This window comes from Phyllobates terribilis, unplaced genomic scaffold (assembly GCF_046119375.1).
Source record: "Phyllobates terribilis strain yellow unplaced genomic scaffold, ASM4611937v1 Scaffold_7__3_contigs__length_470593459, whole genome shotgun sequence".
Taxonomy (NCBI): Eukaryota; Metazoa; Chordata; class Amphibia; order Anura; family Dendrobatidae; genus Phyllobates; species Phyllobates terribilis.
The window spans coordinates 5797008-5941186 of NW_027362767.1; positions in this window are offsets into that span (position 1 = coordinate 5797008).

The following is a 144179-nucleotide window of genomic DNA, read 5'->3' on the forward strand; positions in this document are numbered from 1 at the left end:
CGTCCGCTCTGCCAGGGCGGGAAATCTTCTCAGATGGCGGGAACCGTTTCCCAATGGCGGGAAACTCTGTGGATGGTGGGAAAAGACTGCAGATGGCGGGCAAACGGCGGGAAGCGATCCGAGATGGCGTCCGATGGCGGGGACCCTCCGGAATTGGCGGGAGACTTCTTTTTACGGTAAATATGAACTTTTCTTCAGGCACGCAGTACCCGGTGGTTGCGGGCACGTTATCCTGCCGACTACGCCAAACTTGACGCACCCCCTGGGCCATGTGCAAGGGATACCCGGAGCCGGATCTGGATAGGGGTAGTAGTCCTTGTGGCGGTGACCCGGTCCGTGCCCAGGGTGTCAAACTAAGTGGCAGTCTATGGCAGTAGATGTTAACTTGATTGTCGACTACGCCACCCGTTGAGTGCGGCTTTGACGCCGCCGCTGCAGAGCAGTCCGCTGAGGCCGGTGGTATATGTGCAGCAGTGATGGTATAACCCCCAACGGGAGGGGTATGGCCTCAGGGCAGCAGGTGTGGATGATGGGGGTTGTGATGATGCAGAAAGAAGACTCAGAGTCAGGAGATGCAGTTCAGGGTTTTTACTTACTGGTGTTCTTTTGGTCACTCTGGCCTTGAGTGACCACCCGAGCCGTGCTGCGTCCACCAGGTCCTGGACTCGGCTAACCCCCAGGCGATTCCGGAGCGTGGTCCTGAGCTCCCTTCTGACTCTCTCTCTCTCTCTGGCCGTTCCCACCAGGGATCCACCTGTGTCCGGCTCCCTCGGGTCTCTTGTTGGTTGAACCTTCCCTGGCTTCCCTGACCCTATGCTCGGTGTGCCATTCTGGTGGATTTGGTGAGGGTCGTGGCAGATCCTGCCCACGACCTCCGGTTCCTGGCTAAGGTTTGTTTTGGCCTCTGCCAGCTTGGGATCTGGTACCCTTGTCCGCCAACCCTTCACCCTTTTGTCTTTATTCTGGGGTCTTGGGGTTCCCTTCTTGTCTTTCTCTCTGGGTCCTTCTTTTCTCCTCTCTCCCTCTGCAGGCTTGGCTCTGGAGCTGGGCCCAGCCGGAGCCACAGCTCCCTGTCAGCCCTCCTGGCTGAGCTCCTCTGCTCTGCTCCTCAGGCTAAAAAGACCCTGTCCTAAGATGGTGCCCACCATATATACTCCCTCTATGTGTGAGCCCAGGTGACTAGCACCCAATGAGCTCCTAGCTTTACCCAGACTACTCCCCCTATCTGCCCCTACACTACTGGGATGTTCCACCCCCCCTCCCACTCCAGCCAGGGACAGACGCTGTCGTACCTGCACATATACTGGTGGGAGTACCGTAGTTCTGTCCCCCGGAAATGGGATGTATGTAGTGCATGCAGCCTACTGAGCTCAGTTCCACACTCCATCATTACCCGGGAGTGGAATACCACACCTCTGGCTTGAGGTGTAATACCCCTGTAGCAGCCGAATCCTCAGGGTGCTACACATACTTTCTCAATATTAATGTCTATGGATGTAGATGAGGACAGAGAAGCCCCCGGAGGTGGATGTGGGGGGCACATACTTTTCTCCATATTAATGTCTATGGATGTAGATGGAGGACAGAGAAGCCCCTGGAGGTGGATGTGGGGGGCACATACTTTCTCAATATTAATGTCTATGGATGTAGATGAGGACAGAGAAGCCCCCGGAGGTGGATGTGGGGGGCACATACTTTTCTCCATATTAATGTCTATGGATGTAGATGAGGACAGAGAAGCCCCTGGAGGTGGATGTAGGGGGCACATACTTTCTCCATATTAATGTCTATGGATGTAGATGGGGACAGAGAAGCCCCCGGAGGTGGATGTGGGGGGCACATACTTTTCTCCATATTAATGTCTATGTATGTAGATGTGGACAGAGAAGCCCCCGGAGGTGGATGTGGGGGGCACATACTTTCTCCATATTAATGTCTATGGATGTAGATGAGGACAGAGAAGCCCCTGGAGGTGGATGTGGGGGGCACATACTTTTCTCCATATTAATGTCTATGGATGTAGATGAGGACAGAGAAGCCCCCGGAGGTGGATGTGGGGGGCACATACTTTTCTCCATATTAATGTCTATGGATGTAGATGGAGGACAAAGAAGCCCCTGGAGGTGGATGTGGGGGGCACATACTTTCTCAATATTAATGTCTATGGATGTAGATGAGGACAGAGAAGCCCCCGGAGGTGGATGTGGGGGGCACATACTTTTCTCCATATTAATGTCTATGGATGTAGATGAGGACAGAGAAGCCCCTGGAGGTGGATGTAGGGGGCACATACTTTCTCCATATTAATGTCTATGGATGTAGATGAGGACAGAGAAGCCCCCGGAGGTGGATGTGGGGGGCACATACTTTTCTCCATATTAATGTCTATGGATGTAGATGTGGACAGAGAAGCCCCCGGAGGTGGATGTGGGGGGCACATACTTTCTCCATATTAATGTCTATGGATGTAGATGAGGACAGAGAAGCCCCTGGAGGTGGATGTGGGGGGCACATACTTTTCTCCATATTAATGTCTATGGATGTAGATGAGGACAGAGAAGCCCCCGGAGGTGGATGTGGGGGGCACATACTTTTCTCCATATTAATGTCTATGGATGTAGATGAGGACAGAGCAGCCCCCGGAGGTGGATGTGGGGGGCACATACTTTTCTCCATATTAATGTCTATGGATGTAGATGAGGACAGAGAAGCCCCCGGAGGTGGATGTGGGGGCACATACTCATCTCCATATTAATGTCTATGGATGTAGATGAGGACAGAGAAGCCCCTGGAGGTGGATGTGGGGGGCACATACTTTCTCCATATTAATGTCTATGGATGTAGATGAGGACAGAGAAGCCCCTGGAGGTGGATGTGGGGGGCACATACTTCTCTCCATATTAATTTCTATGGATGTAGATGAGGACAGAGAAGCCCCCGGAGGTGGATGTGGGGGGCACATACTTTTCTCCATATTAATGTCTATGGATGTAGATGAGGACAGAGAAGCTCCCGGAGGTGGATGTGGGGGCACATAATTTTCTCCATATTAATGTCTATGGATGTAGATGAGGACACAGGAGCCCCCGGAGGTGGATGTGGGGGGCACATACTTTTCTCCATATTAATGTCTATGGATGTAGATGAGGACAGAGAAGCCCCTGGAGGTGGATGTGGGGGGCACATACTTCTCTCCATATTAATTTCTATGGATGTAGATGAGGACAGAGAAGCCCCTGGAGGTGGATGTGGGGGGCACATACTTTCTCCATATTAATGTCTATGGATGTAGATGAGGGCAGAGAAGCCCCCGGAGGTGGATGTGGGGGCACATACTTTTCTCCATATTAATGTCTATGGATGTAGATGAGGACAGAGAAGCCCCTGGAGATGGTTGTGGGGGGCACATACTTTTCTCCATATTAATGTCTATGGATGTAGTTGAGGACAGAGAAGCCCCTGGAGGTGGATGTAGGGGGCACATACTTTTCTCCATATTAATGTCTATGGATGTAGATGAGGACAGAGAAGCCCCTGGAGATGGATGTGGGGGGCACATACTTTTCTCCATATTAATGTCTATGGATGTAGATGAGGACAGATAAGCCCCTGGAGGTGGATGTGGGGGGCACATACTTTCCTCCATTTTAATGTCTATGGATGTAGATGAGGACAGAGAAGCCCCCGGAGGTGGATGTGGGGGGCACATACTTTCTCTATATTAATGTCTATGGATGTAGATGAGGATAGAGAAGCCCCTGGAGGTGGATGTGAGGGGCACATACTTTCCTCCATATTAATGTCTATGGATGTAGATGAGGACAGAGAAGCCCCCGGAGGTGGATGTGGGGGGCACATACTTTCTCCATATTAATGTCTATGGATGTAGATGAGGACAGAGAAGGCCCCGGAGGTGGATGTGGGGGGCACATACTTTCTCCATATTAATGTCTATGGATGTAGATGAGGACAGAGAAGGCCCCGGAGGTGGATGTGGGGGGCACATACTTTCTCCATATTAATGTCTATGGATGTAGATGAGGACAGAGAAGCCCCCGGAGGTGGATGTGGGGGGCACATACTTTCTCCATATTAATGTCTATGGATGTAGATGAGGACAGAGAAGGCCCCGGAGGTGGATGTGGGGGGCACATACTTTCTCCATATTAATGTCTATGGATGTAGATGAGGACAGAGAAGCCCCCGGAGGTGGATGTGGGGGGCACATACTTTCTCCATATTAATGTCTATGGATGTAGATGAGGACAGAGAAGGCCCCGGAGGTGGATGTGGGGGGCACATACTTTCTCCATATTAATGTCTATGGATGTAGATGAGGACAGAGAAGGCCCCGGAGGTGGATGTGGGGGGCACATACTTTCTCCATATTAATGTCTATGGATGTAGATGAGGACAGAGAAGCCCCTGGAGATGGATGTGGGGGGCACATACTTTTCTCCATATTAATGTCTATGGATGTAGATGAGGACAGAGAAGCTCCCGGAGGTGGATGTGGGGGCACATAATTTTCTCCATATTAATGTCTATGGATGTAGATGAGGACACAGGAGCCCCCGGAGGTGGATGTGGGGGGCACATACTTTTCTCCATATTAATGTCTATGGATGTAGATGAGGACAGAGAAGCCCCTGGAGGTGGATGTGGGGGGCACATACTTCTCTCCATATTAATTTCTATGGATGTAGATGAGGACAGAGAAGCCCCTGGAGGTGGATGTGGGGGGCACATACTTTCTCCATATTAATGTCTATGGATGTAGATGAGGGCAGAGAAGCCCCCGGAGGTGGATGTGGGGGCACATACTTTTCTCCATATTAATGTCTATGGATGTAGATGAGGACAGAGAAGCCCCTGGAGATGGTTGTGGGGGGCACATACTTTTCTCCATATTAATGTCTATGGATGTAGTTGAGGACAGAGAAGCCCCTGGAGGTGGATGTAGGGGGCACATACTTTTCTCCATATTAATGTCTATGGATGTAGATGAGGACAGAGAAGCCCCTGGAGATGGATGTGGGGGGCACATACTTTTCTCCATATTAATGTCTATGGATGTAGATGAGGACAGATAAGCCCCTGGAGGTGGATGTGGGGGGCACATACTTTCCTCCATTTTAATGTCTATGGATGTAGATGAGGACAGAGAAGCCCCCGGAGGTGGATGTGGGGGGCACATACTTTCTCTATATTAATGTCTATGGATGTAGATGAGGATAGAGAAGCCCCTGGAGGTGGATGTGAGGGGCACATACTTTCCTCCATATTAATGTCTATGGATGTAGATGAGGACAGAGAAGCCCCCGGAGGTGGATGTGGGGGGCACATACTTTCTCCATATTAATGTCTATGGATGTAGATGAGGACAGAGAAGGCCCCGGAGGTGGATGTGGGGGGCACATACTTTCTCCATATTAATGTCTATGGATGTAGATGAGGACAGAGAAGGCCCCGGAGGTGGATGTGGGGGGCACATACTTTCTCCATATTAATGTCTATGGATGTAGATGAGGACAGAGAAGCCCCCGGAGGTGGATGTGGGGGGCACATACTTTCTCCATATTAATGTCTATGGATGTAGATGAGGACAGAGAAGGCCCCGGAGGTGGATGTGGGGGGCACATACTTTCTCCATATTAATGTCTATGGATGTAGATGAGGACAGAGAAGCCCCCGGAGGTGGATGTGGGGGGCACATACTTTCTCCATATTAATGTCTATGGATGTAGATGAGGACAGAGAAGGCCCCGGAGGTGGATGTGGGGGGCACATACTTTCTCCATATTAATGTCTATGGATGTAGATGAGGACAGAGAAGCCCCTGGAGATGGATGTGGGGGGCACATACTTTTCTCCATATTAATATCTATGGATGTAGATGAGGACAAAGAAGCCCCCGGAGATGGATGTGGGGGGCACATTCTTTTCTCCCTATTAATGTGTATGGATGTAGATGAGGACAAAGAAGCCCCCGGAGGTGGATATGGGGGGCACATACTTTTCTCCATATTAATGTCTATGGATGTAGATGAGGACAGAGAAGCCCTCGGAGGTGGATGTGGGGGGCACATACTTTTCTCCATATTAATGCCTATGGATGTAGATGAGGACAGAGAAGCCCCCCGAGGTGGATGTGGGGGGCACATACTTTTCTCCATATTAATGTCTATGGATGTAGATGAGGACAGAGAAGCCCCCCGAGGTGGATGTGGGGGGCACATACTTTTCTCCATATTAATGTCTATGGATGTAGATGAGGACAGAGAAGCCCCCGGAGGTGGATATGGGGGGCACATACTTTTCTCCATATTAATGTCTATGGATGTAGAGGAGGACAGAGAAGCTCCTGGAGGTGGAGGTGGGGGGCACATACTTTTCTCCACATTAATGTCTATGGATGTAGATGAGGTCAGAGAAGCCCCTGGAGGTGCATGTGGGGGTCACATACTTTCTCCATATTAATGTCTATGGATGTAGATGAGGACAGAGAAGCCCCCGGAGGTGGATGTGGGGGGCACATACTTTCTCCATATTAATGTCTATGGATGTAGATGAGGACAGAGAAGCCCCCGGAGGTGGATGTGGGGGGCACATACTTTCTCTATAATAATGTCTATGGATGTAGATGAGGACAGAGAAGCCCCCGGAGGTGGATGTGGGGGGCACATACTTTTCTCCATATTAATGTCTATGGATGTAGATGAGGACAGAGAAGCCCCCGGAGGTGGATGTGGGGGGCACATACTTTCTCCATATTAATATCTATGGATGTAGATGAGGACAGAGAAGCCCCTGGAGGTGGATGTGGGGGGCACATACTTTCTCCATATTAATGTCTATGGATGTAGATGAGGACAGAGAAGCCCCTGGAGGTGGATGTGGGGGGCACATACTTTTCTCCATATTAATGTCTATGGATGTAGATGAGGACAGAGAAGCCCCTGGAGGTGGATGTGGGGGGCACATACTTTTCTCCATATTAATGTCTATGGATGTAGATGAGGACAGAGAAGCCCCCGGAGGTGGATGTGGGGGCACATACTTTCTCCATATTAATGTCTATGGATGTAGATGAGGACAGAGAAGTCCCTGGAGGCGGATATGGGGGGCACATACTTTCTCCATATTAATGTCTATGGATGTAGATGACACAGAAGCCCCCGGAGGTGGATGTGGGGGGCACATACTTTCTCTATAGTAATGTCTATGGATGTAGATGACAGAGAAGCCCCCGGAGGTGGATGTGGGGGGCTCATACTTTTCCCCATATTAATGTCTATGGATGTAGATGAGGACAGAGAAGCTCCCGGAGGTGGATGTGGGGGGCACATACTTTCTCCATATTAATGTCTATGGATGTAGATGAGGACAGAGAAGCTCCCGGAGGTGGATGTGGGGGGCACATACTTTCTCCATATTAATGTCTATGGATGTAGATGAGGACAGAGAAGCCTCTGGAGTCGGATGTGGGGGGCACATACTTTCTCTATAATATTGTCTATGGATGTAGATGACAGAGAAGCCCCGGAGGTGGATGTGGGGGGCACATACTTTTCCCCATATTAATGTCTATGGATGTAAATGACAGAGAAGCCCCGGAGGTGGATGTGGGGGGCACATACTTTCTCCATATTAATGTCTATGGATGTAGATGAGGACAGAGAAGCTCCCGGAGGTGGATGTGGGGGCACATACTTTCTCCATATTAATGTCTATGGATGTAGATGAGGACAGAGAAGCCCCTGGAGGCGGATGTGGGGGGCACATACTTTCTCTATAATAATGTCTATGGAAGTAGATGACAGAGAAGCCCCCGGAAGTGGATGTGGGGGGCTCATACTTTTCCCCATATTAATGTCTATGGATGTAGATGAGGACAGAGAAGCTCCCGGAGATGGATGTGGGGGGCACATACTTTCTCCATAATAATGTCTATGGATGTAGATGAGGACAGAGAAGCCCCCGGAGGTGGATGTGGGGGGCACATACTTTCTCCATAATAATGTCTATGGATGTAGATGAGGACAGAGAAGCCCCTGGAGGTGGATGTGGGGGGCACATACTTTCCTCCATATTAATGTCTATGGATATAGATGAGGACAGAGAAGTCCCCGGAGGTGGATGTGGGGGGCACATACTTTTCTCCACATTAATGTCTATGGATGTAGATGAGGACAGAGAAGCCCCCGGAGGTGGATGTGGGGGGCACATACTTTTCTCCACATTAATGTCTATGGATGTAGATGAGGACAGAGAAGCCCCCGGAGGTGGATGTGGGGGCACATACTTTCTCCATATTAATGTCTATGGATGTAGATGAGGCCTAACAAGCCCCTAGAGGTGGATGTGGGGGGCACATACTTTCTCCATATTAATGTCTATGGATGTAGATGAGGACAGAGAAGCCCCTGGAGGTGGATTGTGGGGGGCACATACTTTCTCCATATTAATGTCTATCGATGTAGATGAGGACAGAGAAGCCCCTGGAGGTGGATGTGGGGGGCACATACTTTTCTCCATATTAATGTCTTTGGATGTAGATGAGGACAGAGAAGCCCCCGGAGGTGGATGTGGGGGGCACATACTTTTCTCCATATTAATGTCTTTGGATGTAGATGAGGACAGAGAAGCCCCCAGAGGTGGATGTGGGGGGCACATACTTTTCTCCATATTAATGTCTATGGATGTAGAGGAGGACAGAGAAGCCCCTGGAGGTGGATGTGGGGGGCACATACTTTTCTCCATATTAATGTCTATGGATGTAGATGAGGACAAAGAAGCCCCTGGAGGTGGTTGTGGGGGGCACATACTTTTCTACATATTAATGTCTATGGATGTAGATGAGGACAGAGAAGCCCCCGGAGGTGGATGTGGGGGGCACATACTTTTCTCCATATTAATGTCTATGGATGTAGATGAGGACAAAGAAGCCCCTGGAGGTGGATGTGGGGGGCACATACTTTTCTCCATATTAATGTCTATGGATGTAGATGAGGACAGTGAAGCCCCCGGAGGTGGATGTGGGGGGCACATACTTTTCTCCATATTAATGTCTATGGATTTAGATGAGGACAGTGAAGCCCCCGGAGGTGGATGTGGGGGGCACATACTTTTCTCCATATTAATGTCTATGATTGTAGATGAGGACAAAGAAGCCCCTGGAGGTGGATGTGGGGGGCACATACTTTTCTCCATATTAATGTCTATGGATGTAGATGAGGACAGAGAAGCCCCTGGAGATGGATGTGGGGGGCACATACTTTTCTCCATATTAATGTCTATGGATGTAGATGAGGACAGAGAAGCCCCTGGAGGTGGATGTGGGGGGCACATACTTTCTCCATATTAATGTCTATCGATGTAGATGAGGACAGAGAAGCCCCTGGAGATGGATGTGGGGGGCACATACTTTTCTCTATATTAATGTCTATGGATGTATATGAGGACAGAGAAGCCCCTGGAGGTGGATGTGGGGGGCACATACTTTTCTCCATATTAATGTCTATGGATGTAGATGAGGACAGAGAAGCCCCTGGAGGTGAATGTGGGGGGCACATACTTCTCTCTATATTAATGTCTATGGATGTAGATGAGGACAGAGAAGCCCCTGGAGGTGAATGTGAGGGGCACATACTTTTCTCTATATTAATGTCTATGGATGTAGATGAGGACAGAGAAGCCCCCGGAGGTGGATGTGGGGGGCACATACTTTTCTCCATATTAATGTCTATGGATGTAGATGAGGACAGAGAAGCCCCTGGAGGTGAATGTGGGGGGCACATACTTCTCTCTATATTAATGTCTATGGATGTAGATGAGGACAGAGAAACCCCTGGAGGTGAATGTGGGGGGCACATACTTTTCTCTATATTAATGTCTATGGATGTAGATGAGGACAGAGAAGCCCCTGGAGGTGAATGTGGGGGGCACATACTTCTCTCTATATTAATGTCTATGGATGTAGATGAGGACAGAGAAGCCCCTGGAGGTGAATGTGGGGGGCACATACTTTTCTCTATATTAATGTCTATGGATGTAGATGAGGACAGAGAAGCCCCCGGAGGTGAATGTGGGGGGCACATACTTTTCTCTATATTAATGTCTATGGATGTAGATGAGGACAGAGAAGCCCTCGGAGGTGGATGTGGGGGGCACATACTTTTCTCCATATTAATGCCTATGGATGTAGATGAGGACAGAGAAGCCCCCCGAGGTGGATGTGGGGGGCACATACTTTTCTCCATATTAATGTCTATGGATGTAGATGAGGACAGAGAAGCCCCCCGAGGTGGATGTGGGGGGCACATACTTTTCTCCATATTAATGTCTATGGATGTAGATGAGGACAGAGAAGCCCCCGGAGGTGGATATGGGGGGCACATACTTTTCTCCATATTAATGTCTATGGATGTAGAGGAGGACAGAGAAGCCCCTGGAGGTGGAGGTGGGGGGCACATACTTTTCTCCACATTAATGTCTATGGATGTAGATGAGGTCAGAGAAGCCCCTGGAGGTGCATGTGGGGGTCACATACTTTCTCCATATTAATGTCTATGGATGTAGATGAGGACAGAGAAGCCCTCGGAGGTGGATGTGGGGGGCACATACTTTCTCCATATTAATGTCTATGGATGTAGATGAGGACAGAGAAGCCCCCAGAGGTGGATGTGGGGGGCACATACTTTCTCTATAATAATGTCTATGGATGTAGATGAGGACAGAGAAGCCCCCGGAGGTGGATGTGGGGGGCACATACTTTTCTCCATATTAATGTCTATGGATGTAGATGAGGACAGAGAAGCCCCCGGAGGTGGATGTGGGGGGCACATACTTTCTCCATATTAATATCTATGGATGTAGATGAGGACAGAGAAGCCCCTGGAGGTGGATGTGGGGGGCACATACTTTCTCCATATTAATGTCTATGGATGTAGATGAGGACAGAGAAGCCCCTGGAGGTGGATGTGGGGGGCACATACTTTTCTCCATATTAATGTCTATGGATGTAGATGAGGACAGAGAAGCCCCTGGAGGTGGATGTGGGGGCACATACTTTCTCCATATTAATGTCTATGGATGTAGATGAGGACAGAGAAGCCCCCGGAGGTGGATGTGGGGGCACATACTTTCTCCATATTAATGTCTATGGATGTAGATGAGGACAGAGAAGCCCCCGGAGGTGGATGTGGGGGCACATACTTTCTCCATATTAATGTCTATGGATGTAGATGAGGACAGAGAAGTCCCTGGAGGCGGATATGGGGGGCACATACTTTCTCCATATTAATGTCTATGGATGTAGATGACACAGAAGCCCCCGGAGGTGGATGTGGGGGGCACATACTTTCTCTATAGTAATGTCTATGGATGTAGATGACAGAGAAGCCCCCGGAGGTGGATGTGGGGGGCTCATACTTTTCCCCATATTAATGTCTATGGATGTAGATGAGGACAGAGAAGCTCCCGGAGGTGGATGTGGGGGGCACATACTTTCTCCATATTAATGTCTATGGATGTAGATGAGGACAGAGAAGCTCCCGGAGGTGGATGTGGGGGGCACATACTTTCTCCATATTAATGTCTATGGATGTAGATGAGGACAGAGAAGCCTCTGGAGTCGGATGTGGGGGGCACATACTTTCTCTATAATATTGTCTATGGATGTAGATGACAGAGAAGCCCCGGAGGTGGATGTGGGGGGCACATACTTTTCCCCATATTAATGTCTATGGATGTAGATGACAGAGAAGCCCCGGAGGTGGATGTGGGGGGCACATACTTTCTCCATATTAATGTCTATGGATGTAGATGAGGACAGAGAAGCTCCCGGAGGTGGATGTGGGGGCACATACTTTCTCCATATTAATGTCTATGGATGTAGATGAGGACAGAGAAGCCCCTGGAGGCTGATGTGGGGGGCACATACTTTCTCTATAATAATGTCTATGGAAGTAGATGACAGAGAAGCCCCCGGAAGTGGATGTGGGGGGCTCATACTTTTCCCCATATTAATGTCTATGGATGTAGATGAGGACAGAGAAGCTCCCGGAGATGAATGTGGGGGGCACATACTTTCTCCATAATAATGTCTATGGATGTAGATGAGGACAGAGAAGCCCCTGGAGGTGGATGTGGGGGGCACATACTTTCCTCCATATTAATGTCTATGGATATAGATGAGGACAGAGAAGTCCCCGGAGGTGGATGTGGGGGGCACATACTTTTCTCCACATTAATGTCTATGGATGTAGATGAGGACAGAGAAGCCCCCGGAGGTGGATGTGGGGGGCACATACTTTTTTCCACATTAATGTCTATGGATGTAGATGAGGACAGAGAAGCCCCCGGAGGTGGATGTGGGGGGCACATACTTTCTCCATATTAATGTCTATGGATGTAGATGAGGACAAAGAAGCCCCTGGAGGTGAATGTGGGGGGCACATACTTTTCTCCATATTAATGTCTTTGGATGTAGATGGAGACAGAGAAGCCCCCGGAGGTGGATGTGGGGGGCACATACTTTCTCCATATTAATGTCTATGGATGTAGATGAGGACAGAGAAGCCCCCGGAGGTGGATGTGGGGGGCACATACTTTTCTCCACATTAATGTCTATGGATGTAGATGAGGACAGAGAAGCCCCCGGAGGTGGATGTGGGGGCACATACTTTCTCCATATTAATGTCTATGGATGTAGATGAGGCCTAACAAGCCCCTAGAGGTGGATGTGGGGGGCACATACTTTCTCCATATTAATGTCTATGGATGTAGATGAGGACAGAGAAGCCCCTGGAGGTGGATTGTGGGGGGCACATACTTTCTCCATATTAATGTCTATCGATGTAGATGAGGACAGAGAAGCCCCTGGAGGTGGATGTGGGGGGCACATACTTTTCTCCATATTAATGTCTTTGGATGTAGATGAGGACAGAGAAGCCCCCGGAGGTGGATGTGGGGGGCACATACTTTTCTCCATATTAATGTCTTTGGATGTAGATGAGGACAGAGAAGCCCCTGGAGGTGGATGTGGGGGGCACATACTTTTCTCCATATTAATGTCTATGGATGTAGAGGAGGACAGAGAAGCCCCTGGAGGTGGATGTGGGGGGCACATACTTTTCTCCATATTAATGTCTTTGGATGTAGATGAGGACAGAGAAGCCCCTGGAGGTGGATGTGGGGGGCACATACTTTTCTCCATATTAATGTCTATGGATGTAGAGGAGGACAGAGAAGCCCCCAGAGGTGGATGTGGGGGGCACATACTTTTCTCCATATTAATGTCTATGGATGTAGAGGAGGACAGAGAAGCCCCTGGAGGTGGATGTGGGGGGCACATACTTTTCTCCATATTAATGTCTATGGATGTAGATGAGGACAAAGAAGCCCCTGGAGGTGGTTGTGGGGGGCACATACTTTTCTACATATTAATGTCTATGGATGTAGATGAGGACAGAGAAGCCCCCGGAGGTGGATGTGGGGGGCACATACTTTTCTCCATATTAATGTCTATGGATGTAGATGAGGACAAAGAAGCCCCTGGAGGTGGATGTGGGGGGCACATACTTTTCTCCATATTAATGTCTATGGATGTAGATGAGGACAGTGAAGCCACCGGAGGTGGATGTAGGGGGCACATACTTTTCTCCATATTAATGTCTATGGATTTAGATGAGGACAGTGAAGCCCCCGGAGGTGGATGTGGGGGGCACATACTTTTCTCCATATTAATGTCTATGATTGTAGATGAGGACAAAGAAGCCCCTGGAGGTGGATGTGGGGGGCACATACTTTTCTCCATATTAATGTCTATGGATGTAGATGAGGACAGAGAAACCCCTGGAGATGGATGTGGGGGGCACATACTTTTCTCCATATTAATGTCTATGGATGTAGATGAGGACAAAGAAGCCCCTGGAGGTGGATGTGGGGGGCACATACTTTTCTCCATATTAATGTCTATGGATGTAGATGAGGACAGTGAAGCCCCCGGAGGTGGATGTGGGGGGCACATACTTTTCTCCATATTAATGTCTATGGATTTAGATGAGGACAGTGAAGCCCCCGGAGGTGGATGTGGGGGGCACATACTTTTCTCCACATTAATGTCTATGATTGTAGATGAGGACAGAGAAGCCCCTGGAAGTGGATGTGGGGGCACATACTTTTCTCCAGATTAATGTCTATGGATGTAGATGAGGACAGAGAAGCCCCTGGAGGTGGATGTGGGGGGCACATACTTTCTCTATAATAAGGTCTATGGATGTAGATGACAGAGAAGCCCCCGGAGGTGGATGTGGGGGGCACATACTTTCTCCATATTAATGTCTATGGATGTAGATGAGGACAGAGAAGCTCCCGGAGGTGGATGTGGGGGGCACATACTTTCTCCATATTAATGTCTATGGATGTAGATGAGGACAGAGAAGCCCCCGGAGGTGGATGTGGGGGGCACATACTTTTCTCCATATTAATGTCTTTGGATGTAGATGAGGACAGAGAAGCCCCTGGAGGTGGATGTGGGGGGCACATACTTTTCTCCATATTAATGTCTATGGATGTAGAGGAGGACAGAGAAGCCCCCAGAGGTGGATGTGGGGGGCACATACTTTTCTCCATATTAATGTCTATGGATGTAGATGAGGACAAAGAAGCCCCTGGAGGTGGTTGTGGGGGGCACGTACTTTTCTACATATTAATGTCTATGGATGTAGATGAGGACAGAGAAGCCCCCGGAGGTGGATGTGGGGGGCACATACTTTTCTCCATATTAATGTCTATGGATGTAGATGAGGACAAAGAAGCCCCTGGAGGTGGATGTGGGGGGCACATACTTTTCTCCATATTAATGGCTATGGATGTAGATGAGGACAGTGAAGCCCCCGGAGTTGGATGTGGGGGGCACATACTTTTCTCCATATTAATGTCTATGGATTTAGATGAGGACAGTGAAGCCCCCGGAGGTGGATGTGGGGGGCACATACTTTTCTCCATATTAATGTCTATGATTGTAGATGAGGACAAAGAAGCCCCTGGAGGTGGATGTGGGGGGCACATACTTTTCTCCATATTAATGTCTATGGATGTAGATGAGGACAGAGAAACCCCTGGAGATGGATGTGGGGGGCACATACTTTTCTCCATATTAATGTCTATGGATGTAGATGAGGACAGAGAAGCCCCTGGAGGTGGATGTGGGGGGCACATACTTTTCTCTATATTAATGTCTATGGATGTAGATGAGGACAAAGAAGCCCCTGGAGGTGGATGTGGGGGGCACATACTTTTCTCCATATTAATGTCTATGGATGTAGATGAGGACAGTGAAGCCCCCGGAGGTGGATGTGGGGGGCACATACTTTTCTCCATATTAATGTCTATGGATTTAGATGAGGACAGTGAAGCCCCCGGAGGTGGATGTGGGGGGCACATACTTTTCTCCACATTAATGTCTATGATTGTAGATGAGGACAGAGAAGCCCCTGGAAGTGGATGTGGGGGCACATACTTTTCTCCAGATTAATGTCTATGGATGTAGATGAGGACAGAGAAGCCCCTGGAGGTGGATGTGGGGGGCACATACTTTCTCTATAATAAGGTCTATGGATGTAGATGACAGAGAAGCCCCCGGAGGTGGATGTGGGGGGCACATACTTTCTCCATATTAATGTCTATGGATGTAGATGAGGACAGAGAAGCTCCCGGAGGTGGATGTGGGGGGCACATACTTTCTCCATATTAATGTCTATGGATGTAGATGAGGACAGAGAAGCCCCCGGAGGTGGATGTGGGGGGCACATACTTTCCTCCATATTAATGTCTATGGATGTAGATGAGGACAGAGAAGCTCCCGGAGGTGGATGTGGGGGGCACATACTTTCTCCATATTAATGTCTATGGATGTAGATGAGGACAGAGAATCTCCCGGCGGTGGATGTGGGGGGCACATACTTTCTCCATAATAATGTCTATGGATATAGATGAGGACAGAGAAGCCCCTGGAGATGGATGTGGGGGGCACATACTTTTCTCCATATTAATGTCTATGGATATAGATGAGGACAAAGAAGCCCCTGGAGGTGGATGTGGGGGGCACATACTTTTCTCCACATTAATGTCTATGGATGTAGAGGAGGACAGAGAAGCCCCCGGAGGTGGATGTGGGGGGCACATACTTTTCTCCATATTAATGTCTATGGTTGTAGATGAGGACAGAGAAGCCGCTGGAAGTGGATGTGGGGGGCACATACTTTTCTCCACATTAATGTCTATGGATGTAGATGAGGACAGAGAAGCCCCCGGAGGTGGATGTGGGGGCACATACTTTCTCCATATTAATGTCTATGGATGTAGATGAGGACAGAGAAGCCCCTGGAGGCGGATGTGGGGGGCACATACTTTCTCTATAATAAGGTCTATGGATGTAGATGACAGAGAAGCCCCCGGAGGTGGATGTGGGGGGCTCATACTTTTCCCCTTATTAATGTCTATGGATGTAGATGAGGACAGAGAAGCCCCCGGAGGTGGATGTGGGGGGCACATACTTTCTCCATATTAATGTCTATGGATGTAGATGAGGACAGAGAAGCCCCTGGAGGTGGATGTGGGGGGCACATACTTTCTCCATATTAATGTCTATGGATGTAGATGAGGACAGAGAAGCTCCCGGAGGTGGATGTGGGGGGCACATACTTTCTCCATATTAATGTCTATGGATGTAGATGAGGACAGAGAAGCCCCCGGAGGTGGATGTGGGGGGCACATACTTTCTCCATATTAATGTCTATGGATGTAGATGAGGACAGAGAAGCCCCTGGAGGCGGATGTGGGGGGCACATACTTTCTCTATAATATTGTCTATGGATGTAGATGACAGAGAAGCCCCTGGAGGTGGATGTGGGGGCACATACTTTCTCCATATTAATGTCTATGGATGTAGATGAGGACAGAGAAGCCCCTGGAGGCGGATGTGGGGGGCACATACTTTCTCTATAATAATGTCTATGGAAGTAGATGACAGAGAAGCCCCCCGGAGGTGGATGTGGGGGGCTCATACTTTTCCCCATATTAATGTCTATGGATGTAGAGGAGGACAGAGAAGCCCCCAGAGGTGGATGTGGGGGGCACATACTTTTCTCCATATTAATGTCTATGGATGTAGAGGAGGACAGAGAAGCCCCTGGAGGTGGATGTGGGGGGCACATACTTTTCTCCATATTAATGTCTATGGATGTAGATGAGGACAAAGAAGCCCCTGGAGGTGGTTGTGGGGGGCACATACTTTTCTACATATTAATGTCTATGGATGTAGATGAGGACAGAGAAGCCCCCGGAGGTGGATGTGGGGGGCACATACTTTTCTCCATATTAATGTCTATGGATGTAGATGAGGACAAAGAAGCCCCTGGAGGTGGATGTGGGGGGCACATACTTTTCTCCATATTAATGTCTATGGATGTAGATGAGGACAGTGAAGCCCCCGGAGGTGGATGTGGGGGGCACATACTTTTCTCCATATTAATGTTTATGGATTTAGATGAGGACAGTGAAGCCCCCGGAGGTGGATGTGGGGGGCACATACTTTTCTCCATATTAATGTCTATGATTGTAGATGAGGACAAAGAAGCCCCTGGAGGTGGATGTGGGGGGCACATACTTTTCTCCATATTAATGTCTATGGATGTAGATGAGGACAGAGAAACCCCTGGAGATGGATGTGGGGGGCACATACTTTTCTCCATATTAATGTCTATGGATGTAGATGAGGACAGAGAAGCCCCTGGAGGTGGATGTGGGGGGCACATACTTTTCTCTATATTAATGTCTATGGATGTAGATGAGGACAAAGAAGCCCCTGGAGGTGGATGTGGGGGGCACATACTTTTCTCCATATTAATGTCTATGGATGTAGATGAGGACAGTGAAGCCCCCGGAGGTGGATGTGGGGGGCACATACTTTTCTCCATATTAATGTCTATGGATTTAGATGAGGACAGTGAAGCCCCCGGAGGTGGATGTGGGGGGCACATACTTTTCTCCACATTAATGTCTATGATTGTAGATGAGGACAGAGAAGCCCCTGGAAGTGGATGTGGGGGCACATACTTTTCTCCAGATTAATGTCTATGGATGTAGATGAGGACAGAGAAGCCCCTGGAGGTGGATGTGGGGGGCACATACTTTCTCTATAATAAGGTCTATGGATGTAGATGACAGAGAAGCCCCCGGAGGTGGATGTGGGGGGCACATACTTTCTCCATATTAATGTCTATGGATGTAGATGAGGACAGAGAAGCTCCCGGAGGTGGATGTGGGGGGCACATACTTTCTCCATATTAATGTCTATGGATGTAGATGAGGACAGAGAAGCCCCCGGAGGTGGATGTGGGGGGCACATACTTTTCTCCATATTAATGTCTATGGATGTAGATGAGGACAGAGAAGCTCCCGGAGGTGGATGTGGGGGGCACATACTTTCTCTATATTAATGTCTATGGATGTAGATGAGGACAGAGAATCTCCCGGCGGTGGATGTGGGGGGCACATACTTTCTCCATAATAATGTCTATGGATATAGATGAGGACAGAGAAGCCCCTGGAGATGGATGTGGGGGGCACATACTTTTCTCCATATTAATGTCTATGGATATAGATGAGGACAAAGAAGCCCCTGGAGGTGGATGTGGGGGGCACATACTTTTCTCCACATTAATGTCTATGGATGTAGAGGAGGACAGAGAAGCCCCCGGAGGTGGATGTGGGGGGCACATACTTTTCTCCATATTAATGTCTATGGTTGTAGATGAGGACAGAGAAGCCGCTGGAAGTGGATGTGGGGGGCACATACTTTTCTCCACATTAATGTCTATGGATGTAGATGAGGACAGAGAAGCCCCCGGAGGTGGATGTGGGGGCACATACTTTCTCCATATTAATGTCTATGGATGTAGATGAGGACAGAGAAGCCCCTGGAGGCGGATGTGGGGGGCACATACTTTCTCTATAATAAGGTCTATGGATGTAGATGACAGAGAAGCCCCCGGAGGTGGATGTGGGGGGCTCATACTTTTCCCCTTATTAATGTCTATGGATGTAGATGAGGACAGAGAAGCCCCCGGAGGTGGATGTGGGGGGCACATACTTTCTCCATATTAATGTCTATGGATGTAGATGAGGACAGAGAAGCCCCTGGAGGTGGATGTGGGGGGCACATACTTTCTCCATATTAATGTCTATGGATGTAGATGAGGACAGAGAAGCTCCTGGAGGTGGATGTGGGGGGCACATACTTTCTCCATATTAATGTCTATGGATGTAGATGAGGACAGAGAAGCCCCTGGAGGCGGATGTGGGGGGCACATACTTTCTCTATAATATTGTCTATGGATGTAGATGACAGAGAAGCCCCTGGAGGTGGATGTGGGGGCACATACTTTCTCCATATTAATGTCTATGGATGTAGATGAGGACAGAGAAGCCCCTGGAGGCGGATGTGGGGGGCACATACTTTCTCTATAATAATGTCTATGGAAGTAGATGACAGAGAAGCCCCCCGGAGGTGGATGTGGGGGGCTCATACTTTTCCCCATATTAATGTCTATGGATGTAGATGAGGACAGAGAAGCCCCCGGAGGTGGATGTGGGGGGCACATACTTTCCTCCATATTAATGTCTATGGATATAGATGAGGACAGAGAAGTCCCCGGAGGTGGATGTGGGGGGCACATACTTTTCTCCACATTAATGTCTATGGATGTAGATGAGGACAGAGAAGCCCCCGGAGGTGGATGTGGGGGGCACATACTTTTCTCCATATTAATGTCTATGGATATAGATGAGGACAGAGAAGTCCCCGGAGGTGGATGTGGGGGGCACATACTTTTCTCCACATTAATGTCTATGGATGTAGATGAGGACAGAGAAGCCCCCGGAGGTGGATGTGGGGGGCACATACTTTCCTCCATATTAATGTCTATGGATATAGATGAGGACAGAGAAGTCCCCGGAGGTGGATGTGGGGGGCACATACTTTTCTCCACATTAATGTCTATGGATGTAGATGAGGACAGAGAAGCCCCCGGAGGTGGATGTGGGGGGCACATACTTTTCTCCATATTAATGTCTATGGATATAGATGAGGACAGAGAAGTCCCCGGAGGTGGATGTGGGGGGCACATACTTTTCTCCACATTAATGTCTATGGATGTAGATGAGGACAGAGAAGCCCCCGGAGGTGGATGTGGGGGGCACATACTTTTCTCCACATTAATGTCTATGGATGTAGATGAGGACAGAGAAGCCCCCGGAGGTGGATGTGGGGGGCACATACTTTTCTCCACATTAATGTCTATGGATGTAGATGAGGACAGAGAAGCCCCCGGAGGTGGATGTGGGGGGCACATACTTTTTTCCACATTAATGTCTATGGATGTAGATGAGGACAGAGAAGCCCCCGGAGGTGGATGTGGGGGGCACATACTTTCTCCATATTAATGTCTATGGATGTAGATGAGGACAGAGAAGCCCCTGGAGGTGGATGTGGGGGGCACATACTTTCTCCATATTAATGTCTATGGATGTAGATGAGGACAAAGAAGCCCCTGGAGGTGAATGTGGGGGGCACATACTTTTCTCCATATTAATGTCTTTGGATGTAGATGGAGACAGAGAAGCCACCGGAGGTGGATGTGGGGGGCACATACTTTTCTCCACATTAATGTCTATGGATGTAGATGAGGACAGAGAAGCCCCCGGAGGTGGATGTGGGGGCACATACTTTCTCCATATTAATGTCTATGGATGTAGATGAGGACAGAGAACCCCCTGGAGGTGGATGGGGGGGGGGGCACATACTTTTCTCCATATTAATGTCTATGGATGTAGATGAGGACAAAGAAGCCCCTGCAGGTGGATGTGGGGGGCACATACTTTTCTCCATATTAATGTCTATGGATGTAGAGGAGGACAGAGAAGCCCCTGGAGGTGGATGTGGGGGGCACATACTTTTCTCCATATTAATGTCTATGGATGTAGAATAGGACAAAGAAGCCCCTGGAGGTGGTTGTGGGGGGCACATACTTTTCTACATATTAATGTCTATGGATGCAGATGAGGACAGAGACCCCCCGGAGGTGGATGTGGGGGGCACATACTTTTCTCCATATTAATGTCTATGGATGTAGATGAGGACAAAGAAGCCCCTGGAGGTGGATGTGGGGGGCACATACTTTTCTCCATATTAATGTCTATGGATGTAGATGAGGACAGTGAAGCCCCCGGAGGTGGATGTGGGGGGCACATACTTTTCTTCATATTAATGTCTGTGGATGTAGATGAGGACAGAGACCCCCCGGAGGTGGATGTGGGGGGCACATACTTTTCTCCATATTAATGTCTATGGATGTAGATGAGGACAAAGAAGCCCCTGGAGGTGGATGTGGGGGGCACATACTTTTCTCCATATTAATGTCTATGGATGTAGATGAGGACAAAGAAGCCCCTGGAGGTGGATGTGGGGGGCACATACTTTTCTCCATATTAATGTCTATGGATGTAGATGAGGACAGAGAAGCCCCTGGAGATGGATGTGGGGGGCACATACTTTTCTCCATATTAATGTCTATGGATGTAGATGAGGACAGAGAAGCCCCTGGAGATGGATGTGGGGGGCACATACTTTTCTCCATATTAATGTCTATGGATGTAGATGAGGACAGAGAAGCCCCTGGAGGTGGATGTGGGGGGCACATACTTTCTCCATATTAATGTCTATCGATGTAGATGAGGACAGAGAAGCCCCTGGAGATGGATGTGGGGGGCACATACTTTTCTCTATATTAATGTCTATGGATGTAGATGAGGACAAAGAAGCCCCTGCAGGTGGATGTGGGGGGCACATACTTTTCTCCATATTAATGTCTATGGATGTAGAGGAGGACAGAGAAGCCCCTGGAGGTGGATGTGGGGGGCACATACTTTTCTCCATATTAATGTCTATGGATGTAGAATAGGACAAAGAAGCCCCTGGAGGTGGTTGTGGGGGGCACATACTTTTCTACATATTAATGTCTATGGATGTAGATGAGGACAGAGACCCCCCGGAGGTGGATGTGGGGGGCACATACTTTTCTCCATATTAATGTCTATGGATGTAGATGAGGACAAAGAAGCCCCTGGAGGTGGATGTGGGGGGCACATACTTTTCTCCATATTAATGTCTATGGATGTAGATGAGGACAGTGAAGCCCCCGGAGGTGGATGTGGGGGGCACATACTTTTCTTCATATTAATGTCAATGGATTTAGATGAGGACAGAGAAGCCCCTGGAGGTGGATGTGGGGGGCACATACTTTCTCCATATTAATGTCTGTGGATGTAGATGAGGACAGAGACCCCCCGGAGGTGGATGTGGGGGGCACATACTTTTCTCCATATTAATGTCTATGGATGTAGATGAGGACAAAGAAGCCCCTGGAGGTGGATGTGGGGGGCACATACTTTTCTCCATATTAATGTCTATGGATGTAGATGAGGACAAAGAAGCCCCTGGAGGTGGATGTGGGGGGCACATACTTTTCTCCATATTAATGTCTATGGATGTAGATGAGGACAGAGAAGCCCCTGGAGATGGATGTGGGGGGCACATACTTTTCTCCATATTAATGTCTATGGATGTAGATGAGGACAGAGAAGCCCCTGGAGATGGATGTGGGGGGCACATACTTTTCTCCATATTAATGTCTATGGATGTAGATGAGGACAGAGAAGCCCCTGGAGGTGGATGTGGGGGGCACATACTTTCTCCATATTAATGTCTATCGATGTAGATGACAAAGAAGCCCCCGGAGGTGGATGTGGGGGGCTCATACTTTTCCCCATATTAATGTTTATGGATGTAGATGAGGACAGAGAAGCTCCCGGAGGTGGATGTGGGGGGCACATACTTTCTCCATATTAATGTCTATGGATGTAGATGAGGACAGAGAAGCCCCTGGAGGCGGATGTGGGGGGCACATACTTTCTCTATAATATTGCCTATGGATGTAGATGACAGAGAAGCCCCGGAGGTGGATGTGGGGGGCTCATACTTTTCCCCATATTAATGTCTATGGATGTAGATGAGGACAGAGAAGCCCCTGGAGGTGGATGTGGGGGGCACATACTTTCTCCATATTAATGTCTATGGATGTAGATGAGGACAGAGAAGCACCTGGAGGCGGATGTGGATGTGGGGGGCACATACTTTCTCTATAATAATGTCTATGGAAGTAGATGACAGAGAAGCCCCCCGGAGGTGGATGTGGGGGGCACATACTTTCCTCCATATTATTGTCTATGGATATAGATGAGGACAGAGAAGTCCCCGGAGGTGGATGTGGGGGGCACATACTTTTCTCCACATTAATGTCTATGGATGTAGATGAGGACAGAGAAGCCCCCGGAGGTGGATGTGGGGGGCACATACTTTTTTCCACATTAATGTCTATGGATGTAGATGAGGACAGAGAAGCCCCTGGAGGTGGATGTGGGGGGTACATACTTTCTCCATATTAATGTCTATGGATGTAGATGAGGACAGAGAAGCCCCTGGAGGTGGATGTGGGGGGCACATACTTTCTCCATATTAATGTCTTTGGATGTAGATGGAGACAGAGAAGCCCCCGGAGGTGGATGTGGGGGGCACATACTTTTCTCCACATTAATGTCTATGGATGTAGATGAGGACAGAGAAGCCCCCGGAGGTGGATGTGGGGGGCACATACTTTCTCCATATTAATGTCTATGGATGTAGATGAGGCCTAACAAGCCCCTGGAGGTGGATGTGGGGGGCACATACTTTTCTCCATATTAATGTCTATGGATGTAGATGAGGACAGAGAAGCCCCCGGAGGTGGATGTGGGGGGCACATACTTTTCTCCATATTAATGTCTATGGATGTAGATTAGGACAGAGAAGCCCCCAGAGGTTGATGTGGGGGGCACATACTTTTCTCTATATTAATGTCTATGGATGTAGATGTGGACAGAGAAGCCCCTGGAGGTGGATGTGGGGGGCACATACTTTTCTCCATATTAATGTCTTTGGATGTAGATGAGGACAGAGAAGACCCCGGAGGTGGATATGGGGGGCACATACTTTTCTCCATATTAATGTCTATGGATGTAGATGAGGACAGTGAAGTCCCCGGAAGTGGATGTGGGGGGCACATACTTTTCTCCATATTAATGTCTATGGATGTAGATGAGGACAGAGAAGCCCCTGGAGGTGGATGAGGGGGCACATACTTTCTCCATATTAATGTCTTTGGATGTAGATGAGGGCAGAGAAGCCCCCGGAGGTGGATATGGGGGGCACATACTTTTCTCCATATTAATGTCTATGGATGTAGATTAGGACAGAGAAGCCCCCAGAGGTTGATGTGGGGGGCACATACTTTTCTCTATATTAATGTCTATGGATGTAGATGTGGACAGAGAAGCCCCTGGAGGTGGATGTGGGGGGCACATACTTTTCTCCATATTAATGTCTTTGGATGTAGATGAGGACAGAGAAGACCCCGGAGGTGGATATGGGGGGCACATACTTTTCTCCATATTAATGTCTATGGATGTAGATGAGGACAGTGAAGTCCCCGGAAGTGGATGTGGGGGGCACATACTTTTCTCCATATTAATGTCTATGGATGTAGATGAGGACAGAGAAGCCCCTGGAGGTGGATGAGGGGACACATACTTTCTCCATATTAATGTCTTTGGATGTAGATGAGGGCAGAGAAGCCCCCGGAGGTGGATATGGGGGGCACATACTTTTCTCCATATTAATGTCTATGGATGTAGATGAGGACAGTGAAGCCCCTGGAGGTGGATGTGGGGGGCACATACTTTTCTCCATATTAATGTCTATGCATGTAGATGAGGACAGAGAAGCCCCTGGAGGTGGATGTGGGGGGCACATACTTTCTCCATATTAATATCTATGGATGTAGATGAGGACAGAGAAGCCCCCGGAGGTGGATGTAGGGGGCACATACTTTCTCCATATTAATGTCTATGGATGTAGATGAGGACAGAGAAGCCCCCGGAGGTGGATGTGGGGGGCACATACTTTCTCCATATTTATGTCTATGGATGTAGATGAGGACAGAGAAGCCGCTGGAGGTGGATGTGGGGGGCACATACTTTTCTCCATATTAATGTCTATGGATGTAGATGAGGACAGAGAAGCCCCCGGAGGTGGATGTGGGGGGCACATACTTTCTCCATATTAATGTCTATGGATGTAGATGAGGACAGAGAAGCCCCCGGAGGTGGATGTGTGGGGCACATACTTTCTCCATATTAATGTCTATGGATGTAGATGAGGACAGAGAAGCCCCCGGAGGTGGATGTGGGGGGCACATACTTTTCTCCATATTAATGTCTATGGATGTAGATGAGGACAGAGCAGCCCCCGGAGGTGGATGTGGGGTGCACATACTTTTCTCCATATTAATGTCTATGGATGTAGATGAGGACAGAGAAGCCCCCGGAGGTGGATGTGGGGGCACATACTCATCTCCATATTAATGTCTATGGATGTAGATGAGGACAGAGAAGCCCCTGGAGGTGGATGTGGGGGGCACATACTTTTCTCCATATTAATGTCTATGGATGTAGATGAGGACAGAGAAGCCCCCGGAGGTGGATGTGGGGGGCACATACTTTCTCCATATTAATGTCTATGGATGTAGATGAGGACAGAGAAGCCCCTGGAGGTGGATGTGGGGGGCACATACTTTTCTCCATATTAATGTCTATGGATGTAGATGAGGACAGAGAAGCCCCCGGAGGTGGATGTGGGGGGCACATACTTTCTCCATATTAATGTCTATGGATGTAGATGAGGACAGAGAAGCCCCCGGAGGTGGATGTGGGGGGCACATACTTTTCTCCATATTAATGTCTATGGATGTAGATGAGGACAGAGAAGCCCCCGGAGGTGGATGTGGGGGGCACATACTTCTCTCCATATTAATTTCTATGGATGTAGATGAGGACAGAGAAGCCCCCGGAGGTGGATGTGGGGGGCACATACTTTTCTCCATATTAATGTCTATGGATGTAGATGAGGACAGAGAAGCCCCTGGAGGTGGATGTGGGGGTCACATACTTTTCTCCATATTAATGTCTATGGATGTAGATGAGGACAGAGAAGCCCCTGGAGGTGGATGTGGGGGCACATAATTTTCTCCATATTAATGTCTATGGATGTAGATGAGGACACAGGAGCCCCCGGAGGTGGATGTGGGGGGCACATACTTTTCTCCATTTTAATGTCTATGGATGTAGAGGAGGACAGAGAAGCCCCCGGAGGTGGATGTGGGGGGCACATACTTTTCTCCCTATTAATGTGTATGGACGTAGATGAGGACAGAGAAGCCCCTGGAGGTGGATGTGGGGGCACATACTTTTCTCCATATTAATGTCTATGGATGTAGATGAGGACAGAGAAGCCCCCGGAGGTGGATGTGGGGGGCACATACTTTCTCCATATTAATGTCTATGGATGTAGATGAGGACAGAGAAGCCCCCGGAGGTGGATGTGGGGGGCACATACTTTTCTCCATATTAATGTCTATGGATGTAGATGAGGACAGAGAAGCCCCTGGAGATGGATGTGGGGGGCACATACTTTTCTCCATATTAATGTCTATGGATGTAGATGAGGACAGAGAAGCCCCTGGAGATGGATGTGGGGGGCACATACTTTCTCCATATTAATGTCTATGGATGTAGTTGAGGACAGAGAAGCCCCTGAAGGTGGATGTGGGGGGCACATACTTTTCTCCATATTAATGTCTATGGATGTAGATGAGGACACAGGAGCCCCCGGAGGTGGATGTGGGGGGCACATACTTTTCTCCATTTTAATGTCTATGGATGTAGAGGAGGACAGAGAAGCCCCCGGAGGTGGATGTGGGGGGCACATACTTTTCTCCCTATTAATGTGTATGGACGTAGATGAGGACAGAGAAGCCCCTGGAGGTGGATGTGGGGGCACATACTTTTCTCCATATTAATGTCTATGGATGTAGATGAGGACAGAGAAGCCCCCGGAGGTGGATGTGGGGGGCACATACTTTCTCCATATTAATGTCTATGGATGTAGATGAGGACAGAGAAGCCCCCGGAGGTGGATGTGGGGGGCACATACTTTTCTCCATATTAATGTCTATGGATGTAGATGAGGACAGAGAAGCCCCTGGAGATGGATGTGGGGGGCACATACTTTTCTCCATATTAATGTCTATGGATGTAGATGAGGACAGAGAAGCCCCTGGAGATGGATGTGGGGGGCACATACTTTCTCCATATTAATGTCTATGGATGTAGTTGAGGACAGAGAAGCCCCTGAAGGTGGATGTGGGGGGCACATACTTTTCTCCATATTAATGTCTATGGATGTATATGAGGACAGAGAAGCCCCTGGAGGTGGATGTGGGGGGCACATACTTTTCTCCATATTAATGTCTATGGATGTAGATGAGGACAGAGAAGCCCCTGGAGATGGATGTGGGGGGCACATACTTTTCTCCATATTAATGTCTATGGATGTAGATGAGGACAGAGAAGCCCCTGGAGATGGATGTGGGGGGCACATACTTTTCTCCATATTAATGTCTATGGATGTAGATGAGGACAGAGAAGCCCCTGGAGATGGATGTGGGGGGCACATACTTTCCTCCATATTAATGTCTATGGATGTAGATGAGGACAGAGAAGCCCCCGGAGTTGGATGTGGGGGGGCACATACTTTCTCCATATTAATGTCTATGGATGTAGATGAGGACAGAGAAGCCCCTGGAGGTGGATGTGAGGGGCACATACTTTCCTCCATATTAATGTCTATGGATGTAGATGAGGACAGAGAAGCCCCCGGAGGTGGATGTGGGGGGCACATACTTTCTCCATATTAATGTCTATGGATGTAGATGAGGACAGAGAAGCCCCCGGAGGTGGATGTGGGGGGCACATACTTTCTCCATATTAATGTCTATGGATGTAGATGAGGACAGAGAAGCCCCTGGAGATGGATGTGGGGGGCACATACTTTTCTCCATATTAATATCTATGGATGTAGTTGAGGACAGAGAAGCCCCTGGAGGTGGATGTGGGGGGCACATACTTTTCTTCATATTAATGTCTATGGATGTAGATGAGGACAGAGAAGCCCCCGGAGGTGGATGTGGGGGGCACATACTTTTCTCCCTATTATTGTGTATGGATGTAGATGAGGACAGAGAAGCCCCTGGAGGTGGATGTGGGGGGCACATACTTTTCTCCATATTAATGTCTATGGATGAAGATGAGGACAGAGAAGCCCCCGGAGGTGGATGTGGGGGGCACATACTTTTCTCCATATTAATGCCTATGGATGTAGATGAGGACAGAGAAGCCCCCCGAGGTGGATGTGGGGGGCACATACTTTTCTCCATATTAATGCCTATGGATGTACATGAGGACAGAGAAGCCCCTGGAGGTGGATGTGGGGGGCACATACTTTTCTCCATATTAATGTCTATGGATGTAGATGAGGACAGAGAAGCCCCCGGAGGTGGATGTGGGGGGCACATTCTTTTCTCCCTATTAATGTGTATGGATGTAGATAAGGACAGAGAAGCCCCCGGAGGTGGATTTGGGGGGCACATACTTTTCTCCATATTAATGTCTATGGATGTAGATGAGGACAGAGAAGCCCCCGGAGGTGGATGTGGGGGGCACATACTTTTTTCCACATTAATGTCTATGGATGTAGATGAGGACAAAGAAGCCCCTGGAGGTGGATGTGGGGGGCACATACTTTTCTCCACATTAATGTCTTTGGATGTAGATGAGGACAGAGAAGCCCCCGGAGGTGGATGTGGGGGTACATACTTTTCTCCATATTAATGTCTTTGGATGTAGAAGAGGACAGAGAAGCCCCCGGAGGTGGATATGGGGGCACATACTTTTCTCCATATTAATGTCTATGGATGTAGATGAGGACAGTGAAGCCCCCGGAGGTGGATGTGGGGGGCACATACTTTTCTCCATATTAATGTCTATGGATGTAGATGAGGACAGAGCAGCCCCCGGAGGTGGATGTGGGGGGCACATACTTTTCTCCATATTAATGTCTATGGATGTAGATGAGGACAGAGAAGCCCCTGGAGGTGGATGTGGGGGGCACATTCTTTTCTCCATATTAATGTCTATGGATGTAGATGAGGACAGAGAAGCCCCTGGAGATGGATGTGGGGGGCACATACTTTCCTCCATATTAATGTCTATGGATGTAGATGAGGACAGAGAAGCCCCCGGAGTTGGATGTGGGGGGCACATACTTTCTCCATATTAATGTCTATGGATGTAGATGAGGACAGAGAAGCCCCTGGAGGTGGATGTGAGGGGCACATACTTTCCTCCATATTAATGTCTATGGATGTAGATGAGGACAGAGAAGCCCCCGGAGGTGGATGTGGGGGGCACATACTTTCTCCATATTAATGTCTATGGATGTAGATGAGGACAGAGAAGCCCCCGGAGGTGGATGTGGGGGGCACATACTTTCTCCATATTAATGTCTATGGATGTAGATGAGGACAGAGAAGCCCCTAGAGATGGATGTGGGGGGCACATACTTTTCTCCATATTAATATCTATGGATGTAGTTGAGGACAGAGAAGCCCCTGGAGGTGGATGTGGGGGGCACATACTTTTCTTCATATTAATGTCTATGGATGTAGATGAGGACAGAGAAGCCCCCGGAGGTGGATGTGGGGGGCACATACTTTTCTCCCTATTATTGTGTATGGATGTAGATGAGGACAGAGAAGCCCCTGGAGGTGGATGTGGGGGGCACATACTTTTCTCCATATTAATGTCTATGGATGAAGATGAGGACAGAGAAGCCCCCGGAGGTGGATGTGGGGGGCACATACTTTTCTCCATATTAATGCCTATGGATGTACATGAGGACAGAGAAGCCCCTGGAGGTGGATGTGGGGGGCACATACTTTTCTCCATATTAATGTCTATGGATGTAGATGAGGACAGAGAAGCCCCCGGAGGTGGATGTGGGGGGCACATTCTTTTCTCCCTATTAATGTGTATGGATGTAGATAAGGACAGAGAAGCCCCCGGAGGTGGATTTGGGGGGCACATACTTTTCTCCATATTAATGTCTATGGATGTAGATGAGGACAGAGAAGCCCCCGGAGGTGGATGTGGGGGGCACATACTTTTCTCCATATTAATGTCTATGGATGTAGATGAGGACAGAGAAGCCCCTGGAGGTGGATGTGGGGGGCACATACTTTTCTCCATATTAATGTCTATGGATGTAGATGAGGACAGAGAAGCCCCCGGAGGTGGATGTGGGGGGCACTTTCTTTTTTCCCTATTAATGTCTATGGATGTAGATGAGGACAGAGAAGCCCCCGGAGGTGGATGTGGGGGGCACATACTTTTCTCCATATTAATGTCTATGGATGTAGATGAGGACAGAGAAGCCCCCGGAGGTGGATTTGGGGGGCACATACTTTTCTCCATATTAATGTCTTTGGATGTAGATGAGGACAGAGAAGCCCCCAGAGGTGGATTGTGGGGGGCACATACTTTTCTCCATATTAATGTCTTTGGATGTAGATGAGGACAGAGAAGCCCCCAGAGGTGGATTGTGGGGGGCACATACTTTTTTCCACATTAATGTCTATGGATGTAGATGAGGACAAAGAAGCCCCTGGAGGTGGATGTGGGGGGCACATACTTTTCTCCACATTAATGTCTTTGGATGTAGATGAGGACAGAGAAGCCCCCGGAGGTGGATGTGGGGGTACATACTTTTCTCCATATTAATGTCTTTGGATGTAGAAGAGGACAGAGAAGCCCCCGGAGGTGGATATGGGGGGCACATACTTTTCTCCATATTAATGTCTATGGATGTAGATGAGGACAGTGAAGCCCCCGGAGGTGGATGTGGGGGGCACATACTTTTCTCCATATTAATGTCTATGGATGTAGATGAGGACAGAGCAGCCCCCGGAGGTGGATGTGGGGGGCACATACTTTTCTCCATATTAATGTCTATGGATGTAGATGAGGACAGAGAAGCCCCTGGAGGTGGATGTGGGGGGCACATTCTTTTCTCCATATTAATGTCTATGGATGTAGATGAGGACAGTGAAGCCCCCGGAGGTGGTTGTGGGGGGCACATACTTTTCTCCATATTAATGTCTTTGGATGTAGAAGAGGACAGAGAAGCCCCCGGAGGTGGATATGGGGGGCACATACTTTTCTCCATATTAATGTCTATGGATGTAGATGAGGACAGAGAAGCCCCCGGAGGTGGGTGTGGGGGGCACATACTTTCTCCATATTAATGTCTTTGGATGTAGATGAGGACAGAGAAGCCCCCAGAGGTTGATGTGGGGGGCACATACTTTTCTCTATATTAATGTCTATGGATGTAGATGTGGACAGAGAAGCCCCCGGAAGTGGATGTGGGGGGCACATACTTTTCTCCATATTAATGTCTATGGATGTAGATGAGGACAGAGAAGCCCCCGGAAGTGGATGTGGGGGGCACATACTTTTCTCCATATTAATGTCTATGGATGTAGATGAGGACAGAGAAGCCCCCGGAGGTGGATGTGGGGGGCACATACTTTTCTCCATATTAATGTCTATGGATGTAGATTAGGACAGAGAAGCCCCCAGAGGTTGATGTGGGGGGCACATACTTTTCTCTATATTAATGTCTATGGATGTAGATGTGGACAGAGAAGCCCCTGGAGGTGGATGTGGGGGGCACATACTTTTCTCCATATTAATGTCTTTGGATGTAGATGAGGACAGAGAAGCTCCCGGAGGTGGTTATGGGGGGCACATACTTTTCTCCATATTAATGTCTATGGATGTAGATGAGGACAGAGAAGCCCCCGGAGGTGGATATGGGGGGCACATACTTTTCTCCATATTAATGTCTATGGATGTAGATGAGGACAGAGAAGCCCCTGGAGATGGATGTGGGGGGCACATACTTTTCTCCATATTAATGTCTATGGATGTAGATGAGGACAGAGAAGCCCCTGGAGATGGATGTGGGGGGCACATACTTTCTCCATATTAATTTCTATGGATGTAGTTGAGGACAGAGAAGCCCCTGGAGGTGGATGTGGGGGGCACATACTTTTCTCCATATTAATGTCTATGGATGTATATGAGGACAGAGAAGCCCCTGGAGGTGGATGTGGGGGGCACATACTTTTCTCCATATTAATGTCTATGGATGTAGATGAGGACAGAGAAGCCCCTGGAGATGGATGTGGGGGGCACATACTTTTCTCCATATTAATGTCTATGGATGTAGATGAGGACAGAGAAGCCCCTGGAGATGGATGTGGGGGGCACATACTTTCCTCCATATTAATGTCTATGGATGTAGATGAGGACAGAGAAGCCCCCGGAGTTGGATGTGGGGGCACATACTTTCTCCATATTAATGTCTATGGATGTAGATGAGGACAGAGAAGCCCCTGGAGGTGGATGTGAGGGGCACATACTTTCCTCCATATTAATGTCTATGGATGTAGATGAGGACAGAGAAGCCCCCGGAGGTGGATGTGGGGGGCACATACTTTCTCCATATTAATGTCTATGGATGTAGATGAGGACAGAGAAGCCCCCGGAGGTGGATGTGGGGGGCACATACTTTCTCCATATTAATGTCTATGGATGTAGATGAGGACAGAGAAGCCCCCGGAGGTGGATGTGGGGGGCACATACTTTCTCCATATTAATGTCTATGGATGTAGATGAGGACAGAGAAGCCCCCGGAGGTGGATGTGGGGGGCACATACTTTCTCCATATTAATGTCTATGGATGTAGATGAGGACAGAGAAGCCCCCGGAGGTGGATGTGGGGGGCACATACTTTTCTCCCTATTATTGTGTATGGATGTAGATGAGGACAGAGAAGCCCCTGGAGGTGGATGTGGGGGGCACATACTTTTCTCCATATTAATGCCTATGGATGTAGATGAGGACAGAGAAGCCCCCCGAGGTGGATGTGGGGGGCACATACTTTTCTCCATATTAATGCCTATGGATGTAGATGAGGACAGAGAAGCCCCTGGAGGTGGATGTGGGGGGCACATACTTTTCTCCATATTAATGTCTATGGATGTAGATGAGGACAGAGAAGCCCCCGGAGGTGGATGTGGGGGGCACATTCTTTTCTCCCTATTAATGTGTATGGATGTAGATGAGGACAGAGAAGCCCCCGGAGGTGGATTTGGGGGGCACATACTTTTCTCCATATTAATGTCTATGGATGTAGATGAGGACAGAGAAGCCCCTGGAGATGGATGTGGGGGGCACATACTTTCCTCCATATTAATGTCTATGGATGTAGATGAGGACAGAGAAGCCCCCGGAGTTGGATGTGGGGGCACATACTTTCTCCATATTAATGTCTATGGATGTAGATGAGGACAGAGAAGCCCCTGGAGGTGGATGTGAGGGGCACATACTTTCCTCCATATTAATGTCTATGGATGTAGATGAGGACAGAGAAGCCCCCGGAGGTGGATGTGGGGGGCACATACTTTCTCCATATTAATGTCTATGGATGTAGATGAGGACAGAGAAGCCCCCGGAGGTGGATGTGGGGGGCACATACTTTCTCCATATTAATGTCTATGGATGTAGATGAGGACAGAGAAGCCCCTGGAGATGGATGTGGGGGGCACATACTTTTCTCCATATTAATATCTATGGATGTAGTTGAGGACAGAGAAGCCCCTGGAGGTGGATGTGGGGGGAACATACTTTTCTTCATATTAATGTCTATGGATGTAGATGAGGACAGAGAAGCCCCCGGAGGTGGATGTGGGGGGCACATACTTTTCTCCCTATTATTGTGTATGGATGTAGATGAGGACAGAGAAGCCCCTGGAGGTGGATGTGGGGGGCACATACTTTTCTCCATATTAATGCCTATGGATGTAGATGAGGACAGAGAAGCCCCCCGAGGTGGATGTGGGGGGCACATACTTTTCTCCATATTAATGCCTATGGATGTAGATGAGGACAGAGAAGCCCCTGGAGGTGGATGTGGGGGGCACATACTTTTCTCCATATTAATGTCTATGGATGTAGATGAGGACAGAGAAGCCCCCGGAGGTGGATGTGGGGGGCACATTCTTTTCTCCCTATTAATGTGTATGGATGTAGATGAGGACAGAGAAGCCCCCGGAGGTGGATTTGGGGGGCACATACTTTTCTCCATATTAATGTCTATGGATGTAGATGAGGACAGAGAAGCCCCCGGAGGTGGATGTGGGGGGCACATACTTTTCTCCACATTAATGTCTATGGATGTAGATGAGGACAGAGAAGCCCCTGGAGGTGGATGTGGGGGGCACATACTTTTCTCCATATTAATGTCTATGGATGTAGATGAGGACAGAGAAGCCCCCGGAGGTGGATGTGGGGGGCACATTCTTTTCTCCCTATTAATGTGTATGGATGTAGATGAGGACAGAGAAGCCCCCGGAGGTGGATTTGGGGGGCACATGCTTTTCTCCATATTAATGTCTATGGATGTAGATGAGGACAGAGAAGCCCCCGGAGGTGGATGTGGGGGGCACATACTTTTCTCCATATTAATGTCTATGGATGTAGATGAGGACAGTGAAGCCCCCGGAGGTGGATGTGGGGGGCACATACTTTTCTCCATATTAATGTCTATGGATGTAGATGAGGACAGAGCAGCCCCCGGAGGTGGATGTGGGGGGCACATACTTTTCTCCATATTAATGTCTATGGATGTAGATGAGGACAGAGAAGCCCCTGGAGGTGGATGTGGGGGGCACATTCTTTTCTCCATATTAATGTCTATGGATGTAGATGAGGACAGTGAAACCCCCGGAGGTGGTTGTGGGGGGCACATACTTTTCTCCATATTAATGTCTTTGGATGTAGAAGAGGACAGAGAAGCCCCCGGAGGTGGATATGGGGGGCACATACTTTTCTCCATATTAATGTCTATGGATGTAGATGAGGACAGAGAAGCCCCCGGAGGTGGGTGTGGGGGGCACATACTTTCTCCATATTAATGTCTTTGGATGTAGATGAGGACAGAGAAGCCCCCAGAGGTTGATGTGGGGGGCACATACTTTTCTCTATATTAATGTCTATGGATGTAGATGTGGACAGAGAAGCCCCTGGAGGTGGATGTGGGGGGCACATACTTTTCTCCATATTAATGTCTATGGATGTAGATGAGGACAGAGAAGCCCCCGGAAGTGGATGTGGGGGGCACATACTTTTCTCCATATTAATGTCTATGGATGTAGATGAGGACAGAGAAGCCCCCGGAGGTGGATGTGGGGGGCACATACTTTTCTCCATATTAATGTCTATGGATGTAGATGAGGACAGAGAAGCCCCCGGAGGTGGATGTGGGGGGCACATACTTTTCTCCATATTAATGTCTATGGATGTAGATGAGGACAGAGAAGCCCCCGGAGGTGGATTTGGGGGGCACATACTTTTCTCCATATTAATGTCTATGGATGTAGATGAGGACAGAGAAGCCCCTGGAGATGGATGTGGGGGGCACATACTTTCCTCCATATTAATGTCTATGGATGTAGATGAGGACAGAGAAGCCCCCGGAGTTGGATGTGGGGGCACATACTTTCTCCATATTAATTTCTATGGATGTAGATGAGGACAGAGAAGCCCCTGGAGGTGGATGTGAGGGGCACATACTTTCCTCCATATTAATGTCTATGGATGTAGATGAGGACAGAGAAGCCCCCGGAGGTGGATGTGGGGGGCACATACTTTCTCCATATTAATGTCTATGGATGTAGATGAGGACAGAGAAGCCCCCGGAGGTGGATGTGGGGGGCACATACTTTCTCCATATTAATGTCTATGGATGTAGATGAGGACAGAGAAGCCCCTGGAGATGGATGTGGGGGGCACATACTTTTCTCCATATTAATATCTATGGATGTAGTTGAGGACAGAGAAGCCCCTGGAGGTGGATGTGGGGGGAACATACTTTTCTTCATATTAATGTCTATGGATGTAGATGAGGACAGAGAAGCCCCCGGAGGTGGATGTGGGGGGCACATACTTTTCTCCCTATTATTGTGTATGGATGTAGATGAGGACAGAGAAGCCCCTGGAGGTGGATGTGGGGGGCACATACTTTTCTCCATATTAATGCCTATGGATGTAGATGAGGACAGAGAAGCCCCCCGAGGTGGATGTGGGGGGCACATACTTTTCTCCATATTAATGCCTATGGATGTAGATGAGGACAGAGAAGCCCCTGGAGGTGGATGTGGGGGGCACATACTTTTCTCCATATTAATGTCTATGGATGTAGATGAGGACAGAGAAGCCCCCGGAGGTGGATGTGGGGGGCACATACTTTTCTCCATATTAATGTCTATGGATGTAGATGAGGACAGAGAAGCCCCTGGAGGTGGATGTGGGGGGCACATTCTTTTCTCCATATTAATGTCTATGGATGTAGATGAGGACAGTGAAACCCCCGGAGGTGGTTGTGGGGGGCACATACTTTTCTCCATATTAATGTCTTTGGATGTAGAAGAGGACAGAGAAGCCCCCGGAGGTGGATATGGGGGGCACATACTTTTCTCCATATTAATGTCTATGGATGTAGATGAGGACAGAGAAGCCCCCGGAGGTGGGTGTGGGGGGCACATACTTTCTCCATATTAATGTCTTTGGATGTAGATGAGGACAGAGAAGCCCCCAGAGGTTGATGTGGGGGGCACATACTTTTCTCTATCTTAATGTCTATGGATGTAGATGTGGACAGAGAAGCCCCTGGAGGTGGATGTGGGGGGCACATACTTTTCTCCATATTAATGTCTATGGATGTAGATGAGGACAGAGAAGCCCCCGGAAGTGGATGTGGGGGGCACATACTTTTCTCCATATTAATGTCTATGGATGTAGATGAGGACAGAGAAGCCCCCGGAGGTGGATGTGGGGGGCACATACTTTTCTCCATATTAATGTCTATGGATGTAGATGAGGACAGAGAAGCCCCCGGAGGTGGATGTGGGGGGCACATACTTTTCTCCATATTAATGTCTATGGATGTAGATGAGGACAGAGAAGCCCCCGGAGGTGGATTTGGGGGGCACATACTTTTCTCCATATTAATGTCTATGGATGTAGATGAGGACAGAGAAGCCCCTGGAGATGGATGTGGGGGGCACATACTTTCCTCCATATTAATGTCTATGGATGTAGATGAGGACAGAGAAGCCCCCGGAGTTGGATGTGGGGGCACATACTTTCCTCCATATTAATGTCTATGGATGTAGATGAGGACAGAGAAGCCCCCGGAGGTGGATGTGGGGGGCACATACTTTCTCCATATTAATGTCTATGGATGTAGATGAGGACAGAGAAGCCCCCGGAGGTGGATGTGGGGGGCACATACTTTCTCCATATTAATGTCTATGGATGTAGATGAGGACAGAGAAGCCCCTGGAGATGGATGTGGGGGGCACATACTTTTCTCCATATTAATATCTATGGATGTAGTTGAGGACAGAGAAGCCCCTGGAGGTGGATGTGGGGGGAACATACTTTTCTTCATATTAATGTCTATGGATGTAGATGAGGACAGAGAAGCCCCCGGAGGTGGATGTGGGGGGCACATACTTTTCTCCCTATTATTGTGTATGGATGTAGATGAGGACAGAGAAGCCCCTGGAGGTGGATGTGGGGGGCACATACTTTTCTCCATATTAATGCCTATGGATGTAGATGAGGACAGAGAAGCCCCCCGAGGTGGATGTGGGGGGCACATACTTTTCTCCATATTAATGCCTATGGATGTAGATGAGGACAGAGAAGCCCCTGGAGGTGGATGTGGGGGGCACATACTTTTCTCCATATTAATGTCTATGGATGTAGATGAGGACAGAGAAGCCCCCGGAGGTGGATGTGGGGGGCACATTCTTTTCTCCCTATTAATGTGTATGGATGTAGATGAGGACAGAGAAGCCCCCGGAGGTGGATTTGGGGGGCACATACTTTTCTCCATATTAATGTCTATGGATGTAGATGAGGACAGAGAAGCCCCCGGAGGTGGATGTGGGGGGCACATACTTTTCTCCACATTAATGTCTATGGATGTAGATGAGGACAGAGAAGCCCCTGGAGGTGGATGTGGGGGGCACATACTTTTCTCCATATTAATGTCTATGGATGTAGATGAGGACAGAGAAGCCCCCGGAGGTGGATGTGGGGGGCACATACTTTTCTCCATATTAATGTCTATGGATGTAGATGAGGACAGAGAAGCCCCTGGAGGTGGATGTGGGGGGCACATTCTTTTCTCCATATTAATGTCTATGGATGTAGATGAGGACAGTGAAACCCCCGGAGGTGGTTGTGGGGGGCACATACTTTTCTCCATATTAATGTCTATGGATGTAGATGAGGACAGAGAAGCCCCCGGAGGTGGGTGTGGGGGGCACATACTTTCTCCATATTAATGTCTTTGGATGTAGATGAGGACAGAGAAGCCCCCAGAGGTTGATGTGGGGGGCACATACTTTTCTCTATATTAATGTCTATGGATGTAGATGTGGACAGAGAAGCCCCTGGAGGTGGATGTGGGGGGCACATACTTTTCTCCATATTAATGTCTATGGATGTAGATGAGGACAGAGAAGCCCCCGGAAGTGGATGTGGGGGGCACATACTTTTCTCCATATTAATGCCTATGGATGTAGATGAGGACAGAGAAGCCCCTGGAGGTGGATGTGGGGGGCACATACTTTTCTCCATATTAATGTCTATGGATGTAGATGAGGACAGAGAAGCCCCCGGAGGTGGATGTGGGGGGCACATTCTTTTCTCCCTATTAATGTGTATGGATGTAGATGAGGACAGAGAAGCCCCCGGAGGTGGATTTGGGGGGCACATACTTTTCTCCATATTAATGTCTATGGATGTAGATGAGGACAGAGAAGCCCCCGGAGGTGGATGTGGGGGGCACATACTTTTCTCCACATTAATGTCTATGGATGTAGATGAGGACAGAGAAGCCCCTGGAGGTGGATGTGGGGGGCACATACTTTTCTCCATATTAATGTCTATGGATGTAGATGAGGACAGAGAAGCCCCCGGAGGTGGATGTGGGGGGCACATACTTTTCTCCATATTAATGTCTATGGATGTAGATGAGGACAGAGAAGCCCCTGGAGGTGGATGTGGGGGGCACATTCTTTTCTCCATATTAATGTCTATGGATGTAGATGAGGACAGTGAAACCCCCGGAGGTGGTTGTGGGGGGCACATACTTTTCTCCATATTAATGTCTATGGATGTAGATGAGGACAGAGAAGCCCCCGGAGGTGGGTGTGGGGGGCACATACTTTCTCCATATTAATGTCTTTGGATGTAGATGAGGACAGAGAAGCCCCCAGAGGTTGATGTGGGGGGCACATACTTTTCTCTATATTAATGTCTATGGATGTAGATGTGGACAGAGAAGCCCCTGGAGGTGGATGTGGGGGGCACATACTTTTCTCCATATTAATGTCTATGGATGTAGATGAGGACAGAGAAGCCCCCGGAAGTGGATGTGGGGGGCACATACTTTTCTCCATATTAATGTCTATGGATGTAGATGAGGACAGAGAAGCCCCCGGAGGTGGATGTGGGGGGCACTTTCTTTTTTCCCTATTAATGTCTATGGATGTAGATGAGGACAGAGAAGCCCCCGGAGGTGGATGTGGGGGGCACATACTTTTCTCCATATTAATGTCTATGGATGTAGATGAGGACAGAGAAGCCCCCGGAGGTGGATTTGGGGGGCACATACTTTTCTCCATATTAATGTCTATGGATGTAGATAAGGACAGAGAAGCCCCCGGAGGTGGATGTGGGGGGCACATACTTTTCTCCATATTAATGTCTATGGATGTAGATGAGGACAGAGAAGCCCCTGGAGGTGGATGTGGGGGGACATACTTTTCTCCATATTAATGTCTATGGATGTAGATGAGGACAGAGAAGCCCCCGGAGGTGGATGTGGGGGGCACTTTCTTTTTTCCCTATTAATGTCTATGGATGTAGATGAGGACAGAGAAGCCCCCGGAGGTGGATGTGGGGGGCACATACTTTTCTCCATATTAATGTCTATGGATGTAGAGGAGGACAGAGAAGCTCCTGGAGGTGGATATGGGGGGCACATACTTTTCTCCATATTAATGTCTATGGATGTAGAGGAGGACAGAGAAGCCCCTGGAGGTGGTTGTGGGGGGCACATACTTTTCTCCATATTAATGTCTATGGATGTAGATGAGGACAGAGAAGTCCCCGGAGGTGGATGTGGGGGGCACATACTTTCTCCATATTAATGTCTATGGATGTAGATGAGGACAGAGAAGCCCCCGGAGGTGGATGTGGGGGGCACATACTTTTCTCCATATTAATGTCTATGGATGTAGATGAGGACAGAGAAGCCCCCGGAGGTGGATGTGGGGGGCACATACTTTTCTCCGTATTAATGTCTTTGGATGTAGATGAGGACAGAGAAGCCCCCAGAGGTGGATTGTGGGGGGCACATACTTTTCTCCATATTAATGTCTTTGGATGTAGATGAGGACAGAGAAGCCCCCAGAGGTGGATTGTGGGGGGCACATACTTTTTTCCACATTAATGTCTATGGATGTAGATGAGGACAAAGAAGCCCCTGGAGGTGGATGTGGGGGGCACATACTTTTCTCCACATTAATGTCTTTGGATGTAGATGAGGACAGAGAAGCCCCCGGAGGTGGATGTGGGGGTACATACTTTTCTCCATATTAATGTCTTTGGATGTAGAAGAGGACAGAGAAGCCCCCGGAGGTGGATATGGGGGGCACATACTTTTCTCCATATTAATGTCTATGGATGTAGATGAGGACAGTGAAGCCCCCAGAGGTGGATGTGGGGGGCACATACTTTTCTCCATATTAATGTCTATGGATGTAGATGAGGACAGAGCAGCCCCCGGAGGTGGATGTGGGGGGCACATACTTTTCTCCATATTAATGTCTATGGATGTAGATGAGGACAGAGAAGCCCCTGGAGGTGGATGTGGGGGGCACATTCTTTTCTCCATATTAATGTCTATGGATGTAGATGAGGACAGTGAAGCCCCCGGAGGTGGTTGTGGGGGGCACATACTTTTCTCCATATTAATGTCTTTGGATGTAGAAGAGGACAGAGAAGCCCCCGGAGGTGGATATGGGGGGCACATACTTTTCTCCATATTAATGTCTATGGATGTAGATGAGGACAGAGAAGCCCCCGGAGGTGGGTGTGGGGGGCACATACTTTCTCCATATTAATGTCTTTGGATGTAGATGAGGACAGAGAAGCCCCCAGAGGTTGATGTGGGGGGCACATACTTTTCTCTATATTAATGTCTATGGATGTAGATGTGGACAGAGAAGCCCCTGGAGGTGGATGTGGGGGGCACATACTTTTCTCCATATTAATGTCTATGGATGTAGATGAGGACAGAGAAGCCCCCGGAAGTGGATGTGGGGGGCACATACTTTTATCCATATTAATGTCTATGGATGTAGATGAGGACAGAGAAGCCCCCGGAGGTGGATGTGGGGGGCACATACTTTTCTCCATATTAATGTCTATGGATGTAGATTAGGACAGAGAAGCCCCCAGAGGTTGATGTGGGGGGCACATACTTTTCTCTATATTAATGTCTATGGATGTAGATGTGGACAGAGAAGCCCCTGGAGGTGGATGTGGGGGGCACATACTTTTCTCCATATTAATGTCTTTGGATGTAGATGAGGACAGAGAAGCTCCCGGAGGTGGATATGGGGGGCACATACTTTTCTCCATATTAATGTCTATGGATGTAGATGAGGACAGAGAAGCCCCCGGAGGTGGATGTGGGGGGCACATACTTTTCTCCATATTAATGTCTATGGATGTAGATGAGGACAGAGAAGCCCCTGGAGATGGATGTGGGGGGCACATACTTTTCTCCATATTAATGTCTATGGATGTAGATGAGGACAGAGAAGCCCCTGAAGATGGATGTGGGGGGCACATACTTTCTCCATATTAATTTCTATGGATGTAGTTGAGGACAGAGAAGCCCCTGGAGGTGGATGTGGGGGGCACATACTTTTCTCCATATTAATGTCTATGGATGTAGATGAGGACAGAGAAGCCCCTGGAGATGGATGTGGGGGGCACATACTTTTCTCCATATTAATGTCTATGGATGTAGATGAGGACAGAGAAGCCCCCGGAGGTGGATGTGGGGGGCACATACTTTCTCCATATTAATGTCTATGGATGTAGATGAGGACAGAGAAGCCCCTGGAGGTGGATGTGGGGGGCACATACTTTTCTCCATATTAATGTCTATGGATGTAGATGAGGACAGAGAAGCCCCCGGAGGTGGATGTGGGGGGCACTTTCTTTTTTCCCTATTAATGTCTATGGATGTAGATGAGGACAGAGAAGCCCCCGGAGGTGGATGTGGGGGGCACATACTTTTCTCCATATTAATGTCTATGGATGTAGATGAGGACAGAGAAGCCCCCGGAGGTGGATTTGGGGGGCACATACTTTTCTCCATATTAATGTCTATGGATGTAGATAAGGACAGAGAAGCCCCCGGAGGTGGATGTGGGGGGCACATACTTTTCTCCATATTAATGTCTATGGATGTAGATGAGGACAGAGAAGCCCCTGGAGGTGGATGTGGGGGGACATACTTTTCTCCATATTAATGTCTATGGATGTAGATGAGGACAGAGAAGCCCCCGGAGGTGGATGTGGGGGGCACTTTCTTTTTTCCCTATTAATGTCTATGGATGTAGATGAGGACAGAGAAGCCCCCGGAGGTGGATGTGGGGGGCACATACTTTTCTCCATATTAATGTCTATGGATGTAGAGGAGGACAGAGAAGCTCCTGGAGGTGGATATGGGGGGCACATACTTTTCTCCATATTAATGTCTATGGATGTAGAGGAGGACAGAGAAGCCCCTGGAGGTGGATGTGGGGGGCACATACTTTTCTCCATATTAATGTCTATGGATGTAGATGAGGACAGAGAAGCCCCCGGAGGTGGATGTGGGGGGCACATACTTTCTCCATATTAATGTCTATGGATGTAGATGAGGACAGAGAAGCCCCCGGAGGTGGATGTGGGGGGCACATACTTTTCTCCATATTAATGTCTATGGATGTAGATGAGGACAGAGAAGCCCCCGGAGGTGGATGTGGGGGGCACATACTTTTCTCCCTATTAATGTCTTTGGATGTAGATGAGGACAGAGAAGCCCCCAGAGGTGGATTGTGGGGGGCACATACTTTTCTCCATATTAGTGTCTTTGGATGTAGATGAGGACAGAGAAGCCCCCAGAGGTGGATTGTGGGGGGCACATACTTTTTTCCACATTAATGTCTATGGATGTAGATGAGGACAAAGAAGCCCCCGGAGGTGGATGTGGGGGTACATACTTTTCTCCACATTAATGTCTTTGGATGTAGATGAGGACAGAGAAGCCCCCGGAGGTGGATGTGGGGGTACATACTTTTCTCCATATTAATGTCTTTGGATGTAGAAGAGGACAGAGAAGCCCCCGGAGGTGGATATGGGGGGCACATACTTTTCTCCATATTAATGTCTATGGATGTAGATGAGGACAGTGAAGCCCCCAGAGGTGGATGTGGGGGGCACATACTTTTCTCCATATTAATGTCTATGGATGTAGATGAGGACAGAGCAGCCCCCGGAGGTGGATGTGGGGGGCACATACTTTTCTCCATATTAATGTCTATGGATGTAGATGAGGACAGAGAAGCCCCTGGAGGTGGATGTGGGGGGCACATTCTTTTCTCCATATTAATGTCTATGGATGTAGATGAGGACAGTGAAGCCCCCGGAGGTGGTTGTGGGGGGCACATACTTTTCTCCATATTAATGTCTTTGGATGTAGAAGAGGACAGAGAAGCCCCCGGAGGTGGATATGGGGGGCACATACTTTTCTCCATATTAATGTCTATGGATGTAGATGAGGACAGAGAAGCCCCCGGAGGTGGGTGTGGGGGGCACATACTTTCTCCATATTAATGTCTTTGGATGTAGATGAGGACAGAGAAGCCCCCAGAGGTTGATGTGGGGGGCACATACTTTTCTCTATATTAATGTCTATGGATGTAGATGTGGACAGAGAAGCCCCTGGAGGTGGATGTGGGGGGCACATACTTTTCTCCATATTAATGTCTATGGATGTAGATGAGGACAGAGAAGCCCCCGGAAGTGGATGTGGGGGGCACATACTTTTCTCCATATTAATGTCTATGGATGTATATGAGGACAGAGAAGCCCCCGGAGGTGGATGTGGGGGGCACATACTTTTCTCCATATTAATGTCTATGGATGTAGATTAGGACAGAGAAGCCCCCAGAGGTTGATGTGGGGGGCACATACTTTTCTCTATATTAATGTCTATGGATGTAGATGTGGACAGAGAAGCCCCTGGAGGTGGATGTGGGGGGCACATACTTTTCTCCATATTAATGTCTTTGGATGTAGATGAGGACAGAGAAGCTCCCGGAGGTGGATATGGGGGGCACATACTTTTCTCCATATTAATGTCTATGGATGTAGATGAGGACAGAGAAGCCCCCGGAGGTGGATGTGGGGGGCACATACTTTTCTCCATATTAATGTCTATGGATGTAGATGAGGACAGAGAAGCCCCTGGAGATGGATGTGGGGGGCACATACTTTTCTCCATATTAATGTCTATGGATGTAGATGAGGACAGAGAAGCCCCTGAAGATGGATGTGGGGGGCACATACTTTCTCCATATTAATTTCTATGGATGTAGTTGAGGACAGAGAAGCCCCTGGAGGTGGATGTGGGGGGCACATACTTTTCTCCATATTAATGTCTATGGATGTATATGAGGACAGAGAAGCCCCTGGAGGTGGATGTGGGGGGCACATACTTTTCTCCATATTAATGTCTATGGATGTAGATGAGGACAGAGAAGCCCCCGGAGGTGGATGTGGGGGGCACATACTTTCTCCATATTAATGTCTATGGATGTAGATGAGGACAGAGAAGCCCCCGGAGGTGGATGTGGGGGGCACATACTTTCTCCATATTAATGTCTATGGATGTAGATGAGGACAGAGAAGCCCCTGGAGGTGGATGTGGGGGGAACATACTTTTCTCCATATTAATGTCTATGGATGTAGATGAGGACAGAGAAGCCCCCGGAGGTGAATGTGGGGGGCACATACTTTCTCCATATTAATGTCTATGGATGTAGATGAGGACAGAGAAGCCCCTGGAGATGGATGTGGGGGGCACATACTTTTCTCCATATTAATGTCTATGGATGTAGATGAGGACAGAGAAGCCCCCGGAGGTGGATGTGGGGGGCACATACTTTCTCCATATTAATGTCTATGGATGTAGATGAGGACAGAGAAGCCCCTGGAGATGGATGTGGGGGGCACATACTTTTCTCCATATTAATGTCTATGGATGTAGATGAGGACAGAGAAGCCCCCGGAGGTGGATGTGGGGGGCACATACTTTCTCCATATTAATGTCTATGGATGTAGATGAGGACAGAGAAGCCCCTGGAGGTGGATGTGGGGGGAACATACTTTTCTTCATATTAATGTCTATGGATGTAGATGAGGACAGAGAAGCCCCCGGAGGTGGATGTGGGGGGCACATACTTTTCTCCCTATTATTGTGTATGGATGTAGATGAGGACAGAGAAGCCCCTGGAGGTGGATGTGGGGGGCACATACTTTTCTCCATATTAATGCCTATGGATGTAGATGAGGACAGAGAAGCCCCCCGAGGTGGATGTGGGGGGCACATACTTTTCTCCATATTAATGCCTATGGATGTAGATGAGGACAGAGAAGCCCCTGGAGGTGGATGTGGGGGGCACATACTTTTCTCCATATTAATGTCTATGGATGTAGATGAGGACAGAGAAGCCCCCGGAGGTGGATGTGGGGGGCACATTCTTTTCTCCCTATTAATGTGTATGGATGTAGATGAGGACAGAGAAGCCCCCGGAGGTGGATTTGGGGGGCACATACTTTTCTCCATATTAATGTCTATGGATGTAGATGAGGACAGAGAAGCTCCTGGAGGTGGATTTGGGGGGCACATACTTTTCTCCCTATTAATGTGTATGGATGTAGATGAGGACAGAGAAGCTCCTGGAGGTGGATGTGGGGGGCACATACTTTTCTCCACATTAATGTCTATGGATGTAGAGGAGGACAGAGAAGCTCCTGGAGGTGGATGTGGGGGGCACATACTTTTCTCCACATTAATGTCTATGGATGTAGATGAGGTCAGAGAAGCTCCTGGAGGTGGATGTGGGGGGCACATACTTTCCTCCATATTAATGTCTATGGTTGTAGATGAGGACAGAGAAGCCCCTGGAGATGGATGTGGGGGGCACATACTTTCCACCATATTAATGTCTATGGATGTAGATGAGGACAGAGAAGCCCCTGGAGTTGGATGTGGGGGCACATACTTTCTCCATATTAATGTCTATGGATGTAGATGAGGACAGAGAAGCCCCTGGAGGTGGATGTGAGGGCACATACTTTCCTCCATATTAATGTCTATGGATGTAGATGAGGACAGAGAAGCCCCCGGAGGTGGATGTGGGGGGCACATACTTTCTCCATATTAATGTCTATGGATGTAGATGAGGACAGAGAAGCCCCCGGAGGTGGATGTGGGGGGCACATACTTTCTCCATATTAATGTCTATGGATGTAGATGAGGACAGAGAAGCCCCTGGAGATGGATGTGGGGGGCACATACTTTTCTCCATATTAATATCTATGGATGTAGTTGAGGACAGAGAAGCCCCTGGAGGTGGATGTGGGGGGAACATACTTTTCTTCATATTAATGTCTATGGATGTAGATGAGGACAGAGAAGCCCCCGGAGGTGGATGTGGGGGGCACATACTTTTCTCCCTATTATTGTGTATGGATGTAGATGAGGACAGAGAAGCCCCTGGAGGTGGATGTGGGAGGCACATACTTTTCTCCATATTAATGCCTATGGATGTAGATGAGGACAGAGAAGCCCCCCGAGGTGGATGTGGGGGGCACATACTTTTCTCCATATTAATGTCTATGGATGTAGATGAGGACAGAGAAGCTCCCGGAGGTGGATGTGGGGGGCACATACTTTTCTCCATATTAATGCCTATGGATGTAGATGAGGACAGAGAAGCTCCCGGAGGTGGATGTGGGGGGCACATACTTTCTCCATATTAATGTCTATGGATGTAGATGAGGACAGAGAAGCCCCTGGAGGTGGATGTGGGGGGCACATACTTTTCTCCATATTAATGTCTATGGATGTAGATGAGGACAGAGAAGCCCCCGGAGGTGGATGTGGGGGGCACATTCTTTTCTCCCTATTAATGTGTATGGATGTAGATGAGGACAGAGAAGCCCCCGGAGGTGGATTTGGGGGGCACATACTTTTCTCCATATTAATGTCTATGGATGTAGATGAGGACAGAGAAGCCCCCCGAGGTGGATGTGGGGGGCACATACTTTTCTCCATATTAATGCCTATGGATGTAGATGAGGACAGAGAAGCCCCTGGAGGTGGATGTGGGGGGCACATACTTTTCTCCATATTAATGTCTATGGATGTAGATGAGGACAGAGAAGCCCCCGGAGGTGGATGTGGGGGGCACATTCTTTTCTCCCTATTAATGTGTATGGATGTAGATGAGGACAGAGAAGCCCCCGGAGGTGGATTTGGGGGGCACATACTTTTCTCCATATTAATGTCTATGGATGTAGATGAGGACAGAGAAGCCCCCGGAGGTGGATGTGGGGGGCACATACTTTTCTCCATATTAATGTCTATGGATGTAGATGAGGACAGAGAAGCCCCTGGAGGTGGATGTGGGGGGCACATACTTTTCTCCATATTAATGTCTATGGATGTAGATGAGGACAGAGAAGCCCCTGGAGGTGGATGTGGGGGGCACATACTTTTCTCCATATTAATGTCTATGGATGTAGATGAGGACAGAGAAGCCCCTGGAGGTGGATGTGGGGGGCACATACTTTTCTCCATATTAATGTCTATGGATGTAGATGAGGACAGAGAAGCCCCCGGAGGTGGATGTGGGGGGCACATTCTTTTTTCCCTATTAATGTCTATGGATGTAGATGAGGACAGAGAAGCCCCCGGAGGTGGATGTGGGGGGCACATACTTTTCTCCATATTAATGTCTATGGATGTAGAGGAGGACAGAGAAGCTCCTGGAGGTGGATATGGGGGGCACATACTTTTCTCCATATTAATGTCTATGGATGTAGAGGAGGACAGAGAAGCTCCTGGAGGTGGATATGGGGGGCACATACTTTTCTCCATATTAATGTGTATGGATGTAGATGAGGACAGAGAAGCCCCCGGAGGTGGATATGGGGGGCACATACTTTTCTCCATATTAATGTCTATGGATGTAGAGGAGGACAAAGAAGCTCCTGGAGGTGGATATGGGGGGCACATACTTTTCTCCATATTAATGTCTATGGATGTAGAGGAGGTCAGAGAAGCCCCTGGAGGTGGATGTGGGGGGCACATACTTTTCTCCATATTAATGTCTATAGATGTAGAGGAGGACAGAGAAGCTCCTGGAGGTGGATATGGGGGGCACATACTTTTCTCCATATTAATGTCTATGGATGTAGAGGAGGTCAGAGAAGCCCCTGGAGGTGGATGTGGGGGGCACATACTTTTCTCCATATTAATGTCTATGGATGTAGAGGAGGTCAGAGAAGCCCCTGGAGGTGGATGTGGGGGGCACATACTTTTCTCCACATTAATGTCTATGGATGTAGATGAGTACAGAGAAGCCCCTGGAGGTGGATGTGGGGGGCACATACTTTCCTCCATATTAATGTCTATGGATGTAGATGAGGACAGAGAAGCCCCCGAAGGTGGATGTGGGGGGACATACTTTTCTCCATATTAATGTCTATGGATGTAGAGGAGGACAGAGAAGCCCCCGAAGGTGGATATGGGGGGACATACTTTTCTCCATATTAATGTCTATGGATGTAGATGAGGACAGAGAAGCCCCTGGAGGTGGATATGGGGGGCACATACTTTTCTCCACATTAATGTCTATGGATGTAGATGAGTACAGAGAAGCCCCTGGAGGTGGATGTGGGGGGCACATACTTTCCTCCATATTAATGTCTATGGATGTAGATGAGGACAGAGAAGCCCCCGGAGGTGGATGTGGGGGGACATACTTTTCTCCATATTAATGTCTATGGATGTAGAGGAGGACATAGAAGCCCCCGGAGGTGGATGTGGGGGGCACATACTTTTCTCCATATTAATGTCTATGGATGTAGAGGAGGACAGAGAAGCCCCCGGAGGTGGATGTGGGGGGCACATACTTTTCTCTATATTAATGTCTATGGATGTAGATGTGGACAGAGAAGCCCCTGGAGGTGGATGTGGGGGGCACATACTTTTCTCCATATTAATGTCTTTGGATGTAGATGAGGACAGAGAAGCCCCCGGAGGTGGATATGGGGGGCACATACTTTTCTCCATATTAATGTCTATGGTTGTAGATGAGGACAGAGAAGCCCCCGGAGGTGGATGTGGGGGGCACATACTTTTCTCTATATTAATGTCTATGGATGTAGATGTGGACAGAGAAGCCCCTGGAGGTGGATGTGGGGGGCACATACTTTTCTCCATATTAATGTCTATGGTTGTAGATGAGGACAGAGAAGCCCCCGGAGGTGGATGTGGGGGGCACATACTTTTCTCCCTATTAATGTCTTTGGATGTAGATGAGGACAGAGAAGCCCCCAGAGGTGGATTGTGGGGGGCACATACTTTTCTCCATATTAGTGTCTTTGGATGTAGATGAGGACAGAGAAGCCCCCAGAGGTGGATTGTGGGGGGCACATACTTTTTTCCACATTAATGTCTATGGATGTAGATGAGGACAAAGAAGCCCCTGGAGGTGGATGTGGGGGGCACATACTTTTCTCCACATTAATGTCTTTGGATGTAGATGAGGACAGAGAAGCCCCCGGAGGTGGATGTGGGGGTACATACTTTTCTCCATATTAATGTCTTTGGATGTAGAAGAGGACAGAGAAGCCCCCGGAGGTGGATATGGGGGGCACATACTTTTCTCCATATTAATGTCTATGGATGTAGATGAGGACAGTGAAGCCCCCAGAGGTGGATGTGGGGGGCACATACTTTTCTCCATATTAATGTCTATGGATGTAGATGAGGACAGAGCAGCCCCCGGAGGTGGATGTGGGGGGCACATACTTTTCTCCATATTAATGTCTATGGATGTAGATGAGGACAGAGAAGCCCCTGGAGGTGGATGTGGGGGGCACATTCTTTTCTCCATATTAATGTCTATGGATGTAGATGAGGACAGTGAAGCCCCCGGAGGTGGTTGTGGGGGGCACATACTTTTCTCCATATTAATGTCTTTGGATGTAGAAGAGGACAGAGAAGCCCCCGGAGGTGGATATGGGGGGCACATACTTTTCTCCATATTAATGTCTATGGATGTAGATGAGGACAGAGAAGCCCCCGGAGGTGGGTGTGGGGGGCACATACTTTCTCCATATTAATGTCTTTGGATGTAGATGAGGACAGAGAAGCCCCCAGAGGTTGATGTGGGGGGCACATACTTTTCTCTATATTAATGTCTATGGATGTAGATGAGGACAGAGAAGCCCCCGGAAGTGGATGTGGGGGGCACATACTTTTCTCCATATTAATGTCTATGGATGTAGATGAGGACAGAGAAGCCCCCGGAGGTGGATGTGGGGGGCACATACTTTCTCCATATTAATGTCTATGGATGAAGATGAGGACAGAGAAGCCCCTGGAGGTGGATGTGGGGGGCACATACTTTTCTCCATATTAATGTCTATGGATGTAGATGAGGACAGAGAAGCCCCCGGAAGTGGATGTGGGGGGCACATACTTTTCTCCATATTAATGTCTATGGATGTAGATGAGGACAGAGAAGCCCCCGGAGGTGGATGTGGGGGGCACATACTTTTCTCCATATTAATGTCTATGGATGTAGATTAGGACAGAGAAGCCCCCAGAGGTTGATGTGGGGGGCACATACTTTTCTCTATATTAATGTCTATGGATGTAGATGTGGACAGAGAAGCCCCTGGAGGTGGATGTGGGGGGCACATACTTTTCTCCATATTAATGTCTTTGGATGTAGATGAGGACAGAGAAGCTCCCGGAGGTGGATATGGGGGGCACATACTTTTCTCCATATTAATGTCTATGGATGTAGATGAGGACAGAGAAGCCCCCGGAGGTGGATGTGGGGGGCACATACTTTTCTCCCTATTATTGTGTATGGATGTAGATGAGGACAGAGAAGCCCCTGGAGGTGGATGTGGGGGGCACATACTTTTCTCCATATTAATGCCTATGGATGTAGATGAGGACAGAGAAGCCCCCCGAGGTGGATGTGGGGGGCACATACTTTTCTCCATATTAATGTCTATGGATGTAGATGAGGACAGAGAAGCTCCCGGAGGTGGATGTGGGGGGCACATACTTTTCTCCATATTAATGCCTATGGATGTAGATGAGGACAGAGAAGCTCCCGGAGGTGGATGTGGGGGGCACATACTTTCTCCATATTAATGTCTATGGATGTAGATGAGGACAGAGAAGCCCCTGGAGGTGGATGTGGGGGGCACATACTTTTCTCCATATTAATGTCTATGGATGTAGATGAGGACAGAGAAGCCCCCGGAGGTGAATGTGGGGGGCACATTCTTTTCTCCCTATTAATGTGTATGGATGTAGATGAGGACAGAGAAGCCCCCGGAGGTGGATTTGGGGGGCACATACTTTTCTCCATATTAATGTCTATGGATGTAGATGAGGACAGAGAAGCCCCCCGAGGTGGATGTGGGGGGCACATACTTTTCTCCATATTAATGCCTATGGATGTAGATGAGGACAGAGAAGCCCCTGGAGGTGGATGTGGGGGGCACATACTTTTCTCCATATTAATGTCTATGGATGTAGATGAGGACAGAGAAGCCCCCGGAGGTGGATGTGGGGGGCACATTCTTTTCTCCCTATTAATGTGTATGGATGTAGATGAGGACAGAGAAGCCCCCGGAGGTGGATTTGGGGGGCACATACTTTTCTCCATATTAATGTCTATGGATGTAGATGAGGACAGAGAAGCCCCCGGAGGTGGATGTGGGGGGCACATACTTTTCTCCATATTAATGTCTATGGATGTAGATGAGGACAGAGAAGCCCCTGGAGGTGGATGTGGGGGGCACATACTTTTCTCCATATTAATGTCTATGGATGTAGATGAGGACAGAGAAGCCCCTGGAGGTGGATGTGGGGGGCACATTCTTTTCTCCCTATTAATGTGTATGGATGTAGATGAGGACAGAGAAGCCCCCGGAGGTGGATTTGGGGGGCACATACTTTTCTCCATATTAATGTCTATGGATGTAGATGAGGACAGAGAAGCCCCCCGAGGTGGATGTGGGGGGCACATACTTTTCTCCATATTAATGCCTATGGATGTAGATGAGGACAGAGAAGCCCCTGGAGGTGGATGTGGGGGGCACATACTTTTCTCCATATTAATGTCTATGGATGTAGATGAGGACAGAGAAGCCCCCGGAGGTGGATGTGGGGGGCACATTCTTTTCTCCCTATTAATGTGTATGGATGTAGATGAGGACAGAGAAGCCCCCGGAGGTGGATTTGGGGGGCACATACTTTTCTCCATATTAATGTCTATGGATGTAGATGAGGACAGAGAAGCCCCCGGAGGTGGATGTGGGGGGCACATACTTTTCTCCATATTAATGTCTATGGATGTAGATGAGGACAGAGAAGCCCCTGGAGGTGGATGTGGGGGGCACATACTTTTCTCCATATTAATGTCTATGGATGTAGATGAGGACAGAGAAGCCCCTGGAGGTGGATGTGGGGGGCACATACTTTTCTCCATATTAATGTCTATGGATGTAGATGAGGACAGAGAAGCCCCTGGAGGTGGATGTGGGGGGCACATACTTTTCTCCATATTAATGTCTATGGATGTAGATGAGGACAGAGAAGCCCCCGGAGGTGGATGTGGGGGGCACATTCTTTTTTCCCTATTAATGTCTATGGATGTAGATGAGGACAGAGAAGCCCCCGGAGGTGGATGTGGGGGGCACATACTTTTCTCCATATTAATGTCTATGGATGTAGAGGAGGACAGAGAAGCTCCTGGAGGTGGATATGGGGGGCACATACTTTTCTCCATATTAATGTCTATGGATGTAGAGGAGGACAGAGAAGCTCCTGGAGGTGGATATGGGGGGCACATACTTTTCTCCATATTAATGTGTATGGATGTAGATGTGGACAGAGAAGCCCCCGGAGGTGGATATGGGGGGCACATACTTTTCTCCATATTAATGTCTATGGATGTAGAGGAGGACAAAGAAGCTCCTGGAGGTGGATATGGGGGGCACATACTTTTCTCCATATTAATGTCTATGGATGTAGAGGAGGTCAGAGAAGCCCCTGGAGGTGGATGTGGGGGGCACATACTTTTCTCCATATTAATGTCTATGGATGTAGAGGAGGACAGAGAAGCTCCTGGAGGTGGATATGGGGGGCACATACTTTTCTCCATATTAATGTCTATGGATGTAGAGGAGGTCAGAGAAGCCCCTGGAGGTGGATGTGGGGGGCACATACTTTTCTCCATATTAATGTCTATGGATGTAGAGGAGGTCAGAGAAGCCCCTGGAGGTGGATGTGGGGGGCACATACTTTTCTCCACATTAATGTCTATGGATGTAGATGAGTACAGAGAAGCCCCTGGAGGTGGATGTGGGGGGCACATACTTTCCTCCATATTAATGTCTATGGATGTAGATGAGGACAGAGAAGCCCCCGGAGGTGGATGTGGGGGGCACATTCTTTTTTCCCTATTATTGTGTATGGATGTAGATGAGGACAGAGAAGCCCCTGGAGGTGGATGTGGGGGGCACATGCTTTTCTCCATATTAATGCCTATGGATGTAGATGAGGACAGAGAAGCCCCCCGAGGTGGATGTGGGGGGCACATACTTTTCTCCATATTAATGTCTATGGATGTAGATGAGGACAGAGAAGCCCCTGGAGGTGGATGTGGGGGGCACATACTTTTCTCCATATTAATGTCTATGGATGTAGATGAGGACAGAGAAGCCCCCGGAGGTGGATTTGGGGGGCACATACTTTTCTCCATATTAATGCCTATGGATGTAGATGAGGACAGAGAAGCCCCCCGAGGTGGATGTGGGGGGCACATACTTTTCTCCATATTAATGTCTATGGATGTAGATGAGGACAGAGAAGCCCCTGGAGGTGGATGTGGGGGGCACATACCTTTCTCCATATTAATGTCTATGGATGTAGATGAGGACAGAGAAGCCCCTGGAGGTGGATGTGGGGGGCACATACTTTTCTCCATATTAATGTCTATGGATGTAGATGAGGACAGAGAAGCCCCTGGAGGTGGATGTGGGGGGCACATACTTTTCTCCATATTAATGTCTATGGATGTAGATGAGGACAGAGAAGCCCCCGGAGGTGGATGTGGGGGGCACATTCTTTTTTCCCTATTAATGTCTATGGATGTAGATGAGGACAGAGAAGCCCCCGGAGGTGGATGTGGGGGGCACATACTTTTCTCCATATTAATGTCTATCGATGTAGAGGAGGACAGAGAAGCTCCTGGAGGTGGATATGGGGGGCACATACTTTTCTCCATATTAATGTGTATGGATGTAGATGAGGACAGAGAAGCCCCCGGAGGTGGATGTGGGGGGCACATATTTTTCTCCATATTAATGTCTATGGATGTAGAGGAGGACAAAGAAGCTCCTGGAGGTGGATATGGGGGGCACATACTTTTCTCCATATTAATGTCTATGGATGTAGAGGAGGACAGAGAAGCTCCTGGAGGTGGATATGGGGGGCACATACTTTTCTCCATATTAATGTCTATGGATGTAGAGGAGGACAGAGAAGCTCCTGGAGGTGGATATGGGGGGCACATACTTTTCTCCATATTAATGTCTATGGATGTAGATGAGGACAGAGAAGCCCCCGGAGGTGGATATGGGGGGCACATACTTTTCTCCATATTAATGTCTATGGATGTAGAGGAGGACAAAGAAGCTCCTGGAGGTGGATATGGGGGGCACATACTTTTCTCCATATTAATGTCTATGGATGTAGAGGAGGTCAGAGAAGCCCCTGGAGGTGGATGTGGGGGGCACATACTTTTCTCCATATTAATGTCTATGGATGTAGAGGAGGTCAGAGAAGCCCCTGGAGGTGGATGTGGGGGGCACATACTTTTCTCCACATTAATGTCTATGGATGTAGATGAGTACAGAGAAGCCCCTGGAGGTGGATGTGGGGGGCACATACTTTCCTCCATATTAATGTCTATGGATGTAGAGGAGGACAAAGAAGCTCCTGGAGGTGGATATGGGGGGCACATACTTTTCTCCATATTAATGTCTATGGATGTAGAGGAGGTCAGAGAAGCCCCTGGAGGTGGATGTGGGGGGCACATACTTTTCTCCATATTAATGTCTATGGATGTAGAGGAGGACTGAGAAGCTCCTGGAGGTGGATATGGGGGGCACATACTTTTCTCCATATTAATGTCTATGGATGTAGAGGAGGTCAGAGAAGCCCCTGGAGGTGGATGTGGGGGGCACATACTTTTCTCCATATTAATGTCTATGGATGTAGAGGAGGTCAGAGAAGCCCCTGGAGGTGGATGTGGGGGGCACATACTTTTCTCCACATTAATGTCTATGGATGTAGATGAGTACAGAGAAGCCCCTGGAGGTGGATGTGGGGGGCACATACTTTCCTCCATATTAATGTCTATGGATGTAGATGAGGACCGAGAAGCCCCCGGAGGTGGATGTGGGGGGACATACTTTTCTCCATATTAATGTCTATGGATGTAGAGGAGGACAGATAAGCCCCCGGAGGTGGATGTGGGGGGCACATACTTTTCTCCACATTAATGTCTATGGATGTAGATGAGTACAGAGAAGCCCCTGGAGGTGGATGTGGGGGGCACATACTTTTCTCCACATTAATGTCTATGGATGTAGATGAGTACAGAGAAGCCCCTGGAGGTGGATGTGGGGGGCACATACTTTCCTCCATATTAATGTCTATGGATGTAGATGAGGACAGAGAAGCCCCCGGAGGTGGATGTGGGGGGCACATACTTTCCTCCATATTAATGTCTATGGATGTAGATGAGGACAGAGAAGCCCCTGGAGGTGGATGTGGGGGGACATACTTTTCTCCACATTAATGTCTATGGATGTAGATGAGGACAGAGAAGCCCCCGGAGGTGGATGTGGGGGGACATACTTTTCTCCATATTAATGTCTATGGATGTAGAGGAGGACAGAGAAGCCCCCGGAGGTGGATGTGGGGGGCACATATTTTTCTCCATATTAATGTCTATGGATGTAGAGGAGGACAGAGAAGCCCCCGGAGGTGGATGTGGGGGGCACATTCTTTTCTCCCTATTAATGTGTATGGATGTAGATGAGGACAGAGAAGCCCCCGGAGGTGGATGTGGGGGGCACATACTTTTCTCCATATTAATGTCTATGGATGTAGAGGAGGACAGAGAAGCTCCTGGAGGTGGATGTGGGGGGCACATACTTTTCTCCACATTAATGTCTATGGATGTAGATGAGGACAGAGAAGCCCCCGGAGGTGGATGTGGGGGGCACATACTTTCTCCATATTAATGTCTATGGATGTAGAGGAGGACAGAGAAGCTCCTGGAGGTGGATGTGGGGGGCACATACTTTTCTCCACATTAATGTCTATGGATGTAGAGGAGGACAGAGAAGCTCCTGGAGGTGGATGTGGGGGGCACATACTTTTCTCCACATTAATGTCTATGGATGTAGATGAGGTCAGAGAAGCTCCTGGAGGTGGATGTGGGGGGCACATACTTTCCTCCATATTAATGTCTATGGATGTAGATGAGGACAGAGAAGCCCCCGGAGGTGGATGTGGGGGGCACATACTTTCCTCCATATTAATGTCTATGGATGTAGATGAGGACAGAGAAGCCCCCGGAGGTGGATGTGGGGGGACATACTTTTCTCCATATTAATGTCTATGGATGTAGAGGAGGACAGAGAAGCCCCCGGAGGTGGATGTGGGGGGCACATATTTTTCTCCATATTAATGTCTATGGATGTAGAGGAGGACAGAGAAGCCCCCGGAGGTGGATGTGGGGGGCACATTCTTTTCTCCCTATTAATGTGTATGGATGTAGATGAGGACAGAGAAGCCCCCGGAGGTGGATGTGGGGGGCACATACTTTTCTCCATATTAATGTCTATGGATGTAGAGGAGGACAGAGAAGCTCCTGGAGGTGGATGTGGGGGGCACATACTTTTCTCCACATTAATGTCTATGGATGTAGATGAGGACAGAGAAGCCCCCGGAGGTGGATGTGGGGGGCACATACTTTCTCCATATTAATGTCTATGGATGTAGAGGAGGACAGAGAAGCTCCTGGAGGTGGATGTGGGGGGCACATACTTTTCTCCACATTAATGTCTATGGATGTAGATGAGGTCAGAGAAGCTCCTGGAGGTGGATGTGGGGGGCACATACTTTTCTCCATATTAATGTCTATGGATGTAGATGAGGACAGAGAAGCCCCTGGAGGTGGATGTGGGGGGCTCATACTTTCTCCATATTAATGTCTATGGATGTAGATGAGGACAGAGAAGCCCCTGGAGGTGGATGTGGGGGGCACATACTTTTCTCCACATTAATGTCTATGGATGTAGATGAGGACAGAGAAGCCCCCGGAGGTGGATGTGGGGGGCACATACTTTCTCCATATTAATGTCTATGGTTGTAGATGAGGACAGAGAAGCCCCCGGAGGTGGATGTGGGGGGCACATACTTTCTCCATATTTATGTCTATGGTTGTAGATGAGGACAGAGAAGCCCCTGGAGGTGGATGTGGGGGGCACATACTTTCTCCATATTAATGTCTATGGATGTAGATGAGGACAGAGAAGCCCCTGGAGGTGGATGTGGGGGGCACATACTTTTCTCCACATTAATGTCTATGGATGTAGATGAGGACAGAGAAGCCCCTGGAGGTGGATGTGGGGGGCACATACTTTTCTCCACATTAATGTCTATGGATGTAGATGAGGACAGAGAAGCCCCTGGAGGTGGGTGTGGGGGGCACATACTTTTCTCCATGTAATGTACATAAAGGACAGAGTCACTCTTGGGGATGATTTATGGCCATTCAGCACTTACTGTAGTTTAAGTCGCATGTAAGTCTCTGGAAGACCAAGCATTTTGCAAACATCTGTGTAATACTTCCTTTCTCCTGTGGAGGCGCTGTGGGGAGATAGAACACTTGCTGCAGAGTTCCCTCATAGATTGCAGCTGATCACTAGTGGAACCCTGGAAATCTTTTCTATTATCTTAGAGATCTTGCAGGTTTTGGCCCTTTAAGAAACAACATCGCAGTCTCCAGGTGATTGCCGTGGACCTCTAAGCCCAGTGGGCCCCGGTAACGGCCGATATTTCCCAGTGGAGACACATAACCTTCGGTCCTTTTGACTCGAGGGGGTTATAGGGGGTTTTGCGTCCTCCGGATGTTGCGATGTTTCCCGCTTCTCCATTTATTACTTTGTTTCTTCTGGTGCTGACAATGTAGCGGGGACGGAGTTTCCAGTTATCGGATTCAGTTCTGCTACAGTGAATAAAGTGACATTTAATTTACTTAAATACAGGAAATATCTGCATAGAAGAGCGCGGGCGGCGCAGGCTTGTAAATCATCCATACGTGGCCGGCAGTATGCGCCATCAGATCGATGCCGCCCGGGTATGAAATCCACTTTAGGAGAGATGATCCTGAAGAACAGATGTAAGAGCTCATTCATATAAGTCACTTTGTATGTTCCAAGCTCTTCGTCATGGCAACGAGCAGAGAAGCGGCTGAACGAGGAGCAGACTGCGGCCGCCGACGTGAATAATTCACCGCAATCCTGCAAGATATAAACATATGCAACGAGGTGATCCTGCGCGGCCCCCTCTGTAATGGGGGTCTACAAAGCACGGTGCTGCGCTGAGTGACCAGACCATGGATGGGGGAGACCCCTGTGGAGCGCCCCTTTAATAGCGCCCCCCGATAGCACCCCTTTAATAGCGCCCCCGATAGCGCCACCAATACATTTCCTTACTATGGGTGACCCCGATCTCTCTGAATTTGCAGACGTCTCACTTTACAATGATTTATGCTGCTGGTTTTCACCTTTCTCCCTCCGCAGTTTCCTTCTCCTTCTGCAGCGAGCGGATGGAAATGAAGAGTGACATTGACCCTCAAACTCGCGGCGTCTCCTCACACCGACCCTCGGATTAACTAATCGCATCAGTTTATTGTTATCCACAGTTTTGATACCAAATGGAACCTGCCACAGGTATTTATCCTCATAAGAAGGAGGCAGAGCCAGGAGAGAAACCTGCTGACGTCTCCAAAGGCTGTAGAGACAGACTCAGCGAAAGCAGGTCAAGAGAGCGCAGGAAGGAGAGAGGCAGCGAGAGGGGGAGCAGGACAAAAAGTACAAGACGGAAAGTTCTATCCTCACAACAAGTAGCAAAAAGCACCACAAAAATATGCATGTAATGGAAAAGAGCAAATTATACCTGTACTGATCCTGAGTTACCGCCTGTATTATACTCCAGAGCTGCACTCACTATTCTGCTGGTGCAGTCACTGTGTACATACATTACATTACTGATCCTGAGTTACATCCTGTATTATACTCCAGAGCTGCACTCACTATTCTGCTGGTGCAGTCACTGTGTACATACATTACATTACTGATCCTGAGTTACATCCTGTATTATACTCCAGAGCTGCCCTCACTATTCTGCTGGTACAGTCATTGTGTACATACATTACATTATTAATCCTATACTAATCCTGAGTTACATCCTGTATTATACTCCAGAGCTAAAATCACTATTCTGCTGGTGCAGTCACTGTGTACATACATTACATTACTGATCCTGAGTTACATCCTGTATTATACTCCAGAGCTGCACTCACTATTCTGCTGGTGCAGTCACTGTGTACATACATTACATTACTGATCCTGAGTTACATCCTGTATTATACTCCAGAGCTGCACTCACTATTCTGCTGGTGCAGTCACTGTGTGCATACATTACATTACTGATCCTGAGTTATATCCTGTATTATACTCCAGAGCTGCACTCACTATTCTGCTGGTGCAGTCACTGTGTACATACATTACATTACTGATCCTGAGTTACCTCCTGTATTATACTCCAGAGCTGCACTCACTATTCTGCTGGTGCAGTCACTGTGTACATACATTACATTACTGATCCTGAGTTACATCCTGTAGATCTTTTATTATAAAAATGAAAAGCATAACAATAATAATAACAGAAACATAACAAAATTAATAACCAGAAAATAAACAATGTAATGAACTGGTCCAGCCGCTCCCTCTCTCCTCACACACATATTATACATATATACTCAATAATAACTACCTACACCATGACATCTGGTCCGGTTACCAAACAAATAATAACAATATAATAAACAATAACCGACAAATTATATACAAACTAATATATACATTCTTTTTTTTTATTTTTTTTTTTAAATAAAACAAATACTAACTATACAAATATATACAAGACAAAACAAAACCCCCCACACTCGAGCCCACCAGTCCCTCCCCGGCACTGACCTGAGAGCTGGTCCTGCGTCTCATGCCTCAGTCCATGTCCAACGTCCATAGGCCAGATCAGGCAGTGCCAGTTTTTCACCCAAATAACCAGTGTCCCACAAGATGAACCCACCTCCCCCCTTTTCCCTCCACCCAACCTAACACCTACACCCAAACCCATATATACAATATATACAGAAACAAACAATACAATAACCACAACTGACAAAGCCCAAGTTCGGCGCCTGCAGCCCTACATCACTGTCTACTGATCAAAAACAAAAATCTATGGTGTCAGCAGCAGCCCACCACCAGGAGAGGAGACGACCAGACTAGGGCACACTAAAAGAAAAGCCCCTCCAGAGGAGAGCGGCCCTCCGTGTACCCAGTCTCTCATACTCCAGAGAACGCACCTTCACCAGGTCACCGAGTATGGTCCTAAACACATCGTCCACTGGGAGGATTTTCCGCTGCGTCGATACTAAGCACCGTGCGTTCCACGTGTGATACATAACCACTGCGCTAACTAGAAATAAGGTGCAGCGGTCCCGACCACCCACGTCCCCGAATGCTCCATAGGCCCATTCCGCATAAGAGAGACCGGCCAGCCGGGGCCAGCCAATGGAGGCGCCCACCCTGTTGTACACCTCTGTGTTAAAGGGACAACGAAGCAGGAAGTGGTCCATGCTTTCAAGCATGGTACCACAATGCTCCCGAGGACAGTTCCTGTCCTCAGAGCTCCTACACTTCAGATTGTCCCTCACACACAGTTTCCCATGGAAGCAGCGCCAAGCCAAGTCCCAAATCTTCGAGGGGATCCTGATAGAATTCAAAAGATGCAGACCCACCCCAAGATCCCGACTTGGGCAATCTCTGAGCGCCAGAGGCCTCTGAAAATGGGTCAACAGAACCCTTTTGTCAAGGAGCTTCCTTGGCAGAGTCCTGACCTCTCACATTCCCAGACCCCACCGGCGAATTACCTTCAGAACCACGGTAGCGTAAGCCGGGAGATGTCCATGCGGTGTGCGGAGATCCTTCACTTGCCCTCCTGTCTCCCATTCCTGGAAGAAAGGCTGAAACCATCCCTTACAGGAGAATACCCACGGAGGAGCCCTCTCTTTCCAGAGGTCTGCAATATTGATCTTAATGAAGGTATTCACAAGGAATACCACAGGGTTGACCATACCCAACCCTCCTAGTCTCCTCGTACGGTAAGTAACCTCCCTCTTGACCAGGTTCAGTCTATTCCCCCATAACAGTTGGAAGAACAAACTGTAGACCCGAGTCCAGAGAGGCTCCGGCAAGATGCACACACTGCCCAGATAGATCAGCAAACGGAGCAGGTAAGTTTTGATCAGGTTTACCCTTTCCCTTAGGGTCAAAGACCAACCCTTCCATTGGTTCACCTTCTGAGTGGTGATCTCTAGCCTGCTGTCCCAATTTTGTTTGGGGTAATCCCCCTGGCCAAATTCGATGCCAAGAACTTTTGCAGAGACTTTGGGTTCTGGAAGGGTGTCCGGGAGATCAAAACCAGGATCTCCTCCTCCCAGCCAGAGACTCTCACACTTATCCCGGTTGATCTTAGACCCGGATGCCTCCGAGTAGCGATTTACCTCTGACATCAGCCATTCTGCCTCCCCATCAGAGGAAACAAAAACGGTGACGTCATCGGCATACGCCACCACTCTCAGAGTGTCTTCCGGTGCTGCCCGGTCCATCCCGATCCCAGCCAACGGTCCACGCTCCACCCTCCTAAGAAGTGGGTCAATCGCAAACACGTACAGTAGCGGGCTCAAGGGACAACCCTGGCGAACACCACACCCAACCTCAAAAGAGCTGCCAATCCAACCGTTCACAAGCGGGAAACTCTCGGCCCCAGCGTACAAGGTCTTAAGCCAATCAGCGAACCCCCCCGGCAGGCCATACCTCAGAAGGACAGACCAGAGGTACTCATGATTAACCCGATCAAACGCTTTTGCCTGGTCCAATGACAGCATGTACCCCTTCCAGTGACCAGCCCTACCCTGCTCCACCGCCTCTCGGACACAGAGTACAGCACTAATTGTACTGCGGCCCGGAACACAGCAATGCTACGCCCCAGAAAGGAGTTGGGGTGCAAGTTTCACCAGCCGATTAAACAGCACCTTTGCCAAAACCTTCCTGTCTGCATTGAGAAGCGCTATGGGATGCCAATTCTCAATGCAAGATGGGTCCTTACCCTTTGACAAGATGATCAGGGCAGACCTCCTCATTGACTTTGGCAGAGTGCCCGAGGAAAGACACTCATTGAATACCTCAGTCAAGAGGGGAACCAAGGCGTCCTTAAAGGTCTTATAGAATTCAGATGTTAAGCCATCTGGACCGGGAGATTTCTTTAGGGCAAGCCCTTCAATCGCCAACTTAACTTCCTCTTCCCTGATCATCTCTGTCAAAACGCCAAGAGAGGGATCTACCCCTGTTTCGGGGACGGCTTCAGCCAGAAAAGCCGACATCTCATCCCAATCCAGATCCCTCTTCCCCAAGAGGTGCGAGTAGAAGGATCTGACGACCTCCAGGATCCCTGATCTGGATCTTTTCAGGGACCCCGCAGTGTCAACCAGTCCTGTAACAACTTTACTATTCACTGACATCTTGCAGTTTCTGTAAGGGTCGGGCGAGCGGTACTTCCCGTAATCCCTCTCAAAAACCAAAGATGCGTGTCTATCATACTGACACCTCATTAGCAAAGATTTCACTCTGGAGATCTCCTCGCGGCTACCTCCAGTTGAGACAAGATGCTTGAGTTTCCTCCTCAGGCCCTGATACAGGCGGTACCTGTCCAGGCTCCTGAGGCTCGAGAGCTGGCGGAAGAATCTCGCCACCCTTTTCTTAAACATCTCCCACCACTCTGACTTACTACTACAAAGATCCAGTAAGGGTACCTGGCTCTGAAGAAAATCCTCAAAGGACTGTCTTATCTCCGCTTCTTCCAAGAGAGACGGATTGAGCCTCCAAAAGCCTCTTCCCATCCGGGGGGTCTCTGTAACATTCAGGGAAAACAAAATCATACAGTGATCGGAGAACTCCACCTCAACAACAGATACTGCTGAAGAGACGGCTTCCTCCTTTAAATAAAACCTGTCTATCCTGGACCTACAGTTACCTCTATGATAGGTGAACCCCTCGTGGCCTGCGGTGTGCCGGATGTGGACATCCACCAGGCGAGCCTCAATAGCTATACTATTAAGGGCGACGCTATCATAAGTCAGCTTGTCTCTGGAACCTCCTCTATCCCAGGGCCTCGTGACAGTGTTGAAGTCCCCTCCAAAGACGACCTGCCGACTCGTAAAAAGGTAGGGCTTGATCCTCGTAAAGAGACACTTCCGGTCCCACTTAGATTGGGGACCATAGATGTTAATGAGCCGGAGCTCTTGTCCCTTCATGAGGACATCTAATATCAGGCACCTCCCCATTTCTAACTCAATAACCCATCGGCATTCTACCGGTGCGGTGAAAAGGACCGCCACTCCGCTATACGGCTCGGCCGCAAGAGACCAATAGGAGGGCCCGAGTCTCCACTCCCTCTTAGCTATAAACACCTCTGCCATATTTGGCAGCCTGGTCTCTTGCAAAAAGAAAATGTCAGCTTCAACCCGGCTGAGAAAATCAAAGGCGGCAAATCTAGCCATATTTGACTTAATGCTGGCGACATTAATGGACGCCAGCGTCAACGGAGTGGGTACCGCCATCATTGGTGATTAAGTTAGACGGCTTTCCTCTTCCCACTCCCCTTATCCTCTGCCTCAGACGAGGAATCCTTCCCCCTCTTTAATGACATAGAGGTGTCCATTTCAGCATTTTTCCTTCTTTTCTCGTCCTCGTCTCCGGACTCTTGGTCAGTCCCTCCCCCCAAGGACCTTGCATCCCCAGGAGAAGGAGACTCGGCGCCCCCTGTAAGCTCCGCTGAAGCCGGAACCTCACCCTCAGCCTCCTCCTCAGAGGAAGAGATGTTATCAAGGGCTTGGAACCGGTTAGAAAGACCAACCAGAGGGGAGTCCGTTTTACCTTCCTTAGGTACCTTGGTCAGAGCGGGAGAAGATGTTTTATCTCCCTTCTTTTTCTTCTTTTTGGTGCCGAGCTTACGCTTGTTCTCTAGCCACCGCTTATTAACCTCATCCATACTTTCATAATGGGAGGATTCTGAGGCAGAGGCAGTTTCCTCCCTGTGGATCCTCCTGACCTCCTCATCCAACTCATCATCCCTCGGGGCCTCAGCAGCAAGACTGGCATCCAGGACAGGGGCTGCCCCGGTAGTCTGGGGCTCGCCCCGTTCCCTCTCCTGTCTGCGCTTGTCTAGACGCCTCAGCTGGGCAGGCGTCTTTTTATTGCTTTTCTTCCCTGGCCCCTCTGCTCCCCCACCCCTGCTAGTCCCCTCCCCAGCAGAATCGGCCTCAAGGCTTTCTCCCACCGGGGTCTCGACTGCATTAGCGAAGAAGCGAGGACAACGGCTGAATGGGTGGCCTAACTCACCACACAGGTGGCACCTAATCTCCACACAAGAGGCGGCAAGTTGGCCGACACCCCCACACAATGCGCATTTCTGCACGGTGCAGTTTGCACTGAAGTGTGTGGGGTCGCCGCACCTGTGACAGAGCTTCGGGTGCCCCTGGTAGAAGACCAGGATACGATCCCTACCCAGGAAGGCAGACGATGGAATGTGGGCAACCGTACCACCTGAACGCTTAAGTTTTACCATAAACGTCCAGGCCCCTGACCAGATACCAAACTCGTCGCGGTTTTTCTTTGGCATCTCCACCACCTCTCCATACCGACCAAGCCACGTCATGATGTCATAGCAAGAAAGCGACTCGTTACGAGTCATCACGGTCACTTTCTTGATCTGGTTTTGGCGAGACACTGCCTGAACGGCAAAGTCTCGCCAGCCGGGCTCATTTTTTGCCAACTCATAATTCGCCCAGAAGAGCTCAAGCCCCTCCGGCCGAACAAAGCTGACATCAAACTCAGACGTGGAATAGGGATGTATCAAGGCGTAGATGTCAATCGCCTTGAAGCCCATCCTCAGCAGGAGCTCCACAACTTTAGACCTTGGAGGACATGCATCACTGCCCCTCCACCGAAGACGGACCACATTCCTACGCACACTGCCTGGCCCGGCTGTTGGGAGGGACCACACTGTATCCCCCCCTTTTTGCTCTCGGAAAGCCCCGAGGCCATGCCTCTCTATCCAGAAGGATAGATCAACCTCTCGACCCTCTACCATTAGTGATCTCTCCCCCTTCTTTAGAGCCTCCAGAAGGCGCCGTTGCATCATGCCATCCCCAAAGCCCGGAGACGAGGAGGATGCCCTATTTGCCCCGGAGGTGACACTGGCAAAACTCTGGACAGGTGTTGCCACCCCCGGGGGGGCAACCGGACCGGTGACCACATCAGCCCCAACAGCATCACCATTACCCACCTCCATCTCACCCTCCACCAAACCAGCAACCACACCACTAGACAATGAATTAGCCTCATTCACCCCCACCACCACATTCATTCCTGCTGGACCAGTAACAATGGCGGATGACATTTTGACCTCCGCATCAGGCACAAAGGGCTCAGTCACCTCCATAGAACTGGAGACGACCTCACCCCCGGTCTTATGTGTGCCCTCCACATCACTGGTCGGTAATTTACACTGTTTGGCATTCGGTATAATGTGCCGCTGATCTTTAGCTGCTGTTAGGCGCCGCTGATCTTTAGCATCAGGATCTTCCGGACCAGCGACGCCAACACAAAATAGCACTTTGGTGGGAGGACCGGAACGCTCAGCCCCGACAGCCCCCTCACACTGCCGCCGCTTCTCAACTAAGTGATCAGCGGCAACAGCATTCAGAGGTGCCGAGGCTACCGGAGCTGCCCCCGACACCGGGCTGCTCCCCCCTCCCACTGAGGAGCGCACCACAGCATCGTGGCCTGATGGAACGCCCGCCGCCGGGCCGCCCTCACTGTCCAGCCTCTCGGCTGATGCACCTCCTGCTACGTCCCCGCTACTACAAGCAGAGACGGAGCTCTGCGCCTCACTACCGCGCTCTGTAATCTCCCCGCGCCTTTGCACCGGATCCACAGCAGAACCCGGGCTGGGCTGGGCAACGGGGCTTATACAGCGAGCTGAGCCTGCCGCCGACTCAGGGGGTACAGGGAGGGGGGCATATACGTATCTTACCGCTTCCTGCATCTTTGGCTTGGTCTTCTTTGCCTTTTTGTGGCCCCCAGGTGCCTCTTCTGGTAGATCGTCACCAAGATGGAAGTTTTGGAGGCACACTGGGGACTCCAGGAGCTTAATCTCTGCCATTAGCGCCCCTCCCTGGCCGCTGCTGTCACCGTCCTCCCCAGAGCCAGCAGAACTGCGACCGGATGTCACTGTCGCCTGTCCTGCAGGGAGCTCGCTGCACGTGGCCTGCGGGTGACTTTGCAGGCTGCCAGGTGGGGCTTCCTGCTGGTCATCATCACTCTCATCATCCACCTGGCTCTCAGGCTGCAGCCCCATCTGCCTTTGCTCTCTGGTATCAGCCATTTCTCTGTAGCAGTCTTCATTTATTAGTTTTTCTTTGAATGGACCACTCTCTGATGGTGGCTTTCCTTATTTCCAGCAGGTGAATCTCACTGGTCAGCCTCTTTACTTCAGCCTGGAGCTTGGCCTTCCTTGGTTTGGTGGCCCCTGCAGCTTTTGCGCTTGTGCAGCGCAGCTACTCCCGGAGCCTCCTGATGAGCTTACTGGCATCTTCATACTCACGGAGGTGGATCATGACCCGGGAGGCATAGGTGGACACAGACTCACGGGGTCCCTGCAGCGCCCAACCCCCCTCAGGGAGGTCGGCCTCACCTCCATGAGCACTCAGCTTTCCTCCGGAAGGAGCGCCATCATGCACGCCGCTGTCAGGCTTTTCCTCCATGCTGGAAGCCTTGCGGCTTCTAGGGGTCTCCACAATCCCGGGGGGAGTAGGAGCCACATTGCTGCGACTCCTGGTGCAGCGTCTCACCCCCGAGTCTTCTGATGTGCAGGCCGGTTGCTGGTTTCTTCTGCCCCCCGCCGGCATGGTTCGGGAAGCAGAAGCCTGGGACTTGGCTCCTTCACTCATCCCAGAAACCCGCTCTCTCTCTGGGAAAGAGAGAGAGCAGGTCCCCAGGTGGAGAGGTGTTGGTTTCTCAGAGATCAGGAGCTCACAGCAGGATCTGCAGCCACTACACCCTCAATCACCACACTGACTAGCAGCTGATCAGAGCTGCACCCAGTATGCTGCTGGTGGAGTCACGTGTACATACATTACATTACTGATTCTGAGTTATATCCTGTATTATACTCCAGAGCTGCGCTCACTATTCTGCTGGTGCAGTAACTGTGTACATACATTACACTACTGATTCTGAGTTATATCCTGTATTATACTCCAGAGCTGCACTCACTATTCTGCTGGTGCAGTCACTGAGCACATACATTACATTACTTATCCTGTACTGATCCTGAGTTACACCATGTATTATACTCCAGAGCTGCACTCACTATTTTGATGGTGCAGTCACTGTGTACATACATTACATTACTTATCCTGTACTTTTCCGGAGTTGTATCCTGTATTATACTTCAGAGCTGCACTCACTATGCTGCTGGTGCAGTCACTGTGTACATACATTACATTACTGATTCTGAGTTACATCCTGTATTATACTCCAGAGCTGTGCTCACTATTATGCTGGTGCAGTCACTGTGTACATACATTACATTACTGATCCTGAGTTACATCCTGTATTATACTCCAGAGCTGTGCTCACTATTCTGCTGGTGTAAGTTAGTGGCACTTTTCTTAACATAATGTACATTTCCAGGAGCGCTGCTCTGAGGAATACTGGTGAAAGTACTGATAATGGTGCCCTTTTCTTGGTTCTTGTTCGGTTTTTCTGTAGCAGCATTGTTTCGTGCTCGCCTGATATCGCGTCTTGTATGTGACTTCTCTATCAAATTGATGCTTGGCTCCTCGCTTCTACCTCTTGGCAGACAGTCTCTGGATGCTCCGGACGCCTCTACAGTAGATGTTATTCATTGCTGCATGCGCTGATTTTGGGGAGCTGCGCTCCCCCGCTTATTACCTGCCGCCGCTCTGCGCCCAGTGCAGCTGTGATTTATGGAGGACAGAACCATTTCCTGAGTGTTTGTGATGAGATCAGATGAGTCTGGAGAGAGCGCGGCACAATCACAGACAGCTGGCCGGAGTCTGCATCGAGCAGAATAACGGTTATCGCTTCTGCAGACGATCACGTCGCGCGCATGAAGGAAATGTACAATATGTCTGCTGCTCGTTATGGTGCTAACCCCCATTCTCATTAAATATGCAGCATCCTCCGCTGTAAGGAAGCAGAGACAGGAAGGAGCGGCGGGAGGATCAGGAGCCTCAGGGAGGCAGAGACAGGAAGGAGAGGCGGGAGGATCAGGAGCCTCAGGGAGACAGAGACAGGAAGGAGCAGCTGGAGGATCAGGAGCCTCAGGGAGGCAGGGAAAGGACGGAGCGGTGGGAGGATCAGGAGCCTCAGGGAGGCATAGAAAGGAAGGAGTGGCGGGAGGATCAGGAGCCTCAGGGAGGCAGAGAAAGGAAGGAGCGGCGGGAGGATCAGGAGCCTCAGGGAGGCAGAGAAAGGAAGGAGTGGCGGGAGGATCAGGAGCCTCAGAGAGGCAGAGAAAGAAAGGAGCGGCAGGAAGATCAGGAGCCTCAAGGAGGCAGAGAAAGGAAGGAGCGGCAGGAGGATCAGGAGCCTCAGGGAGGCAGAGAAAGGAAGGAGCGGCAGGAGGATCAGGAGCCTCAGGGAGGCAGAGAAAGGAAGGAGCAGCGGTAGGATCAGGAGCCTCAGGGAGGCAGAGACAGGAGGGAGTAGCGGGAGGATCAGGAGCCTCAGGGAGGCAGTGACAGGAAGGAGCGGCGGGAGGATCAAGAGCCTCAGGGAGGCAGAGAAGGGATGGAGCGGCGGGAGAATCAGGAGCCTCAGGGAGGCAGAGAAAGGAAGGAGTGGCGGGAGGATCAGGAGCCTCAAGGAGGCAGAGACAGGAAGGAGCGGCGGGAGGATCAGGAGCCTCAGGGAGGCAGAGATAGGAAGGAGCGGCGGGAGGATGAGGAGCCTCACGGATGCAGAGACAGGAAGGAGCGGCGGGAGGATCAGGAGCCTCAGGAAGGCAGAGACAGGAAGGGGCAGCTGGAGGATCAGGAGCCTCAGGAAGGCAGAGACAGGAAGGGGCGGTGGGGGGATCAGGAGCCTCAGGGAGGCAGAGACAGGAAGGGGCAGCGGGAGGATAAGCAGCCTCAGGGAGGCAGAGAAAGTAAGGAACGGCGGGAGGATCAGGAGCCTCAGGGAGGCAGAGACAGGAAGGAGCAGCGGGAGGATCAGGAGCCGCAGGGAGGCAGAGACAGGAAGGAGCGGCGGGAGGATGAGGAGCCTCAGGGAGGAAGAGACAGGAAGCGGCGGCGGGAGGATCAGGAGCCTCAGGGAGGCAGAGACAGGAAGGAGCGGTGGGAAGATCAGGAGCCTCAGGGAGGCAGAGACAGGAAGGAGCAGTGGGAGCATCAGGAGCCTCAGGGAGCCAGAGAAAGGAAGGAGCGGCGGGAGGATCAGGAGCCTCAGGGAGGCAGAAAAAGGAAGGAGCGGCAGGAGCATCAGGAGCCTGAGGGAGGCAGAGAAAGGAAGGAGCAGCGGAGGATCAGGAGCCTCAGGGAGGCAGAGAGAGGAGGGAGTAGCGGGAGGATCAGGAGCCTCAGGGAGGCAGTGACAGAAAGGAGCGGCAGGAGGATCAGGAGCCTCGGGGAGGCAGAGAAACGAAGGAGCGGCGGGAGGATCAGGAGCCTCAGGGAGGCAGAGAAAGGAAGGAGTGGCAGGAGGATCAGGAGCATCAGGGAGGCAGAGAGAGGAAGGAGTGGCCGGAGGATCAGGAGCCTCAAAGTGGCAGAGACAGGAAGGAGCGGCGGGAGGATCAGGAGCCTCAAAGTGGCAGAGACAGAAAGGAGCGGCCGGAGGATCAGGAGCCTCATGGAGGCAGAGACAGAAAGGAGCGGCGGGAGGATCAGGAGCCTCATGGAGGCAGAGAAAGGAAGGAGCGGCAGGAGGATCAGGAGCCTCAGGGAGGCAGAGAAAGGAAGGAGCGGCGGGAGGATCAGGAGCCTCAGGGAGGCAGAGAAAGGAAGGAGCGGCAGGAGGATCAGGACCCTCAGGGAGGCAGAGAAAGGAAGGAGCGGCAGGAGCATCAGGAGCCTGAGGGAGGCAGAGAAAGGAAGGATCAGCGGAGGATCAGGAGCCTCAGGGAGGCAGAGACAGGAAGGGGCGGTGGGGGGATCAGGAGCTTCAGGGAGGCAGAGACAGGAAGGGGCAGCGGGAGGATAAGCAGCCTCAGGGAGGCAGAGAAACAAAGGAGCGGCGGGAGGATCAGGAGCCTCAGGGAGGCAGAGAAAGGAAGGAGTGGCAGGAGGATCAGGAGCCTCAGGGAGGCAGAGAGAGGAAGGAGTTTCCGGAGGATCAGGAGCCTCAAAGTGGCAGAGACAGGAAGGAGCGGTGGGAGGATCAGGAGCCTCAAAGTGGCAGAGACAGGAAGGAGCGGCCGGAGGATCAGGAGCCTCTTGGAGGCAGAGACAAAAAGGATCAGCGGGAGGATCAGGAGCCTCAGGTAGGCAGAGAAAGGAAGGAGCGGCCGGAGGATAAGGAGCCTCAGGGAGGCAGAGAAAGGAAGGAGCGGCGGGAGGATCAGGAGCCTCAGGGAGGCAGAGAAAGGAAGGAGCGGCAGGAGGATCAGGAGCCTCAGGGAGGCAGAGAAAGGAAGGAGCGGCAGGAGCATCAGGAGCCTGAGGGAGGCAGAGAAAGGAAGGAGCAGCGGAGGATCAGGAGCCTCAGGGAGGCAGAGACAGGAGGGAGTAGCGGGAGGATCAGGAGCCTCAGGGAGGCAGTGACAGAAAGGAGCGGCAGGAGGATCTGGAGCCTCGGGGAGGCAGAGAAACAAGGAGAGGTGGGAGGATCAGGAGCCTCAGGGAGGCAGAGAAAGGAAGGAGTGGCAGGAGGATCAGGAGCCTCAGGGAGGCAGAGAGAGGAAGGAGTGGCCGGAGGATCAGGAGCCTCAAAGTGGCAGAGACAGGAAGGAGCGGCGGGAGGATCAGGAGCCTCAAAGTGGCAGAGACAGGAAGGAGCGGCCGGAGGATCAGGAGCCTCAAAGTGGCAGAGATAGGAAGGAGCGGCCGGATGATCAGGATCCTGAATGAGGCAGAGACAGAAAGGAGCGGCGGGAGGATCAGGAGCCTCAGGGAGGCAGAGAAAGGAAAGAGCGGCGGGAGGATCAGGAGCCTCAGGGAGGCAAAGAAAGGAAGGAGGGGCAGGAGGATCAGGAGCCTCAGGGAGGCAGAGACAGGAAGGAGCGGCGGGAGGATCAGGAGCCTCAGGGAGGCAGAGAAAGGAAGGAGAGGCGGGAGGATCAGGAGCCTCAGGGAGGCAGAGAAAGGAAGGAGCGGCGGGAGGATCAGGAGCCTCAGGGAGGCAGAGAAAGGAAGGAGCGGCAGGATGATCAGGAGCCTCAGGGAGGCATAAAAAGGAAGGAGCGGCGGGAGGATGAGGAGCCTCAGGGAGGCAGAGAAAGGAAGGAGTGGCGGGAGGATCAGGAGCCTCAGGGAGGCAGAGAAAGGAAGGAGCGGCGGGAGGATCAGGAGCCTCAGGGAGGCAGAGAAAGGAAGGAGTGGCGGGAGGATCAGGAGCCTCAGAGAGGCAGAGAAAGAAAGGAGCAGCAGGAAGATCAGGAGCCTCAAGGAGGCAGAGAAAGGAAGGAGCGGCAGGAGGATCAGGAGCCTCAGGGAGGCAGAGAAAGGAAGGAGCGTCAGGAGGATCAGGATCCTCAGGGAGGCAGTGACAGGAAGGAGCGGCGGGAGGATCAAGAGCCTCAGGGAGGCAGAGAAGGGATGGAGAGGCGGGAGAATCAGGAGCCTCAGGGAGGCAGAGAAAGGAAGGAGTGGCGGGAGGATCAGGAGCCTCAAGGAGGCAGAGACAGGAAGGAGCGGCGGGAGGATCAGGAGCCTCAGGGAGGCAGAGATAGGAAGGAGCGGCGGGAGGATGAGGAGCCGCAGGGAGGCAGAGACAGGAAGGAGCGGCGGGAGGATGAGGAGCCTCAGGGAGGAAGAGACAGGAAGCGGCGGCGGGAGGATCAGGAGCCTCAGGGAGGCAGAGACAGGAAGGAGCGGTGGGAAGATCAGGAGCCTCAGGGAGGCAGAGACAGGAAGGAGCAGTGGGAGCATCAGGAGCCTCAGGGAGCCAGAGAAAGGAAGGAGCGGCGGGAGGATCAGGAGCCTCAGGGAGGCAGAGAAAGGAAGGAGCGGCAGGAGCATCAGGAGCCTGAGGGAGGCAGAGAAAGGAAGGAGCAGCGGAGGATCAGGAGCCTCAGGGAGGCAGAGAGAGGAGGGAGTAGCGGGAGGATCAGGAGCCTCAGGGAGGCAGTGACAGAAAGGAGCGGCAGGAGGATCAGGAGCCTCGGGGAGGCAGAGAAACGAAGGAGCGGCGGGAGGATCAGGAGCCTCAGGGAGGCAGAGAAAGGAAGGAGTGGCAGGAGGATCAGGAGCATCAGGGAGGCAGAGAGAGGAAGGAGTGGCCGGAGGATCAGGAGCCTCAAAGTGGCAGAGACAGGAAGGAGCGGCGGGAGGATCAGGAGCCTCAAAGTGGCAGAGACAGAAAGGAGCGGCCGGAGGATCAGGAGCCTCATGGAGGCAGAGACAGAAAGGAGCGGCGGGAGGATCAGGAGCCTCATGGAGGCAGAGAAAGGAAGGAGCGGCAGGAGGATCAGGAGCCTCAGGGAGGCAGAGAAAGGAAGGAGCGGCGGGAGGATCAGGAGCCTCAGGGAGGCAGAGAAAGGAAGGAGCGGCAGGAGGATCAGGACCCTCAGGGAGGCAGAGAAAGGAAGGAGCGGCAGGAGCATCAGGAGCCTGAGGGAGGCAGAGAAAGGAAGGATCAGCGGAGGATCAGGAGCCTCAGGGAGGCAGAGACAGGAAGGGGCGGTGGGGGGATCAGGAGCTTCAGGGAGGCAGAGACAGGAAGGGGCAGCGGGAGGATAAGCAGCCTCAGGGAGGCAGAGAAACAAAGGAGCGGCGGGAGGATCAGGAGCCTCAGGGAGGCAGAGAAAGGAAGGAGTGGCAGGAGGATCAGGAGCCTCAGGGAGGCAGAGAGAGGAAGGAGTTTCCGGAGGATCAGGAGCCTCAAAGTGGCAGAGACAGGAAGGAGCGGTGGGAGGATCAGGAGCCTCAAAGTGGCAGAGACAGGAAGGAGCGGCCGGAGGATCAGGAGCCTCTTGGAGGCAGAGACAAAAAGGATCAGCGGGAGGATCAGGAGCCTCAGGTAGGCAGAGAAAGGAAGGAGCGGCAGGAGGATAAGGAGCCTCAGGGAGGCAGAGAAAGGAAGGAGCGGCGGGAGGATCAGGAGCCTCAGGGAGGCAGAGAAAGGAAGGAGCGGCAGGAGGATCAGGAGCCTCAGGGAGGCAGAGAAAGGAAGGAGCGGCAGGAGCATCAGGAGCCTGAGGGAGGCAGAGAAAGGAAGGAGCAGCGGAGGATCAGGAGCCTCAGGGAGGCAGAGACAGGAGGGAGTAGCGGGAGGATCAGGAGCCTCAGGGAGGCAGTGACAGAAAGGAGCGGCAGGAGGATCTGGAGCCTCGGGGAGGCAGAGAAACAAGGAGAGGTGGGAGGATCAGGAGCCTCAGGGAGGCAGAGAAAGGAAGGAGTGGCAGGAGGATCAGGAGCCTCAGGGAGGCAGAGAGAGGAAGGAGTGGCCGGAGGATCAGGAGCCTCAAAGTGGCAGAGACAGGAAGGAGCGGCGGGAGGATCAGGAGCCTCAAAGTGGCAGAGACAGGAAGGAGCGGCCGGAGGATCAGGAGCCTCAAAGTGGCAGAGATAGGAAGGAGCGGCCGGATGATCAGGATCCTGAATGAGGCAGAGACAGAAAGGAGCGGCGGGAGGATCAGGAGCCTCAGGGAGGCAGAGAAAGGAAAGAGCGGCGGGAGGATCAGGAGCCTCAGGGAGGCAAAGAAAGGAAGGAGGGGCAGGAGGATCAGGAGCCTCAGGGAGGCAGAGACAGGAAGGAGCGGCGGGAGGATCAGGAGCCTCAGGGAGGCAGAGAAAGGAAGGAGAGGCGGGAGGATCAGGAGCCTCAGGGAGGCAGAGAAAGGAAGGAGCGGCGGGAGGATCAGGAGCCTCAGGGAGGCAGAGAAAGGAAGGAGCGGCAGGATGATCAGGAGCCTCAGGGAGGCATAAAAAGGAAGGAGCGGCGGGAGGATGAGGAGCCTCAGGGAGGCAGAGAAAGGAAGGAGTGGCGGGAGGATCAGGAGCCTCAGGGAGGCAGAGAAAGGAAGGAGCGGCGGGAGGATCAGGAGCCTCAGGGAGGCAGAGAAAGGAAGGAGTGGCGGGAGGATCAGGAGCCTCAGAGAGGCAGAGAAAGAAAGGAGCAGCAGGAAGATCAGGAGCCTCAAGGAGGCAGAGAAAGGAAGGAGCGGCAGGAGGATCAGGAGCCTCAGGGAGGCAGAGAAAGGAAGGAGCGTCAGGAGGATCAGGATCCTCAGGGAGGCAGTGACAGGAAGGAGCGGCGGGAGGATCAAGAGCCTCAGGGAGGCAGAGAAGGGATGGAGAGGCGGGAGAATCAGGAGCCTCAGGGAGGCAGAGAAAGGAAGGAGTGGCGGGAGGATCAGGAGCCTCAAGGAGGCAGAGACAGGAAGGAGCGGCGGGAGGATCAGGAGCCTCAGGGAGGCAGAGATAGGAAGGAGCGGCGGGAGGATGAGGAGCCTCACGGATGCAGAGACAGGAAGGAGCGGCGGGAGGATCAGGAGCCTCAGGAAGGCAGAGACAGGAAGGGGCAGCTGGAGGATCAGGAGCCTCAGGAAGGCAGAGACAGGAAGGGGCGGTGGGGGGATCAGGAGCCTCAGGGAGGCAGAGACAGGAAGGGGCAGCGGGAGGATAAGCAGCCTCAGGGAGGCAGAGAAAGTAAGGAACGGCGGGAGGATCAGGAGCCTCAGGGAGGCAGAGACAGGAAGGAGCAGCGGGAGGATCAGGAGCCGCAGGGAGGCAGAGACAGGAAGGAGCGGCGGGAGGATGAGGAGCCTCAGGGAGGAAGAGACAGGAAGCGGCGGCGGGAGGATCAGGAGCCTCAGGGAGGCAGAGACAGGAAGGAGCGGTGGGAAGATCAGGAGCCTCAGGGAGGCAGAGACAGGAAGGAGCAGTGGGAGCATCAGGAGCCTCAGGGAGCCAGAGAAAGGAAGAAGCGGCGGGAGGATCAGGAGCCTCAGGGAGGCAGAGAAAGGAAGGAGCGGCAGGAGCATCAGGAGCCTCAGGGAGGCAGAGAAAGGAAGGAGCAGCGGAGGATCAGGAGCCTCAGGGAGGCAGAGAGAGGAGGGAGTAGCGGGAGGATCAGGAGCCTCAGGGAGGCAGTGACAGAAAGGAGCGGCAGGAGGATCAGGAGCCTCGGGGAGGCAGAGAAACGAAGGAGCGGCGGGAGGATTAGGAGCCTCAGGGAGGCAGAGAAAGGAAGGAGTGGCAGGAGGATCAGGAGCATCAGGGAGGCAGAGAGAGGAAGGAGTGGCCGGAGGATCACGAGCCTCAAAGTGGCAGAGACAGGAAGGAGCGGCGGGAGGATCAGGAGCCTCAAAGTGGCAGAGACAGAAAGGAGCGGCCGGAGGATCAGGAGCCTCATGGAGGCAGAGACAGAAAGGAGCGGCGGGAGGATCAGGAGCCTCATGGAGGCAGAGAAAGGAAGGAGCGGCAGGAGGATCAGGAGCCTCAGGGAGACAAAGAAAGGAAGGAGCGGCGGGAGGATCAGGAGCCTCAGGGAGGCAGAGAAAGGAAGGAGCGGCAGGAGGATCAGGACCCTCAGGGAGGCAGAGAAAGGAAGGAGCGGCAGGAGCATCAGGAGCCTGAGGGAGGCAGAGAAAGGAAGGATCAGCGGAGGATCAGGAGCCTCAGGGAGGCAGAGACAGGAAGGAGTAGCGGGAGGATCAGGAGCCTCAGGGAGGCAGTGACAGAAAGGAGCGGCAGGAGGATCTGGAGCCTTGGGGAGGCAGAGAAACAAAGGAGCGGCGGGAGGATCAGGAGCCTCAGGGAGGCAGAGAAAGGAAGGAGTGGCAGGAGGATCAGGAGCCTCAGGGAGGCAGAGAGAGGAAGGAGTTTCCGGAGGATCAGGAGCCTCAAAGTGGCAGAGACAGGAAGGAGCGGTGGGAGGATCAGGAGCCTCAAAGTGGCAGAGACAGGAAGGAGCGGCCGGAGGATCAGGAGCCTCTTGGAGGCAGAGACAAAAAGGATCAGCGGGAGGATCAGGAGCCTCAGGTAGGCAGAGAAAGGAAGGAGCGGCAGGAGGATAAGGAGCCTCAGGGAGGCAGAGAAAGGAAGGAGCGGCGGGAGGATCAGGAGCCTCAGGGAGGCAGAGAAAGGAAGGAGCGGCAGGAGGATCAGGAGCCTCAGGGAGGCAGAGAAAGGAAGGAGCGGCAGGAGCATCAGGAGCCTGAGGGAGGCAGAGAAAGGAAGGAGCAGCGGAGGATCAGGAGCCTCAGGGAGGCAGAGACAGGAGGGAGTAGCGGGAGGATCAGGAGCCTCAGGGAGGCAGTGACAGAAAGGAGCGGCAGGAGGATCTGGAGCCTCGGGGAGGCAGAGAAACAAGGAGAGGTGGGAGGATCAGGAGCCTCAGGGAGGCAGAGAAAGGAAGGAGTGGCAGGAGGATCAGGAGCCTCAGGGAGGCAGAGAGAGGAAGGAGTGGCCGGAGGATCAGGAGCCTCAAAGTGGCAGAGACAGGAAGGAGCGGCGGGAGGATCAGGAGCCTCAAAGTGGCAGAGACAGGAAGGAGCGGCCGGAGGATCAGGAGCCTCAAAGTGGCAGAGATAGGAAGGAGCGGCCGGATGATCAGGATCCTGAATGAGGCAGAGACAGAAAGGAGCGGCGGGAGGATCAGGAGCCTCAGGGAGGCAGAGAAAGGAAAGAGCGGCGGGAGGATCAGGAGCCTCAGGGAGGCAAAGAAAGGAAGGAGGGGCAGGAGGATCAGGAGCCTCAGGGAGGCAGAGACAGGAAGGAGCGGCGGGAGGATCAGGAGCCTCAGGGAGGCAGAGAAAGGAAGGAGAGGCGGGAGGATCAGGAGCCTCAGGGAGGCAGAGAAAGGAAGGAGCGGCGGGAGGATCAGGAGCCTCAGGGAGGCAGAGAAAGGAAGGAGCGGCAGGATGATCAGGAGCCTCAGGGAGGCATAAAAAGGAAGGAGCGGCGGGAGGATGAGGAGCCTCAGGGAGGCAGAGAAAGGAAGGAGTGGCGGGAGGATCAGGAGCCTCAGGGAGGCAGAGACAGGATGGAGCGGCGAGAGGATCAGGAGCCTCAGGGAGGAAGAGAAAGGAAGGAGTGGTGGGAGGATCAGGAGCCTCAGGGAGCCAGAGACAGGAAGGAGAGGAGGGAGTATCAGGAGCCTCAGGGAGGCAGAGAAAGGAAGGAGCGGCGGGAGGATCAGGAGCCAAAGGGAGGCAGCGAAAGGAAGGAGCGGCGGAAGGATCAGGAGCCTCAAGGAGGCAGAGACAGGAGGGAGCGGCGGGAGGATCAGGAGCCTCAGGGAGGCACTGACAGGAAGGAGCGTTGGGAGGATCAGGAGCCTCAGCGAGGCAGAGAAAGGAAGAAATGGCAGGAGGATCAGGAGCCTCAAGTAGGCAGAGAAAGGAAGGAGCAGCGGGAGGATCAGGAGCCTCAGGGAGGCAGAGATAGGAAGGAGCGGTGGGAGGATGAGGAGACTCAGGGATGCAGAGACAGGAAGGAGCGGCGGGAGGATCAGGAGCCTCAGGGAGGCAGAGACAGGTAGGAGCAGCGGGAGGATGAGGAGCCTCAGGGAGGAAGAGACAGGAAGAAGCGGCGGGAGGATCTGGAGCTTCAGGGAGGCAGAGACAGGAAGGGGCGGCGGGAGGATCAGGAGCCTCAAGAAGGCAGAGACAGGAAGAGGCGGCGGGAGGATCAGGAGCTTCAGGGAGGCAGAGACAGGAAGCGGCGGTGGGAAGATCAGGAGCCTCAGGGATGTAGAGACAGGAAGGGGCGGCGGGAAGATCAGCAGCCTCAGGGAGGCAGAGAAAGGAAGGAGCGGCAGGAGGATCAGGAGCCTCAGGGAGGCAGAGACAGGAAGGAGCAGCGGGAGGATCAGGAGCCGCAGGCAGGCACAGAGAGGAGGGAGCGGCGGGAGGATGAGGAGCCTCAGGGAGGAAGAGACAGGAAGGAGCAGCGGAAGGATCAGGAGCCTCAGGGAGGAAGAGACAGGAAGGAGCAGCGGGAGGATCAGGAGCCTCAGGCATGTAGAGACATGAAGGAGCGGCGGGAGGATGAAGAGTGTCAGGGAGATAGAGACAGGAGGGAGCAGCGGGAGGATGAGGAGCCTCAGGGAGGAAGAGACAGGAAGGAGCGGCGGGAGGATCAGGAGCTTCAGGGAGGCAGAGACAGGAAGGGGCGGCGGGATGATCAGGAGCCTCAGGGAGGCAGAGATAGGAAGGAGCGGCGGGAGGATGAGGAGCCTCACGGATGCAGAGACAAAAAGGACTGGCGGGAGGATCAGGAGCCTCAAGAAGGCAGTGACAGGAAGGGGCGGCGGGAGGATCAGGAGCTTCAGGGAGGCAGAGACAGGAAGCGGCAGTGGGAAGATCAGGAGCCTCAGGGAGGTAGAGACAGGAAGGGGAGGCGGGAGGATCAGCAGCCTCAGGGAGGCAGAGAAAGGAAGGAGCGGCAGGAGGATCAGGAGCCTCAGGGAGGCAGAGACAGGAAGGAGCAGCGGGAGGATCAGGAGCCGCAGGGAGGCAGAGACAGGAAGGAGCAGCGGGAGGATCAGGAGCCGCAGGCAGGCACAGAGAGGAGGGAGCGGCGGGAGGATGAGGAGCCTCAGGGAGGAAGAGACAGGAAGGAGCAGCGGAAGGATCAGGAGCCTCAGGGAGGAAGAGACAGGAAGGAGCAGCGGGAGGATCAGGAGCCTCAGGCATGTAGAGACATGAAGGAGCGGCGGGAGGATGAAGAGTGTCAGGGAGGAAGAGACAGGAGGGAGCAGCGGGAGGATGAGGAGCCTCAGGGAGGAAGAGACAGGAAGGAGCGGCGGGAGGATCAGGAGCTTCAGGGAGGCAGAGACAGGAAGGGGCGGCGGGATGATCAGGAGCCTCAGGGAGGCAGAGATAGGAAGGAGCGGCGGGAGGATGAGGAGCCTCACGGATGCAGAGACAAAAAGGACTGGCGGGAGGATCAGGAGCCTCAAGAAGGCAGAGACAGGAAGGGGCGGCGGGAGGATCAGGAGCTTCAGGGAGGCAGAGACAGGAAGCGGCAGTGGGAAGATCAGGAGCCTCAGGGAGGTAGAGACAGGAAGGGGAGGCGGGAGGATCAGCAGACTCAGGGAGGCAGAGAAAGGAAGGAGCGGCAGGAGGATCAGGAGCCTCAGGGAGGCAGAGACAGGAAGGAGCAGCGGGAGGATCAGGAGCCGCAGGGAGGCAGAGACAGGAAGGAGCGTCGGGAGGATGAGGAGCCTCAGGGAGGAAGAGACAGGAAGGAGCAGTGGAAGGATCAGGAGCCTCAGGGAGGAAGAGACAGGAAGGAGCAGCGGGAGGATCAGGAGCCTCAGGGATACAGAGACAGAAAGGAGCGGCGGGAGGATGAGGAGTGTCAGGGAGGAAGAGAAAGGAGGGAGCAGCGGGAGGATGAGGAGCCTCAGGGAGGAAGAGACAGGAAGGAGCAGCGGGAGGATCAGGAGCTTCAGGGAGGCAGAGACAGGAAGGGGCGGCGGGATGATCAGGAGCCTCAGGGAGGCAGACATAGGAAGGAGAGGCGGGAGGATCAGGAGCCTCAGGGAGGCAGAGAAAGGAAGGAGCGGCAGGAGGATCAGGAGCCTCAGGGAGGCATAGAAAGGAAGGAGCGGCGGGAGGATCAGGAGCCTCAGGGAGGCAGAGAAAGGAAGGAGTGGCGGGAGGATCAGGAGCCTCAGGGAGGCAGAGACAGGATGGAGCGGCGGGAGGATCAGGAGCCTCAGGGAGGAAGAGAAAGGAAGGAGTGGTGGGAGGATCAGGAGCCTCAGGGAGCCAGAGACAGGAAGGAGAGGCGGGAGGATCAGGAGCCTCAGGGAGGCAGAGAAAGGAAGGAGCGGCGGGAGGATCAGGAGCCAATGGGAGGCAGCGAAAGGAAGGAGCGGCGGAAGGATCAGGAGCCTCAAGGAGGCAGAGACAGGAGGGAGTGGCGGGAGGATCAGGAGCCTCAGGGAGGCAGTGACAGGAAGGAGCGGTGGGAGGATCAGGAGCCTCAGCGAGGCAGAGAAAGGAAGAAATGGCGGGAGGATCAGGAGCCTCAAGGAGGCAGAGAAAGGAAGGAGCAGCGGGAGGATCAGGAGCCTCAGGGAGGCAGAGATAGGAAGGAGCGGCGGGAGGATCAGGAGCCTCAGGGAGGCAGAGACAGGAAGGAGCAGCGGGAGGATGAGGAGCCTCAGGGAGGAAGAGACAGGAAGAAGCGGCGGGAGGATCAGGAGCTTCAGGGAGGCAGAGACAGGAAGGGGCGGCGGGAGGATCAGGAGCCTCAGTGAGGCAGAGACAGGAAGGGGTGATGGGAGGATCAGGAGCCTCAGGGAGGCAGAGACAGGAAGGGGTGGCTGGAGGATCAGGAGCCTCAGGGAGGCAGAGACAGGAAGGAGCAGCGGGAGGATCAACAGCCTCAGGGAGGTAGAGACAGGAAGGATCGGCGGGAGGATCAGGAACCTCAGGGAGGCAGAGACAGGAAGGAGCAGTGAGAGGATCAGGAGCCTCAGGGAGGCAGAGACAGGAAGGAGTGGCGGGAGGATGAGGAGCCTCAGGGAGGAAGAGACAGGAAGGAGCAGCGGGAGGATCAGGAGCCTCAGGGATGCAGAGACAGGAAGGAGCGGCGGGAGGATGAGGAGTGTCAGGGAGGAAGAGACAGGAGGGAGCAGCGGGAGGATGAGGAGCCTCAGGGAGGAAGAGACAGGAAGGAGCGGCGGGAGGATCAGGAGCTTCAGGGAGGCAGAGACAGGAAGGGGCGGGGGGATGATCAGGAGCCTCAGGGAGACAGAGATAGGAAAGAGCGGTGGGAGGATGAGGAGCCTCACGGATGCAGAGACAGGAAGGACTGGCGGGAGGATCAGGAGCCTCAAGAAGGCAGAGACAGGAAGGGGCGGCGGGAGGATCAGGAGCTTCAGGGAGGCAGAGACAGGAAGCGGCGGTGGGAAGATCAGGAGCCTCAGGGAGGTAGAGACAGGAAGGGGCAGCGGGAGGATCAGCAGCCTCAGGGAGGCAGAGAAAGGAAGGAGCGGCAGGAGGATCAGGAGCCTCAGGGAGGCAGAGACAGGAAGGAGCAGCGGGAGGATCAGGAGCCGCAGGCAGGCACAGACAGGAAGGAGCGGCGGGAGGATCAGGAACCTCAGGGAGGCAGAGACAGGAAGGAGCAGTGAGAGGATCAGGAGCCTCAGGGAGGCAGAGACAGGAAGGAGCGGCGGGAGGATGAGGAGCCTCAGGGAGGAAGAGACAGGAAGGAGCAGCGGGAGGATCAGGAGCCTCAGGGATGCAGAGACAGGAAGGAGCGGCGGGAGAATGAGGAGTGTCAGGGAGGAAGAGACAGGAGGGAGCAGCGGGAGGATGAGGAGCCTCAGGGAGGAAGAGACAGGAAGGAGCGGCGGGAGGATCAGGAGCTTCAGGGAGGCAGAGACAGGAAGGGGCGGGGGGATGATCAGGAGCCTCAGGGAGACAGAGATAGGAAAGAGCGGTGGGAGGATACGGAGCCTCACGGATGCAGAGACAGGAAGGACTGGCGGGAGGATCAGGAGCCTCAAGAAGGCAGAGACAGGAAGGGGCGGCGGGAGGATCAGGAGCTTCAGGGAGGCAGAGACAGGAAGCGGCGGTGGGAAGATCAGGAGCCTCAGGGAGGTAGAGACAGGAAGGGGCAGCGGGAGGATCAGCAGCCTCAGGGAGGCAGAGAAAGGAAGGAGCGGCAGGAGGATCAGGAGCCTCAGGGAGGCAGAGACAGGAAGGAGCAGCGGGAGGATCAGGAGCCGCAGGCAGGCACAGACAGGAAGGAGCGGCGGGAGGATGAGGAGCCTCAGGGAGGAAGAGACAGGAAGGAGCAGCGGAAGGATCAGGAGCCTCAGGGAGGAAGAGACAGGAAGGAGCAGCGGGAGGATCAGGAGCCTCAGGGATGTAGAGACATGAAGAAGCGGCGGGAGGATGAGGAGTGTCAGGGAGGAAGAGACAGGAAGGAGCAGCGGGAGGATGAGGAGCCTCAGGGAGGAAGAGACAGGAAGGAGCGGCGGGAGGATCAGGAGCTTCAGGGAGGCAGAGACAGGAAGGGGCGGCGGGATGATCAGGAGCCTCAGGGAGGCAGAGATAGGAAGGAGCGGCGGGAGGATGAGGAGCCTCACGGATGCAGAGACAAGAAGGACTGGCGGGAGGATCAGGAGCCTCAAGAAGGCAGAGACAGGAAGGGGCGGCGGGAGGATCAGGAGCTTCAGGGAGGCAGAGACAGGAAGCGGCAGTGGGAAGATCAGGAGCCTCAGGGAGGTAGAGACAGGAAGGGGAGGCGGGAGGATCAGCAGCCTCAGGGAGGCAGAGAAAGGAAGGAGCACCAGGAGGATCAGGAGCCTCAGGGAGGCAGAGACAGGAAGGAGCAGCTGGAGGATCAGGAGCCGCAGGGAGGCAGAGACAGGAAGGAGCGGCGGGAGGATGAGGAGCCTCAGGGAGGAAGAGACAGGAAGGAGCAGCGGAAGGATCAGGAGCCTCAGGGAGGAAGAGACAGGAAGGAGCAGCGGGAGGATCAGGAGCCTCAGGGATACAGAGACAGAAAGGAGCGGCGGGAGGATGAGGAGTGTCAGGGAGGAAGAGACAGGAGGGAGCAGCGGGAGGATGAGGAGCCTCAGGGAGGAAGAGACAGGAAGGAGCGGCGGGAGGATCAGGAGCTTCAGAGAGGCAGAGACAGGAAGGGGCGGCGGGATGATCAGGAGCCTCAGGGAGACAGAGATAGGAAGGAGCGGCGGGAGGATGAGGAGCCTCACGGATGCAGAGACAGGAAGGACTGGCGGGAGGATCAGGAGCCTCAAGAAGGCAGAGAAAGGAAGGGGCGGCGGGAGGATCAGGAGCTTCAGGGAGGCAGAGACAGGAAGCGGCGGTGGGAAGATCAGGAGCCTCAGGGAGGCAAAGACAGGAAGGGACGGCGGGAGGATCAGCAGCCTCAGGGAGGCAGAGAAAGGAAGGAGCGGCAGGAGGATCAGGAGCCTCAGGGAGGCAGAGACAGGAAGGAGCAGCGGGAGGGTCAGGAGCCGCAGGGAGGCAGAGACAGGAAGGAGCGGTGGGAGGATGAGGAGCCTCAGGGAGGAAGAGACAGGAAGGAGCAGCGGGAGGATCAGGAGCCTCAGGGAGGCAGAGACAGGAAGTATCGGCGGGAGGATCAGGAGCCTCAGGAAGGCAGAGACAGGAAGGAGCAGTGAGAGGATCAGGAGCCTCAGGGAGGCAGAGACAGGAAGGAGCGGCGGGAGGATGAGGAGCCTCAGGGAGGAAGAGACAGTAAGGAGCAGCGGGAGGATCAGGAGCCTCAGGGATGCAGAGACAGGAAGGAGCGGCGGGAGGATGAGGAGTGTCAGGGAGGAAGAGACAGGAGGGAGCAGCGGGAGGATCAGGAGCCTCAGGGATGCAGAGACAGGAAGAACCTGCGGGAGGATCAGGAGCCTCAGGGAGGCAGAGACAGGAAGGAGCAGCGGGAGGATCAGGAGCCTCAGGGAGGCAGCAGCCATGCTTTCAACTGATAGTGTCAGGTCAAAGGCAAAAAACATCTAATGTCACTCCGTACCGATCAGATGTAGACGAAACGCTCCAGATCACAGGACAGGCCCCTGTGCCAGAACAATATAGGGGCCCTCTGCAGCCCAATAACCCATCATAGTGCACAATCCCACCTGCTCTGGAGCTGGATGTGGCCCCTGATGTCCTGGGCCCCTGTGCAGCTGCACAGGTTACACCAATGATATGTCCGTCCCTGCTCCAGATATTTACTTCTGTGATATACACTCCATGGAAATCCAGAGCTGCATTTACAATTCAGCTGTCAGATGATGCTTTGTCCTCCAGTCACATTTATTTCAGCCATACAATAAATCACCCCCACAAAGAATCTTCACCTCCATTCCATCTTCGGTGTCTTCAGCTCTGAAGCACAGAGCACTTTCCACCAATGTGGAGCAGCTGCAGCACCGGTGAGTGACGTCAGCAGTGTGATCACATGACCTGATCTCATGACCTGATCACATGACCTGATCACGCTGCTGGCGTCGCTCTGACCCTGAGGTCAGAACTTCAACGCTGGGAGTCAGCACGCAGCAGCGTCTCTGAGCTGGGTGTCACCTTGACAGCCTGCTCAGAGAACTGCCGACTCCCAGTCCGGGGGGCGGCAGAACGCAGCCGCCAGGTGAGACACATCGGACCGCCGTATTAGGCGGCCCAACTGCGCCCCCCTGCCGGCTGATCCAAGGGCACATGCCCCAGCTCTCCTCCCTAGATACGCCTCTGCCTTGTCCTCCAGTCATATCCAAATCTGCAGTTACAGTTCAGCTGTCACATGATACCTTGTCCTCTAATCACATCCAGAGCTGCATTTACAATTCAGCTGTCCTATGATGCCTTGTCCTCCAGTCACCTCCAGAGCTGCATTTATAATTCAGGTGTCATATGATGCCTTGTCCTCCAGTCACCTCCAGAGCCGCATTTACAATTTACAGTCCTGCTCATCATTATTGGCTCCATGAAGTGTAAGTACATAATGTGGAATATCTCCTGAAAAAAATGAATCAAGTGAAACAGTTTTTTGTGTAGAGATTCGTGTTATATACAAAAGAGCAAATGCTAAACAATAATTTAAAACAAAAAACAATGGGAGGAAAAATAGAAAAACCTAAAGCTGCTGTCACTGGTATTCGCACCTTTACATTAATTTAGTGTGGAAACACATTGTGACTCGCCTGTGGTAAATCACAAAAGAGATTCACCTGTGATTAATTGTAGGTGCCCATGTGACATCAATTAGCCAATGAATGATGACTTCAGTGTTTTAAAAAGCCACATGGTAAGCCCTGTTCCTTTGTCACAATGGTGAAGACAAAGGAGTAGTCTGAGGACATCAGAACTGCTATTATTAGCAAACATAAGACTTCCAAAGGGTATAAGGCCATCTCCAAAGACCTTGGTATCCCAATTTCAACAGTGCGCAATGTTATTAAGAAGTTTGCCAAGCATGGCCCCGTCAAGAACCTCCCTGGACGTGGGGGAAAGAGGAAAATTGACAAGAGATGTCTTCGAAGGTTGATGTGAATGGTGGAAAAAACACCACGTCAAACATCCAAAGACCTGAAGGCCAACCTGGAACAGTCTGGGGTCATGGTTTCAACAAGTACGTTACGCCACACACTAAACCAAGCAGAACTTTATGGGCGAAGGCCAAGGAAGAAATCATTGCTGAAGAAAAGACATACAAAGGAATGACTGATCTTTGACAAAGAGTACCATGACAAACCACAATCCTTCTGGGAAAATGTTCTTTGGACAGATGAAACAAGAAAACAAAAATAGAGCTTTTTGGCAATGCAAAGCAACAGTTTGTTTACAGACAGCATAATTAAGCTTATAAGGAAAAGAACACCTTACCAAGAGTTAAGCATGGTGGAGGATTCATAATGCTGTGGGGTTGCTTTGCTGTGTCTGGTACTGGAGGCCTTGATCGTATAACAGGAATCATGAAATCAGAGAATCGTCAAGAGATTTTAGAGCGAAATGTCCTACCCAGTGTAAGAAAACTTGGTTTGAGTAGAAGATCATGGGTCGTCCAGCAAGACAATGACCCAAAGCACACATCCAAAAGTACACAGGAATGGTTGAAAAAGAAAAAAAAGACTGTTTTACAATGGCCAGCAATGAGTCCTGACCTCAATCCCATTGAAAATCTTTGGGGTGATCTGAAATCTGCCATTGGGAAAAAGAACCCTGCAAACATTCAAGAGATTGAGCAAACTGCAAAGGACGATGGGGGGAAACTCCAGCTGAGAAGAGCAAGAAGCTTATAGATGGCTACAAGAAACGTGTGGAGGCTGTCAGCAATGCCAAAGGGTGGGCAACCAAGTATTAATCAGGGGGGCAACCAGGTATTAATTAGGGGGGCAACCAAGTATTAATTAGGGGGCCTTTATTGCTGCACATGATGGTTATTCTGTTTTCTTCTTTTGAAATTGCAACATGGAAGTTGAAAAACAATGTTTTATTGTTGTATTACTTTGGACACTAATTAAAAAGTGCTGAGGATATAACTTTGGTGCATTTCCATTTATTTCTGAAGATATTGTACAGTCTATGAAAAAAATGAAGGGGTGACAATAATGGTGAGCAGCACTGTAGCTGTCACATGATGTCTTGTCCTCCAGTCACTTCTAGAGCTGCAATTACATTTCATTATGTCTATAATTGCTTGCTCAGTCTTTTGTACTAAGCATGTTGTATCAGGCAAACTATATAATGTCAAGTAAATGATAGATAGACAGATAGATAAATAGATATATAGATAGATAAGATAGATGATAGATAGTAGAAAGATGAAAGATAATAGATAGATGATAGATAGATGATAGATAATAGATAGATGATAGATGATAGATAGATAATAGATAGATGATAGATAGATAATAGATAGATGATAGATAATAGAAAGATGAAAGATAATAGATAGATGATATATAATAGATAGATGCTAGATAGATGATAGATAATAGATAGATTATATATAATAGATAATAGATAGATAGATAATAGATAGATGATATATAATAGATAGATGCTAGATAGATGATAGATAATAGATAGATGATATATAATAGATAATAGATAGATAGAAAATAGATAGATGATAGATAATAGATAGATGATAGATAGATGATAGATAGATGATAGATAATATATATATATATATAATAGATAGATAATAGATAGATGATAGATAATAGATAGATGATATATAATAGATAATAGATAGATAGAAAATAGATAGATGATAGATAATAGATAGATGATAGATAGATGATAGATAATACAGTTATATGAAAAAGTTTGGGCACCCCTATTAATCTTAAGCTTAATGTTTTATAAAAATTGGTGTTTTTGCAACAGCTATTTCAGTTTGATATATGTAATAACTGTTGGACACAGTAATGTTTCTGCCTTGAAATGAGGTTTATTGTACTAACAGAAAATGTGCAATCTGCATTCAAACAAAATTTGACAGGTGCATAAGTATGGGCACCCTTATCATTTTCTTGTTTTAAATACTCCTACCTACTTTTTACTGACTTACTAAAACACTTTTTTTGGTTTTGTAACCTCATGGAGCTTTGAACTTTATAGCCAGGTGTATGCAATCATGAGAAAAGCTACTTAAAGTGGCCACTTGCAAGTTGTTCTCCTGTTTGAATCTCCTCTGAAGAGGGGCATCATGGGATCCTCAAAACAACTGTCAAATGATCTGAAAACAAAGATTATTCAACATAGTTGTTCAGGGGAAGGATACAAAAAGCTGTCTCAGAGATTTAACCTGTCAGTTTCCACTGTGAGGAACATAGTAAGGAAATGGAAGAACACAGGGACAGTTCTTGCTAAGGCCAGAAGTGGCAGGCCAAGAAAAACGTCAGAAAGGCAGAGAAGAAGAATGGTGAGATCAGTCAAGGACAATCCTCAGCCCACCTCCAGAGAGCTGCAGCATCAACTTGCTGCAGATGGTGTCACTGAGCATCGGTCAACTATACAACGCACTTTGCACAAGGAGAAGCTGTATGGGAGAGTGATGCGAAAGAAGCCGTTTCTGCAAGCACGCCACAAACAGAGTCGGCTGAGGTATGCAAAAGCACATTTGGAGAAGCCAATTTCTTTTTGGAAGAAGGTCCTGTGGACTGATGAAACCAAGATTGAGTTGTTTGGTCATACAAAAAGGCGTTATGCATGGCGGCAAAAAAACACAGCATTCCAAGAAAAACACTTGCTACCCACAGTAAAATTTGGTGGAGGTTCCATCATGCTTTGGGGCTGTGTGGCCAATGCCGGCACCGGGAATCTTGTTAAAGTTGAGGGACGCATGGATTCCACTCAGTATCAGCAGATTCTTGACAATAATGTTCAAGAATCAGTGATAAAGTTGAAGTTATGCAGGGGATGGATCTTTCAGCAAGACAATGATCCAAAACACCGCTCCAAATCTACTCAGGCATTCATGCAGAGGAACAATTACAATGTTCTGGAATGGCCATCCCAGTCCCCAGACCTGAATATCATTGAACATCTGTGGGATCATTGGAAGAGGGCTGTCCATGCTCGGCGACCATCAAACTTAACTGAACAGGAATTGTTTTGTAAAGAGGAATGGTCAAAAATACCTTCATCCAGGATCCAGGAACTCATTAAAAGCTACAGGAAGCGACTAGAGGCTGTTATTTTTGCAAAAGGAGGATCTACTAAATATTAATGTCACTTTTCTGGTGGGGTGCCCATACTTATGCACCTGTCAAATTTTGTTTGAATGCAGATTGCACATTTTCTGTTAGTACAATAAACCTCATTTCAAGGCAGAAACATTACTGTGTCCAACAGTTATTACATATATCAAACTGAAATAGCTGTTGCAAAAACACCAATTTTTATAAAACAATAAGCTTAAGATTAATAGGGGTGCCCAAACTTTTTCATATAACTGTATATATATATATAAATATATAATAGATAGATGCTAGATAGATGATAGATAATAGATAGATGATATATAATAGATAGATAATAGATAGATAACAGATAGATAATAGATAGATAATAGATAGATGATAGCTAATAGATAGATGATAGATAGATAATAGATAGATAATAGATAGATAATAGATAGATGATAGATAATAGATAATAGATAGATGATAGATAATAGATAGATGATATATAATAGATAGATAATAGATAGATGATAGATAATAGATAGATGATAGATAGATAATAGATAGATAGATAATAGATGATAGATAGATGATAGATAATAGATAGATGATAGATAATAGATAATAGATAGATGATAGATAAAAGATAGATGATAGATAATAGATAGATAATAGATAGATAATAGATAGATGATAGATAATAGATAGATGATAGATGATAGATAGATAATAGATAGATACTAGATAGATGATAGATAATAGATAGATGATAGATAATAGATAGATGATAGATAGATAATAGATAGATAGATAATAGATAGGTGATAGATGATAGATAGATAGATGATAGATAATAGATAGATGATAGATAATAGATAGATAATAGATAGGTGATAGATGATAGATAGATGATAGATAATAGATAGATAATAGATAGATAATAGATAGGTGATAGATAATAGATAGATAATAGATAGATGATAGATAATAGATAGGTGATAGATGATAGATCGATGATAGATAGATGATAGATAGATAATAGATAGATAATAGATAGGTGATAGATAATAGATAGATGATAGATAATAGATAGATGATAGATAGATAATAGATAGATAGATAGATAGATAATAGATAGGTGATAGATGATAGATAGATGATAGATAATAGATAGATAATAGATAGATAATAGATAGGTGATAGATAATAGATAGATAATAGATAGATGATAGATAATAGATAGGTGATAGATGATAGATAGATAATAGATAGATAATAGATAGGTGATATATGATAGATAGATGATAGATAGATAATAGATAGATAATAGATAGATGATAGATAGATGATATATAATAGATAGATGATAGATAGATGATAGATAGATAATAGATAGATGATAGATAATAGATAGATAATAGATAGATGATAGATAGATAATAGATAGATAATAGATAGATGATAGATAATAGATAGATAATAGATAGATGATAGATAATAGATAGATGATAGATAGATGATAGATAGATGATAGATAGATAATAGATAGATAGTAGATAGATGATAGATAGATAATAGATAGATGATAGATAGATAATAGATAGATAATAGATAGGTGATATATGATAGATAGATGATAGATAGATAATAGATAGATAATAGATAGGTGATAGATGATAGATATGAGGTGGATCAGTTCTTTATCACCACAGCAGTGTAATCTTTACATGAAATGTATTTACCCCTTTCCGCCGCGGTTTCGGAGCGCTTTCGCTCTTTTGTGCCCGGCAGCGCTGAAAATTCACATCAAATTAAAATCACAGCATTTATTGTTAAATGAGAGAAATCTCCTCAGGACGGATAAACATTCCATTACCGGTTATTACTGCGGCAATTACCGCGACATCTGCTTTATTTACACCACCGCTCCCTGCGCCAATATTACACTATAGTAAATCGGGTTTTATGGCGACGTCTCCTCGCTGCCGTGTCATCCGCACAGAAGCAGCCGGTGCCGCACATTGATACATTCTCCAGAAGAACAGCCCGGTGCAAAACCCAGCCGCCTCTGCCGATGGATGCTGTTACCATGGCAACTGTGCCGAAAAATATTACTGCACATTTTATATATTGTATAAGGTAAAGTGGAAACAGAACTAACAGCAAATAACAGAAATCGCCACATGTACGACGTCTGCACGACGCAGGAGCCTCTCAGATCTGCATGTAACCAGGTTATACCAACTGTACATATATAATTATATACAGGAGATACCCAGGTTATACCAGCTGTACATACATAATTATATACAGGAGATACCCAGGTTATACCAGCTGTACATATATAATTATATACAGGAGATGCCCAGGTTATACCAGCTGTACCTATATAATTATATACAGGAGATGCCCAGGTTATACCAGCTGTACATATATAATTATATACAGGAGATACCCAGGTTATAGTAGCTGTACATACATAATTATATACAGGAGATACCCAGGTTATACCAGCTGTACATATATAATTATATACAGGAGATGCCCATGTTATACCAGCTGTACATATATAATTATATACAGGAGATGCCCAGGTTATACCAGCTGTACATATATAATTATATACAGGAGATGCCCATGTTATACCAGCTGTACATATATAATTATACACAGGAGATGCCCAGGTTATACCAGCTGTACATATATAATTATATACAGGAGATGTCCAGGTTATATCAGCTGTACATATATAATTATATACAGGAGATGTCCAGGTTATATCAGCTGTACATATATAATTATATATAGGAGATGCCCAGGTTATACCAGCTGTACATATATAATTATATACAGGAGATGTCCAGGTTATATCAGCTGTACATATATAATTATATACAGGAGATGTCCAGGTTATATCAGCTGTACATATATAATTATATATAGGAGATGCCCAGGTTATACCAGCTGTACATATATAATTATATACAGGAGATGTCCAGGTTATACCAGCTGTACCTATATAATTATATACAGGAGATGCCCAGGTTATATCAGCTGTACATATATAATTATATACAGGAGATGGCCAGGTTATACCAGCTGTACATATATAATTATATACAGGAGATGGCCAGGTTATACCAGCTGTACATATATAATTATATACAGGAGATGTCCAGGTTATACCAGCTGTACCTATATAATTATATACAGGAGATGCCCAGGTTATACCAGCTGTACATCTATAATTATATACAGGAGATGCCCAGGTTATACCAGCTGTACATATATAATTATATACAGGAGATACCCAGGTTATACCAGCTGTACATCTATAATTATATACAGGAGATGCCCAGGTTATACCAGCTGTACATCTATTATTATATACAGGAGATTCCCAGGTTATACCAGCTGTACATATATAATTATATACAGGAGATGCCCAGGTTATACCACCTGTACATATATAATTATATACAGGAGATGTCCAGGTTATACCAGCTGTACATATATAATTATATACAGGAGATGTCCAGGTTATACCAGCTGGACACATATAATTATATACAGGAGATGCCCAGGTTATACCGGCTGTACATATATAATTATATACAGGAGATACCCAGGTTATACCAGCTGTACCTATATAATTATATACAGGAGATATCCAGGTTATACCAGCTGTACATATATAATTATATACAGGAGATGCCCAGGTTATATCAGCTGTACATATATAATTATATACAGGAGATGCCCAGGTTATACCAGCTGTACATATATAATTATATACAGGAGATGCCCAGGTTATACCGGCTGTACATATATAATTATATACAGGAGATACCCAGGTTATACCAGCTGTACCTATATAATTATATACAGGAGATATCCAGGTTATACCAGCTGTACATATATAATTATATACAGGAGATGTCCAGGTTATACCAGCTGTACCTATATAATTATATACAGGAGATGCCCAGGTTATACCAACTGTACATATATAATTATATACAGGAGATGTCCAGGTTATACCAGCTGTACCTATATAATTATATACAGGAGATGCCCAGGTTATACCAGCTGTACCTATATAATTATATACAGGAGATGCCCAGGTTATACCAGCTGTACCTATATAATTATATACAGGAGATACCCAGGTTATACCAGCTGTACATATATAATTATATACAGGAGATGCCCAGGTTATACCGGCTGTACATATATAATTATATACAGGAGATACCCAGGTTATACCAGCTGTACCTATATAATTATATACAGGAGATGCCCAGGTTATACCAACTGTACATATATAATTATATACAGGAGATGTCCAGGTTATACCAGCTGTACATCTATAATTATATACAGGAGATGCCCAGGTTATACCGGCTGTACCTATATAATTATATACAGGAGATGCCCAGGTTATACCGGCTGTACATATATAATTATATACAGGAGATGCCCAGGTTATGCCAGCTGTACATATATAATTATATACAGGAGATACCCAGGTTATACCAGCTGTACATATATAATTATATACAGGAGATACCCAGGTTATACCAGCTGTACATATATAATTATATACAGGAGATGCCCAGGTTATACCAGCTGTACATATATAATTATATACAGGAGATACCCAGGTTATACCAACTGTACATATATAATTATATACAAGAGATACCCAGGCTATACCAGCTGTACATATATAATTATATACAAGAGATACCCAGGTTATACCAGCTGTACATATATAATTATATACAGGAGATACCCAGGTTATACCAGCTGTACATCTATAATTGTATACAGGAGATTCCCAGGTTATACCAGCTGTACATATATAATTATATACAGGAGATGCCCAGGTTATACCAGCTGTACATACATAATTATATACAGGAGATACCCAGGTTATACCGGCTGTACATATATAATTATATACAGGAGATGCCCGGGTTATGCCAGCTGTACATATATAATTATATACAGGAGATGTCCAGGTTATACCAGCTGTACATATATAATTATATATAGGAGATGCCCAGGTTATACCAGCTGTACATATATAATTATATACAGGAGATACCCAGGTTATACCAGCTGTACATATATAATTATATACAGGAGATACCCAGGTTATACCAGCTGTACATATATAATTATATACAGGAGATACCCAGGTTATACCAGCTGTACATATATAATTATATACAGGAGATACCCAGGTTATATCAGCTCTACATATATAATTATATACAGGAGATGCCCAGGTTATACCAGCTGTACATATATAATTATATACAGGAGATACCCAGGTTATACCAGCTGTACATCTATAATTATATACAGGAGATTCTCAGGTTATACCAGCTGTACATATATAATTATATACAGGAGATGCCCAGGTTATATCAGCTCTACATATATAATTATATACAGGAGATGCCCAGGTTATACCAGCTGTACATCTATTATTATATACAGGAGATTCCCAGGTTATACCAGCTGTACATATATAATTATATACAGGAGATGCCCAGGTTATACCGGCTGTACATATATAATTATATACAGGAGATGCCCAGGTTATACCAGCTGTACATATATAATTATATACAGGAGATGTCCAGGTTATACCAGCTGTACATATATAATTATATACAGGAGATGCCCAGGTTATACCGGCTGTACATATATAATTATATACAGGAGATACCCAGGTTATACCAGCTGTACCTATTTAATTATATACAGGAGATATCCAGGTTATACCAGCTGTACATATATAATTATATACAGGAGATGTCCAGGTTATACCAGCTGTACATCTATAATTATATACAGGAGATATCCAGGTTATACCAGCTGTACATATATAATTATATACAGGAGATGCCCAGGTTATACCGGCTGTACATATATAATTATATACAGGAGATGCCCAGGTTATACCAGCTGTACATATATAATTATATACAGGAGATGTCCAGGTTATACCAGCTGTACATATATAATTATATACAGGAGATGCCCAGGTTATACCGGCTGTACATATATAATTATATACAGGAGATACCCAGGTTATACCAGCTGTACCTATATAATTATATACAGGAGATATCCAGGTTATACCAGCTGTACATATATAATTATATACAGGAGATGTCCAAGTTATACCAGCTGTACATCTATAATTATATACAGGAGATGCCCAGGTTATACCGGCTGTACCTATATAATTATATACAGGAGATGCCCAGGTTATACCGGCTGTACATATATAATTATATACAGGAGATGCCCAGGTTATGCCAGCTGTACATATATAATTATATACAGGAGATACCCAGGTTATACCAGCTGTACATATATAATTATATACAGGAGATACCCAGGTTATACCAGCTGTACATATATAATTATATACAGGAGATGCCCAGGTTATACCAGCTGTACATATATAATTATATACAGGAGATACCCAGGTTATACCAACTGTACATATATAATTATATACAAGAGATACCCAGGCTATACCAGCTGTACATATATAATTATATACAAGAGATACCCAGGTTATACCAGCTGTACATATATAATTATATACAGGAGATACCCAGGTTATACCAACTGTACATCTATAATTATATACAGGAGATTCCCAGGTTATACCAGCTGTACATATATAATTATATACAGGAGATGCCCAGGTTATACCAGCTGTACATACATAATTATATACAGGAGATACCCAGGTTATACCGGCTGTACATATATAATTATATACAGGAGATGCCCGGGTTATGCCAGCTGTACATATATAATTATATACAGGAGATGTCCAGGTTATACCAGCTGTACATATATAATTATATATAGGAGATGCCCAGGTTATACCAGCTGTACATATATAATTATATACAGGAGATACCCAGGTTATACCAGTTGTACATATATAATTATATACAGGAGATACCCAGGTTATACCAGCTGTACATATATAATTATATACAGGAGATACCCAGGTTATACCAGCTGTACATATATAATTATATACAGGAGATACCCAGGTTATATCAGCTCTACATATATAATTATATACAGGAGATGCCCAGGTTATACCAGCTGTACATATATAATTATATACAGGAGATACCCAGGTTATACCAGCTGTACATCTATAATTATATACAGGAGATTCTCAGGTTATACCAGCTGTACATATATAATTATATACAGGAGATGCCCAGGTTATATCAGCTCTACATATATAATTATATACAGGAGATGCCCAGGTTATACCAGCTGTACATCTATTATTATATACAGGAGATTCCCAGGTTATACCAGCTGTACATATATAATTATATACAGGAGATGCCCAGGTTATACCGGCTGTACATATATAATTATATACAGGAGATGCCCAGGTTATACCAGCTGTACATATATAATTATATACAGGAGATGTCCAGGTTATACCAGCTGTACATATATAATTATATACAGGAGATGCCCAGGTTATACCAGCTGTACATATATAATTATATACAGGAGATGTCCAGGTTATACCAGCTGTACATATATAATTATATACAGGAGATGCCCAGGTTATACCAGCTGTACATATATAATTATATACAGGAGATGCCCAGGTTATACCAGCTGTACATATATAATTATATACAGGAGATACCCAGGTTATACCAGCTGTACATCTATAATTATATACAGGAGATTCCCAGGTTATACCAGCTGTACATATATAATTATATACAGGAGATGCCCAGGTTATATCAGCTCTACATATATAATTATATACAGGAGATGCCCAGGTTATACCAGCTGTACATCTATTATTATATACAGGAGATTCCCAGGTTATACCAGCTGTACATATATAATTATATACAGGAGATGCCCAGGTTATACCGGCTGTACATATATAATTATATACAGGAGATGCCCAGGTTATACCAGCTGTACATATATAATTATATACAGGAGATGTCCAGGTTATACCAGCTGTACATATATAATTATATACAGGAGATGCCCAGGTTATACCAGCTGTACATATATAATTATATACAGGAGATGTCCAGGTTATACCAGCTGTACATATATAATTATATACAGGAGATACCCAGGTTATACCAGCTGTACATATATAATTATATACAGGAGATTCCCAGGTTATACCAGCTGTACATATATAATTATATACAGGAGATGTCCAGGTTATACCAGCTGTACATATATAATTATATACAGGAGATGCCCGGGTTATACCAGCTGTACATATATAATTATATACAGGAGTTACCCAGGTTATACCAGCTGTACATATATCATTATATACAGGAGATGCCCAGGTTATACCAGCTGTACATATATAATTATATACAGGAGATACCCAGGTTATACCAGCTGTACATATATAATTATATACAGGAGATGCCCAGGTTATACCAGCTGTACATATATAATTATATACAGGAGATGCCCAGGTTATACCAGCTGTACATCTATAATTATATACAGGAGATGCCCAAGTTATACCAGCTGTACATATATAATTATATACAGGAGATACCCAGGTTATACCAGCTGTACATATATAATTATATACAGGAGATGCCCAGGTTATACCAGCTATACATATATAATTATATACAGGAGATGCCCAGGTTATACCAGCTGTACATCTATAATTATATACAGGAGATGCCCAAGTTATACCAGCTGTACATATATAATTATATACAGGAGATACCCAGGTTATACCAGCTGTACATATATAATTATATACAGGAGATGCCCAGGTTATACCAGCTATACATATATAATTATATAGAGGAGATGTCCAGGTTATACCAGCTGTACATCTATAATTATATACAAGAGATGCCCAGGTTATACCAGATGTACATATATAATTATATACAGGAGATGCCCAGGTTATACCAGCTGTACATATATAATTATATACAGGAGATGTCCAGGTTATACCAGCTGTACATATATAATTATATACAGAAGATATCCAGGTTATACCAGCTGTACATATATAATTATATACAGGAGATACCCAGGTTATACCAGCTGTACATATATAATTATATACAGAAGATATCCAGGTTATACCAGCTGTACATATATAATTATATACAGGAGATACCCAGGTTATACCAGCTGTACATATATAATTATATACAGAAGATATCCAGGTTATACCAGCTGTACATATATAATTATATACAGGAGATGCCCAGGTTATACCAGCTGTACATATATAATTATATACAGGAGATGCCCAGGTTATATCAGCTGTACATATATAATTATATACAGGAGATGTCCAGGTTATACCAGCTGTACATATATAATTATATACAGGAGATGCCCAGGTTATATCAGCTGTACATATATAATTATATACAGGAGATGCCCAGGTTATACCAGCTGTACATATATAATTATATACAGGAGATGCCCAGGTTATATCAGCTGTACATATATAATTATATACAGGAGATGTCCAGGTTATACCAGCTGTACATATATAATTATATACAGGAGATGCCCAGGTTATACCAGCTGTACATCTATAATTATATACAGGAGATGCCCAGGTTATACCAGCTGTACATATGTAATTATATACAGGAGATGCCCAGATTATACCAGCTGTACATATATAATTATATACAGGAGATGCCCAGGTTATACCACCTGTACATATATAATTATATACAGGAGATGCCCAGATTATACCACCTGTACATATATAATTATATACAGGAGATGCCCAGGTTATACCACCTGTACATATATAATTATATACAGGAGATGCCCAGGTTATACCACCAGTACATATATCATTATATACAGGAGATGCCCAGATTATACCAGCTATACATATATAATTATATACAGGAGATGCCCGGGTTATACCAGCTGTACATATATAATTATATACATGAGATGCCCAGGTTATACCAGCTGTACATATATAATTATATACAGGAGATGCCCGGGTTATACCAGCTGTACATATATAATTATATACAGGAGATATCCAGGTTATACCAGCTGTAGATATATAATTATATACAGGAGATGCCCTGGTTATACCAGCTGTACATATATAATTATATACAGGAGATGTCCAGGTTATACCAGCTGTACATATATAATTATATACAGGAGATACCCAGGTTATACCAGCTGTACATATATAATTATATACAGGAGATGCCCAAGTTATACCAGCTGTACATATATAATTATATACAGGAGATACCCAGGTTATACCAGCTGTACATCTATAATTATATACAGGAGATGCCCAAGTTATACCAGCTGTACATATATAATTATATACAGGAGATACCCAGGTTATACCAGCTGTACATATATAATTATATACAGGAGATGCCCAGGTTATACCAGCTGTACATATATAATTATATACAGGAGATGCCCAGGTTATACCAGCTGTACATCTATAATTATATACAAGAGATGCCCAGGTTATACCAGCTGTACATCTATAATTATATACAAGAGATGCCCAGGTTATACCAGCTGTACATATATAATTATATACAGGAGATGCCCAGGTTATACCAGCTGTACATATATAATTATATACAGGAGATGCCCATGTTATACCAGCTGTACATCTATAATTATATACAGGAGATGCCCAGGTTATACCACCTGTACATATATAATTATATACAGAAGATATCCAGGTTATACCAGCTGTAAATATATAATTATATACAGGAGATGCCCATGTTATACCAGCTGTACATATATAATTATATACAGGAGATGCCCAGGTTATACCAGCTGTACATATATAATTATATACAGGAGATGCCCATGTTATACCAGCTGTACACATATAATTATATACAGGAGATGCCCAGGTTATACCAGCTGTACATATATAATTATATACAGAGGATGCCCAGGTTATATCAGCTGTACATATATAATTATATACAGGAGATGCCCAGGTTATACCAGCTGTACATATATAATTATATACAGGAGATGCCCAGATTATACCAGCTGTACATATATAATTATATACAGGAGATGCCCAGGTTATACCACCTGTACATATATAATTATATACAGGAGATGCCCAGATTATACCAGCTGTACATATATAATTATATACAGGAGATGTCCAGGTTATACCAGCTGTACATATATAATTATATACAGGAGATGCCCAGGTTATACCAGCTCTACCTATATAATTATATACAGTAGATGCCCAGGTTATACCACCTGTACATATATAATTATATACAGGAGATGCCCAGATTATACCAGCTGTACATATATAATTATATACAGGAGATGCCCAGGTTATACCAGCTGTACCTATATAATTATATATAGGGGATGCCCAGGTTATACCAGCTGTACATATATAATTATATACAGGAGATGCCCGGGTTATACCAGCTGTACATATATAATTATATACAGGAGATGCCCAGGTTATACCAGCTGTACATCTATAATTACCGTATATACAGGAGATGCCCAGGTTATACCAGCTGTACATATATCATTATATACAGGAGATGCCCAGGTTATACCAGCTGTACATATATCATTATATACAGAGGATGCCCAGGTTATACCAGATGTACATATATAATTATATACAGGAGATGCCCAGGTTATACCAGCTGTACATATATCATTATATGCAGAGGATGCCCAGGTTATACCAGCTGTACATATATAATTATATACAGGAGATGCCCAGGTTATACCGGCTGTACATATATAATTATATACAGGAGATGTCCAGGTTATACCAGCTGTACATATATCATTATATGCAGAGGATGCCCAGGTTATACCAGCTGTACATATATAATTATATACAGGAGATGCCCAGGTTATACCAGCTGTACATATATAATTATATACAGGAGATACCCAGGTCATACCAGCTGTACATCTATAATTATATATAGGAGATACCCAGGTTATACCAGCTGTACATATATAATTATATACAGGAGATGCCTAGGCTATACCAGCTGTACATATATAATTATATAAAGTAGATGCCCAGGTTATACCAGCAATACATATATAATTATATACAGGAGATGTCCAGGTTATACCAGCTTTACATGTATAATTATATACAGGAGATACCCAGGTTATACCAGCTGTACGTATATAATTATATACAGGAGATGCCCAGGCTATACCGGCTGTACATATATAATTATATACAGGAGATGCCCAGGTTATACAGGCTGTACATATATAATTATATACAGGAGATGCCCGGGTTACACCAGCTGTACATATATAATTATATACAGAAGATGCCCAGGTTATACCAGCTGTACGTATATAATTATATACAGGAGATGCCCAGGCTATACCAGCTGTACATATATCATTAGATACAGGAGATACCCAGGTTATACCAGCTTTATATGTATAATTATATACAGGAGATGCCCAGGTTATACCAGCTGTACATATATAATTATATACAGGAGATACCCAGGTTATACCAGCTGTACATATATAATTATATACAGGAGATGCCCAGGCTATACCAGCTGTACATATACCATTAGATACAGGAGATGCCCGGGTTATACCAGCTTTACATATATAATTATATACAGAAGATGCCCAGGTTATACCAGCTGTACGTATATAATTATATACAGGAGATGCCCAGGCTATACCAGCTGTACATATATCATTAGATACAGGAGATACCCAGGTTATACCAGCTTTACATGTATAATTATATACAGGAGATGCCCAGGTTATACCAGCTGTACATATATAATTATATACAGGAGATGCCCGGGTTATACCAGCTGTACATCTATAATTATATACAGGAGATGCCCAGGTTATACCAGCTGTACATATATAATTATATACAGGAGATTCCCGGGTTATACCAGCTGTATATATATAATTATATACAGGAGATGCCCGGGTTATACCAGCTGTACATATATAATTACATACAGGAGATGCCCGGGTTATACCAGCTGTACATATATAATTATATACAGGAGATGCCCAGGTTATACCAGCTGTACATATATAATTATATACAGGAGATGCCCGGGTTATACCAGCATGCTCCATATCGTTGTTCATTGATGGAGCTTTGTTTACAGACTGAACACTCACAATATTGACAAATAATGGCTTTTGGACTGATGTCTTTATATATTTAGATGTAGCACAGATTCATCTTTGATAGAAGCTCCCAGTTGTTTCTGGGGGGACGGCGCGGAGGTTCGGGTGCCCCTTGCTGAGTCTCAGCAGACTACCTGTCAATCAAGCACATAACAGGGCAGATCAGTGCAGACTACAGAAGTACAATGACAAGGACAGTGTGTGCGCCGCGCTCTCCGGAGCCAGTGTCAGTCAAGTGGAAAGTTTCCCGGCTGATGGAGAACACTGACAGGAGCTTTGCTGAGAATAAGATGTCATCTTCTCGAGGAGGCGCTGTCATGGCTGATGGATGTTTGCTCTCGCATGCAAGAAGTTTTATAAAGTTTTGATGTTTTTCTTTTGTATTTCGTATTTTCTTTGTTCTGTCTCTGATGAGATGATTCCCAAATTAACCAGAAATACACCTAATAAGAACCGGAATACGGCCCGTCCAATAGTCCAGACACAGCGGAGAATCCAATCCAATTGTCATGTGAGATTTCTCCAAGAATTATCTTATGTCTCAGTTAAATCCACATTTTGCAAGCAGCGTGGCGGGGTTCATCCACCTACTGCAAGTTCTTCCCATCTCCAGGAGTGCAGAATAATGAGCTTCTAGCCAATATTTAGGATTTATGCCAGAGACGAGGTATCTAAACCGCAAGGACATTTATGAGATGATCATAACAAGAAGGAAGTGTTTTACCTGTTACAAAAGTTATGTTATGTGCGTGTGCTTATAGGTGTGAACTGCAGACAAAACAGTATTATATGAAAGAAATTCACATTCAGTGAACTGACACTGTGCAAGACTTATTGTCACAGTAAGATCAAGACACAATCAACTGTCAGAAAAATATTATAACACTGCCCCCTATATACAAAAATATAACTACTATAATACTGCCCCCTATATACAAAAATATAACTACTATAATACTGTCCCCTATGTACAAGAATGACAACTACTATAATACTGCCCCCTATGTATAAGAATATAACTGCTATAATACTGCTCCTATGTACAAGAATATAACTACTATAATACTGCTCCCCTATGTACAAGAATATAACTACTATAATACTGCCCCCTATGTACAAGAATATAACTAGTATAATACTGCCCCCTATGTACAAGAATATAACTACTATAATACTGCTCCCTATATGCAAAAATATATCTGCTATAATACTGCCCCTATGTACAAGAATATAACTACTATAATACTGCTCCTGTGTACAAGAATATAACTACTATAATACTGCTCCTATGTACAAGATTATAACTACTATAATACTGCTCCTATGTACAAGAATATAACTGCTATAATACTGCCCCCTATGTACAAGAATATAACTACTATAATACTGCCACCTATGTACAAGAATATAACTACTATAATACTGCTCCCTATGTACAAGAATATAACTACTATAATACTGCCACCTATGTACAAGAATATAACTACTATAATACTGCCCCTTATGTACAAGAATATAACTACTATAATACTGCCCCCTATGTACAAGAATATAACTACTATAACACTGCTCCTATGTACAAGGATATAACTACTATAATACTGCCACCTATGTACAAGAATATAACTGCTATAATACTGCTCCCTATATACAAGAATATAACTACTATAATACTGCTCCTATGTACAAGAAAATAACTACTATAACACTGCTCCTATGTACAAGAATATAACTACTATAATACTGCTCCCTATGTACAAGAATATAACTACTATAATACTGCCCCCTATGTACAAGAATATAACTACTATAATACTGCTCCCTATGTACAAGAATATAGCTACTATAATACTGCTCCTATGTACAAGAATATAACTACTATAATACTGCTCCTATGTACAAGAATATAACTACTATAATACTGCTCCTATGTACAAGAATATAACTACTATAATACTGCTCCTATGTACAAGAATATAACTACTATAATACTGCCCCCTATGTACAAGAACATAACTACTATAATACTGCCACCTATGTACAAGAATATAACTACTATAATACTGCCCCCTATGTACAAGAATATAACTACTATAATACTGCCCCCTATATACAAAAATATATCTGCTATAATACTGCCCCTATGTGCAAGAATATAACTACTATAATACTGCCCCCTATGTACAAGAATATAACTACTATAATACTGTCCCCTATGTACAAGAATACAACTACTATAATACTGCTCCTATGTACAAGAATATAACTACTATAATACTGCCCCTATGTACAAGAATATAACTACTATAATACTGCTCCTATGTACAAGAATATAACTACTATAATACTGCTCCCTATGTACAAGAATATAACTACTATAATACTGCTCCCTATGTACAAGAATATAACTACTATAATACTGCCCCTATGTACAAGAATATAACTACTATAATACTGCTCCTATGTACAAGAATATAACTACTATAATACTGCTCCTATGTACAAGAATATAACTACTATAATACTGCTCCTATGTACAAGAATATAACTACTATAATACTGCCCCCTATGTGCAAGAATATAACTACTATAATACTGCCCCCTATGTGCAAGAATATAACTACTATAATACTGTCCCCTATGTACAAGAATACAACTACTATAACACTGCTCCTATGTACAAGAATATAACTACTATAATACTGCCCCTATGTACAAGAATATAACTACTATAATACTGCCCCTATGTACAAGAATATAACTACTATAATACTGCTCCTATGTACAAGAATATAACTACTGTAATACTGCTCCCTATGTACAAGAATATAACTACTATAATACTGCCCCCTATGTACAAGAATATAACTACTATAATACTGTCCCCTATGTACAAGAATACAACTACTATAATACTGCTCCTATGTACAAGAATATAACTACTATAATACTGCCCCTATGTACAAGAATATAACTACTATAATACTGCTCCTATGTACAAGAATATAACTACTATAATACTGCCCCCTATGTACAAGAATATAACTACTATAATACTGTCCCCTATGTACAAGAATACAACTACTACAATACTGCTCCTATGTACAAGAACATAACTACTATAATACTGCCCCCTATGTACAAGAATACAACTACTATAATACTGCTCCTATGTACAGGAATATAACTACTATAATACTGCCCCTATGTACAAGAATATAACTACTACAATACTGCTCCTATGTACAAGAATATAACTACTGTAATACTGCCCCTATGTACAAGAATATAACTACTATAATACTGCTCCTATGTACAAGAATATAACTACTATAATACTGCCCCCTATGTACAAGAATATAACTACTATAATACTGTCCCCTATGTACAAGAATACAACTACTATAATACTGCTCCTATGTACAAGAACATAACTACTATAATACTGTCCCCTATGTACAAGAATACAACTACTATAATACTGCTCCTTTGTACAAGAATATAACTACTGTAATACTGCTCCCTATGTACAAGAATATAACTACTATAATACTGCCCCCTATGTACAAGAATATAACTACTATAATACTGTCCCCTATGTACAAGAATACAACTACTATAATACTGCCCCTATGTACAAGAATATAACTACTATAATACTGCTCCTATGTACAAGAATATAACTACTATAATACTGCTCCTATGTACAAGAATATAACTACTATAATACTGCTCCTATGTACAAGAATATAACTACTATAATACTGCTCCTATGTACAAGAATATAACTACTATAATACTGCCCCCTATGTGCAAGAATATAACTACTATAATACTGCTCCTATGTACAAGAATATAACTACTATAATACTGCCCCCTATGTGCAAGAATATAACTACTATAATACTGCTCCTATATACAAGAGTATAACTACTATAATACTGCTCCTATGTACAATAATATAACTACTATAATACTGCCCCCTATGTGCAAGAATATAACTACTATAATACTGCTCCTATACACAAGAATATAACTACTATAATAATGCCCGTATGTACAAGAATATAACTACTATAATACTGCTCCCTATGTACAAGAATATAACTACTATAATACTACTCCTATGTACAAGAATATAACTACTATAATATTGCCCCCTATGTGCAAGAATATAACTACTATAATACTGCTCCTATATACAAGAATATAACTACTATAATACTGCTCCTATGTACAAGAATATAACTACTATAATACTGTCCCCTATGTACAAGAATATAACTACTATAATACTGCCCCTATGTACAAGAATATAACTACTATAATACTGCTCCTATGTACAAGAATATATCTACTATAATACTGCCCCCTATGTACAAGAATACAACTACTATAATACTGCTCCTATGTACAGGAATATAACTACTATAATACTGCTCCTATGTACAAGAATATAACTACTATAATACTGCCCCCTATGTACAAGAATACAACTACTATAATACTGCTCCTATGTACAGGAATATAACTACTATAATACTGCCCCTATGTACAAGAATATAACTACTACAATACTGCTCCTATGTACAAGAATATAACTACTGTAATACTGCCCCTATGTACAAGAATATAACTACTATAATACTGCTCCTATGTACAATAATATAACTACTATAATACTGCCCCCTATGTGCAAGAATATAACTACTATAATACTGCTCCTATATACAAGAATATAACTACTATAATACTGCCCGTATGTACAAGAATATAACTACTATAATACTGCTCCCTATGTACAAGAATATAACTACTATAATACTGCTCCTATGTACAAGAATATAACTACTATAATATTGCCCCCTATGTGCAAGAATATAACTACTATAATACTGCTCCTATATACAAGAATATAACTACTATAATACTGCTCCTATGTACAAGAATATAACTACTATAATACTGTCCCCTATGTACAAGAATATAACTACTATAATACTGCCCCTATGTACAAGAATATAACTACTATAATACTGCTCCTATGTACAAGAATATATCTACTATAATACTGCTCCTATGTACAAGAATATAACTACTATAATACTGCCCCTATATACAAGAATATAACTACTATAACACTGCTCCTATGTACAAGAATATAACTACTATAATACTGCCCCTATATACAAGAATATAACTACTATAATACTGCTCCTATGTACAAGAATATAACTACTATAATACTGCCCCTATATACAAGAATATTACTACTATAATACTGCTCCTATGTACAAGAATATATCTACTATAATACTGCCCCTATGTACAAGAATATAACTACTATAATACTGCGCCTATGTACAAGAATATAACTACTATAATACTGCCCCTATATACAAGAATATATCTACTATAATACTGCTCCTATGTACAAGAATATAACTACTATAATACTGCCCCTATATACAAGAATATAACTACTATAATACTGCTCCTATGTACAAGAATATAACTACTATAATACTGCCCCTATATACAAGAATATAACTACTATAATACTGCTCCTATGTACAAGAATATATCTACTATAATACTGCTCCTATGTACAAGAATATAACTACTATAATACTGCCCCTATATACAAGAATATAACTACTATAATACTGCTCCTATGTACAAGAATATAACTACTATAATACTGCTCCTATGTACAAGAATATAACTACTATAATACTGCCCCTATATACAAGAATATAACTACTATAATACTGCTCCTATGTACAAGAATATAACTACTATAATACTGCCCCTATATACAAGAATATAACTACTATAATACTGTTCCTATGTACAAGAATATAACTACTATAATACTGCCCCCTATGTACAAGAATATATCTACTATAATACTGCTCCATGTACAAGAATATAACTACTATAATACTGCTCCTATGTACAAGAATATAACTACTATAATACTGCTCCCTATGTACAAGAATATAACTACTATAATACTGCCCCCTATGTACAAGAATATAACTACTATAATACTGCCCCTATGTACAAGAATTTAACTACTATAATACTGCCCCCTATGTACAAGAATATAACTACTATAATACTGCCCCCTATGTACAAGAATATAGCTACTATAATACTGCCCCCTATGTACAAGAATATAACTACTATAATACTGCCCCCTATGTACAAGAATATAACTACTATAATACTGCCCCCTATGTACAAGAATATAACTACTATAATACTGCCCCTATGTACAAGAATTTAACTACTATAATACTGCCCCCTATGTACAAGAATATAACTACTATAATACTGCCCCTATGTACAAGAATTTAACTACTATAATACTGCCCCTATGTACAAGAATTTAACTACTATAATACTGCCCCTATGTACAAGAATATAACTACTATAATACTGCCCCTATGTACAAGAATTTAACTACTATAATACTGCCCCCTATGTACAAGAATATAACTACTATAATACTGCCCCCTATGTACCAGAATATAACTACTATAATACTGTCCCCTATGTACAAGAATATAACTACTATAATACTGCCCCCTATGTACAAGAATATAACTACTATAATACTGCCCCTATGTACAAGAATTTAACTACTATAATACTGCCCCCTATGTACAAGAATATAACTACTATAATACTGCCCCTATGTACAAGAATATAACAGAATACAAGAATATTACGCTTTCTATCATTGGTGTATTTCTTAACGATAGATGGGTTGTTCTGTGGACGGCTTCCTACAGTAGTATCTAGGGTAGAGGATAGGCGGTTACGATGAGAGGAATAGTACTTGTTGAAAATTAGATTAAGTTGTGAGATACCTGCTGTTGGATTGGAAGTTAGCACGCTGCCGAGAGCTGGCTGTGCAGGTGTCCTGCTTGGACTGTTGTCCTTGTAGATTAGGTTCCTTTAGAGCTGTATGTTGGGGGACAGTGTGAACGGTGTATTAATCAATTGGTTTAGACCTCAAGTATTAGACCTCAACATTTACATTGAGGACAATTGTATTCGAAATCGCACCTACCATAAGCCTACTGATGCAAATGGCTATATCCCGATGGATAGTTGCCACCTTCCAAACTGACTCCTTAACGTCCCCCGCCGTCAATACCTGCGACTACACAGAAACTGCTCAAAATACCAAGACTTTGACACAGAAGCAGAACAACTTACAAAAAAAAACTCCCGGAAAAGGGGTATAACGCACAATTTCTCAATAATACAATGAGGAAAATAGCAGTCATACCACGAGAAAATCTCTTAAGTGTGTCCACTACAAATAAACCGAAACAAGATAAATACAATAAAAATGTTCCCATCATTACACCATACTGTGCAAATACTCATCTCTTTAGGAAAATCGTGGAAAGACACTGGCACACACTAAAAGATGACAGAGTAATCGGGGACCAGATGACCACTAGACCTAAGTTTATATTCAGGAAAGCACGCAATCTAGGGTCAATTATAGCACCCACTGTAAAAAATAACAAAGTCAGTTACGAACCACATACCCCATTTCAGCAGAGGATAAAGGGATTTTTCCCATGTAAAAAATGTAAAATGTGCAAAACAATAATAACACAAAAACAGAATACAGTTAGCCACCAGGAAGAGTCATACCCCATTACAGATTTCATAACCTGTACCACCACAGGGGTTATCTACGGGTTACTATGTCCATGTGGAAAAATGTACGTAGGTAGAACAAAACGACCCATGAATATCAGGATAAATGAACACCTACGAAATATCAAACACAAGTACACTGGCCACCCACTATCCGAGCATTTTATGGAGAAGCACAATGGATCCATCCAAGGGGTACAAGTGACAGGTATACAGATAATACATAGGCATTGGAGACTAGGAGATTTTATTAAAAGTATGTAAAAAAAAGGAGAGCGAGTGGATTTTTAAATTAAATACTTTAAAACCAAGGGGACTGAACAGCGAAATAGAGTTATTTGCCTTTAATCACTGACAGGCGGACTGCAAGTATCACACCACCGCAAAGTTATATAAGGACATCACGTAGCTAGTTAGGACTATCCCTGATGAAGACAGACGCAGCTGTTGAAACGCGTTGGAATTGTCCCTGACTTAGCACAGGAGGCGCCCACAGGCCTCCGTACCTCGTGCACTCCGTGCACCACGTGACGCCGCGTCACTCAGCTTCTCTCGTGCGCTTTCTGCAGGGAGAGCGTTCCCTCCCAACCCAAAAGTACGCGGGCGTGCGGCAGTCACCGGCCGGGACTCCGCTCTCGCTCCGGATCTCTGAACACCCACACTCGACCCCTGGACTACCTTGCAGCCAGAGCCTCCTGCTGCACCTGTCTCACCAGGACGGCAACCACTCCTAAACACTAGCCATATTAGACTCAAATAGGACACGTCCACCACTACGTGAGTACCTTGAACTCCGGACCACCCCTGACAGATATCGCAGCTTGTACTCACACTCACACCAGTATACTTACCTCCTTAGGACTTGGCCGTAACCCTGATTCTGCCCTATTCAGTACAGCCAGAGCCCCCTGCTGCACCTATCAGGACGGCAATCACTCTTCAAAATCGGCACCATCCCCCTGAACCTAACTACTATAATACTGCTCCCTATGTACAAGAATATAACTACTATAATACTGCCACCTATGTACAAGAATATAACTACTATAATACAGCCCCCTATGTACAAGAATATAACTACTATAATACTGCCCCATGTACAAGAATATAACTACCATAATACTGCTCCTATGTACAAGAATATAACTACTATAATACTGCCACCTATGTACAAGAATATAACTACTATAATACAGCCCCTATGTACAAGAATATAACTACTATAATACTGCTCCTATGTACAAGAATATAACTGCTATAATACTGCCCCCTATGTACAAGAATATAACTACTATAATACTGCCACCTATGTACAAGAATATAACTACTATAATACTGCTCCCTATGTACAAGAATATAACTACTATAATACTGCCACCTATGTACAAGAATATAACTACTATAATACTGCCCCTTATGTACAAGAATATAACTACTATAATACTGCCCCCTATGTACAAGAATATAACTACTATAACACTGCTCCTATGTACAAGGATATAACTACTATAATACTGCCACCTATGTACAAGAATATAACTGCTATAATACTGCTCCCTATATACAAGAATATAACTACTATAATACTGCTCCTATGTACAAGAAAATAACTACTATAACACTGCTCCTATGTACAAGAATATAACTACTATAATACTGCTCCCTATGTACAAGAATATAACTACTATAATACTGCCCCCTATGTACAAGAATATAACTAATATAATACTGCTCCCTATGTACAAGAATATAGCTACTATAATACGCCTCCTATGTACAAGAATATAACTACTATAATACTGCTCCTATGTACAAGAATATAACTACTATAATACTGCTCCTATGTACAAGAATATAACTACTATAATACTGCCCCCTATGTACAAGAACATAACTACTATAATACTGCCACCTATGTACAAGAATATAACTACTATAATACTGCCCCCTATGTACAAGAATATAACTACTATAATACTGCCCCCTATATACAAAAATATATCTGCTATAATACTGCCCCTATGTGCAAGAATATAACTACTATAATACTGCCCCCTATATACAAAAATATATCTGCTATAATACTGCCCCTATGTGCAAGAATATAACTACTATAATACTGCTCCTATGTACAAGAATATAACTACTATAATACTGCCCCCTATGTACAAGAATATAACTACTATAATACTGTCCCCTATGTACAAGAATACAACTACTATAATACTGCTCCTATGTACAAGAATATAACTACTATAATACTGCCCCTATGTACAAGAATATAACTACTATAATACTGCTCCTATGTACAAGAATATAACTACTATAATACTGCTCCGTATGTACAAGAATATAACTACTATAATACTGCTCCCTATGTACAAGAATATAACTACTATAATACTGCCCCTATGTACAAGAATATAACTACTATAATACTGCTCCTATGTACAAGAATATAACTACTATAATACTGCTCCTATGTACAAGAATATAACTACTATAATACTGCTCCTATGTACAAGAATATAACTACTATAATACTGCCCCCTATGTGCAAGAATATAACTACTATAATACTGCCCCCTATGTGCAAGAATATAACTACTATAATACTGTCCCCTATGTACAAGAATACAACTACTATAACACTGCTCCTATGTACAAGAATATAACTACTATAATACTGCCCCTATGTACAAGAATATAACTACTATAATACTGCCCCTATGTACAACAATATAACTACTATAATACTGCTCCTATGTACAAGAATATAACTACTGTAATACTGCTCCCTATGTACAAGAATATAACTACTATAATACTGCCCCCTATGTACAAGAATATAACTACTATAATACTGTCCCCTATGTACAAGAATACAACTACTATAATACTGCTCCTATGTACAAGAATATAACTACTATAATACTGCCCCTTTGTACAAGAATATAACTACTATAATACTGCTCCTATGTACAAGAATATAACTACTATAATACTGCCCCCTATGTACAAGAATATAACTACTATAATACTGTCCCCTATGTACAAGAATACAACTACTACAATACTGCTCCTATGTACAAGAACATAACTACTATAATACTGCCCCCTATGTACAAGAATACAACTACTATAATACTGCTTCTATGTACAGGAATATAACTACTATAATACTGCCCCTATGTACAAGAATATAACTACTACAATACTGCTCCTATGTACAAGAATATAACTACTGTAATACTGCCCCTATGTACAAGAATATAACTACTATAATACTGCTCCTATGTACAAGAATATAACTACTATAATACTGCCCCCTATGTACAAGAATATAACTACTATAATACTGTCCCCTATGTACAAGAATACAACTACTATAATACTGCTCCTATGTACAAGAACATAACTACTATAATACTGTCCCCTATGTACAAGAATACAACTACTATAATACTGCTCCTTTGTACAAGAATATAACTACTGTAATACTGCTCCCTATGTACAAGAATATAACTACTATAATACTGCCCCCTATGTACAAGAATATAACTACTATAATACTGTCCCCTATGTACAAGAATACAACTACTATAATACTGCCCCTATGTACAAGAATATAACTACTATAATACTGCTCCTATGTACAAGAATATAACTACTATAATATTGCCCCTATGTACAAGAATATAACTACTATAATACTGCTCCCTATGTACAAGAATATAACTACTATAATACTGCTCCCTATGTCCAAGAATATAACTACTATAATACTGCCCCTATGTACAAGAATATAACTACTATAATACTGCTCCTATGTACAAGAATATAACTACTATAATACTGCTCCTATGTACAAGAATATAACTACTATAATACTGCTCCTATGTACAAGAATATAACTACTATAATACTGCTCCTATGTACAAGAATATAACTACTATAATACTGCCCCCTATGTGCAAGAATATAACTACTATAATACTGCTCCTATGTACAAGAATATAACTACTATAATACTGCCCCCTATGTGCAAGAATATAACTACTATAATACTGCTCCTATATACAAGAATATAACTACTATAATACTGCTCCTATGTACAATAATATAACTACTATAATACTGCCCCCTATGTGCAAGAATATAACTACTATAATACTGCTCCTATATACAAGAATATAACTACTATAATACTGCCCGTATGTACAAGAATATAACTACTATAATACTGCTCCCTATGTACAAGAATATAACTACTATAATACTGCTCCTATGTACAAGAATATAACTACTATAATATTGCCCCCTATGTGCAAGAATATAACTACTATAATACTGCTCCTATATACAAGAATATAACTATTATAATACTGCTCCTATGTACAAGAATATAAGTACTATAATACTGTCCCCTATGTACAAGAATATAACTACTATAATACTGCCCCTATGTACAAGAATATAACTACTATAATACTGCTCCTATGTACAAGAATATATCTACTATAATACTGCTCCTATGTACAAGAATATAACTACTATAATACTGCCCCTATATACAAGAATATAACTACTATAATACTGCTCCTATGTACAAGAATATATCTACTATAATACTGCTCCTATGTACAAGAATATAACTACTATAATACTGCCCCCTATGTGCAAGAATATAACTATTATAATACTGCTCCCTATGTACAAGAATATAACTACTATAATACTGCTCCCTATGTACAAGAATATAACTACTATAATACTGCCCCTATGTACAAGAATATAACTACTATAATACTGCTCCTATGTACAAGAATATAACTACTATAATACTGCTCCTATGTACAAGAATATAACTACTATAATACTGCTCCTATGTACAAGAATATAACTACTATAATACTGCCCCCTATGTGCAAGAATATAACTACTATAATACTGCCCCCTATGTGCAAGAATATAACTACTATAATACTGTCCCCTATGTACAAGAATACAACTACTATAACACTGCTCCTATGTACAAGAATATAACTACTATAATACTGCCCCTATGTACAAGAATATAACTACTATAATACTGCCCCTATGTACAAGAATATAACTACTATAATACTGCTCCTATGTACAAGAATATAACTACTGTAATACTGCTCCCTATGTACAAGAATATAACTACTATAATACTGCCCCCTATGTACAAGAATATAACTACTATAATACTGTCCCCTATGTACAAGAATACAACTACTATAATACTGCTCCTATGTACAAGAATATAACTACTATAATACTGCCCCTATGTACAAGAATATAACTACTATAATACTGCTCCTATGTACAAGAATATAACTACTATAATACTGCCCCCTATGTACAAGAATATAACTACTATAATACTGTCCCCTATGTACAAGAATACAACTACTACAATACTGCTCCTATGTACAAGAACATAACTACTATAATACTGCCCCCTATGTACAAGAATACAACTACTATAATACTGCTCCTATGTACAGGAATATAACTACTATAATACTGCCCCTATGTACAAGAATATAACTACTACAATACTGCTCCTATGTACAAGAATATAACTACTGTAATACTGCCCCTATGTACAAGAATATAACTACTATAATACTGCTCCTATGTACAAGAATATAACTACTATAATACTGCCCCCTATGTACAAGAATATAACTACTATAATACTGTCCCCTATGTACAAGAATACAACTACTATAATACTGCTCCTATGTACAAGAACATAACTACTATAATACTGTCCCCTATGTACAAGAATACAACTACTATAATACTGCTCCTTTGTACAAGAATATAACTACTGTAATACTGCTCCCTATGTACAAGAATATAACTACTATAATACTGCCCCCTATGTACAAGAATATAACTACTATAATACTGTCCCCTATGTACAAGAATACAACTACTATAATACTGCCCCTATGTACAAGAATATAACTACTATAATACTGCTCCTATGTACAAGAATATAACTACTATAATACTGCTCCTATGTACAAGAATATAACTACTATAATACTGCTCCTATGTACAAGAATATAACTACTATAATACTGCTCCTATGTACAAGAATATAACTACTATAATACTGCCCCCTATGTGCAAGAATATAACTACTATAATACTGCTCCTATGTACAAGAATATAACTACTATAATACTGCCCCCTATGTGCAAGAATATAACTACTATAATACTGCTCCTATATACAAGAGTATAACTACTATAATACTGCTCCTATGTACAATAATATAACTACTATAATACTGCCCCCTATGTGCAAGAATATAACTACTATAATACTGCTCCTATACACAAGAATATAACTACTATAATACTGCCCGTATGTACAAGAATATAACTACTATAATACTGCTCCCTATGTACAAGAATATAACTACTATAATACTACTCCTATGTACAAGAATATAACTACTATAATATTGCCCCCTATGTGCAAGAATATAACTACTATAATACTGCTCCTATATACAAGAATATAACTACTATAATACTGCTCCTATGTACAAGAATATAACTACTATAATACTGTCCCCTATGTACAAGAATATAACTACTATAATACTGCCCCTATGTACAAGAATATAACTACTATAATACTGCTCCTATGTACAAGAATATATCTACTATAATACTGCCCCCTATGTACAAGAATACAACTACTATAATACTGCTCCTATGTACAGGAATATAACTACTATAATACTGCTCCTATGTACAAGAATATAACTACTATAATACTGCCCCCTATGTACAAGAATACAACTACTATAATACTGCTCCTATGTACAGGAATATAACTACTATAATACTGCCCCTATGTACAAGAATATAACTACTACAATACTGCTCCTATGTACAAGAATATAACTACTGTAATACTGCCCCTATGTACAAGAATATAACTACTATAATACTGCTCCTATGTACAATAATATAACTACTATAATACTGCCCCCTATGTGCAAGAATATAACTACTATAATACTGCTCCTATATACAAGAATATAACTACTATAATACTGCCCGTATGTACAAGAATATAACTACTATAATACTGCTCCCTATGTACAAGAATATAACTACTATAATACTGCTCCTATGTACAAGAATATAACTACTATAATATTGCCCCCTATGTGCAAGAATATAACTACTATAATACTGCTCCTATATACAAGAATATAACTACTATAATACTGCTCCTATGTACAAGAATATAACTACTATAATACTGTCCCCTATGTACAAGAATATAACTACTATAATACTGCCCCTATGTACAAGAATATAACTACTATAATACTGCTCCTATGTACAAGAATATATCTACTATAATACTGCTCCTATGTACAAGAATATAACTACTATAATACTGCCCCTATATACAAGAATATAACTACTATAACACTGCTCCTATGTACAAGAATATAACTACTATAATACTGCCCCTATATACAAGAATATAACTACTATAATACTGCTCCTATGTACAAGAATATAACTACTATAATACTGCCCCTATATACAAGAATATTACTACTATAATACTGCTCCTATGTACAAGAATATATCTACTATAATACTGCCCCTATGTACAAGAATATAACTACTATAATACTGCGCCTATGTACAAGAATATAACTACTATAATACTGCCCCTATATACAAGAATATATCTACTATAATACTGCTCCTATGTACAAGAATATAACTACTATAATACTGCCCCTATATACAAGAATATAACTACTATAATACTGCTCCTATGTACAAGAATATAACTACTATAATACTGCCCCTATATACAAGAATATAACTACTATAATACTGCTCCTATGTACAAGAATATATCTACTATAATACTGCTCCTATGTACAAGAATATAACTACTATAATACTGCCCCTATATACAAGAATATAACTACTATAATACTGCTCCTATGTACAAGAATATAACTACTATAATACTGCTCCTATGTACAAGAATATAACTACTATAATACTGCCCCTATATACAAGAATATAACTACTATAATACTGCTCCTATGTACAAGAATATAACTACTATAATACTGCCCCTATATACAAGAATATAACTACTATAATACTGTTCCTATGTACAAGAATATAACTACTATAATACTGCCCCCTATGTACAAGAATATATCTACTATAATACTGCTCCATGTACAAGAATATAACTACTATAATACTGCTCCTATGTACAAGAATATAACTACTATAATACTGCTCCCTATGTACAAGAATATAACTACTATAATACTGCCCCCTATGTACAAGAATATAACTACTATAATACTGCCCCCTATGTACAAGAATATAACTACTATAATACTGCCCCTATGTACAAGAATATAACTACTATAATACTGCCCCCTATGTACAAGAATATAACTACTATAATACTGCCCCTATGTACAAGAATATAACAGAATACAAGAATATTACGCTTTCTATCATTGGTGTATTTCTTAACGATAGATGGGTTGTTCTGTGGACGGCTTCCTACAGTAGTATCTAGGGTAGAGGATAGGCGGTTACGATGAGAGGAATAGTACTTGTTGAAAATTAGATTAAGTTGTGAGATACCTGCTGTTGGATTGGAAGTTAGCACGCTGCCGAGAGCTGGCTGTGCAGGTGTCCTGCTTGGACTGTTGTCCTTGTAGATTAGGTTCCTTTAGAGCTGTATGTTGGGGGACAGTGTGAACGGTGTATTAATCAATTGGTTTAGACCTCAAGTATTAGACCTCAACATTTACATTGAGGACAATTGTATTCGAACTCGCACCTACCATAAGCCTACTGATGCAAATGGCTATATCCCGATGGATAGTTGCCACCTTCCAAACTGACTCCTTAACGTCCCCCGCCGTCAATACCTGCGACTACACAGAAACTGCTCAAAATACCAAGACTTTGACACAGAAGCAGAACAACTTACAAAAAAAAACTCCCGGAAAAGGGGTATAACGCACAATTTCTCAATAATACAATGAGGAAAATAGCAGCCATACCACGAGAAAATCTCTTAAGTGTGTCCACTACAAATAAACCGAAACAAGATAAATACAATAAAAATGTTCCCATCATTACACCATACTGTGCAAATACTCATCTCTTTAGGAAAATCGTGGAAAGACACTGGCACACACTAAAAGATGACAGAGTAATCGGGGACCAGATGACCACTAGACCTAAGTTTATATTCAGGAAAGCACGCAATCTAGGGTCAATTATAGCACCCACTGTAAAAAATAACAAAGTCAGTTACGAACCACATACCCCATTTCAGCAGAGGATAAAGGGATTTTTCCCATGTAAAAAATGTAAAATGTGCAAAACAATAATAACACAAAAACAGAATACAGTTAGCCACCAGGAAGAGTCATACCCCATTACAGATTTCATAACCTGTACCACCACAGGGGTTATCTACGGGTTACTATGTCCATGTGGAAAAATGTACGTAGGTAGAACAAAACGACCCATGAATATCAGGATAAATGAACACCTACGAAATATCAAACACAAGTACACTGGCCACCCACTATCCGAGCATTTTATGGAGAAGCACAATGGATCCATCCAAGGGGTACAAGTGACAGGTATACAGATAATACATAGGCATTGGAGACTAGGAGATTTTATTAAAAGTATGTAAAAAAAAGGAGAGCGAGTGGATTTTTAAATTAAATACTTTAAAACCAAGGGGACTGAACAGCGAAATAGAGTTATTTGCCTTTAATCACTGACAGGCGGACTGCAAGTATCACACCACCGCAAAGTTATATAAGGACATCACGTAGCTAGTTAGGACTATCCCTGATGAAGACAGACGCAGCTGTTGAAACGCGTTGGAATTGTCCCTGACTTAGCACAGGAGGCGCCCACAGGCCTCCGTACCTCGTGCACTCCGTGCACCACGTGACGCCGCGTCACTCAGCTTCTCTCGTGCGCTTTCTGCAGGGAGAGCGTTCCCTCCCAACCCAAAAGTACGCGGGCGTGCGGCAGTCACCGGCCGGGACTCCGCTCTCGCTCCGGATCTCTGAACACCCACACTCGACCCCTGGACTACCTTGCAGCCAGAGCCTCCTGCTGCACCTGTCTCACCAGGACGGCAACCACTCCTAAACACTAGCCATATTAGACTCAAATAGGACACGTCCACCACTACGTGAGTACCTTGAACTCCGGACCACCCCTGACAGATATCGCAGCTTGTACTCACACTCACACCAGTATACTTACCTCCTTAGGACTTGGCCGTAACCCTGATTCTGCCCTATTCAGTACAGCCAGAGCCCCCTGCTGCACCTATCAGGACGGCAATCACTCTTCAAAATCGGCACCATCCCCCTGAACCTAACTACTATAATACTGCTCCCTATGTACAAGAATATAACTACTATAATACTGCCACCTATGTACAAGAATATAACTACTATAATACAGCCCCCTATGTACAAGAATATAACTACTATAATACTGCCCCATGTACAAGAATATAACTACCATAATACTGCTCCTATGTACAAGAATATAACTACTATAATACTGCCCCCTATGTACAAGAATATAACTACTATAATACTGCTCCTATGTACAAGAATATAACTACTATAATACTTCCCCTATGTACAAGAATATAACTACTATAATACTGCCCCTATATACAAGAATATAACTACTATAATACTGCCCCTATGTACAAGAATATAACTACTATAATACTGCTCCTATGTACAAGAATATAACTACTATAATACTGCTCCTATGTACAAGAATATAACTACTATAATACTGCCCCCTTTGTACAAGAATAAACCTACTATAATACTGCTCCTATGTACAAGAATATAACTACTATAATACTGCCCCTTATGTACAAGAATATAACTACTATAATACTGCCCCTATGTAAAAGAATATAACTAGTATAATACTACCCCTATGTACAAGAATATAATTACTATGATAATGCTCCTATGTACAAGAATATAACTACTATAATACTGCCCCTATGTACAAGAATATAACTACTATAATACTGCCCCTTATGTACAAGAATAAAACTACTATAATACTGCCCCCTATGTACAAGAATATAACTACTATAATACTGCCACTTATGTACAAGAATAAAACTACTATAATACTGCCCCCTATATACAAAAATATATCTGCTATAATACTGCCCCTATGTACAAGAATATAACTACTATAATACTGCCCCCTATGTACAAGAATATAACTACTATAATACTGCCCCCTATGTACAAGAATATAACTAGTATAATACTGCCCCTATGTACAAGAATATAACTACTATAATACTGCCACCTATGTACAAGAATATAACTACTATAATACTGCCCCTATGTACAAGAATATAACTACTATAATACTGCTCCTATGTACAAGAATATAGCTACTATAATACTGCCCCCTATGTACAGGAATATAACTACTATAATACTGCTCCTATGTACAAGAATATAACTACTATAACACTGCTCCCTATGTACAAGAATATAACTACTATAATACTGCCCCCTATGCACAAGAATATAACTGCTATAATACTGCTCCCTATGTACAAGAATATAACTACTATAATATTGCCCCTATGTACAAGAATATAACTACTATAATACTGCCCCCTATGTACAAGAATATAACTGCTATAATACTGCCCCTATGTACAAGAATATAACTACTATAATACTGCCCCCTATGTACAAGAATAAACCTACTATAATACTGCTCCTATGTACAAGAATATAACTACTATAATACTGCCCCTTATGTACAAGAATAAAACTACTATAATACTGCCCCTATGTAAAAGAATATAACTACTATAATACTGCCCCTATGTACAAGAAAATAACTACTATAATACTGCTCCTATGTACAAGAATATAACTACTATAATACTGCTCCTATGTACAAGAATATAACTACTATAATGATCTTTTTATTTAAAACTGACAACCAAATATTACAGAATAATTACATTAAAATCACAAAATAATAAATATTAAAGAAAATAAATACTGTGTTGTTACATCACTTACACAATGACATTAGATAACATTGATAAATCCCGCCACATGAATGTTCCTCCAGTTCACATTACCTGAGTTAATCTTTATGTCCTTCTTATACACTGACTTGAGACTTTCCAGGATCTTATACCTGACACTATCACAGGACAGGACCTCCTTATTGATGAGCAGGCAGCACCGTGCCCACCACAGATGATAGATGGTCACCACATTTATTACATATAGTGAGCTTCGGTTATACGCCCTGAGCTCAGGCTGGAAGTCTCCGTACAGCAGCTGACCATACGACTGTCCCACCAGGTGCGGTAACTTTAGGGACAAGGACACAGACTCCCATACCTGCATACTGAAGGGACACTCTAGAAGCAGATGCTCCATAGTCTCCTGTATACGGGGACACTCTTCTCTAGGACAGGATCTGTCTGATACATTCCTGCACTTTAGGTTATCTCTGACGTACATCTTACCATGGAGCCCCAGCCACGCCACGTCTCTCATATGAGGGGGGACTCTGGGATCTAGTACGTTTTTTGCAGCCTGTTTTACATCTAGACTTGGGGCGCCCCTCAGTTGTACATGGACACTAAAGTGAGATGACAGCACGTTCTTATACAACTCCTTCCTACTGAGCTGCCTGACGTCCTCATACAGGATCCTCCATCTAATAACCTTACTTATTACATGGACACCATACCAAGAAACATTATTCTCTAGTCGTCCTGAGATTCTCTTGATGGGGTCCCCTACTGACCACACGGACACAAACTGCTGGATCTGGCTCTTAAACAAACAAGACCATGGCGTCTTCTCTGAATTCTTACAAAAAGAGAAATTCTTCATAAGAAACATGAGATTAAAGAAGAGCTCAGGACAGAGCATGGAGAGACCACCCTCCTTATGGGGGAGATAGACAATGTTTCTCCTGACCACATTCACTCTGTTACCCCACAAGAAGAGAAAGAAGACATTGGTAAGTCTGGGGAGTAACACATTGGGCACCGGGAACACCACACTGATATAGAGGAAGAGAGGGAGCAGGAAGGTCTTCAGCAGGCGGACCTTCTCCAGATACGTCAGCTTCCAGGGTCTCCAGCTCTGCACCTTCTGCTCACACACCACCAGCTTCTCCTCCCAGTTCACCTTCCCATCATCTACAGCTCCAAACACTACTCCCAAAATCTTTATCTGACCCTGAACTGTTCTGAAGGGCACAGAGAAGACATCACTGTCACCCCCCAACCACAACGCCTCGCTCTTCTCCATGTTCACAGAGGAGTTAGACACATTGGAGAAGGCCGTCATCTCCTGCTGTAGAGCCGCACAGTCATCTCTAGACGACACCACCACCGACACGTCATCCGCATAGGCGCAGAGAAGACATCACTGTCACCCCCCAACCACAACGCCTCGCTCTTCTCCATGTTCACAGAGGAGTTAGACACATTGGAGAAGGCTGTCATCTCCTGCTGTAGAGCCGCACAGTCATCTCTAGACGACACCACCACCGACACGTCATCCGCATAGGCGCAGAGAAGACATCACTGTCACCCCCCAACCACAACGCCTCGCTCTTCTCCATGTTCACAGAGGAGTTAGACACATTGGAGAAGGCTGTGATCTCCTGCTGTAGAGCCGCACAGTCATCTCTAGACGACACCACCACCGACACGTCATCCGCATGGGCGCAGAACTTTACATCCTCCACTATACTCTGCAGGTGACACCTCAGCCCTGTAAAATCTCTATGATCCTGCACTTTTCTGAGGAAAGGATCCAGACTAAAGACATACAACAATGGGCTGAGAGGACAGCCCTGCCTCACCCCTGACATGATCCTGAAGGGCTCGGTCAAGTGACCATTAATCAGCGGCAGGCTTACAGCCTCCTTATACACAACCTGCAGCCACTGCACAAACCGCACCGGGAGGCCATAGTGTAACAACACCTGGTACAGGTAGTCATGATGGACTCTATCAAAGGCTTTACTCTGGTCTAAGCCCACAATATACGCCCCCACATTGTGCTGCTTAATGTACGTCACAGCTTCTCTCACCAGCAGCAATGAGTCCTCTATCGTCCGACCCTTCACACGTCTGGTTGGCGATGATCAGCTCACCCGCCACCTCACTCAGCCGATAATACAAGATCTTGGCCAGGATTTTATAATCAGTGTTTAGCAAAGACAGTGGACGCCAGTTCTTTATATCTTTTAGATTTCCCTTCTTTGCTAAGAGAACCAGCACAGATCTATACTGGGACTGTAGGAGCTTCCCTGCAGAGAGGCAATCATTATAGACCTGCACCAGGTCCGGAGCCAACAAGTCTCTGAACTCTTTGTAAAACTCGCTGGTCAGGCCGTCCAGTCCTGGGCTCTTGTTGGCCTTTAAGGAGTCAATGCTCCTCTTCACCTCATCCTCAGTTATGGGATCGGCCATACTATCTGCCTGCACCAGGTCTAACGTTGGTAGGGACACCCCCTTCAGATAAGCTTTAATGTCATCCTTATTAATATGAGCCCCTTTATACAGATCTCTATAATAATCCCCAATGATCCTGTGGACTTTCTCCGGCTCTGACTGCTCCACCCCATTCTCATCTAACAAGCCAGTGATCAGCTTCTTACTAACCCTGTTCTTACAGGCAATAAAGGGATCTGGGTTATGGACGCCCCAACTATCAAACTGTCCCTCCGCCTTGAGAGACTTGAGGCGATCGTACTGCAGCTCCCTCATCCGCTGCTTTATATGGCTGACGCTCCGTCCGTCCACCTCCTCACCACCATTCATCCTGCTGTATAGCCGGCTGAGGTGCAGTCTCAGGGCTGTGTATCTCATATAATCCATATTACTACGTCTCCTGGCTGCTCGTATAATAAACTGCTTGATGTCACTCTTCATGATCTCCCACCACTCAGCTGTGTCATCACACATACACTGGGTGGTCCTACGTTCATTATAGAATGTGGTGAAGGCCTCTCTGAACCGAGGATCTTGGACCACAGAGCTGTTCACCTTCCAGTACCCCTTTCCACAGACCACAGCTTGGGCCAGATCCAGCGTCACAGTCACCATACAATGGTCCGAATACTCCAGGGGGCTGATCCTGTACTGAGAGCATCTCACCTCCCTCTTTATATACACCCGGTCTATCCTACTGGCATTACCACCCTTATGGTAAGTGTACGTCTTACTGGTATGATGAGACCCATAGGGGTCTACTAGGTGGGCCTGCTGGACTATATTATTAAGGAACGTCTCATCATATCTTAGTTGCTTATGACTGCTGGATCTGTCCACATTACAGGACCCATTATTAAAGTCCCCACACAATATAAATACTTTAGATGTAAAGCAATATGGTTTCATGTGGTCAAATAGTTCCCTCCACTCTTTCCTGGTCTGCGGAGCTTAAATGTTTATCGCTCTATAATGGATGGAGTCCAATATACAAGAATATAGCTACTATAATACTGCCCCTATGTACAAGAATAAAACTACTATAATAATGCGCCTATGTACAAGAATATAGCTACTATAATACTGCCCCCCTATGTACAAGACTATAACTACTATAATACTGCTCCTATGTACAAGAATATAACTACTATAATACTACCCCCTATGTACAAGAATATAACTACTATAATACTGCCCCTATGTACAAGAATATAACTACTATAATACTGCTCCCTATGTACAAGAATATAACTACTATAATACTACTCCCTATGTACAAGAATATAACTACTATAATACTGCCCCCTATGTACAAGAATATAACTACTATAATACTGCTCCCTATGTACAAGAATATAACTACTATAATACTGCCCCCTATGTACAAGAATATAACTACTATAATACTGCCCCCCTATGTACAAGACTATAACTACTATAATACTGCTCCTATGTACAAGAATATAACTACTATAATACTACTCCCTATGTACAAGAATATAACTACTATAATACTGCTCCCTATGTACAAGAATATAACTACTATAATACTACTCCCTATGTACAAGAATATGACTACTATAATACTGCCCCTATGTACAAGAATATAACTACTATAATACTACTCCCTATGTACAAGAATATAACTACTATAATACTGCCCCCTATGTACAAGAATATAACTACTATGATAATGCTCCTATGTACAAGAATATAACTACTATAATACTGCCCCTATGTGCAAGAATATAACTACTATAATACTGCCCCTTATGTACAAGAATAAAACTACTATAATACTGCCCCCTATGTACAAGAATATAACTACTATAATACTGCCACTTATGTACAAGAATAAAACTACTATAATACTGCCCCCTATATACAAAAATATATCTGCTATAATACTGCCCCTATGGACAAGAATATAACTATTATAATAATGCCCCCTATGTACAAGAATATAACTACTATAATACGTGTGCAGGAATATATCTACTATAATACCGCTCCTATGTACAAGAATATAACTACCATAATACTGCTCCTATGTACAAGAATATAACTACTATAATACTGCCCCTATGTACAAGAATATAACTACTATAATACTGCCCCTTATGTACAAGAATAAAACTACTATAATACTGCTCCTATGTACAAGAATATAGCTACTATAATACTGCCCCTATGTGCAAAAATATGATTACTATAATACTGCCCCCTATGTATAAGAATATATCTACTATAAGACTGCCCCCTATGTACAATAATATAACTACTATAATACTGCCCCTATGTACAAGAATATAACTGCTATAATACAGCTCCTATGTACAAGAATATATCTACTATAATACTGCCTCCTATGCACAAGAATATAACTTCTATAATACTGCCCCCTATGTACAAGAATATAACTACTATAATACTGCTCCTATGTACAAGAATATAACTACTATAATACTGCCTCCTATGTACAAGAATAAAACTACTATAATACTGCTCCTATGTACAAGAATATATCTGCTATAATACTGCCTCCTATGTGCAAGAATATATCTACTATAATACTGCCTCCTATGTACAAGAATATAACTTCTATAATACTGCCCCTATGTACAAGAATATAACTACGATAATACTGCCCCTATGTACAAGAATATAACTACTATAATACTGCCTCCTATGTACAAGAATATAACTGCTATAATACTGCTCCTATGTACAAGAATATATCTGCTATAATACTGCCTCCTATGTACAAGAATATAACTTCTATAATACTGCCCCCTATGTACAAGAATATAACTACTATAATACTGCCTCCTATGTACAAGAATAAAACTACTATAATACTGCTCCTATGTACAAGAATATATCTACTATAATACTGCCTCCTATGTACAAGAATAAAGCTACTATAATACTGCTCCTATGTACAAGAATATATCTGCTATAATACTGCCTCCTATGTACAAGAATATAACTTCTATAATACTGCCCCCTATGTACAAGAATATAACTACTATAATACTGCCTCCTATGTACAAGAATATAACTTCTATAATACTGCCCCCTATGTACAAGAATATAACTTCTATAATACTGCCCCCTATGTACAAGAATATATCTACTATAATACTGCCTCCTATGTACAAGAATAAAACTACTATAATGCTGCCCCTATGTGCAAGAATATAATTACAATAATACTGCCCCCTATGTATAAGAATATATCTCCTATAAGACTGCCCCCTATGTACAATAATATAACTACTATAATACTGCCCCTATGTACAAGAATATAACTACTATAATACAGCTCCTATGTACAAGAATATAACTTCTATAATACTGACCCCTATGTACAAGAATATAACTACTATAATACTGCCCCCTATGTACAAGGATATAACTACTATAATACTGCCCCCTATGTACAAGAATATAACTACTATAATACTGCCCCCTATGTACAAGAATATAACTACTATAATACTGCCCCCTATGTACCCTTCACCTTTGGAAGTGCATTGAGGTGAAGGGTACATTGCTGGAAAAGGAAGAAAAAAAAAAAAACTCTTTAAATCTCTCAGTTTGCGAGTGTGAACGAGCTGCGTGTGTCCGGAGCGTAAGTGCGAACGAAAGTAAGTGTGTGACTTGTTTTTCAGTGACTTTGGATTCAGGGAGTTTGGAAGGGAGGACTTAGGACTGAATTGCTGACTGTATTTCATTCTTTCTTTACTTTACTTTTTACTTAATTAATCCACCTGACCTACTTATCTGATTCCCCTGTCCATACTTGATACTTAACTGATCCCCCGCCGATATCTAATTGATACACTTGCACATCCCTAATTTATCCCCGTCCATACACCTATATATAAATAATTGTGTTTTGTATTTGTATATATATACTGACTGTATCCCCATATTTAGAATGACGTCCATGTTGGCCGGAGCCGTGCAGTGTACATCTTGCGCAATGTATGCATTCCGTGAGCAACCGCTCGAGGATCCATACTGCTGCGAGAGATGTGAGCATATCGTGCACTTGGAAGCCCAAATTCTGGATCTAAGTGTTCAGATAGCGGTACTGAGGAGCATCGACAACATGGAACGGAGTTTGCTGCTGACCGAGCAGACACTCAATGGGTCAATACTGGGGGTGGAGCATAGAGGGGAAGTGCAGGCTGAACAGGCAGGGAGCTGGATAACAGTTAGGAGGGATAGAGGGAAGAAGTACAGGAAGGCTGGTTCAGAACCGGCATTATTGGAGTACGACAGATCCTCTGACCGCCGGGGGAGTGTATGCTCCAGTAATGAGGGTGAGGGGGGAAGTGTTGGGCAGGCAAGACAGGTTCTGGTAGTGGGTGACTCTATTATTAGGGGGACAGACAGGGCAATCTGTCACAAAGACCGGGATCGCCGAACAGTGTGCTGCCTCCCTGGCGCTCGAGTCCGGCACATCGTGGATCGGGTTGACAGGTTACTGGGTGGGGCTGGCGAAGACCCAGCGGTCATGGTCCACATCAGCACCAATGACAAAGTGAGTGGTAGATGGAGGGTCCTTAAAAATGATTTCAGGGACCTAGGTAGGAAGCTTAGGGCAAGGACCTCCAAGGTAGTTTTCTCAGAAATACTACCAATCCCGCGAGCCACACAGGAGCGCCAACAGGAAGTTAGGGAGGTGAATAAGTGGCTAAAGAGTTGGTGCAAGGCAGAAGGGTTTGGGTTCATGGAGAACTGGGCCGACTTCGCGGTCGGCTACAGGCTCTACCGTAGGGACGGGCTGCACCTCAATGGGGAGGGTGCAGCGGTGCTGGGGAAGAAGATGGCTAATAGGTTGGAGGAGTTTTTAAACTAGAGACGGGGGGGGGAAACCAAGGAAATAGGTGGGATGTGAGGCAAGCAAGGGGGAAGGGGAGAAGTGAATATAATGAGGGTGGAGAGGGGGGTGGGGATAGTACAGTTAGATCGTTAGAGAAGAATAGGATGCTAAATAACCCCAAAGTTTTATCTTGCATGCTGACCAACGCAAGAAGCCTGACCAATAAGGCGGATGAGCTGCAGGCGCTTATATCGGAGGAGAGGTATGACATCGTAGGTATAACAGAGACTTGGCTAGACGATAGCTACGACTGGGCGGTAAATTTATTAGATTATAGTTTATTTAGAAGGGACCGGAAACAGGGGAAAGGCGGAGGAGTCTGCTTATATGTAAAGTCATGTCTAAAACCCAGACTAAGGGAAGATATAGGAGAGGGAGAAGAGGGGGTCGAGTCCATGTGGGTAGAGATAGAGGGAACTAAAAATAATAATAAAATATTACTGGGGGTCTGCTATAAGCCACCCAATATAAAAGAGGAGAATGAGAAACTGCTATTAGGACAAATAGACAAAGTAGCAAAACATAATGAAGTGATTGTAATGGGGGATTTCAACTACCCGGATATTGACTGGGAAACAGAAACCTGTAGATCTCAGAAAGGAAAAAGGTTCTTGACAAATATTAAGGATAATTATCTCTCCCAACTAGTGCAGGAACCAACGAGAGGGAAGGCCGTGTTGGACTTAATATTGACTAATAGGCCTGATAGAATAACTGAGGTACAGATAGGGGGGCACCTAGGTAATAGCGACCATAATATTATCGACTTCAAAATGCCCTTCAGTAGGGTTATCAATAAGGGAACAACAAAAACATTAAACTTTAGGAGGGTGAAGTTTGATCAGCTGAAAGAAAACCTTCAACTTATTGACTGGGACAAAGTTCTTAATTAAAGGAATACGAATAGTAAATGGGAAACCTTCAAAAGAATTCTGAATACTCAGTGCGAGAGATATATACCGTATGGGAATAAAAGGGCCAGAAATAAGAGGAAACCAATATGGTTGAACAAGAACGTAAAAGGGGCGTTAAATAGCAAAAAAGAGGCATTCAAGAGATTAAAACAGGAAAACAGCAAGGAGGCACTAATGTGTTACAAGGAAAAAACGAGAACCTGCAAAAAACAAATGAAAATAGCAAAGGAGGAAACAGAGAGACGTATTGCTAGGGAAAGTAGATCAAATCCCAAACTGTTCTTTACGTATATAAATAGTAAAAGGATTAAATCGGATAATATTGGACCGATAAAAAGTGAGGAAGGCAAAATCATAGAGAAAGATGAGGATAAAATTATCTATTAAATAAATTTTTTTCGACAACTTTCACAAAGGAAAAAGAACTAACAGGAGAAATGAGAAGTGACAAACATAATCCTCCACTAAGTATGACAAATCTAACCCAAGCTGGGGTACAGAAACGCCTCAGTAACATTAAAATAAACAAATCACCAGGACCTGATGGCATACACCCACGGGTACTAAGGGAACTAAGTAATGTGATAGACAGACCGTTATATCTTATATTTAAGGACTCTGTTGAGACTGGGTCTGTACCACTTGATTGGCGACAGGCGAATGTAGTGCCAATATTCAAAAAGGGAGCGAAAAGTGACGCCGGAAACTATCGGCCGGTGAGTCTGACGTCCGTTGTGGGCAAAATTTTTGAAAGCTTCATTAAAGAGGCAATCATGGAGCATCTTGATGCTAATAATCTATTAATCCCGAACCAACATGGATTCATGAGGAATCGCTCCTGCCAAACAAACCTGATTGACTTCTACGAGGAGGTGAGCTCTCGAGTAGATCAGGGGGAACCAGTGGATGTCGTGTATCTCGACTTCTCAAAAGCGTTCGATAGCGTGCCACATAATAGGTTGGTATACAAAATGAGAATGATGGGGCTGGGGGAAAATGTCTGCAAGTGGGTAGCTAACTGGCTAAAGGATAGAAGGCAGAGGGTGGTTATAAATGGAATATACTCAGATTGGGTAAGCGTCACTAGTGGGGTACCACAGGGGTCTGTACTAGGCCCAATGTTATTTAATATCTTTATTAACGACATAGTCAACGGGATAAATAGTAAAATATCAATATTTGCAGATGACACAAAGTTATGTAAAACAATTAATACAAAAGAGGACAGTGCAGACCTACAGAGGGATTTGGATAAGCTGGGTAGGTGGAGCATTAAATGGCAAATGAGGTTTAACAAGGAGAAATGTAAGGTCATACATATGGGAAGGAGAAATGGAAGTCACCAGTACTCACTGAATGGGAAATCATTGGGGAATTCAGAGATGGAGAAGGACTTGGGCATCTTAATTGATAGCAAACTAAATTGGAGTGCCCAAAGTCAGGCGGCTGCTGTAAGGGCAAACAGGGTAATGGGATGTATCAGAAGAGGTATAGCTGCAAAGGATGAGAACATTGTTCTTCCACTGTACAAAGCACTGGTCAGACCATACTTGGAATACTGTGCTCAGTTATGGGCCCCAATATATAGAAAGGATATAAATGAGCTTGAAAAGGTACAAAGGAGGGCAACAAAATTAATAAAGGGAATGGAGGGACTGCAATACCCAGAGAGGTTGGCAAAACTAGGACTATTCAGCCTGGAAAAGAGAAGGTTGAGGGGGGACATAATAAATGTGTACAAATATGTTAGGGGACAGTATAGAGACCTTGCCCGGGATTTGTTCAAAAGGAGGAATATTACGGTAACAAGAGGGCACTCACTAAGACTGGAAGAGAAAAGGTTCCAGCACCAGCATAGGAAGGGGTTCTTTACGGTAAGAGCAGTGAGAATATGGAATTCACTGAGTGAGGAGACGGTAATGTCGGATTCACTACACCAGTTCAAGCGGGGACTGGATGCATTTCTAGATACCAGGCAGATTTCAGCATATACTTAAAAATAAAATAAAATAGTAGGTTGATACAGGGATTTATTCTGACTGCTGGTTTCAGAGTCGGGAGGGAATTTTTCCTCAGGTGAAGATTGGCTAAATCATTTGGGGTTTTTGCCCTCCTCTGGATCAACTTTAGCAATTACAGAACTAACAGGTCGAACTTGATGGACGCAAGTCTTTATTCGGCTTTACAAACTATGTTACTATGTACAAGAATATAACTACTCTAATACTGGTCCTATGTACAAGAATATAACTACAATAATACTGCCCACTATGTACAAGAATACAACTACTATAATACTGCCCCTATGTACAGAATATAACTATTATAATACTGCTCCATGTACAAGAATATAACTACTAAAATACTGCCCCTATGTACAGAATATAACTACTATAATACTGCCCCATGTACAAGAATATAACTACTATAATACTGCCCCCTTTGTACAAGAATAGAACTACCATAATACTGCCCCTTTGTACAAGAATAGAACTACCATAATACTGCCCCTATGAACAAGAAAATAACTACTATAATACTGCTCTTATGTACAAGAATATAATTACTATAATACTGCCCCCTATATATAAGAATATATCTACTATAATACTGCACCTATGTACAATAATATAACTACTATAATACTGCCCCTATGTACAAGAATATAACTACTATAATACAGCTCCTATGTACAAGAATATATCTACTATAATACTGCCTCCTATGTACATGAATATAACTTCTATAATACTGCCCCCTATGTACAAGAATATAACTACTATAATACTGCCCCCTATGTACAAGGATATAACTACTATAATACTGCCCCAATGTACAAGAATATAACTAATATAATACTGCTCCTATGTACAAGAATATATCTACTATAATACTGCCCCTATGTACAAGAACATAACTACTATAATACTGCCCCCTATGTACAAGAATATAACTACTATAATACTGCCCCCTATGTACAAGAATATATCTACTATAATACTGCCCCCTATGTACAAGAATATAACTACTATAATACTGCCCCATGTACAAGAATATAACTATTATAATACTGCCCTCTATGTGCAAGAATATAACTATTATAATACTGTCCCTTATGTACAATAATAGAACTACTATAATACTACTCCTATGTACAAGAATATAACTACTATAACACTGCTCCTATGTACAAGAATATAACTACTATAATACTGCCCCTATGTACAAGAATACAACTACTATAATACTGCTCCTATGTACAAGAATATAACTACTATAATACTGCTCCTATGTACAAGAATTTAACTGCTATAATACTGCTCCCTATATACAAGAATATAACTACTATAATACTGCCCCCATGTACAAGAATATAACTATTATAATACTGCCCCCTATGTACAAGAATATAACTACTATAATATTGCCCCTATGTACAAGAATATATCTACTATAATACTGCCTCCTATGTACAAGAATAAAGCTACTATAATACTGCTCCTATGTACAAGAATATATCTGCTATAATACTGCCTCCTATGTACAAGAATATAACTTCTATAATACTGCCCCTATGTACAAGAATATAACTACTATAATACTGCCTCCTATGTACAAGAATATAACTACTATAATACAGCTCCTATGTACAAGAATATATCTACTATAATACTGCCTCCTATGTACAAGAATATAACTTCTATAATACTGCCCCCTATGTACAAGAATATATCTACTATAATACTGCCTCCTATGTACAAGAATAAAACTACTATAATGCTGCCCCTATGTGCAAGAATATAATTACAATAATACTGCCCCCTATGTATAAGAATATATCTCCTATAAGACTGCCCCCTATGTACAATAATATAACTACTATAATACTGCCCCTATGTACAAGAATATAACTACTATAATACAGCTCCTATGTACAAGAATATAACTTCTATAATACTGACCCCTATGTACAAGAATATAACTACTATAATACTGCCCCCTATGTACAAGAATATAACTACTATAATACTGCCCCCTATGTACCCTTCACCTTTGGAAGTGCATTGAGGTGAAGGGTACATTGCTGGAAAAGGAAGAAAAAAAAAAAAACTCTTTAAATCTCTCAGTTTGCGAGTGTGAACGAGCTGCGTGTGTCCGGAGCGTAAGTGCGAACGAAAGTAAGTGTGTGACTTGTTTTTCAGTGACTTTGGATTCAGGGAGTTTGGAAGGGAGGACTTAGGACTGAATTGCTGACTGTATTTCATTCTTTCTTTACTTTACTTTTTACTTAATTAATCCACCTGACCTACTTATCTGATTCCCCTGTCCATACTTGATACTTAACTGATCCCCCGCCGATATCTAATTGATACACTTGCACATCCCTAATTGATCCCCGTCCATACACCTATATATAAATAATTGTGTTTTGTATTTGTATATATATACTGACTGTATCCCCATATTTAGAATGACGTCCATGTTGGCCGGAGCCGTGCAGTGTACATCTTGCGCAATGTATGCATTCCGTGAGCAACCGCTCGAGGATCCATACTGCTGCGAGAGATGTGAGCATATCGTGCACTTGGAAGCCCAAATTCTGGATCTAAGTGCTCAGATAGCGGTACTGAGGAGCATCGACAACATGGAACGGAGTTTGCTGCTCACCGAGCAGACACTCAATGGGTCAATACTGGGGGTGGAGCATAGAGGGGAAGTGCAGGCTGAACAGGCAGGGAGCTGGATAACAGTTAGGAGGGATAGAGGGAAGAAGTACAGGAAGGCTGGTTCAGAACCGGCATTATTGGAGTACGACAGATCCTCTGACCGCCGGGGGAGTGTATGCTCCAGTAATGAGGGTGAGGGGGGAAGTGTAGGGCAGGCAAGACAGGTTCTGGTAGTGGGTGACTCTATTATTAGGGGGACAGACAGGGCAATCTGTCACAAAGACCGGGATCACCGAACAGTGTGCTGCCTCCCTGGCGCTCGAGTCCGGCACATCGCGGATCGGGTTGACAGGTTACTGGGTGGGGCTGGCGAAGACCCAGCGGTCATGGTCCACATCGGCACCAATGACAAAGTGAGTGGTAGATGGAGGGTCCTTAAAAATGATTTCAGGGACCTAGGTAGGAAGCTTAGGGCAAGGACCTCCAAGGTAGTTTTCTCAGAAATACTACCAATCCCGCGAGCCACACAGGAGCGCCAACAGGAAGTTAGGGAGGTGAATAAGTGGCTAAAGAGTTGGTGCAAGGCAGAAGGGTTTGGGTTCATGGAGAACTGGGCCGACTTCGCGGTCGGCTACAGGCTCTACCGTAGGGACGGGCTGCACCTCAATGGGGAGGGTGCAGCGGTGCTGGGGAAGAAGATGGCTAATAGGTTGGAGGAGTTTTTAAACTAGAGACGGGGGGGGGGGGAACCAAGGAAATAGGTGGGATGTGAGGCAAGCAAGGGGGAAGGGGAGAAGTGAATATAATGAGGTTGGAGAGGGGGGTGGGGATAGTACAGTTAGATCATTAGAGAAGAATAGGATGCTAAATAACCCCAAAGTTTTATCTTGCATGCTGACCAACGCAAGAAGCCTGACCAATAAGGCGGATGAGCTGCAGGCGCTTATATCGGAGGAGAGGTATGACATCGTAGGTATAACAGAGACTTGGCTAGACGATAGCTACGACTGGGCGGTAAATTTATTAGATTATAGTTTATTTAGAAGGGACCGGAAACAGGGGAAAGGCGGAGGAGTCTGCTTATATGTAAAGTCATGTCTAAAACCCAGACTAAGGGAAGATATAGGAGAGGGAGAAGAGGGGGTCGAGTCCATGTGGGTAGAGATAGAGGGAACTAAAAATAATAATAAAATATTACTGGGGGTCTGCTATAAGCCACCCAATATAACAGAGGAGAATGAGAATCTGCTATTAGGACAAATAGACAAAGTAGCAAAACATAATGAAGTGATTGTAATGGGGGATTTCAACTACCCGGATATTGACTGGGAAACAGAAACCTGTAGATCGCAGAAAGGAAAAAGGTTCTTGACAAATATCAAGGATAATTATCTCTCCCAACTAGTGCAGGAACCAACGAGAGGGAAGGCCGTGTTGGACTTAATATTGACTAATAGGCCTGATAGAATAACTGAGGTACAGATAGGGGGGCACATAGGTAATAGCGACCATAATATTATCGACTTCAAAATGCCCTTCAGTAGGGTTATCAATAAGGGAACAACAAAAACATTAAACTTTAGGAGGGCGAAGTTTGATCAGCTGAAAGAAAACCTTCAACTTATTGACTGGGACAAAGTTCTTAATCAAAGGAATACGAATAGTAAATGGGAAACCTTCAAAAGAATTCTGAATACTCAGTGCGAGAGGTATATACCGTATGGGAATAAAAGGGCCAGAAATAAGAGGAAACCAATATGGTTGAATAAGAACGTAAAAGGGGCGTTAAATAGCAAAAAAGAGGCATTCAAGAGATTAAAACAGGAAAACAGCAAGGAGGCACTAATGTGTTACAAGGAAAAAACGAGAACCTGCAAAAAACAAATAAAAATAGCAAAGGAGGAAACAGAGAGACGTATTGCTAGGGAAAGTAGATCAAATCCCAAACTGTTCTTTACGTATATAAATAGTAAAAGGATTAAATCGGATAATATTGGACCGATAAAAAGTGAGGAAGGCAAAATCATAGAGAAAGATGAGGATAAAGCTAATCTATTAAATAATTTTTTTTCGACAACTTTCACAAAGGAAAAAGAACTAACAGGAGAAATGAGAAGTGACAAACATAATCCTCCACTAAGTATGACAAATCTAACCCAAGCTGGGGTACAGAAACGCCTCAGTAACATTAAAATAAACCAATCACCAGGACCTGATGGCATACACCCACGGGTACTAAGGGAACTAAGTCATGTGATAGACAGACCGTTATATCTTATATTTAAGGACTCTGTTGAGACTGGGTCTGTACCACTTGATTGGCGACAGGCGAATGTAGTGCCAATATTCAAAAAGGGAGCGAAAAGTGACGCCGGAAACTATCGGCCGGTGAGTCTGACGTCCGTTGTGGGCAAAATTTTTGAAAGCTTCATTAAAGAGGCAATCATGGAGCATCTTGATGCTAATAATCTATTAATCCCGAACCAACATGGATTCATGAGGAATCGCTCCTGCCAAACAAACCTGATTGACTTCTACGAGGAGGTTAGCTCTCGAGTAGATCAGGGGGAACCAGTGGATGTCGTGTATCTCGACTTCTCAAAAGCGTTCGATAGCGTGCCACATAATAGGTTGGTATACAAAATGAGAATGATGGGGCTGGGGGAAAATGTCTGCAAGGGGGGAAAATGTCTGCAAGTGGGTAGCTAACTGGCTAAAGGATAGAAGGCAGAGGGTGGTTATAAATGGAATATACTCAGATTGGGTAAGCGTCACTAGTGGGGTACCACAGGGGTCTGTACTAGGCCCAATGTTATTTAATATCTTTATTAACGACATAGTCAACGGGATAAATAGTAAAATATCAATATTTGCAGATGACACAAAGTTATGTAAAACAATTAATACAAAAGAGGATAGTGAAGACCTACAGAGGGATTTGGATAAGCTGGGTAGGTGGAGCATTAAATGGCAAATGAGGTTTAACGAGGAGAAATGTAAGGTCATACATATGGGAAGGAGAAATGGAAGTCACCAGTACTCACTGAATGGGAAATCATTGGGGAATTCAGAGATGGAGAAGGACTTGGGCATCTTGATTGATAGCAAACTAAATTGGAGTGCCCAAAGTCAGGCCGCTGCTGTAAGGGCAAACAGGGTAATGGGATGTATCAGAAGAGGTATAGCTGCAAAGGATGAGAACATTGTTCTTCCACTGTACAAAGTACTGGTCAGACCACACTTGGAATACTGTGCTCAGTTATGGGCCCCAATATATAGAAAGGATATAAATGAGCTTGAAAAGGTACAAAGGAGGGCAACAAAATTAATAAGGGGAATGGAGGGACTGCAATACCCAGAGAGGTTGGCAAAACTAGGACTATTCAGCCTGGAAAAGAGAAGGTTGAGGGGGGACATAATAAATGTGTACAAATATGTTAGGGGACAGTATAGAGACCTTGCCCGGGATTTGTTCAAAAGGAGGAATATTACGGTAACAAGAGGGCACTCACTAAGACTGGAAGAGAAAAGGTTTCAGCACCAGCATAGGAAGGGGTTCTTTACGGTAAGAGCAGTGAGAATATGGAATTCACTGAGTGAGGAGACGGTAATGTCGGATTCACTAAACCAGTTCAAGCGGGGACTGGATGCATTTCTAGATACCAGGCAGATTTCAGCATATACTTAAAAATAAAATAAAATAGTAGGTTGATACAGGGATTTATTCTGACTGCTGGTTTCAGAGTCGGGAGGGAATTTTTTCTCAGGTGAAGATTGGCTAAATCATTTGGGGTTTTTTCCCTCCTCGGGATCAACTTTAGCAATTACAGAACTAACAGGTCGAACTTGATGGACGCAAGTCTTTATTCGGCTTTACAAACTATGTTACTATGTACAAGAATATAACTACAATAATACTGCCCACTATGTACAAGAATACAACTACTATAATACTGCCTCCTATGTACAATATAACTACTATAATACTGCTCCTATGTGCAAGAATATAACTACTAAAATACTGCCCCTATGTACAAGAATATAACTACTATAATACTGCCCCATGTACAAGAATATAACTACTATAATACTGCCCCCTTTGTACAAGAATAGAACTACCATAATACTGCCCCTTTTTACAAGAATAGAACTACCATAATACTGCCCCTATGAACAAGAAAATAACTACTATAATACTGCTCTTATGTACAAGAATATAATTACTATAATACTGCCCCCTATGTATAAGAATATATCTACTATAATACTGCCCCCCTATGTACAATAATATAACTACTATAATACTGCCCCTATGTACAAGAATATAACTACTATAATACAGCTCCTATGTACAAGAATATATCTACTATAATACTGCCTCCAATGTACATGAATATAACTTCTATAATACTGCCCCCTATGTACAAGAATATAACTATTATAATACTGCCCCCTATGTACAAGGATATAACTACTATAATACTGCCCCAATGTACAAGAATATAACTAATATAATACTGCTCCTATGTACAAGAATATATCTACTATAATACTGCCCCTATGTACAAGAACATAACTACTATAATACTGCCTCCTATGTACAGGAATATAATTACTATAATACTTCTCCCTATGTACAAGAATATAACTGCTATAATACTGCCCCTATGTACAAGAATATAACTAGTATAATACTGCCCCTATGTACAAGAATATAACTACTATAATACTGCTCCTATGTACAAGAATATAGCTACTATAATACTGCCCCCTATGTACAAGAATATAGCTACTATAATACTGCCCCTATGTACAAGAATATAACTACTATAATACTGCTCCTATGTACAAGAATATAACTACTATAATACAGCTCCTATGTACAAGAATATAACTACTATAATACTGCCCCTATGTACAAGAATATAACTACTATAATACTGCTCCTATGTACAAGAATATAGCTACTATAATACTGCCCCCTATGTACAGGAATATAACTACTATAATACTGCTCCTATGTACAAGAATATAACTACTATAACACTGCTCCCTATGTACAAGAATATAACTACTATAATACTGCCCCTATGTACAAGAATATAACTACTATAATACTGCTCCCTATGTACAAGAATATAACTACTATAATACTGCCCCTATGTACAAGAATATAACTACTATAACACTGCTCCTATGTACAAGAATATAACTACTATAATACTGCCCCTATGTACAAGAATATAACTACTATAATACTGCTCCCTATGTACAAGAATATAACTACTATAAGACATAACCTCAAGAGAAATGTGCTGTCTTCCAGGAGCAAAAATTAAAGATGTGTCTGACAGGATATCAAGACTCTTCAGACCTACAGATCACTACCCATTCCTGCTAATACACGTGGGGACAAATGACACCGCAAGAAAGGACCTGGAAACCATCTGCAGTGACTTTGAAGACTTAGGCAAGAAAGTGAAAGAATTGGGAGCGCAGGTGGTCTTCTCATCCATCCTCCCAGTGGATGGCCATGGAACAATGAGGTGGAATAAGATTCTACAGGTGAACAACTGGCTACGTCGATGGTGCCGTCAACAAGGATTTGGATTTCTGGATCACGGAATGAATTACCTATACGATGGACTACTTGCTAGAGATGGGGTGCACCTTACGAAGACTGGAAAACATGTATTTGGAAGTCGCCTTGCTACACTCATCAGAAGAGCTTTAAACTAGAACAATGTGGGAAGGGAAGCAAAAGGCCAGAAAAAGCCATACAGCTGACAAATACTATTGAGATCTCTGCTACTGGAAGTGGAAAGGAAGAACAAAGACAAAAAAATCTAAATAATAAAAATATGGGAGGAAGAGAAACCAATCACAAACTAAAATGTTTTTATACAAATGCACAAAGCATGGGCAACAAACAAGGAAAATTGGAACTACTAATGCAGGAAAAGGAATATGATGTCATTGGAATCACTGAAACTTGGTGGGACGATACACATGATTGGAATAAAAGGCTAAAAGGATACAACTTATTTGCAAGAAACAGACTTGATAAACGAGGAGGAGGTGTCGCATTGTATGTTAGAAAAGCGTATATCTGCACAGAGATTGAAGCTTCAGAGACTGGGAGTTCTGTGGAAACTGTCTGGGTAAGAATACAAGGAGAGAACAACGGAAAGGACACCATTGTAGGCATTTACTACAGGCCACCTGGGCAAGCTGAAGATATGGATGAACTCTTTATGTATCAAATGACCAAGTTCTCCAAAAAATATGACATAGTGGTCATGGGAGATTTCAACTATCCAGACATTTGTTGGGAATCTCTCTCAAGTAAAACTAACAGGTCAAGCAAATTCTTATCCTCTCTTGCTGACAACTTTATCTTCCAAAAGGTAGGGGAGAAAACAAGGGGATCTGCTACTTTGGATCTAATCCTTATAAACAGGGAGGAAATGGTTGAGGAGGTAAAGGTGGCTGGGACCCTAGGAGGCAGCGATCATGCTATTATAGAATTTTGGATAACTAGAGGAGGAAGACATGTGAAGACTCAGACTTCAAGGTTAGATTTTAGAAAGGCAGATTTTAAGAGACTCAGAAAGAGAATAGGAGGGATCCAATGGCTGGATGTCCTTAAGGACAAAAATGTCCAGGAAGGATGGGAAATTTTTAAAAATGAGATTCTCAAAGCACAATCGTTAACAATCCCGAAAAGTAGGAAGAATGGGAAGCATTTAAGGAAACCAGGATGGATGAACACAGAACTTAAACACATGCTAAAAAGAAAGAAAGAAATGTTTATTAAATGGAAAGAGGGAGGCATATCTAAAGAAGATTATAATGCAGTCTGCAGATCCTGCAGGGCACGTATCAGGTTAGCTAAAGCTGACAATGAATTAAGGCTTGCAAGAGATGTCAAAAGCAATAAAAAAGGATTTTGGGGGTATGTCAAAAGTAAAAGAAAAGTCAAAGATGCTATAGGATTTTTACAGGATGAAAATGGAGAAATGGTAAGAGAGGATGTTGAGAAGGCCGAACTTTTTAATTCCTATTTTGCATCTGTTTTCTCTCAGAAAGAAAATGTAACATCAACTGATCTTCACTGTCCTTTTAAAGGAATAGAGGAATCCAAGTTATCTGTAAACAGAAAGATTGTGAGGGAATATTTAGCTAACATAAATGAGTTCAAGTCTCCAGGTCCAGATGAATTACACCCCAGAGTACTGAAGGAGATCGTAGAAGAAATTTTAGAACCACTCTCCATAATCTTTGAAAATTCTTGGAGAACAGGAGAAGTCCCAGAAGACTGGAGAAGAGCAAATGTTGTTCCTATCTTCAAAAAGGGGAAGAAGGTGGACCCAGGGAACTATAGGCCGGTGAGTCTGACTTCTATACCAGGAAAGATCTTTGAACAAATTATTAAACAACATGTATGTAAGTACATGGATAAGAATGAAGTGATTAAACAGAGTCAGCATGGGTTTGTAACTAACAAGTCATGTCAGACTAACTTAATTTCCTTCTATGACAGAATCACTGACTGGGTGGATCAGGGAAATGCTGTAGATATAGTATATCTTGACTTCAGCAAAGCATTTGACAAAGTATCTCACACCATCCTTATTGAAAAAATGACCAAGTATGCAATGGACCAGGCAACTGTTAGGTGGATTCATAACTGGCTTAGTGATCGGACTCAAAGGGTGGTTGTAAATGGCTTCACATCCAGCTGGATGAATGTCTCAAGTGGGGTACCACAGGGCTCCATCCTGGGACCTGTATTGTTCAACATCTTTATCAATGATTTAGATGAAGGAATTGAGGGTAAACTGATTAAATTTGATGATGACACAAAGCTAGGAGGGATAGCTAATACTAGAGAAGAGAGAGAGAGGATTCAAAAAGACCTAAATAAACTGGAGCAGTGGGCAGCAACCAACAGAATGGTTTTTAACAGGGAAAAATGCAAAGTACTACATCTGGGCAATAAAAATGAAAAAAGCATATACAGAATGGGAGGAATAGAGCTAAGCAACAGTACATGTGAAAAAGACTTAGGTATACTAATAGATCATAGACTGAACATGAGTCAACAGTGTGATGCAGCAGCAAAAAAGGCAAATACAATTCTGGGATGTATTAACAGAAGCATACAGTCTAGATCACGTGAAGTCATTATCGGTCTTTACTCCTCTTTGGTCAGACCTCATCTGGAATACTGTGTACAGTTTTGGGCACCACATTTTAAAAAAGACATAGACAAACTGGAGCAAGTTCAGAGAAGAGCGACCAGAATGGTGACTGGTCTGCAAACCATGTCCTATGAGGAACGGTAGCAGGATTTGGGAATGTTTAGCTTGCAAAAAAGAAGACTGAGAGGAGACTTAATAGCTGTCTACAAATATGTCAAGGGCTGTCACATTGTAGAAGGATCATCTTTATTCTCATTTGCACAAGGAAAGACTAGAAGCAATGGGATGAAACTAAATGGGAGGAGACACAGATTAGATATTAGAAAAAACTTTTTGACAGTTACGGTGATTAATGAGTGGAACAGGCGGCCACGAGAGGTGGTGAGTTCCCCTTCAATGGACGTCTTCAAACAGA